Source organism: Rhinolophus hipposideros (genome assembly GCF_964194185.1).
Source record: "Rhinolophus hipposideros genome assembly, chromosome: 11".
In the NCBI taxonomy this organism is placed as follows: Eukaryota; Metazoa; Chordata; class Mammalia; order Chiroptera; family Rhinolophidae; genus Rhinolophus; species Rhinolophus hipposideros.
In genome coordinates this window covers 63,310,955-63,416,203 of record NC_138057.1, presented here as the reverse complement: position 1 = coordinate 63,416,203, position 105,249 = coordinate 63,310,955, and the positions used below count along the sequence as shown (strand labels likewise).

Sequence of the window (105,249 nt, the reverse complement as noted above, 5' to 3'; positions counted from 1 at the left end):
CTGTAGTGTGCAAAAGCTATTTGTGAGTAGGCCAGCCATTAGAATATATAAAATAATGTGTAAAGATTTGAAAGACTAGAAATACCCAGAGTTAATAAGAATGGAGAAAAACAGGACTCTGTCGTATATGAGTAAATGAATCCCTATGAACTTTCTGGGGAACAACTTGGCAATATACTTCAATATCTTTATGATGTGCATATGCCATGTTAATTAAAATCCACTTGTTGCAAGTAACAGGAAGCAACTTGAATTGACTTAAAGAAAAGGGGTTGGAGTTTATTATCAGAATACAGAGGTATCACAGGCAATTCAAGGGCAGAATTGCAGTTGGGCTTTACAACAGTGCTAGAACACTGTTAGAACAGCATCAGACCTCAGCTCTTGAATCTCATATCTCCCTGATGGGTACATCTATTTCTTTTGCCTGTACTTGTCTGTTATTCATGCTTGTTATTGCTATAAAGTTTGGTTCTCGGAAGTACTATGCATGGCTTCTGACATACAGTCTTCCAGCTGCTGTGTCCTTGACCTTGAATGGGCCTCTCTCTGGTATTTAGACTTCCCTACATGGCCACTGAGTGTTCTAAGGTCTTAATTTTTGACTTCCAGCGTCCTCCGCTTTTGCTCAACATTCACTGTTTGCTTTTCTATCTTCTCCCAGTTGTCTGACCTTGATTTTAAGCTTTGTTCCACCTGGCTTAGCAATAAACTATACCTAACTTTTTATCACTAGATAAAGTGCCTAAAACTACTACTTCAACATGGAGATAAGTGATTTTTATAACTTTTTTTTTCTATTACACATTGATTCTCAAAAAAAACTACTGGCCCTTCTCTGTAATTAGGGTAAGAGTCAGAACAGAGACTTTATACCACTTTTGATGTGAGGTCTACTTGAAAGAAAAATAGGACTTGTTCAGGCATTGTTGTGGTTTGAGGCTGCCAATCTCTGCCCCAAGATAGTAAGGACACAAGCCAGCTGGGTCTCTCATTTCATCTTTCATGGCTTATAATAATGAAGGGACTCAGCTTAGGATTTTATACAACAATGTCATTCCAAACCATGGAATAAAGCATAGCACTTTTGTTTAACGACCTTAGTCATCACCGCTTACCTCCACCCCCATTTCTCTCCACATACATATCTGTGATATGTCTCTATTGTCAGTTGCTAATTCTTATTATTAGGTTATTGGTTAAACCCTGAGCCTGGAGTGATCCCTACAAGGCTGGTCTTCCCTGGACACCATGCCATATCGATGTACCATGTTAGTTACCTCTTGATTTTAGATGAGACTAAATGATTTCACAGACCAAAGGTTGTAACAGAACAACACAGCAAAGTTTAGTCTTTAAGATAACTTCTGCTGTGATGCTGTGACTATGTGATTACTTCATTCCTCCTTCCCCTCATTATTCTGGTTCTTTTTGGCTTTTTTTTGCTGTATATGAAATGTAGAGATGGTGGAATTCTGTCTGTTGTAGAATGTTAATGGTTCTGGGGAAAAAATTCCTAAAGCTATAATGGGAGAGGCTTTAGAGCCTTCTCTGGTTTTATCTTTCAAGTTGGATGTTTCCTGAAAGGCTTGCCCCATTAATCAGAAAGCCTCTATTCTATGGTTGATTTCTATTTATAAATATTTAACAGTTCCTTGGCAGGAGGAGGTAGGGTTAAGAGCTGTGTACTTGCAGTCTTTCTGGGATAATGCTGCTGTTTTTCTAAAAATGGAAAAATTCATTAATTAACATCCAACCTATTTATGGTTTTACTCATCGTGTTATTGCGTAGGCTGATGTCTTCAATGTTAAGAAGTATGGGGAAAGATGTTTCTAGGAAACCAGACAGGATACTTAATACAGCAATAATAATCTATTTTATGCACCTATGAGCAAGTGGCTATAACAATTTAAAGTCATTAAAAATGTTTCTCAATCATTTTTGATAGGTTTTCCAAAGGACTGTTAGTAGTTACCCTTGTTTGTTCACTAAAAGGGCATTTAGAGAAATAAACCATCCCTCTCTTTAAAAATTGGCTCTAATTGCCAGGCTTTCTTCTTTTTTTTTCAACCAAACAAGTTAAGTTTCATGTCGATTATTTGGGTTAGTAGTTAACTTGCCATTTGCAGTTAACAGATATTTTGTATGGAAAATTAATGGCTTTATTCTTTCAACTAGCATTCTTCTCCATAGCCTGAAAATTTTTGTTTTGTTTTTATTTGTTGGTTTTGGTGAACTATTCAGTACACATTCTCTCCTAATCTTCTCATAATATGTGTCAGCTGCTTGTTCCTATCCAAATGTGGAATTCATTTAAGGAAGTACTGCCAGGGCCTTTTCTGTGGGATTCCCCCCTCCCTCTCATTTCTGGAGACTTCTATTCCTCCTGAATGCCCCTGTCTGGGAAAGATTATCTTGGCAGAGAAGAGGGGCATTGGGAAATCAGAAGGGCAGCTCTTGGTTGCCAAGCAGAAGTAGTGCCTTACTGACTTCAGAGAAATGTGAGTGGGAGAAGTGGGAAACTCAGAGAGTCCTGCAGTTTTTAAGAAGTATAAGCGATCTCATTTTTTTCCTTTAATCTCATAAAGCAAGAGGGGTGCCTGAGAGCTTGATGTTCAAGCTTTTCAATCCTATTTTTACATAGCCATGGAAACACGGATATAGGATTGGACAACAGCAATATGATTTGGGACACTACGATGATATTACTGAATACTCAGAAATGAGACAGTTGATGTATTTGTCCACTTTATGGGATTTTATTACTATTGCATATCACATGGTTGTCCTAACCAGCATAGTGGTCTTCAGATGGTATGCACTGGGGGCCAACCCAGTAGTTAAAATATTGAAATACTTCAGGGTCCTTTGGATCTTCCCTAGATTCTTTAACAAAAATATTATTCATCTGGTGGGACAGGGCTTCCGAGCCTCAGATGGATGATGTGACCTTTCTAATCTGTGAGTTCCTGGGTCATATCAGTTGGTAAATATTTGGACTATCACTCCTAATAACCAATCTTTTTTTCAATTATTCCCTCTGCAGATCCATTTCTTCATTTTTTTTATTCATTTATTCAGCAAATACTTAATGATAACCTGTTAAAATGCAAGGCATTGTTGTAGATGCTAGAGAAACACTGGTGAATAAGATAAACAAGATATCTGATCCCATGGCATTTTTTTATTTGAGTGGAGAGAATAAGCAATAAGCATGAATCCAAAGACATAAAAAAAACTCATTTCAGTAGTGATGGGTGCTATGAGGTGATGTAAAGCTAATGAGATCATTATCAAGGGGGTGTTCGTTAGATGGAGGGGTCAGGGAAAGCCTCCCTGAGGGGCGTTGTGAGCTGAGATGAGTGGGCAGTTCTTCTGATTTCTTTTGGACATGATAGCTGCCTGCTGGCGCTCTATTCCGTATATCTCTCACATATGTCCAGAAGCCTAGCTTGGGCATTTTTATCGCAATGGCAGAAGGGCAAGAAAGGGAACATATCTTTCCAGATTCTGCCTATATCGCATTTTTTAGCATCATTGTCTAAAGGAAGTCACCTGGGCGAACTCAGTGACAAATAGAAAAGGTACCACAATATTAAATCACAAGGGATGTGGATAAAGTGAGGCATGAAGAAATGGGATCATTAATGAAATCCACTTGACCTGACTCTTTTAGCCAAAATATTTAAAAATTTGAAAACCTCATTGTTTTTCTCTTTTCTATAGCAACCTGTTCTTGTAGTTTGGGATGCAGTATCTTCTCAAACTTCTCCAAGAATACTACTTAGAATATATTTTTCTTAGATCTTCTCAGTTCTGTGAGAAATTGCTTTTTTACCAGAGGTCATTATTCCTTTTTGTAATTAGCTCATCTTGGTCCCGCCCTTGGTCCTATGGTTTGTCTTAGATGTCTCATGATGGGGATTGTGGGTAGGTCTCTGTTCCCTTATGTGAAGGTGCAGCTATGTGATTTTCCTATAGGTCTTTCTTCTAATAGGCCTCTTCCCTGAATAGGAGGGCTGAGTGCAGGCCTGATATACTTGGCAGGCTTTAATTTGGAGAGTAAAAGTTATGAGCAAGCAGGCAAATCCCCAAATAAGGACCATTTTACCTGAGTTGCCAGTACACATGGACAATCTTGATTCCATCCATATTTAGATACAGATATTTTAGAGAATATCCTCTTGTTTTTGCTGGGGATTAAATACTGGTGCCACCCATCACTCTGCATGGGAAAGAAGTAAATGGCGGAGAGGAACAGCTGTTTCATTGGCGGAAATGGATTTCTATTTTTTTCTTTCTCTTCTACTCTCTATACCTGTCTCTGCCCAGCCAGAGGCCTCTCAAAGGTTTAGCCAAGAAGAATGGCTTCTGCCTTCACTGAACTGTTCTCTTGTTTCCTATGCTCTGTTATCTGTCAGCATGACCTCATCTGCTTTCCATCTTCCAGAAATTTATCAAATCTGGAGTCTACTGAGGCCCCTGATGGAGAGACAAATCCATGTGTTTCCTCTTCCATCTTGAACTGTAAGCTCATTTAAACATTTAAAATCCCACAATAAACCCCTCCCAAATTAAGATTACCATCCATGAAATCCTCAAGTTGAGTAATATTAGTAAATTGATTTATGTGGACCTTGTCCATTTTATATCACTTATGGCACCTTTTCATTCAATTTGTGACCAAAAAAGGATATTAATTTTAAAGATTTCCTTTCAAAAGACACATACTCATAAAATTTACTCTTTGCTGCCTTTTGGTGCTACTGATTCCAGGAGCAAATTGCCCATAGCAATTACATATTTAATCCAACTTTACCTGAACAGTCTTTCCCTTAAAACTTGCAACAGCTCTTAAGCTTCTTTATCTATCTGGGAAAGACACAGAAATGAGGATTGTTTTGAAATCTCTGCTGGAAAAAAATCTCAAAGTAGACTTTTCTGCCATCTCACGCCCCCCAGCAGAGATACTTCCTGGAGATAAGCTTTTCTCAAGCCAACGATTCTGCCCAAGAGATTCCAGGCTCACAAGTGCTTCAGGCAAATTGCCATCCAGCATTGCTGGTCTGCAGCCAGGGTTTGTCCAACAACACAAAGCCCTGGCTTAGCTGACCCCATCTTTGAGGTTTAAGATTCAGGGAGGGTGAGCAATTGTTTTCATCCCTTTGCCTTGAAGTTTTGGTGGGAGGCTTCCCCCTTTGGCCTGGCTTGAAGGAATGAAAAGAAAATCTTGGCTATATATACACAATGTCATTGTAAATGGTTCTAACACGATCATAGTAGTTTGCCATTTTTCCAGAACACTGCAAATCTTATCTCTGGCTGGTATTTTGTGTGACCATTGAATCATGAAAGGCATATGATTATAAGTCCTAGATCTTAAACAGAAAATGTCTTGGCTTGTTTTGGAATAAGAAAAGAACATAATTAAACCAATTAGGCTTTTATATGCATATTGTATTTGGAACATTGTTATGGATACTTTTGGACTCTAAATATCTCTCAACATTTGAACTATTTCCAATGAAATGACTTATTTGTTTGTTTGTTTATGGTCTACAATAGGTGTGAGGTAAAAACTTTGGGATGGGACCAAATGCCTTGGGCCATGGTCTCTGGTTGTACACACATACTAGAATGTACCCAGTCATGCGTACCTCAGTGGTCACCAGTTCGGAGACACACCGATAAGCTTTGTTCTGTAGGGACCAGCCAGGATCCAGGGGTACTGCATGTAATCCTGTTCTTACTTCCAGGAGGTCAGGTATTCCCCTCACCACTTACCCAGATCCCATCCTGAAGAAGGACAGGGGATGGGAAAATCCATCTGAGAGCTGGCAAATTTCATATGAGGTGACTGAGTTCGTAAAGAATTGTTTCCATAATGGTATTGGACCAAGTTTACTGTGGTTAAATGAGCAGTAATTTTGCTTTCTATGTAGCGGGTGGGAACTCTTGAGGAAGCAAAAAAGAAGCTACATTTTCTATATGGTCTATGCGCTGTGCTGTGAACAAATCTGTGACTCTGATAGTATGTGTATTTATTGACCCATTTCTCTAGCTAGGGATACAATCTGTTCACATTTCTTATTTTTCCAATTATTAATTCAAACACCCACTAATTCTTCCTCTTGAGTTCTCTCCTCCTGTGTCCTCAATTGTCCAAGGACCCCAGTCAAAGGGGACCAGCTCTGCCCTAACACTCCCTAGGAAGAGGGGAACTGGCAGGATGAATCAATCAGTCCATCGGATCTACTGCCACAGTTTTTGCTGTTGGAGGTCTGTCCTGTTTGTCCTCTTGTGATGTTTTTACTTGTCCAAACCCATCCCTGTACTTTGGCAAAGGTTTAGACGAGCAAAACTTTGTGTGGGTCACTGGGCCCTCACGTGACATCTCCTATTTCTGCTATTGGAAATGTGTCCCAAGAATATAGGCACATACACAATGATTTTTTTTACGGTGTTATTTAAAATGATGCAAAAAGCAAAATACAAAGATCCTACATGACTCTTTGTTGACATATTACTTTGTGTTTTCTTTTTGTTGCTGGAAAACTTAGAGATATTTGAGATAGCCTTTCCCTCTGAAATTTATTCCGTAAGGCCTTTGTTCCTTTGCCACAAATGTTTTTTCAGTGCCGAAAGCCTGAGTTGCTTGAACAGTCTTTCTTCTTAGCACACGGGAAACCTAAAAACAATTGGAGAGATTAGGTACAAAAGCTGCAAGAGAGTAGAGATTCTCCAAAGCTGAGAAGGGGACCGAAGTCTCTGGGTTCAGTGGTGGTAGAGACCCACTCTGCAAGTGCCCTGGTGAGAAGGCAGGACCCCCAGGGTGAATGGTTGCTTACAGCACCTATGTAGGCACAGGAGTTCCTAGCCTGACATAGCTATGATGTTTAGAATGCCTAAAAGTAGCACAAAAGTGACAGGGGTCCCAAACTGCAAGTGATTACCTCACCTTGAACAATAGACTCTCAGCGGGAAGCAGTGTAAAGCAAAACCTAGAACATCCTTCCCAAATACAGCAGGTAGAAGGACGGCCCAACAAAGATGAATAATAAAAATGAATTTCTGCCTTCGGTCAAGAGATCATGATTTTACTATTAATAATTTTGTTCTCTGTAAGGACCATTGGTCTTGCCCACAAAGTAAGGGTAGGCGCTGCTAAGTTTCTCTGATTCAATCTCTGAATATTCAAAAGTCCAAATTTTCAGAGGACAGACATAGCTTCTTCGCTGCCTCAGTATCAATTTTCAGAGGAGGCAGCTTTAGAATAAAAGCCACGGACTTGGAGATGTAATAAACGTTTCAGTCGTGAGGGTGTCTTGCAGCGAGTTCCCCAAGGTCAAGCGCCCTCTTCTCTGTTTTGGCTTATTTTCCTGTGGGTGGCTCCAAGAGACTGTCCTGCTCTCATCCCGTTTGCGCGCCTATGTTGGACTTCGCTCATAAGACTTGTGTCAGGATGACCTTCCTCAGGAAATCCTCCCTGACTCCATGGTCCGGGTTCAGTTCCTGTGCAGCCAACTCCTCAGTAGCTCCTAACACACGCTGCTGTTGTCACGAAGCAAGTTGTCGCCAATCAAATCCTGATTTTTAAAAAAATTCCACAGAGGATTCTGATGCATGTTAAATTTACCCAAGCTGGAAACTCACAGAGGGATAAAAGAAAACTGTATGGGAATGGCGACATGATCAGAAGTGCAGATTTTGCAAGCAGGTTCCGTGGGATCAAATCTTGGCCCACCATTGGCTCTGTGACCTGTTACAGGTTATTGAACCTCCCTGTAAGCAGATGTCTCATAGGCATAGGGTTGTTGTCAGGGTTAAGTGAATTTATATACTGTGTTTTCCTGAAAATAAGACCTACCTGGACAATCAGCTCTAATGCGTCTTTTGGAAAAAAACTTGATATAAGACCCGGTCTTATTTTACTATAAGACCGGGTATAATATATAAGGTAACGTAATGTAATGTAATGTAATACAATACTGGGTCTTATATTAACAAAACATGAATACAAGTCACATGTATACATTTTTTTGGCACCTCCGGTATATTATATATTTCTCCAGACAGTGCCTGCCACATAGCAGCTCTATTATTGCCTGAACTGAGTACTATCATATACATATGAATTCTAGGACTCTTCCGAGCCCTCTGCTGGAATGTGGTGTTGTGGGAAGAACTGGGTCCTGGACTGTCATCCTTCTCCTTTCTTTTCCTGCTCCTGGGTCTGCCCAATACCTGCAGGGCCTTGTGCACACAGTTGTGCTCATTCTTCTCATAACAGCTGCCCCAGGGCTAACCCCTTTATCACAGAGGTGTGCACACCCACAAGAACTGTCCACTCTGGGGTGAAGGGACTTAGGAAAGGGCCCATGCCAATGTTGAAATTCTTAAGGTCCCTGGTATCTGGAGCATGGCTTAAAAGGAGGGATACAGGCTCTGTGTAGGTAGGCATGTCTCCTTGGCTCCTTGAACCTTTCACCCCATGAAAAGGGTCATGGCTGGAGAATGAGCAGAATGAGGCTCTAAATTGTGGGACCCAAGTCAGGGTTTCCTCTTGCCGAGATCTGAGGTTGGTACTGGGCTGTGCTGTGGATTCTTCATACTGAGTGAGACTCACTGGTGCTGTTGATAAAGTACATTGTTGAGTTCCAATTTTCCTTGCTGAGCTCATCCTTTTGTAGGACTTGTGAAATATTGTCAAATCTGCTTTGAGCACTTTCCCAAGGGTGAGCAAAGATGTGAGATCCTTGATGACAGGAAGAGTTATGTTTTACCAAACTTTACCTGGGACAGTTTGCCTTTTGCATTTCCAGCATGTAGAGGCATAGGTCCCAGGAACAGTCTTCATCAGAGCTACGGAAAGAATCTCAATTTCTTGGTAATGCCGAGCACCCATGCCAGAAGTCAGATGCCCTATAGTTTGTAGACAGTGAAGAGGATAGAAATGCTGTTTCCCTGCTTCTTCTCCTTCCTCTTTCCTTGTCTCTCCTCAGCATTTGTGCCACTTTGAGGACTCCAGAAGCCTGGGAGACTGCACATCTCCCACGACTAGTAATCTGTAGTAGCTTTCTTGTAGAGAAGACCTAACTAATGGGCTGAGTGTGTGCTATTACCGTGTTTCCCTGAAAATAAGCCCCAGTTAAGATCTCAGCCAGACAGATGCATTTAGGATGTTATTCTGATGTTGCAGAAGAAGATGACAGGACTATGTTTGAATAAATGTAGATTGTTGTACATGAAAAAAATAAGACATCCCCTGAAAATAAGCCCTAATGGAGCAAAAATTAATATAAGACCCGGTCTTATTTCGGGGAAACATGATAGTACTGGCTAAAGAAAAGGTGGGAGAGGCAGCTTCCATCTCATTCCTTTTGTAACCAGCTAAGGTTGAATTTGGAAATTTTTAATTTTTTTTGAAGTCCAGCTGCTGCTTCAACAAGAATGGAAGGCAGGATCCTGGACGAACCTTAAAGATTGCTTATGTTACCATGATTTATGCCAGTGTTAAGGGAGACATTCAACATAAAATAATGTGTCACGATTCTTTTACAAGATGATAGCATCCATACAAATAAACTCAAAAACAAGAATCTCTCCAAACTGACAGTTCAGGAAACTCAGACATTGAATTCAAGATAATGATTTCTGCATACCATTTAGCCTTTTAATGCCTTCCCCTATTCTGAATCTCAATTGAGTCAATCAAAAAGTGCATAAGCAGAAACATTGTATTAGCCATGGAAACGAGGGAAGTTAATAAAAAAAATATGCGAAACAATTCCACAATAAAAAAATCCAGCAATAAAAATAAATCAAATTAAAGCTAGGAGATAAAGTTTCTTCATCATTAAACTGGCTAAAAATGCCATTAAAATTTGATGGCATTCTAAGTTAACCAGAGTATGAGAAACAGGTAGTTTTATACATAGATAATTCGTTGTATAAATGATTGCAAGATTTCTGGAGGGTAATTTTGCAACATACATTAAAAGTTCTGAAAATGTTTTTTGAGTCTGACCCAATTATTTCAGTTCTATTAGTATATTCTTGCATATGTCTTTTAACTATTTCCTAAAGATACAGTGATAGAGAGGGCAGCTTTCTATATAATTGCAAAAATTAGACACAATTATGTTAGCAAAGTGTTTGGTAATATTTACTATGTATCAGGAACTTTCCTAAACATTGCCCACATATTAACTCATTTAATCCTTCTAACAACCTGTGACTAGGAGTTATTATTATCATTTTATAAATGAGAAAATTGAGGCATAGAGATTAAGCAAATTGCTGGGATTTCAGTAAGCGCCTGAGTCTATACCTTTCATCACTCTCTCTGCTGCATGTCTAGATGACACTTCTGCAACATATCATGGTTTATTATACACCCATTAAAATAATGTAAACATTCATATTTAAAATATAAAAATATCTTCGAAATTTATTGTTAATGCAAACTGGCAGTTTACTAAATAATACAAGGTAATTTGGTGAGGGGGGAGTCCAAGTGTAGATTTTTAAAGTGTAGAATTTAGGATAAAAAGTTCATGTCAAAGGATTAATGGTTTTTCCTGTAGAGCTGTGGTGTCCTGGTGTCATCTTGTTGATTGTGTTGTAGACATAATGATCTACCTAGTAATAGTAAATTCCAGGCAAGTGCCAGATACGCTCACATTTATAGCGATAAGAAAAGAGATGTTTCATATGAAAAACTGAATTTTCTCCACATTTCTCTAAAATTGGATGAGTAGATACAGGTAACCCCTATACAGGTATAACACGGTTGTTAGGTTCCTAAAAAATGCCATGTTATACGAAACAAATAATTAGTACAAAAAAGGGGGTTAGGTTCCAAAAATTTAAAAAACAACAACATACTATTATATTTTTATAATTAAGAGAAATATCTTTATTACAGCAATTTTCACCAAAAGTAGAACATATTAATATATATTAAATAATGTTTTCTTCGTCATCACTACTAAGCACCATTAACTGAGGGCGTTTTCTTTTTGACAAGATATTTTCATCCTCTGAACTTAATACTCCATGAACAAAATGGATTTAAAATTCTAATAAATTTTAAAATTCTGCAGTCAAATCTGATACGACATCCATGCTCGAAGGAAAAATTTCAAGTAACGTATCTTTTGCTCTTAAAAGTGCTTATTACCCCCCATGTTTTGGGGGGATTTCTCTAATTCTCAAACCATGTTATATAGGGGTTACCTGTATACATGTCTTTCCATAATTCTTAAGTGTGTAAAAATTTTAAATGTGTTCATAAAAGCTTTGCAAAACTGATCTCATAATTGGAAACTGGGTTTATCAGTTTCCAATTTATATGACAGGGTTTGTCATATAAATTGAGATAAATATGTTTTCCTGAAAAAAAAATGAAACTTATTATTAAAAATTATCTTTAAAATTGTGACTCCTCAGGCAGTTCCTGGTCTTTTTTCGTACCTTCTTAGAAATTAAATTTACTTGTGTTTTTTTTTTCTGTTTTTTTTGGGGGGTTTATTTACTTATGTATTTTTTGCTCTCTCAATGGCATTACTCTGTAGGTCTTTTTTCTTCATTGCAGTCCTCATTGCCTGTCACTTCTGAGAGTACTTTGGGGAATGCACTGAATTCAGAGTGGTTCTTTTTTCAGATTGCCGTAAGCAAAGTGACCTGAGCAGAGTGATTGTGGGACAGGATGATCCTGAGAGTCTCCTGAGCAGGTGATCTCTGAGTGGGAAGGTGGCTTAAACGAGTGATGATAAAAATAAATGATTACACGACACTCCATGGACTTTAGTTAAATCCTTAAATAAAATACTTCTCAATAACTTTAGGAAACAGATAGCAGAAGTGGAGATGACATTAAATCATGTTTAGTCCACATTTGAGTAAAGCATCGATTGAAGTAGTAGGAGCATTATACTAAGCAACATCGCTAGAAAGGAAAGGCAGAAAGCAGTGTTACACCAGCACTTCTAATTTTAATCACAGCTCTAAATAGTTAAGAGCACACCCAGAAAATGAGGGTGTATATCTAAGTCTGTTGTGTTTTTTTGGTTTTTTTTTTGGTTAGCATCTCTCTGACATAACCTTAGTTCAGGTGGTTTCTCCTCTTATGGGCAACATTCTAAATATGGCGTATACTCTCCAGAGGCTGTGGTTTGAAAGAAGAGTCATGATGGCTACTTGTGTAATTATAGGTATGGTGATGAAGTTTATAAGAAAAAACTCCTCTCTTTTGAATCTCTTAAAAGTTTTTAATAAAGAGGGACTCAGGAAGGAAGACATGTAAAGGTTTAGAAGTTGTGTCATTATTTTTCCTCACCTTTATTTTGCTGTATACTCAGATGGTATGATCTTTTAGAAGGCAACCAAACAGCTAGACACACATCCAGCTTTGTTTATATATATAAAAAAAAAAAGACTTTGTTTTTAATCAGACCCTCACACCTATGAGTCTTGCCTACTGATGTAGTTTCTGACCCTTCAGTACATGTAATGACTCACAGCACTGCAAGCCACTCAGTGAGAGGTGCCATTGTCTCTATGGTGATCTGTACCAAAGTAAAGACTTTTAAGTGCATGTATCTTGGTGACTGTGCTACTTACATAGACCTGAAACAGTAAAAAAGTGGTGACCTGAACCAGGTTTGTTGTAAAGATTTGAATCCACAAGGACAGGTTGAATCTTGCCCACCATAAGGAAGACGTTTGTTAAAGAATGAGCACGGCATCAAGTTTCCCTCCCCAATTCTCATAGAGTGACACGTAGACCACGTTAAAAAGGAAGCACCTACATCAGTGCTGCAAATCAGGAATGGGGGACAGTGACATGAAAAAGACTGGTGAACTTCTGCCAGCTGTAATGGGAATGGGAGAGGGCATTAGAAGCAGTCTGCACTCTTGAGAAGAAGAATCTAAGTCAGCAGCACCAGCACGCTAAGCGGAGAGGCTCTGAGACTCCTCCCTTACATGAAAGGCAACCCCAAGCTGTGAAGCAGTTTTCAGCTTGGCTCCTAGATCAAGCATTGAAATGGAACCTGGCTCTTGTGAGGAGAATTTGAAGCTTCATTTATAATAGGTAGCTAGAAATATGAGTAAGAAGCTGGGAAGAGAGGTTTGAGTTAAAGACAAAAATTTCAGCACACAAGTGGTATTTATAGTCCTTCAACTGGATGAGATCACTAAGGAAGAGGATAGGTGAAAGGAGACATGCTGCCCAAGGATTGAGCTGTGTGTTGCATGTTCCAATATTAAGAGGCTGGGAGAAAGGAGGAGAGAAAGAACCAACAAAAAAGATTAAGGATGAGTGAGCAGATAATTGCTAGCTATTTGAACTATTCCAGAGAGGCTTCTTGATCAAAATTGTAAACAGACCCTTTCCTTTCCTCCCCACGATTTCACAGATGTGACAGTAAATGTATGTGAGTAAGAATAAATCCATGTGCATGCCGAAACCCATCAAAGTGCCATGACTTTGATAAATATTTGGAAAGCAGAAAGTATCTTAATGTTCTTACTCATGAATAATGCAGGACACAGGAAATGTAAACCGCTGCCTATAGTACACATGAGCGAGCTTACAGGGGAGGTGGGAAGTGATTTCACAGGAATGAGGACTCCAGGCTCTGAGTCAGCTAAGAGCAGGGATGTGCTGTGGGCTGTCAGTCAGGGTGACCAATGAGAGGCCTGTGTATGGAACAGGTGCACCAAACAGCTTCACCACCAGCTGTGGCTCCACACAATGTTCTCTGAATAGATTAGAAGATTGGCCTGGGAAGGGCCTGTGGTGGGAGTATTACATCTAGGTAGGGAGGCAGGGTAGAATGTGGGGAGAACATTAGATTCTCACAGGAGATGGAAAGAATGAAAGAATAACAGCTGTCTCCAGGAGTGAAATATACCAAAGTTTATATTGTATGCTCAGAGTAGAGTGTTTCGTGGTGTTGGCAATCTTAGGGATTCTAACTCAGCCTGCCTATACCGTCCCTATTGAAGAAAGGCCCTGATGTATAAACACTACAACAAAACTGCAAAGGAACCCCACTCCAATAAGAATCAATACGAATATACCAATATGAATCAAAACAACTCTTCATTTGTAATTATATATGGTAAATCAAAGATCGCCAGACACTTATGGAAAACAAAAACATAAAAGAGGAGAGATAGAATAAAGAGAAAAAAAATAATGTAAAAAACAGAAGAGAACATAAAAATTCTGTGATGTTATAAATATTTCATCCATACAATAGAAGAAATAAAAACAAGTAATGGAGATTAAAAATATATGACCAAATTAAAATAATTGAATACCAGGATTTATTTGGCAATGCATAAATATTTACATAACCACATATTGTAGATATTTTGTTTCTTGTTTCACAAGTAGAATCAACCTATAGTCAGTGTTCAAATCTTAAATTTTTGCAAAACAAAATCCAAATATTATGGATCCTGACAGCATAGAAATAGGTATACAACTGACTGATGTATAGTGTATGGGAAACGAAAAAAGTTGTAGCTGGGAGCGTCAGAGTTCTAACTGTATTTTACCTAGTCCAGAAGCAAGGGATAACCTCTATTTAAGTATATTTTTAAAAGCTATAATGTAAAAACAATATAAGTGATAATAATGGCTACGTATCTCAGGAAATGGATGGGGACGGTTTGAGTAAAAGTGTTCTAAACTGCCCACATTTTGTGAAGGAAGCTTTTACATACCTCTTTAAATGGATAATTCAGAAAGAGATATAAGCGTATTTGTTAGAATTACATTGGTAATCACCAGAAGAACTGAAACCAGAAATGGGTAAAGTGGTTTGTACTTAGGTTGAGACTAGAGGTGAATAAGAAGAGGAGAACTTTTATTTGTACCCTTTTTAGAACATTAAAAAAAAACAAAATCCATGTGTGTATATTGCTTTTATAAATAATAACAATTATTGAAAAATAAATGAATCAAGATCATAGAGAAAGAAACTCCTAAGTTTTTGAAACTATCATCATGCTGACACTAACAGAGAAGTGATACACTTTTAATTTCATGTATTTATAAATATTGATGCAAATAATTGTTAAGAAAACAGATTTTGTAATAAATTAAAATATCGATGTGACACACCCAAAGAGAGATTATTCTCAGAATATAAAGCTATTTCAACACTAGGAAATCAATTCATACATTTCTACATATTAAAACACTGATTAAGGAAAAAGCCATAATCATTTCAATAGATTGAAAATTCAGCATTCTTTCCCGACAAATAAAATCTTATAGTAAAAGTCAAAAAGAAGTGTACATTTTTAACATGATAAAAGTAGGTAAAACATGTATGACAAAATCTCACTCCTTAGTATATAAAGTGCTTTGACAAGGCAACAAGAAAAAGATAACATCCAATAGAAAAATAGCAGTAGGAGGCAAATCACAAAGTCACTTGTCTCCAAAACATTGAAAAAATGTTCATCCTTATTTAAAGAAATGTAAGCATAAGTTATAAACTGAAAAATTTAAGCTATGATATTGGCAATGATTGAAAGGCTAATACTCAGTCTTGGTGAGGTGTAAAGAACCAACTCCTTTGACTGAAAGATGTGTACAGTGATAAAATAATTCAGGAAGGTAGTTTCTCAATACAGAGTGTATATACTCTTTGATCTAGAAATTCCATTTCTAGGAGTTATATCTAAAGAACTCACCACTTTAGATAGACGCTCACAAAATCTAGCAACAGGATTAATTACCAAAACATTATATTTTTTCTAATGAAAAATAGAAATGAACCAAATGTTCAGCAATAGAATAATAGTTAAATGAATAGGTATGTCCATGTAATAGAATACTATTCAGCCATCAAAAATGATGTGCATGAATACTTGATATGGAAGATATTTATACATTCAGTGATAAAAGCAAAGTTTGAAACAATCTGATCTTGTGTTTAAAATTATCTATCTATCTATCTCATCTATTTACCTACCTATCTACTTAACCTGTCGGATAAAGGCTGAAGGAATATTTATTTTGATGCTAATGTTAGTTACCACTGATTGGTTTTTTTTTTTTTTGGTTTCTTTATTATACATTGTATATATTATTATATATTATCATTTGTTATTTTTTTGTTTTCAGAAAATAAACAAGTATTGCTTTTGCAATAAAAATGTACAGTTGACCCTTGAATAACATGTGGGTTGGGGGCACTGACCCACACACACAGATGAAAATTTGCATATAACTTTTGACTTCCCAAAAAACTTAAGTTGTGCGTTAGTATCTGCAGGGGGATTGGTTCCAGGACCCCTTGCAGACACCAAACTCTGCGGATATGAAATCAATGCATACAGTCAGCCCTCTGAGTCTGTGGACTCCCAGCCATTGACTGAAAACAGTATTTATTGAAAAAAATCCGTGTATAAGTGAACCCATGCAGTTCAAGCCCATGTTGTTCAAGGGTCAACTGTAAATGTTATTTTAAGGTAAAAGTATGTATGTATTTTCTCCTTCGTGTGAAGTGTGACAAATGTTTAATATTCCTTTTTAAAATAAGTGTTATAAATCAATTAGAAAATGAACGACACAATAGAAAAATGAGCTGTAGATGATTCCGCAAATGAAAACCATAAATGACCTAGGCAAAAGAAAAGTTCAACCTCACTAGATATTTAAAAAGTGAAATTAAAATGAGATAATCTTTTCTATAACCAGATAGTCAAAAGGTTTCTGTAAAATGGAGAATTAATTCTCTCTGACAGTAAATGGCTAGGGCTGTGGGATCTGTTGTACAATGCAGAGATGAGAACACCCTTTCTACAGACCTGACAATACAGAACAAAAGCCTTCATGCTGTGCATGGCATTTGGCCCAGACATTCTCTTTCTCAGAATTTCCATAAGGAAATAATTACAGGCATGTGCAAGTAAGGATGATTGTTACAGTATCATTTATAACAGTGAAAATTAGACAAAAACCTCAAATGTTAAAAAAAAAAAGAGAGATTAAGTTTTGGGGTAGCCATAAAATGGAATATCATTCAGAAATCAAACTGGACTTTTTGAAGACTATTTCATCACATGGAAGAGATTCACAATATACTGCAGAGTGAAAACAAGGGTTCTTTTTCTGCTTTATCACCATACCAGGGAAAGGGTTTTTTGGGTGCCACTTACTATATACTCTGGTACTCTTGCCATTCTACCACTTAAACTGCCTTGTTGGTATCTCACTGATGCCGGTCCTGACACTTGTTAACAGTGGCATTTGTGAGTGTGTTCTCTCTCATCTCTCTTTATGAATTTATACAATGAAGTAACAGTGGGGAAAAAAATCTTTATTTAAACAAGAAAGCAATACTGGTAAATCATGGGTCCACGTTCCAGAGATACAGAGCCTTCAGGTGAGCACTAAGGAAATAAGATAGAGATCTTAACATAACTAGAAAATGCATTTGGAGTTAGCAGAAAAGTAAACATGGCATCTATTTGACTTTCTGATTACATTGACCATGCTACAACTTTTGTGCTCTTCAAGAAAAAGACTTGGGTTGGAAATTAATAGTGCAAGTATAGTGTGTGCTCTGAAGCTACATACAACTTACAAATCACCTCCACCGTCATGGAGGTTCAGTCGTTCCCTCTCTAATGAATGGAAGCCCCACAGTATGATGCTTGAGAGTTCAGCCTCTTTTGGTCATAAACTAGGCTCTGTTCCTCTGTGTGCTTGGGCCAGTTACACAATCTCTCCATGCCTGTTTGCTCACCTGAAATGTGGGCATAATGATAGTACCAACAGCACAGGGTGGTTGTGCGGTTTAAGTTAATATATTTAGACTCCTGAGAATAGACACGGTAAGCATTCAATAAATGCTATCTGATAGTATTATTTTTGTCACAAGTATTCCTATCATGGGAGTCCTACTTGTTATTTTAGTTGTCAATTACTTTAAATATTTAATAAAGTCAAATGATTACGTAATATCTCCTTGCTTGCTTGTCCACTCACTGCATTTACCTACATTTTACTGTTTTTTTTTTTGCTTTGGGATCTTGAATACCAGAGCCTAAAAAACACCCAGACAGAGAATCCGTGAGGCTGTAGAAGCCATGAGGAAAAGACAGAAAAGTCAGGGCCGTTATTCAGCCATGGGGAGAGAAGCAGAGATGAGCTCCAAGTGGCAGACAATAACACTCGGGCTGTGGAAGCCTGATTCTGAGGGGTAACACGATATCGGCAGCACAAGCCACATGTAGGCACTATGAGGAACTCTTCTGGCCCGCCTTTCTGCCCTAGCTTTTCCCATTGGCCTGACTTCCATTGTCTCTCCTTTTGTAATAAAACTCTGTCTGCTGAGGAAACCTGAAGACATCTTTGAAATTTGCAGAGCATATGTGACACACGTATGTAAGCTATTTATATTAAGAGTATGCCATTGATACTTACATGAGAGTTCTAGACTCATTGGTGGGCCTCTTCAATGGGTCTGCTTTGTTGGCCTCACAGCTCTCTGTTTTGGACTCATGCTGCAACCTCCTAGCTCCTTGGATGACTCTCAGTTTGGACTTACAGTCATGAGTTTCATCTAACGCATCTCTCTAGGTCTCAATCCTCATTTCCTAATTCCCTGTCTATGAGTCAGAACTGTGAATAAACATGTCCTTCCATTGTCATAACCCATGGAACTTGCTCTGGCCTGAAAAGGGAGAAAGATTAGGTAATAGGTAGGTAGGCAGTGATTGAGCATCAGGAACAGGCAGTCAGGTTAAGGGGAGGGGACATGACAGGAGGGTTTTAGAAACTAAAATTGAGCGAACGTCAGGGGTGAAGGAGCGGACAAAGTCTTGGGTAATTTCTGTTTTTGTCTTGTTTGCCTGGAGTGATTATGAATACGAAATGGGAGGTTTACCAGCAAAAATGACAAGTTGTTGCATGAAGGCAGATTTGGAGATTTTAGGTGGAGCCTTCCTACAGACAGTTGAAAATCTACTTTTAAGAATTCAGACTGTTTCTCCATGACCTAACCTCCCATTAGTTTCAACTAAACAGTTACAAAGTAGACTGCTATTTTCTCTTCCTTGTTTATGAGCTTTTCAGGAGAATTTGTGTTCATACTGGTATCACTCATGTGGGACTTAGAGATAGAGCTCCCCTGAGAAATCTTGTGCACCAGGAATCTGAGTTCCAGATATTTTTTTTTTAGAATTATAAAATGTGAAAAGATAGATTGTCATGCAGAAAGTTGGTAAGCAACACTGTATTAATTCTACTGCCTATTCAATTGGTTTCTAAAAGGAAAAACTGTCAGAAGGCACACAAATTATCACGGTTGAAATAACTCAAAGCTACAGGACCATCTTGTGAAACCCCATGTTATAAACCATGTTTTAAGAGATTTAATAGACTGGGGCAATAAAGTGAAAGAATGACAAATTTGAAATGTGTGGCTTTAAAAGTAAATACAGAAGAAAATGGTAATATTTGCAAAAGATATATATATATATACATATCAGTCCACAATATTATTTAAAAAGTTATTTTGGCCAGAGTGCTTATTGTAGATATGAATAAAAGGAAAAAAAATAGCTAAATAACTGAAAAAAAGGACAGAAAGTCCTGGAAAGAGAAAGAAATAAAGATTAAAGCAAAGGAAAAGGTAACAATAAATTTTTCAAAGAAAAGGGTAAACTAGTAAGACACAAAAACATTTTCCAGAAAAACTGTAAGAATAAAATAAGCAGATTAGATTCATGACAAGTGCATACAAAGCAGAAACTTCTAAAGGAGAAGAAGCACAAAGACAGAACAGGGAACTAAAAATCACAGTAAGAATAGTGCCTTGCTGACTTGTCATTTTATTCCTTACAAATGCCCTATCAATAAAGTAAAACATAACTCTGTAGATTATATAGACAAATATAAAAGAATGCATTAAATGCAAGAAAGAAATTCAATAAAAAACGAACACTCCTCTTTGGGTGGGGAGACAATGAATGAATGGTTTTTCTCTTTTGTTTTCTGTGCTTTACTTAAATATCTTACTTGAAGCTATACCACTTTCATAATGGACAGGAATTAACTCTATTAAAAATGAAGTTCTGTATCACATTTCATATTAAAATTTAATACAGCAGACTTTTATTCTGCGGCCAGCTATTTCAGGAACTGAACAGATGACATTCTTTCCAGTACAATATGTAATACAAACTTTCCCCATGAGGAAGAGTAGTTGTCTCTGGTTATCTGACATAGTTCCTAGCCTGTGTTTCCAATCATCAACTTTCAATAGGTCAGTTGTGCACTGTCTTTGCTTTTCTCAAGAAACAAACCACATGCTATTCACGTCGACTATTATTCTTTCCTATGTGGTTCTTGATGGGCTTCTGCCATTGGATTCTTCTGGCTCACAGAGCCTGAGAGAGATGGCAGTGTTTTCTTTGCACATTTTAGACCCTTAGACACTCACAGTTCCTTCTGCCCTCTCACACATGCGTTCTAGAATTCGGTGAATACTGGCGAAACTGGGTCTGTCTGCAGGCAGCTTGCTCCAACACAGTCGCATTAGATTGTACAGCTCCAGGGGGCAATTCTCAGGGCAGGAGAGAATGTTGCCATCGCGCACATAGTAAATGACCTCCTCGTGGGCCATCCCATAGTAGGGCTGCAGGCCGTAGGAGAAGATCTCCCACAAGACCACACCGTAGGCCCACACGTCAGACTCTGTGGTGTAGCGGTTATAGAAAATGGACTCAGGCGGCATCCAGCGAATAGGAATAGCATCGTTCTCATTAGCTTTGTAGTAATCTGCTGAGTAGATGTTCCTAGAGAGGCCAAAGTCCGCAATTTTCACCACCATGTTCTCACCCACCAGGCAGTTCCTGGTGGCTAAATCCCGGTGGACAAACTTACGCTCTGAGAGGTAAGCCATGCCAGCGGCTACCTGCCTGGCGATGCAAAGCTGCTCAGCACAGGAGAGGGGCGGGGGCCCTGGGCTGGAGACCTGAGCCCTCAGGGACACGTCGCTGTGACTGAGGCTGCACACGGTGTGGGGAGACATGCTGCGGAGGAACTCGTTGAGGTCTCCATAGGCCATGTATTCAAACAGCAGGCACATGGGTTTCCCCACAGCACACACACCTGGAACCAAAATAACATCCTTTGTGAGGTTAGGTTTCCAAAGTGACCCCCTGGAAAGAGCACTCCAAAAGCAAATGGCCAGATCGGAAAATATGGGGAACTGGTTTTTCTGTTGACAGCATCGCAGTCAAATGGTAAACATCTTTTATTTACCTTTTTAGATGCAGCTTGCTTATCACTCCTTCTAGGGTAACTTAGCTCCCGACCCTTCCAGGATCAGATTTTCCTTTTCTCATCCTTCAACATAGTACCTACTATTGAATATTATAATAATTCTTTCATGTGAAGTTTCCCCCACAATGTTTTAGCACATTGAAAGTAAGAGGTCATGTCTCCTTTAAATTCTGCAAACCTACCACATGTCTGGCGGAGCAAGTATTCAATGTTTAGAGAGCGAATTTATGCATGGATGTTTGCTTTGAGTATATAACGTAATTCCTCTGTGTTTCTACCACACTGTTTCCCTGAAAATAAGACCTAACTGGGAAAGAAGCCCTAATACATCTTTTGGAGCAAAAGTTAATATAAGACTGTCTTATTTTCGGGGAAATATGGTAAGAACAGGAGACATAGCAGCCCTACCTAGTACCATATTTCCCCCAAAATAAGACTGGGTTTTATATTAATTTTTGCTCCAAAAGACGCATTAGGGCTCCTTTTCCGGTTAGGTCTTATTTTCTGGGAAACACGCTAGTTCACTGAAGTAGGATAATAATGGAAGATGTATGAAATTTGGAAAGAAGAACAAAAACAATCCAAAATCTTAGATGAAGTTTTCAAAGTTGCTGCAGTAAACCATTCTGAAACTTAGGTTTTACTATGTTCATTTTAGAAAGGACAGAATGTTAATATAAATAGACTAGATTTAGTGTCAGGAGCACATTTGCAAATCTTAAAATCTTGCTACTGTCGAGAGGGAAAATGGGCAACTTGTAATATTAGATCATTTAGGCACAATTTTACCTCACCATAAAAAATAGATTATTAGATCTATTATTTTTTTCAGGTAATAATTAATGTATCTGTTCAGGAAGGGAAATGAAGAGAAATGAAGAATACTATTAATTTGGCTTATTTATTTTAGGGTTAGTTTTTAATTCCAGGGACTTTAGCTATCAGTATATTTATATATACTAGAGAGAAAAATTAATGAAATGACAACATATTTCTCTGAGAAATTTAAAAACCCCAATTTTCTTGAACTGAGGTGATTTCATGAAATGTTCCACTCCTTGACACAGAAAATATTATACGGAAAGGAAGAGAGACATCTCCCTAGTCAAGGAGTGAGGAAAAAAGCATAAATGAACTATGAAAACCTTGGAAAGCCTCTGTTTTCTGATACAATAAATTTCTTCACTTATATTTTCATACCTAAGAGTTTCACAATGTTTGGATTATCAAATTCTGCCATGAGGGCTGCTTCCCTTTGAAAATCTGCTTGCATGTCTGCTGAAGCTTCTTCTTTGAGCATCTTCACTGCCACCATAGTAAAAGGTTCATAGGGAAGTAAGCCCGGAGCCCTGAGAGGTACATTTATTTAGGAAGAAATCAAAGATCAGGAATATTATACATAGTCACATTATATCTACCCACACATATACATACCCCCACGTACACAGCCTTTCTTAGAGCCACAGAATCAAAGAAAAATGCCAATAGCAGTAGATTGTACTTAAAATTCCTTGACTCCAATTAAGAAAAATCACTAGGGCTACTTTTAACATAGGTTAAGTTTGAAAAATGCATTACTTATAAATTACAGGCATTTAAAAGTGCACAGACCCAATGGGATTACCATTACCATCCCAACCCCTTAATCTCTGGCTGGAATCTAAATTCCTGGAAGGCAGGGACCATAACTTATTCACCTTTATATTCTCAAAGCACCTAAAATGATACCTTGCATATTTTTGGTTTTCAGTAAGTATCTGTGTTAGATTTTCATTAATCATGTAAACTTCATAGCAGGACCACTTCGAGAGCACATAAAGTTGTGTCCTACTCAACAGCACTAGGCCAAAGTGACAATTGGTGTCCACATTCTCTGGCCCGCTCTGTGTCTGTGGAGCTACATCCATGCAGAGAAGGTATTTCATCCCAATTCACCCAAAGGGCTTATGTTGGCCCTAATACATATTCATCTCTGGAGCGCATTGTTTTCTGACATTTTTGCACTATTTTTCCTTTTCTATGTTGCCATTCTGTGAACACCGACTCGTAGTTAATATCTACACACATCAGGCTCTGAGTTCTTCAATGGAAACATTAGTACAAGGTAAACTTTGAATAAAGTGGAGAATATAGTGATAGAAAATGGAGGAGAAGTAAAGTAAATGTGAGAGTTATTTCCTAAGAACAATGCGATAAATGATTAAAAATGTACGACAAAATGCTTTTCTGAAAAGGAAAGATGATTAAATGTTGCTAAGTGCTTGTAATTTGAATACTCTACAAATAAAGATTCTCTTCATATACACAACCCTATTTTTCAGCAGAGAGGGAAATTATTTAGATTCAAAGTATAATACTCAGTACAAATCAGGTGAATGACACTAAAGATTAACTAATAATAACTGTGATACATACTGCATAGACATCAAGGTCATGGTCTGGTAACTTTTCAGACACAACATATTTCAGTAGGAGAGATGTTTTACAAAAGTAAATTTACCTTGCTTGAAAGACCCTTCCAAATGCTCCCTCTCCGATATCTCTCACATATTCAATGTTATTCCTTGGATATTCCAGGCTGAGCAATTTGGGGTTCAGAAGGAGTGGCATCCTTTGGTACATGGGGTTGGGATGAAGTCTGTCTAGGAGGAGCTCAGAAGGAAGAGTAGTGAGGGTTACTGCCGCTGATTCTCTGCAGGTTAAAACAGGTATGGTCAGTAACGAGCTTAGAACCAGGTGAAATCTTTGTACTCAGACTTAGGTTCTAAAGAGATAAGGCACTTAGAAGGAAACAAATAAGTCACTGAGCAGCCAAAAATCCTTCAGTTTTAGAGCATTGAATTATTTTGTTTGATCTAGAATCAAAAGTCACATTTCCTCAGGGATTTTGTCACTATCAAATCTAGCAGTGGCAATGGAGATGAGGGGGGAAATGGGAAGCAGGAGTAGCCATATTCTTCCAAAGTATTGTTTAGATACTCTCTGCTGTGGAAAAATGAACCCTAGGACATGTGATCCTATGCAAAAAGTTATCGATATTTTTAAAGATCATGGTGAGGGTGCTTAATTTTCAAGCAATGCAATGGATGTCATAAAGAGACTGGTAGGGTTATAAGTATTCCTTTTCTTATCCCCAATTCCAATAGCAAATATGTAGACTTTAAAACATTACTACATGTGATTAGCTTAAACTAGAATCTCACCTTTTATTATTCTTCCACTGTTTTCTTCTTCGGCAACAGTAAAGAGTGGTTATGGTAAGAAGCGCAAATACCGCAAAGCTGGTCATGATGGAGACTATTACAGTCATGGAGTATGTAGGTGAAACAGAGAAGGAGGAGGTGGAGGAGGAGGAAGGCAAATTTGGAATGTCCACACTCGGCTTTGAGGACGTCATTGGTGGGAATGCTGAAAGTAAACAATAATTCTTTTCATTCTTTCTTAAACTTTTAAGATGCAATTTTTGTATTCAAGCAACCAGTAAACTAAATTTAATTTTAAGGATAGGTTGTTATGTATCAGATTCTTTCGGGTTATATGTCTATAAAGTCCCATTGTAAGAATCCAGTGAGGTCCAATTGTCAGTAAATCCAGCTTATAGAATCATGGAATTTTAAAGATGAGACTCAGAGGGAAAAAAAAAAACCATTTTTTTTCCCCACAACAAATACATATCCTGGGTTAGTGCTCTTTACATTGCATCATATTGTTTATAACCCAAAAACAATCATGGAAATTAAGTTATTAAATAAATATCTTCATGAAATTAAATATTGAAGTCAGTATTGTCTAAAGCTGAGCTTTTATACACATTTACTATTGATTTACAAATAGAATAAAGTTTATGGGAGAAAATGAAAAGTGGAAATATTGAGACACAATTGAGCAGAAGTTAGTTTGTCTAACAGCTGAACTTTGGTCAAATTCCTATTGAAAAGGTCAATGCAATATCAAAACAAGGTAAAATCTGCATTCCTGCTGGAAACCAAAAGATGCATCACTCTGTAGAATGCAAAGTTCATTGTGTATCTATTGAAACAACCGTATTAATTATATTTTAAATCCTTTTAATTGAATAAAGACAAAAATATGAATACAGGGTATTTTAATAATATAACCAATAAGAATGTTTTAATAGTAAAGAATGAACTTTGTATTCTAAAAAGAGAGAATAGACTTATTTTCAAACATTTGTGGAATACTGACAGATATGATCTCTTCTCAGGCCACAAAGGTAAATCTCAATAAAACTCAAAAGCAGAAATTATGCAGATCTATTCTTTGACCAAAATGCAATTAACAATAGATTAAATAAAATCCAAAAAGGAAAAAAGTTGAGTATCTTTTCCATCAACCAGTAAAAGGTAGCCACAGTCATAGATTAGAAAATAACTTGCTAACTGTGTGTATGGAATTTGGCCAAAGCTGTGCTGAATGATAAACTCATAGTGTTGTTTCTTTCCATTAGCTAAAAATAATAAAGGTGAAGGAACTAAACATTTAACTCAAGACTTTAGAAAGGAAACAAAAATTACAGAAAACAAAGGAAAATAGATGATAAAGTAACAGTCATAAACAAGCAGAAATTAATAAGTTAGAATACACATACCACAAACGATCAACTTAAAAAATAGATGAATAGTTGGTCTTATAAATATTAAGTAATCTAATCAGAAGAATTTTAATTTTAAAATATAAGAAAGGCACCAGCATACAGATTAGGAATGATAAAGAAATAATGACACGAGTCAAAAGCCAGCAAAAAAAAAAAATGTGCAATTACATTTTCAAAATCTTAAGGAAAATTATATTAATTACCAAATTTAAAGAATTAGAAAATCTGAATATAGTTATAAGTAGGAATTTAAAAGTCATTATGGAATTATGGATACATTCTTTTCGTCTTGGCAGAGATAACATTTAAAAATTTTATAGTCTGTTCCAGTAAGAGAAAAGAAATAAAATAGTTTAGGACATTATTAGAATACAAATGTCACAACCTAACAATGTTAGCACAAAAGAAAAGCACATTCATAGATTATTGAACATAGATTTAAAAAATCTTAAGTGAATGATTAGCAATTGACTGCAATATGGTAAGAGAATAGTGATTTAATATAAGGAAATATATTAATATAAAACATTACAAAGTCGAAAGAAATTTTTTATTAAAGTAGGTGCCTACAGCCATGTGAAATAGGACACTGTCAAAGCAGAAATTACAAGGGGTGCCCACGTATGACTGCTTAGCCTAGGAGGGCACAGTGATTCTGTCCGGAGCACCTATAGTTAAGAAAGTGGTTTTGAAGCCTGTGGAGACCAAGTTTGGTCATTACTGTAACTCAAGTGGCATCTGGAACTGGAAGAACACCAGCACAGCAGTAAGACATCTGTGCGGAACCAATGACAGCATTTCTCATCAAGTGTCACAGAAATGGTGGACTTAAACAGAATTCCCAGGTTCCTCTTTGATTGATTTGAAAGTCGATCTTATTTTCTTCTGACTGAATCAGCCAAAATCTTTTAAAGATCAATCCAAGCTAGGTAGGGAGCGGGGCTTAAATTGAAGAGTGGAACTTGCTGCTAATAATAAAGTAGGAGCAATTATGTAAAAAAAAGGAAGTAGCTATTTTTATATCTGGATTTTACAGAGCAATTCATACCATATTTAACATGTGAGGGAATGTAATGTAATTTATAAATGGGTAGTGTAATCTCATTAGTAAATATAAGAGTAATTTTTCTCAAAAATATCAGAAAATAGAGTTCGATGGCATAGTAAAAGAAAAATCCATGGTGACTTAGTAAGATTTGTTTTCAAAACACAAGAATTGGCATAGTTTGAACAATAATTTTGCTTTATGGATTTAATTACTTTTCCTCTAAGGATAGTTTTGTTCTGTTATTCCTTGATTATTGTTTCTGATTAATTGCTCTGGTCTTCCTTAGAGTGACTAGTTATATCTTTGAATTCAAATGATCAGTTTGGATCTCCAGTTTCTTTCCTTTTCAACTTTTCTCCTCATCAATTTTATCTCTTTATCCTTTTCCACTGAACATCAGGAATGTTTTATTAACTCATTCATCCACACATTAATGTATTCATTAAATTAATGTTGATTGTTACATATCAAGAATACTGTGGTGGACATGACAGGTTTTTGTGTTAAAGAATTTAACTGGGAAACAGTTAGTAAACAGATAATTACAGTAAAACGTAAAAAGTGTTTCAAGAATGGTAAGAACAGGATGCTTTTGAACACCCAGAGGCAGCCCATCTCCAGGTCTAGGCATACTGGATAAGTTTTCTAGAGTAAATAACTAAGGTAAATGTACAGGGTGAGTAGGCAATAACCAGTTGAAGGTGTGTCTGTGTGTGTGTGTAGAAAAGGGGAAGGAGTCGGGTGGAGCCAGGTCAGGGAGATAGTATTCTATAAAGAAGGAATAACATGGACCAGGGCAGGAACCAAGCAGTTGTGATGCCTTTCTAAGAGCACACTTAAGATTTCATTGTTGAGCTGGGAGTATCTATAGGGAAGGCTGCAGATATCATGTGTAGATCATAAAAGGCCTTTTATACCAAGTTAAGTAATTTGGACTTTGCCCTGCAGGAAATGGAGAGATTCATTGAGGGTTTTAAACAATGGAGCAGCGTGATGGGCTTTTTGCTTTAGAAAGATCACCCAGCCGCAGCTTGACTTCCATGGTATAAATATACCTATCATGGTTGATTTTAAGCTATCAATATGAAGTCCTGCATGTGGAGTTGGAAGAGATGTTTAATAACACAGCATTACATGGGATTTCTACCATATAGATAACAAAGATAAAGAGAAATTTTATGTTTCTCTCTGGACAGAAAGAACAAATTACGTATAGGAAAAAAGTAACCAGATGCAGACAACTCATTTTCAAAATTAGAAGTAAAAAAAGAGTGAGATCATGTATCTAGACCACTGAGGGAGAAGAAATGTCACTCAAGAATTCTGTATCTGGATAATACAGCTTTCGACTCTCCAGGTAAAAGATAGTGATTCTGAAGATAGGCAAGAATGCAGAGATTGTCACCCAAACCCATCTGAGGAAAGACATAAACTATATGTGGCCCAGAGAATTCAGTAATTCAGGAATAGTGAAAATGCCTGCTAAGCAGACAAATAGTGTAACTAGTACACAGGAATTAAATGCTCAAAAGATATTTCACTTCAGCAAGAGAACTTATAAAATGAAAACTCCTGAAATTCTCATCCGTGTCCAAGCAAGAAGGAAATAATGCAAAACATAAACGAATGACTTTTACAAAAATCTTCCATCACCCTTCAAAGTGAACTGGTAATAAATATCCTTTAACGTTTACTCAGAATCAAGAAACTCTTCAAGAAATATATGAGAGCTTTACACACCCCCGTAGAATATGGAACGCTACCTAATGTGGATGCCTTCTTTGTTCAACTGTTGACCTACCTGAAAAGCTTATGCCAATTTCTTTAATAATAATAATTGAATTTAACGCAGGGAGAGCACTCTTAGACATTCCCCTGACATGTTCAGACGAAATGATCATTTGGAGTTCATTTTCTTATATGTACACAAGATTTCATAAAACTGTTTTTCAAGAATAGAAATGTATTTATTGTAGCTAATTTATACTCATATCCTTACAATTGGTGTGAAAGACAGAAATATGGATGTTTTTTGTGCATGTTGTTCCTGTCTAATCTAGGATTAAATGTCAGCACCTTCCACTCAGTAACCCTCAATGGATACTTGAATGGATAGATAAGTAAACAATTGAAGGATAACAGTGACCCCAGTCATCAATTAAAAGTCCAATTAAAGAAAAGTTTGGCTGCTTAAATGACAAAGAATAGAAAGATTTCTTTTTAATTCCTTCAATTTGGGAATAACAATTTGACAGGCTTCCAGAATAATAGATTTTTTTAGTTTTCCATAATTCTTGTTTATTAACTCTAAGTGATTCATTTGCAACCAGTAGTATTCTTTCTTTTTAATAACTCTAAGTATTCATCCTTTAAGTAAGCTGGTAAAACCTGGCATTTAGCCAAGTTCAGAAGCTATTAGGCTGGAATATGTATCACAGGAAGCAAATAAGCCTTAGAACACTCAAATCAAGGGCAGTTAACTGACATGAAGACCTCTTCTAATATCATTCTGAAAATTTCTGGATTCTGGTAGGTTAAAGCACTCCTTCATACAGGTTAGGTTCTAGGACATCCCTTTTCAAGCAAACTTCTTGAATTCTTTCTAGGAATTTTGAGACTACCCTTTTGATTTGTCCCTGTAAGCTTTATATTAGAAATTAGCTGTCTTAAAGAAAAGCTATCTTCTAAAAGTAGGATCTGTTGTCACAAATGAAGATTGTGAATTGGCTCAATGAAGAAACAGACATTTGTTTTCACTCTAAAGAATTAGATGATAACAAAAATCACGAATGCAAAGTCAGAAGGTGACACTTTCAATCTGGCTAATTTTATAGCCATATAAGGGATCAAGCAAGCTAATAACCTTGAGGTAGGAGATATTTGTGTAGTTCGCTAAATGTGGTGCTCTCCATGGCCTAATTAGAAGCTATTAACTGTGATCTCAAATGATCTCCCTTCATGTTCTACCCTGGGTAGAACATGGCGTGATACGGTGGCGAGCCTTTGAGAGGAGCTGTACAGTCTGTTCTGGACGTTATTCAGTATGAGTGTACATACGCATGCATGAATCCATTTACATACACATAAGGTTTCACGGGCACAAACAAAATTACTTACTTGTTAGGTTTTCCTTTTTATAATCTGAAGGGGAAAGGATAAAAATGTGTTTTAAATGAGCATCCATTTATCTCATGTATTCTGTGAGAGAGTGCTAAGAACTGCAACTTCTTTCAGCTCTTTAATATGCAACTGGAAAATGTTCTTTGCATTCGAATGTGAAAGGATTGCGTCTTTGAAGTTAAACCAGCTAGCTGTTAGAGCTCCTTACAAAGTTCATTAAAGCAACATGCAGCCATTCAGCTTTGTTTTGTGAGATCAGCATTTTCAAACATGTGGCTTATTTTTGCATGCTTAAAAATCTGCTTCGTTGGCGAAGAAAGAGGACTTTATTCCATTCCTCTGACAAAGTACGAGAAGTTTCTTAGCCATTTCTCTGCACGTTCCAGAAAATGTTACAAGCTCTCATAATAGTCCCCTGAGAAAACAAGGTAACATCTCAAGCAGCAGTTAAAAGTGCTCTATTTCTTTTAGAACAAATGAAGTAAATCCTTATGCTAACCCATGCAATAAGGAGAGCAGTAGAAATCTGTTATTAGATGTCTGAGGGAGGCAGAGCTCGGAAAAAAAAATTAGAAATGTCTAGAAAACTTAGGAGATTTAAGTTCACAACTTAGTTTCTTCAAAAACAGTAAATTTCTCTTAACCTCCAAACTCTTGAGAGAACTGTTACCTAAATATGGCAGTCTGGTACAGGCCAGTGGGTCCCAGTGCATGCTGGGGAGCGTGCTGCAATCTGGCATGGACAGCAAATGCATCCCAGATCTGTAGATTGCTCTGTGGTTCTTTTCTTCCATCGCCAGCCATTCTTTCACACAGAAGAGCTCCTTTACTGCCAGGCAGTATTCTCTAAAATAGTTTATGGAGAACAAAACTTGATGAATCATGACATGTTAAAACCAAAATTGTGGCCGAGCCTAAACTCGGTATTTTCAAAACATCATCAGAGTACATTGTTTTTGCAAAAGGATTTTTGAAACAACTGTTGTATTGTAAATAACGTGAGACTTTATGAATATGTGGTATCACTCTGTGAGACAAAAGGCTAACGTGTTTTGCTTTTAAAACATAATTAATGCTACTTTTGAGAAATAAGATTACATGTAAAGTATTTTTTTTTCCTTTGGGAAAAAAATAGAACTTTAAAAAAGGTATTAGGTTAGGAATCCCTAATCTGTCTTCTCTCAACTTTATATTAAAATAACTACAAAGGTACAGAAACAAGGTACACAGTTTTAAAAACACACACTAAAAGTCACGGATCCTTGTCAATCAGTGCCCAGCCTGGGAGATTTTCCTGTGATCTCGTGGTTAATGTACAGGGCCCTTGGCATGACGTATCTTCCAAATAGAGCAGCACCACTTTCCTGGCAGGTTGTAAAACAGCATGTGGGTATTTGCCCTGTCCTAGCTTTGGAGAAGCCGAGTCCTGTCCCATTGCCATGTGTGCTTCCATGTGAGAAAGCCAGAGTAATGCCCATTTGAACATGAATCTGTTCTATTCATTCATATGCTGTATTATGAGTGAAGAGGCTGAAGAAAGACTAGGTGGACTAATTAGAATTGTGTGGATTAATATTTGTTCCGGCTTATCTTATAGAAAATAAGATAGACTGCATAGGCGAAACATGGTTAACTCCAAATTAAGATACTTGGGGTTAATAATAAGAGGATTGAAGATAATTAAAGAAGTTAACGATAACAATAGTGATGTTGTTCATTCACTATCTGAAGGATATAGAGAAGAGGAAATTGTGTGTGTGTGTGTGTGAGTGTGTGTGAGTGTGTGTGTCGGGTGTGTGAGTGTGTGTGTCAGTGTGTGTGAGTGTGAGTGTGTGTGTGAGTGTGTGTCGTGTGTCTGTGTGTGTGAATGTGTGTGTGTGTCTGTGTAGGTGTATCTGTGTGTATGCCACAATAGTGTCTTTTTTTAATACTCATGCTTACACTCCTGCTTTCCCAGGTAATTGCTTGCCAATATGGGCCAATTAGACGTGTAGATTAAAGGGCTGTGCATACAATTGTGATGGGATACAGGCGGGTCATGATTATAACAATAGGATTTCGAATTCTTATGTCTGCAAGGGAAAGTGGAGAAGCTTTCCAAGCTTCTGAGAAGCTGAAGAACTAGCAGAGTGTTGCTTAACTTACTTCTTATTATGCCTAGGTCCCACAGCACAGCCTTCTGCATTTAGACAACACAGTTAAACTGTACAAAAATCAACATGGGACATAAGAAAAATAATTCTGTAGCCCACATTATGTGAAGGAAGCAAATACCTGGGAAAATTATATTTTATTCTACATGGAAAAACATATGAGAAAAATGTTTTTTTTTTTTTTGTTTTGCTTTGTTTTCATTGACATGCATTAAAGCAGGCCCTCTATAAAAGAGTTTTTTACAAGGCAAAAAATCAGGATGAAATGGACAATAGATTGAAGAGTAGGTTAACTTGAATGTGGTAGTAACGGAAGAAAATAAAGACCACAAGGAAGTGAAACCAACATTAAAGACTTGAAATCTTCACTGAAAATAGCAAAGAAATGGTGTTATAAGAAACTGAATAAATAATAGAGGAAAACTTTAGAAGTCCTAACTGAATGTAGAAGAAAGAATGAAAGGTAAATGATATGTAAAGATATAACTGAGAAGGAGGAGTAAGCAATATAAATAATAACAGAACCAACTACAAATAATAATGTGTCTCAACAAGACAACTAGAGCACATAAAGTAGAAAAATACTCAAAGATCTATAAGAAAACATTCTTAAAAAGAGCAATAAACCTGATGATTAAAACATATTTTCCATTACTTTTTATATATATAACTTATAAGAAAGAAAATAATGAAAAGAGATCGACTCCCAGATGAATTTTATAAATATTTTGCATCTGAAGGATTAAGGTAATAATCTTCCCACCATCAGGCAAGAGAAAAATATTCACTATAAAAGAACAAAATTCAGGATTACTTTCTGTGTTCTTCATTACAACATAAACAAAAAATGGTGAGAGTGCATAGAATTTTGAGGAAAATTGAATGTAACACAAGACTTAAATACCCAGTCAAATCCATATACATATAAGAATTATAGGAAAAAAATTTTAATACGTAATCTAAAAAACACCTATTTCAGCAGAACAAGGGATGAATCAAAACTGAGAATTTAAGAAAAAGAAAGATTTTCCTATGAAACAAATGACAGTGAGCATCAGGGAGGGATAAGGTAACAGAGAGAGCTCCTCTAGGTACTTGTATATATGGTTATGCAATCAAATGTAAAAGCTGAAAATAAACACAATTGAATAAAATAATACTAACCTGGTTTATAAATTCAGATAATGTTTCAGAAAGCAAGTATGGAGAACTCAGTAAAATTATGCTATATTAATTAGGCCTGCCCTCACTCAACACCCTATTTTAAAATTACAACTTCCCCCCACCCCTTGGTACTCCTGATCTTCATTACCCTGGTGTTTGTTTTTTCTCTTTTTATGACACTTAACACCTTCTAAGGAAGTATCACGGTTATTTATTATGTCTCTTGCAAATTGTCTTCTCCTGCTAGAATGTAAGTGCCATGGACAAATAACCCTAGAAAAGTCCTTGAAGCCCAGTAAGAGCTCAGTAAGTATTTGTTGAATAATTGAAATTCTTTGCCATTCATGGAAAGTGGCACAAATTATTGAATGACTATTTATGATTAGAAAACCATGAGCAATAGTATGCTTTTAAAAATCTCACAAACAACTAGAAGTAGAATATAAAATTGTTTAAGATTTTGGAACCACTTTGAAGGATAAAGGCAAACAAAAGTATTGTAAAAGACATAGCAAAAAAGGAAGGAAGAATAAAATGAGAACATCTGAAAAGTAACCTTACTAGTTATCGACAGTAAACCCAATGTTAGTTCAAATGTCATTAGTGTAAAAAGTTGAAGTTGCCAGAATTGCAAGGAATTCATTCTTAGAAAAAAACAATTATTGTGAAAATGTTTACTGCATCACTATTAAACTGAACTGTTGAATCAAGCAGATAAAACTCACTTAAGAGCAGAAAGAACTGGACAATTTAATTGTTGATACTAATATTTACATATAAATTTTGTACCTTAAAAGCAGAGACTCTTTTTTTCCAAATGTCTGATTTTTTACAATTATTAATTATAAAGAAGTTGTGGTATATATACACAATGGAATACTATTCAGCTGTAAGAAAAGATGAAATAGGACCATTTGAGACAACATGGATGGATCTTGAGATTATAATACTAAGCGAAGTAAGTCAGACAGAAAAAGTAGAGAACCATGTGATATCACTGATATGTGGTGTATAAACCAAAAACAACAAAAGAACAAGACAAGCAAATGAGAAACAAAAACTCATAGACATGGACAATAGTTTAGTGGTTACCAGAGGGTAAGCGGGTAGGAGGGTGATAGGTAGATGAGGGTAAAAGGGATCAAATATATGGTGATGGAAGGAAAACTGACTCTGGGTGGTGAACACACAATGTGATTTATAGAGGATGTAATACAGAAATGTATATCTGAAATTTATGTAACTTTACTAACAACTGTCACCCAATAAACTTTAATTAAAAAAAATAAATTAAATAAGATTTATCAAGAAAATATTATATATCAAAGAAAACAAAACCTCAATAAAATATAAAAATGTAAAAAAATTAGACTATATTTTCTGACCCCAATTCAAATAAAATGTTTAATTACAAGGATTTAAAAAAATAGAAACAATTTTCAGATAAAAAAAACTACTTATCTAAATGACAATTGGAATTAGGAAAAATAAATTTTAAGTACACTACAAATGACTTACATATTTAGAAGATAATCAACTATGCTATTTTATAAATTTGAAATCTCAATGAAAGTGATGTTTTTTCTAAAAATACAAAAAGGGTAAATTATTTTCAATCTTAAAAGAACATTTGTGGCCCAAGCATGTGAACTGATCTAGGACATAAATGTTGGAAAGTTAATCAATTAATTTGTGCTATCATTCAAAGATACAATTCAATTTTAACATTGGGTGTTCCTTGAGAGATACTTAGATGTCATGCCTGATGAAAATATAATCTTCTTAGGTGAGGAAACAACGAATTATATTACTTTTACAATGTCTCCAAACCTTCAAAATCTGCAGTAAGTTGAGGCATAGAGCCCCTATTTTAATGACCTCAGTCCTCCTTGGTAAATAGAGAGTGTGCTAAAATGATTTAAGTATTTAAATAGTTCTTGGTTTTATCAAAACAGAAGTAGGAATGTACTGTGTTGGTAGTTTTCATCAAAAGAAAACAATATGGATCCAGTTTCTAATATAAACCATGAGTGCAATTTATCCTTTAATCCTCTCAACTCTATTTTGCAGATGAGGACACTGAAGTTTAGCCAAGATCACATAACGAAGTGGTACAAACAGTATTTGAACTTTGTTTTATTTGTCTCAAAAGCCAGATTGAGTCCTGTCTTTTCTACATAATATGTAAATAAAGGCAAAGATAATTCTATTGAACATGGATTTATGAATTTCAGTGTTTAAAGAGTATGGGGGTTTTTAAGAAGTAGCTATTTATAATCTACTTCTTCCCTCCCCCCATATGAGATAAGAGTGCCAGCACTTACATTAGAATATTGGGTGGAATGTATTTTAAAGTAATATACATATAGCATACAGTATAAAGTAATATTCTGAAATACTGACTATGATCTCACATTTATTGGCAAATAATGCTGAAACACTTGAAATGTAGTTTTATTTTCCCTTCTCTATCTTGGCTTACTACTGAGGTCCATGTTAGTTTAGGATTTCTTTTTTTTCATAGAAAGCAGGGATATTTATGAATATGATAATACAAACAATAACAAGGACAAGAAAACATACCTTTTATGACATTTTCTAGAAGCTCAGAGGCCTTGTATTATAAGATATCAGTGGTAGATTTACATGGTAGGAATTTTGTCCAATAATTACCTTCTAGTTGGACAAAAGTCACGTTTTGCCTTTATTATTGCACATGACAACTTCCTCTCTTGAAAACCCTTCCTGTTTGCAGACAGACAAATACGTTTTCCTATTTATTTAATTATTTTTAATTTTACCTGCAAATGGGTGTAGGAGTAGGTACTACTCCAGGGTTGCATTCTTGGAAGATGTGGTTACACAGCAAAGCCTCTGCAGCCTGCCGGCAGAGTGGACTCAGAGCTTTCAGTTCATTCCAGGCCGTGTGGACCAGTAGTTCTTGGGCCTCCTCAGGGTCCACATAGGAATTGTTGAAGAAAACAAGAGCATCTTTTGCCAGGACAGCATTACACACTTCTCCTCTGTACTGGGCGCAGTAGCCTTTGTTATCTTTCTGTGGTTTACTGAAAGAAGCAATGAACAACATTTCCAATCACATGTTATTTCTTAGCATTCAGTCTGTTTCTTTTCTTTTTCTTTTTCTTTTTTTTTAGTTTACACTTCTACATCACAACATAGGAGACAATTGCACTAACAACTTGGTTGACATGCTCAGTCTGAATATCGTCTTCATTTCCACCCACTATTATATCACTTCCAGCTACTCTAGGGGACTATTATGAGGATTAAGGGTGCTAATGGATGTGGAAAGCTTTAGAAACTATGCATATCTTTATCTTTTAGATTATAAATAGAATTTGACTGCTCCTAGTTAAGCAGCCTCACATGCTTCTTACAAATAAGCTACATAGGCAAATGAATACATAGAAAAGAACATATTCATCGTGATGATTAACAAATGATTGAGCATAATAATTACTCTGATCCAAAAAGCTTGTAGTTTTACAAAAATAGTTTGTATTAGGATAGTTAAGTACCTGACTTTTATTGTATGCATACATCTTTGCGACACCTTCCATACATGGATTCTGTCACTCACACGTCTTTCCAGCATTCTATTAAAGAATAAAAAGAGCCACATAGGGGAAGAAAGCATAGGATATGGCTCTCAGAGGAGCTAAGTAGCATCTTTAGCTTCGCTACTTTCTCATCAAATGTCTTGGGGAAAATCATATGGTCACTCAAAGCCCCAATGTCCTAATCTGTATAGCGATGTAAGTAAGTATTCCGAACTCAAGTTATTGTGTGCTAAAGGGTAATATGTATGGAGAAAAATTGTAAAATCTCTAGGGCTAACCCAAAAATAAGATTTAAAGCTTATCTGCTGTAACAATTGAAGAGAACAAAGGGAGGATGGATAATGCTGCTGGTACTCTCTTCAGGTATCCACTGCCTTCTTAATGGCATGCTTGGAAAAATAATAATAATTTCTATACTCACCTGACAAATATTTATTGAGCACTTAATTATGTGTAGGCACTGGTATGGTCTCAATATATTCTGATGCCTTCCATAAGATCTCTATCTTTAATAATGACAGAAAACTCTTAAGTTGTATATTCATTTAATTTGTCCAATTGTTGGAATTTAGCATTCTGTTATCTTTATATAAAGGATTGTAAGGTAAGAAAATTAAACAAATTGGAATTTGTGACAAATTTTAAATTGTTAAGAAACCTTATTTGAATTTGAAAAATCGATACTTAGAAACCATTATTTGCTAGCCTTTCAAGCAAATCTATTAAATGAGATATAACTCATTTAGGTAAAACAGTGAACTTCCAAGAAATAATGTACTTTAAAATAATGTTTTGTAATACAGAATTTTCGTCTAATTCATAGTTGCCTTTTAGTAATTAGCCAACATGAATTTGACTGCATTACTTGTCGTTTGTTGGGGATTTTTCAAAAGAAGGCCTTGAATAAGAAAACATAAAACTCTCATGAAAACATGGGCCAGATAAGTTTGGGAAAACACCCAGAGAAAAAGCTATGACTACTCCTCTTAGGAAACCCAGTCTATAGTAACACTAAGAAAGTTCAAGAGAAGCAAGAAAGCTGTGCTTTAAGGATCTGAATAATAATACCTAATAACCAGATATTGCCCAAAATGGTTTATGAGATGGTTTCACATATCAATATATCTTGGTAAAAAGGGAGGACGGGTAAGAGCAGGTGTGACTCATTTTATTAACAGAAAAAACTGTATCACATAAAAGTTAAATACGAATTTCCCCCAGTGTCCCTGAGCTGGTAATTATTCATGCTGTCATGTGTTAACTATTGAATGACTCTGTTCTTTATTTTTCTGTATTTTTAAAATTAAAAGCATTCATAATTTTTCCTTTAATTACACAAAAACATTTTTCAAAAACATTGGAAATTAAGAAAAAATACACAAAAGAAAAATTAATGAAAATAGCCTCAGAGATAAGGATTATTAACAATCAATTGTCAATCTCTCCCTCTGGATTTCTGCTGCTACTTCTCTTAATAAAAGCCCTAAAAAAAATCTGAACAACTTCAGTTGGCTTAAGAATATTGAGTCCTCGTTTATTTTTGAGCAATAGATACATAATGCAAAAAATAAAAATCCAAAGATAAAAGCAGAATAGATTTTGAACAGAAGTGAGATCTTGGTTATAGTTTTGGTTATTTTTTCTGCCAGCTTGAACTTATACTAGCCTATAAAAACCCTTTGCATGCTGGGAAAAAATATAAAATACAAAGTACATATAGTTCTTACTAATTTTCTACATCTTTGATGATTCTAGGATCATAAAAGACTTAGCTTTGGTAGTGTATTGATGCTAGAATTAGTTCTAAAATGTAAGAAATACACAGAACCAAATATATACATATGTTTTATAGCTCTATCTATCTATCTATCTATCTATCTATCTATCTATCTATCTATCTATCTATCATCTGTCTATCTAGAAAGAGAATCCCCAGTCACAGTTTCAGAGTTGAAACAACTTCTTTTTCTATTTTCTCTCTTCTTTTGCAGACTTCTAAACCTCAAATTTTGTGCAATGTTCATATTTTAGACACAAAACACCGAGACAATTTGGTCCATTTTATCCCTCAATCTCCTACTATCACTTAAACAAAATTTAAAAGAAGCTCACAGCAAAAATTGGTGAATAAGATAAATGCAAAGAATTTCCATGGTGTCTTCTGCTGTCTTTTGCAAGTGATGAGACCCCTTCCTGTCCAACTGAAGTCCTGTTTCTCTGCAGGCAGCTCTTGGGACTGCCGATGGAGCAACAGCTGAAGCAGCTGGTCCTGGTGTTCACTTGAACAGTGGGACAGAGGTCACAGGGATCTGAGCACAGAATGCTGGTTATTTTGGAATGATCTGCCAGACTATCTCCCAAAATGCTAGTTACTATTGCACCTGGAGCCAGTCCCTCTCTCTCTTCCTGACAAACTAAACCTGGCTGATCATCCTTTCTGTAGTTTCTCTTTTCAGAGGCAACAATGGATATTTGATCCCAAGTCCCTGTTTTAACTTCTTTTATAGCAGACAATTCTCCTTGGTTAAGTGGAGTATTTAAAGGATTCCCACTACGCCTTTTACTCTTATTTCCTTTAACATGCATGAATCCCATTTTTAAACACCATCTTGTGGTTTCTATGAGTGAGACCTCGACTTCCTTTGAACACAAAACACTTTGTCCGAAGGGCACAGGCAGATGACCAGCTGTAGTTTGTTTCAGTTAAGACAACCCCTCCACTCCAGTGGAAACTCCACAGCTTCTCTCACCCTCCCTAGGGGTGGCATACCTGTACGTCTCCTCGGGTATAGACAAACCTTCTTTCCTTATGTATGATCTGACTGGTCTCCCGTTGTACTTTCCCCAAAAGTGTGATGACTGGGGCTCTATGCCACTTCCAATCGCCAAAGCAAACTGGAATTGTTTTTATTCTTTCATGCCTAGTGTCTTTGTATGTGATTCATTCTCTAAGGCAGGGTCAGCAATTATAACCCACAGATCAGATTCCACCTGTTGCCTGTTTTTATACTGCCTGTGAACTAAGAATGGTGTTTAAGAAGTGAAAGTTATACGAATTTCAAATTTCAGTGTCTATAAGAAGAGTCTGATTAGAGCAGATCCATGTTCTCCTTTTGATGAATTGTCTGTGCTGTTTTTGCCCTGCAACAGCAGAGTTCAGCTGTGGCAACAGAAACGGTGTGGTCCACAAAGCCAAGTATATTTAATATCTGGCCCTTTATAGAAAAAGTTTGCCAATCCCTGCTCTAAGACATAGATAGATCAAATGTCATTTTTCTGAAATGCCAAACCCAATGTCCTCAAGGAGAAGGACATGGCCTTCTGTGAAAAACACCTCTTGTGTTTCTTCTGACTAAAATTATTACCTATTTATTGTGTAAAATAGAAAGTGATGTAACGGCAAGTTTAAATTTAATTTTTTTTTCAAAATTTATCTTAGCCCAATATATAAACACTTTATATATTTTATTTATTTGTACATATGTCAGTTATAATTAGTCTATACATAAGTATAATAGATAACAGTATTATATATACTATACATAGTATATAATTATATCAACAGGATAATTAGAATTATCCTATAAATATATTTTTGTAGCCTGCATTTTTACTTAGCATGATAGACATTTGCCTATACCATTATGTTTTTCAAAAGCATGGTCCTAAAATCACATCAATTTATCTTATTAATAGATATTGACATTGCTCATATATTTCACTAATATATATAAGGTTGTTTTGAATGTTGTTGTTCATACACTTATTATTTCCTTAACTGGATTACTGAGAGTGGATTTACCTGATTAACAGATACAACAATTTTAAGGTTCTCAATAAAAATTGCTAAACGCATTATAAAGGCTATAGCAATTTTCTCTCTACCTCTCTATAGAAAAGTTTGGGAGTGCTTGTGTTATCATAAGTGAAAAAAGGTATGGCATTTTTGTTTTATTAACATTTATTTGAGTACTAATGAGTTTAAAAATTTTCATTCGCATTTATGTGCATGTTAATGATTTATTTCTGTCTTTGAGTCCTTGGAATTTGTATATGCTTCCATTATTATGTTGTCTTGTAATCTCTCTCTCTCTCTCAGTCTCTCTCTCCCCTAGTAAAATGTAAATTTCTTGGAGACAGGGAATATGTACAATTTAATTTGTTTCTCTGCTTTCTAATATAGTGCCAGGAATAAAGTGAATAGCATTAAAATACACAGAGAGGACAGGTGTGCCGAATCGTGTGTGAATGAAAGACGGCATCTCGTCTGCTAGTAGTCTGCATTTTAACATTTACCACATTTATGTTCTACATCCCTTCTGTAGGGACTCAGCTTCCCTGTAGAGTTCTTAAGGATCAGGACTCTGTCTCTTAAAACTGTGACAGGTAAAAGAATACATCAAAGCTATATGAACTGGGACAAGATCAAGAACTAACCAAATTTTCTTATGCATGAATTATTTCATTTCATAGCATTAGAAGCAATGATTGGGGTTTTAGGTCTTGCTCAGTTCCTGTGCTATCTGGGTTAGTATAGTAGTTACCAATCTAAGTTCTTGAGGCTGTCCACCTCAGCTCAGATTGAGGCTTTGTGGTTTGCTGTGTGGTCTGGGCAACCTTGGTGCATCAGGGATAAAAAAAAATAGGAATCATAATAATTCTTGCCCCATTAAGTCACTGAAATGTTAATATGAGAAAAGTGGTGATCAGAAATGTACTCCAAAACTTAGCTGCTATTATCGTTATTACTATTATTAATCATTCTGAATCTCAGTGTCATCATTTGTAAGATTAGATAAAAATAGTTATCACACTTCACAGAGTTTCTCTGAAAGTCAATTTTACTACAAATAAAACACTGTAAGTTGCAAAATGTTATGTTACAAGATGATTTTTTTTATCACTGGGAAAAAGCAATGAGGGAAAGTTTGGGAGTCAGTTCTGGGTTCCATTTCTAAGCCTATAATTTATTAGTAGTTGTATAAGTCACTGGAACTCTCCAGTTCAAAGGAACTCTCTTAGTTTCTTTTCTGTACAATAAGGATAATAATAGTACCTATTTCATAGTATTTCCTGAGGATAACTTTAAATTATGCATGTGAAGCCCTTAAAACAATGCCTGATACTTTATAAGTATTCAACAGATGTTACCTATCTTCATCTTCACCATTATCTTGTAAGAGTATTATTAATAAAAGGATTAGAAATTAGAAAGTTTCTGAAAGATGACAGTGCTCCGCAAATAGACAATAAATGGCATGCCAAACAAAATTAAAACACAACAAAACAGAACATGAATATAATAACAATATCTTACCTCCATGCTGTTAACCGGAAAAGACGTTCCCGTGGGAAACCAAATTAAAGGGGGAAAGAAACAAAAGTTAGCACATTTTCATCTTAAGGTTTGCAGGAGATAACTTTGATACCTCTAATCTCTAAGTTTCTGAAAAGTTCTCTGCTTTTGTTAGGAGGCCAGATACCGCATTAACAAGGCAGAGTTGGAGACTGAGATTAAGAAAATAGTGTCTCCAGGAACTGAATTCTTTTCAAGTTGAAGCAACAGTGGGCACCATCAGCCCAGGCAGTGTCATAGCTCCGAAGTTCCCTCTGTTAGCCACCCAGGGACTTTGCATGGTGAAAGCAAGATGTGGAGGTTAAATGGGAAGAGGTGAGAAGGGAGTGTGGAGGAGGGCTGAGAGAGCTGTTATTCCCATAGACCTACTGGATTCATGGCGAGCAACCTGTGCAGACACACAGGGTCTTGCACAGAGAAGGGTCACGTGCTTAGTTGAATGCGCTGCTGTTGCTGTCCCGAAATACTTAATTTTTTAACAAGGGACACTTGTATTTTTATTTTGCACTGGGCTCCATGAAGTATGCCCACAGAGTGAAAGCTCGGGGCACTGAGGGAACTGCCCTCCCTTCAGGTGGATTATGGGGCTCCTAGCACCAATGGCCTCAACTTGGACTCTCCCAAGGCATGGGGTTCCTTGTGAGGGTATAGTGACCAGCATTTCTGAGTGATTCCATCTTTTTTTTTTTTTTGTATAGGAAATCTAAAAGCTCACACTCTTTACCAAGCACTTTGTGATTTACTTCCTCCTGTCCCTCAACTCTCGTTATAAACGTAAGTAAAACATGCCTTGTCTAAAACTAATTGGCCTTAATAGAATGTCTCCTAATGTCCAGGTCTAACTCTGTTGGAAGATTTTAGGTCCATTTGTGTTTCCTTCTTTTGCTGCCTTTAAGGATTCTAAATTGAATTCCTTTGAGAAGTCAATCTTCTTGAAAAATCTTGTAAACTCAATTTGTCTTTCTAATCATTCCTTTTTGCATGTGCAGGGATTGGTGACTATGAGGATTTTTGTAACTTTGAATGTGTGACTCTTGTCTTTGTGGACTTTTATTAAAATGAGCCTAAGGATGAGGCTCAAAACCCAACCTACATGAGGCACCTACATGACCCAAAACTCATGACAATTCTGCTACTGTGCAGATAGAACAGATGGAAATAGACAGCAGGAAGTTCTTCCAGAGAAAATGGTAGATAATTGGAAGAGGTAAAGGAAGATTCTAAGAGCAGCTGAGTAAGGAAACTTGTTGAAACACCAGGAGGCCAAGGTTATGTATATCAAAGAGCCTTCAGTTTAAGATGTCAGAGGAGGATTCAATGCCATGGAGACATGCCAAAGAGAGTCCAGGCATAGTACTTGGGGGGAGATAATAAAATTAGATAGGTTTCTATTTCAAGGACAAGTAGGTAAAGAAAAATGAAATTAAGTTACGAGTGCTTGGTTGTCTCAAGAATATTAAGAGAATCAGAGGATGCTTTATTCACTGGGGTTCCATGTGTTTCTTACAGGAATTTTTCCAGCCACATTTCCTTTATTGGGGAGAGTGAGGAAAGGGGTCCAAGAACCTTGCAATCATAAACAAGTGCTTTTATCTCAAAACTAAATTTTTAAAAATTCCGAAAATCTCCAACAGTCATCAACATTTGTAGTATCTTTTAAATTATCTGGAAAAGTCAGTAAAAGTTTGGCTGTCTTCTAAACTATACAGTGACTCTAATGTACAAAAGCTGCCTGATTGTAAAAGGAATGCTTAACTCTTCTGCCTACCTGCAGAATAGCTGGTAGCAATTCAGTGTGGCTACTGGCTGTTACTCATTTATTATATTCCCTTTTATTAAAAGCAAAAAATCTTTAATCACTATGACACCAGATAAAGCTACCATGAAATGCCAGGGGATAGTGTCTGTTTGTTGATAAGGACACTCTCTACCTATTGTGGCTAAAGCAGTGAGTGGTAAAGTTGGTCACGTGCTCCTCCTACATCACCACATGTCTCATAATTGGGGAGAGTATTAGGGGAAGTGTGACTATCAGACACGAGAGAGAGCACGTGAAACATGGTAGTACATTCAGTCAGCTCTACTGATTACAAAATATGTATAACTCAAAGTTTTATTTATTTTCTGTAATAGTGTGAAACATCAACTCCTAGAAAATAAAACTGCAGTTTCGCTTCCTGTGATTTCAGTTACCTATAATCAACTGCGATCTGAAAATATTAAATGGAAAATTCCAGAAATGAACAATTCATGAGTTTTAAATTACGCGCTGTTCTAAGCAGCATGATAAAATCTCGCGACATTCTGCTTCATGGGGCCCAGCGTCTCCACTGAGCCCCATGAATCATCCCTTTGTTCAGCGTCTCCACTCTGTAGACTGGAGGTGTCCAAATTGTGGCCCATGGGCTAACTGCTGCCTGCGATCCATTTTTAATTGGCCAGCAGCAAATTCCAAAAATATATTTAGTTTACTTAAATAAACCAGGTGAGGCAATAGTACTTCACCTCGAGTGAGTGGCCCGGCTGTTTGTGTATTTTACCGCATATGTCCCTTGGTGAAATACGTTGAAAAAAGTTTGGACACCCCTGCTGTAGACGGTACCCGCCTGTTAGTCACTGAATAACCAGCTGGGTTATCAGATCAACTGTGGTAGTATCACAGAGCTTGTGTTCAAGTAACCCTTATTTTACTTCACAGTGGTCCCAAAGTGCAAGAGTAGTAATGGGGGAAATTCAGAGATGCCAAAGAGAAGTCGTAAAGTGCTTCCTTTAAGTAAAAAGATAAAAGTTCTTGACTTAATAAGGAAAAAAAAAACAAATTTTGTGCAGAGGTTGTCAATAGTAGTTTAATGCTATGTCACAATGCCTATGTCATTCACCTCACTTCTGTCATCGCATGGAAATTGTATCATCTCACATCATCACAAGAAGAAAGGTGAGTACAGTCCAGTAAGATATTTTGAGAGTGATCACATTCACATAACTTTTATTACAGTATATTGTTATAATTGTTCTATTTTATTATTAGTTATTATGAATAATCTCTTACTGTGCCTAATTTATAAATTAAACTGTATTCATAGGAAAAATACATTCATAAATTAACTGTATGTATAGGAAAAACATAGTATATAGTGTTGAGTTTTATTTGCAGTTTAGGGCATCCACTGGGGGTCTTGGAACATATTCCCTGTCCATAAGGGGGCACTACTGTATGTGGTCCATTTGGGGAGTTGGGGACTCCAATGCTGACACATCATATTTCTCCTTACTGCCCATTTTCGGTTATGCAACATATGTTCATTTGAGTTTTAAATTTGGTGATTAGAAGCTCCAGACCCTGAGGTCCGTCCAAAGAAGGGTCATTGCAAAAGGTGGGAGTATTATCAATGTCATTCTGAATGGGAAATACAAATATGTATTTTCCTTTCGTTTATCCCTATGTCTATTTTTCCCCAGCTTTATTGAGGTACGATTGATTAACATTATATAAGTTTAAGGTTGTACAATGTGCTGATTTGCTACACTTAAATATTGCAAAATGATTACCACCATCACATTAGCTAACTCCTCCATCATATCGCATAATTACCACTTTGTGTGTGTATGTGTGTGTGTGTGAGAGAGAGAGAGAGAGAGAAAACATTTAAGATCTACTCTCTTAGCTGCTTTCAAGTATATAATACAGTATTATTAACTATAATCACCATGCTGTACATTAGATTCTCAGAATTTACTCATCTTATAACTGGAATTTTGTACCCTTTGATCAACAACTTCCCACTTCCTCCACCCCCAGCTCCTGGTAACTACCACTGTTCTCTTTCTATGAGTTAGGCTTTTTTACATTTCACATATAAATGAGACCATACAGTATTCATCTGTCTCTATCTGACTTATTTTACTTAGCACAATTCCCTCGAATTTCATCCTTATATTGTTGCAAATGCAAGATTTCATTCTTTTTATGGCTGAATAATAATATTTCATTATGTATATACACCATATCTTCTTTATCCATTTGTCCATTCACAGCCACTATTATGAATAATGCCGCAATGCACCTGACAGTGCAGATATCTCTTCAATATCCTGTTTTCATTTTCTTTGGGTATAAACCCAGAAGTGGGATTGCTAGATCATATGCTGGTTTAATTTTAAGTTCTTGAAGAACCTCTATACTGTTTTCCATAGTGGCTAAACCAATTTACATTCCCACCAACAGTGCTGAAATAATCCCTTTTCTCCACATCCTTGCTGACTCTTGTTAACTCTTTCATTTTTTTTCTTTTTCTGTGATAAATGCCATTGAAATTTTGATAGATATTGTATTGAACTGTAGATTGCTTTACATAGTATAGACATTTTAATAATTTTAATTCTTCTGACCCATGAATACAGAATATCTTTCCATTTATTTATGTCTTCTTAAATTTCTTTCATCAAAGTCTTAGAATTTTCAACGTGTTTATCTTTCACCTCCTTGGTTAAATTTATTCCTATTTTAATGTTTTTGATGTTATTATAAATGTGATGGGTTTTTTATTTCTTTTTCAAATGTTTTATTATTAATGTATAGAAACACAACTGACTTTTGTATGTTGATTTTGTATGCTGCAACTTCACTTAATTATCTGGTGGAGTTTTCTGGTGAAGTCCTTAGAATTTTCTATACATAAGATAATATCATGTGCAAAGACAGTTTTTCTTCTTCCTTTTCTATTTGAGTGCCTTTTTTTTCTTTTTATTGCCTGATCGCTCTGGCCAGGACTTCCAATATTATGTTGAACAGGAGTGGTGAGAGTAGGTACTCTTGTCTTGTTCCTGATCTTAGAGGAAAAGCTTTCAACCTTTTACTGTTGAGTATGATGTTGGTTGAGAGTTTGTCATATATGGCCCATATTTTGTTGAGGTATATTTCTCCTATACCCAATTTGTTGAGCGTTTTTATCATGAAATGATGTTGTATTTTGTCAATTGCTTTTCCTGCACTTATTGAGATAATCAGATTTTATCTTTCATTCTTTTAATGTGGTATAGCGCATTTATTGATTTCCATATGTTGAACCATCTTTGAACCTTTGGGACACATCTCACTTCATTATGGTGTATGCTCCTTTTAATGTGTTATTGAATTCAGCTCGTTAATATTTGGTTCAGAATTTTTGCATCTACATTCATCAAGGATAGTGGTCTGTAGTTTTCTTTTTCTTGTAGTGTCCTTATCTGGCTTTGGCATCAGGATAATGCTGGTCTAGAAATATGAGTTTGGGAATGTTCTCTCTTGTTTAATTTTTTTGAAGAGTGTCAGAAGGGTTGATGTTAATTTTCCTTTAAATGTTTGGTAGAAGTATATACCTGTGTCTATTTTGATGGCCTGTGCCTCTTTCAGGACTATGCTCATTAGAGAGACCATGAGCTGATCTCTGGTGTCTTGCTGGTCTCTGCTACAGGGCCAAGGGATTTTGATGACAAAGAGAAGGCATCTTGCCAACTATCTGGTGTCCTGGCAAGTTTAAATTGCAACTTGAACCTTTTGGGGTTATGACAGGAGGGGAAATGCAACTTCCTGGTTCATAGAGAGAAGTTCCAAAAGTTTTTCTGACTCCTTTTGATAACTAACAGTGAATGTAAATGAGTCCGAAAGAAGTATATCACATTTCTCAAACAATGCATAAGGATTTGGACATACACATGGAAGAGTTTTGGGAAAATAAAGGCTGATCTTTATTTTTTCTTGTACTTAAACACTAGAAGTATCATTAGACTTAATCCTAACCACTAGACCAGATTTTTCCATTTCCAATTTTCCCCGCTGGGATGAGTAAATAAACAGATGGAGTAAAAGCTTCAAAGTGAGACAGGAAGAATGTGACAAAGGGGGCTGTTGACTACAGACACTAGAGTAGGATGAGGTTCACTGAAATGAGAGAAAGGATAGTTTGGGGTAAGAAAGCATTGCCAGAATGTCAAGGAGAGGCACCATACCTGACTCAAAGCTCTGGACCTCTGGCCAGCCCAATCAGAGGCCAAAGGAGAGAGGGTCTGAAAACAGAAATAGAGAAAGCAGATGCCGCATCCAAGTTCTGGAAGACCTAGGGAGCATAAGACCATGCTTCTTTGAAACGATTCTGAATTAGAGTGACTCCATAGATTTCTTTTCTACCAAAGTGACCACACTTCTCTATAATGGGGTCCAGGCAGCACCCTGTGTTGGAAGGTAGTTTCCTCAATGATGGCAGAAGGACCCTCATGAGGCATCTAGCAGGTTTAATGGAAAAGAACAGGTTAAAGAGATGAAGAGAAAAAGTCAGATGTCTGATGGGGGTTCAGCAATCTTATTCCACTGCACCTATGAGACACGCTTATTAGTTATTCCTGGGGAAAATTTAGGAAAAACAGGTGAGCTTCAAATCTCCTCATCGTCAGTAAGACCCAATGGGAAAAACAGATCAGAGGCTGAACAAGTGGACTTGTAGTTTTTTATGAATTAGCAACTTGAGGGAGTTCCTCTTTACTCATCTTAGTAATATTTTCTTCTATATGCAGAAGGATTCCCACTTATTAGTTCAAATACAGTAGCTAACACTTGTTAAATACGTAGCCCCAGGTCTGTTGACTGAAGTCAAGTCATTGCTAGTTCCAGTCTACATGACCATTGCCCCTACTGAGGTCAGAGCTCCTCATCTGCATTCAACACTGCTGCTGCAACAGATTCCAATCCCTCTCTGCTGCTCCATGCCAGTCCATGCATTGCTCCCACCAGCCCTTTTCCTACACAAATTCGATTGTTATTTACCCTGGGCTGCCATTGCTGACTGCCCCAATCCTCACTCTGGTGTATTCTCAACATTGATCACTCTGTCCTGCACCCTGGGAAATTACTTTTCCATGTTGCCTGTCCACACATTAAGGCTCTATCTACATCAGAAAATACTGTTATTTGGGGGGTGGAGGGAGGGCATGGTTACAGCTTCCTCTGTTGGCAGATTCTATTTGTTAATGCAGTTAGATCAGGTTCTCATTTGGGCTAGGACAAGGATGAAGGGGCAGTGTTGCTGTAGACAATATGGTACCAGTCATGTTCTGTAGTACTTTCAGCATCAGGAAATCATGTCCATGTGATAAATTTGCCTTTGTAGGGTAAGTATACCCATTTTATAAGGTTCTTCTTCTTATTGGTTATACCTCTGCTTTCTTTGTACTTATGATGGGTTGGCTTTGAAGGTTACTACTAAAGGAGCATCCCTATCAGTCTCTCTAGCTTGGTATATTGTGGAAAGGAGGAAGGTAGAGGAATTAAGAATTCAGATACACATTTTATAGATTCTTTTCTCTGGACCTAAATCCTACATATAACATTGGGTATTGATCAAATATAAAATAAAACATAAGATAATGATACTAGAATAATTTCAAGTAATTAAAAGACATCAAAATTTTAATTATTTTATTATTTCCTGAATCTTCTCATGTTCTTATGTTTTTTTTATCTATTGTTGTTTGTCCTAGACACCTTCCTCAAAATCTCAGATACATCTTAACTCATTATTCTACAACATTGCCACATTCAAGCGCTTTCAAATCTTATTTCTATCCTGATAGGTCTCATGCACCTGTTCTCTTCTGTCTGTACCCATTGCTGCTGTTGTTGTTCAGAACTTGATGACTTTTCTAGACTCCTGGAATAGCCTCCTAACTTCTTGCCATGCCTCTCAAACTTTTGACACCCAACTTCTATTAATTTGATAAAAGATATAAATGACTTTGTGAGGTCTGACAACTAAGTTTGTGAACTCACCCTAGAAAAGGTGCTCCATACCTCATTGCTGAATATCACTATGGTCACCTTCAAAATACTCACATTGGGAAGCTATGTACTGATGCCAACACCTAGTCCACCCTTCAAAGCAATTTTGGAACTCTTTCTGGAATGGCCATCAGAGCTGTCATCATATTACCCTAAGTGTCCTGAACGTAATCAAACTGTCTTCCTTTCAATATTTCCTTTATCTTAGGTAAAGAAAGAAGTCATTGGGGGTCAGATCAGGTGAGTAGGGAGGGTGTTCCAATACAATTATTCGTTAACTGGCTGAAAACTCCTCACAGACAATGCCATGTGAGCTGGTGCATTGTTGTGATGCAAGAGCCATGAATTGTTGGTGAAAAGTTCAGATCGTCTAACTTTTTCACGCAGCATTTTTAGCACTTCCAGATAGTAAACTTGGTTAACTGTTTGTCCAGTTGGTACAAATTCATAATGAGTAATCTCTCTGATATCAAAAAAGGTTAGCAACATCATTGCAACAAGTTCGCAAATTTAATCAGGCCTCGCTCTTACTACTTGTCTCTTCTAAAATAATTAAATGACTTTGCATTGATTGAAGAATACATTCAACCTACTTTGGCTCTTTAATACCTGTCTGGGACCCACATTTCAAACCTTTCTGCCCTCTGTCCACCTCACTCCCAGTCTTCATTATGCTCTAGCCATGCCAAATAACTTGCTGTTTTCTGAGCACACTTCAGCCTTTTCATCTCATACTCATGACTCCTGCTCCATTCCCTTAAACTCTCCCTCTCTCATGTTTCTGTTGTATTTTGTTTATGCTTCTGCCACAGAACATAATCTGTACCATAATATATTAAGCTGGTGCAAAAGTAATTGTGGTTGAAAAGGTTAAAAAATAAATGCAAACACCGCAATTACTTTTGCACCAACCTAATATATGGCTGATTGACTTCTTTTCTAGGTTGAAAGTCCCTGGAAGGCACTCCATTGTTAATTATCCCATTTGTTAATTAAGTTTGCATCCCTTTACCTAACACAATGGCCTGAATCCGTGTATGTAATGAATGCATATAAGAGTACTTTATAAACAATAGAGTACTATGTAACTAGTAATCGTTTTATTATTATTTGTTAAATTGAGTTGAATTTACTGTTAGGATTCTCACCCATTTTCTCTGGGAGAAATTATTTCCCATCAGTGGAAAATTTAGAATAACTGACATGATGTCTCAAGACAATACAGGGGGACGTATTGCTGCAAAAAAAGGCAGAAGGCAGCCTTGGTTTTGGAATCTTCCCTTTCCTTCATGGGCATGCCTCAGAGGGCCAGCCTATATATTTCCCTGTGGTCTCTAGTCACCTCATATTAAAAATCACAAAGATGACTGGAAACTTCCCCATTAGGGAAGATCAAAGAAGTGGCACTGTAATAAGAAAAGTCAGGCTCTGGAAAGCTGGCCCCGGGCACAGGTTCTACCAATGCGTGACTTCTGTGTGAGAATAAGCATCTCTGCTGACTCACGGGCGGTAGGCATACGATGAATATAACATGCTAGGCATTTCCTGATACAGGGATTATTTTCACCTCTAGGAATTCCACATATGTTCTCAGAAGCCTTTGGAACATTTAAATTTTAAAAATAAACCTTGATACCCAAACACAAATATCCTAGAAATCCAGGTGTCAGCCCTTTTCCTTGAAAACACCTGTGAGTCCTGCTGCCGCTTGCATGAAACAAGAAAGACCACAAGATCACTTACTTCTAAGTGAAAAATGCCCACAAGAAATAGCCATGAAGAAATTGGCACAGCCATGTTAAATACCTACCAACTTACTCTTTGAGAGCTTGGGAAGTTTGATTCACCCAGAGAGGGAAATAAAAAAGAGAGGAAGGGAAGAAAGATAAAAGGAAAAGGAGAGAAAAGAAAGAAAAAGGAAGAAAATAAAGAGGAAAGAAGGTAAGAAGGGAGGAAGAAAGGGAGGAAAATAAAAGAGAGAGAAATGAGCTCCTCGAAGCTGTTATCCACCACTTGGGCAGGTATTTGAGAATTTAGTTTTTGAGGCAACAAATCAGCAAAATCAATTATCTAGGTCAACCTCTGGAGTATCCCTATGAAGGAAGAAATAGTCTGAAGGGGACTGGAGTAAGAGAAAAGAGAAAAAAAGATTTTTGCCCATGATGAGATGTTGTGGAATAGTGCCAAGACTTTTCTTTTCCTGGAGCAATGCAATTGTGAAAATCCATCCTACCTGCTATACTGATGGTGGCTGCAGCCTTTGCAGTACTGAATTTCTCTCCATGCTTATTAGCAGCTATACATGTGTAGAGTCCTGGCTTGGTGATAAACAGCTGCAGTCTTGAGTCAATCACTCGGTCTTTCACACTTTCTTGAATGGACCCAGAAGAAACCTGGTGCAGTAGGGGGAGAAAAGGAGAGATTTGGTCAAGGATTCCCTAAATTGCTGCATCAGTATACTTGAAAGAAAAAGGATTAAGATTAGAATCAAAACGCATGCAGTAAATTGCAAAAATAGCCCCAAACTTCCCTCCATATGCCTATGACCTTGCAATGTGACTTTGTAGCTCTTACCTCAAGACATAGCATCTTTCTCCATGCTTTGAATCTAGACTGGCCTTGTGACATGACTTAGAAAGACACAGAGACTTACAAAGTTCTTGCACATTGTGGTTTGCCTTCTTATTGCTCTTGGAACCTGTAACCTTCTGTGAGAATGAGGCACACATGGCCCAATTGTTCCCATTGCTCTAGCTGGGAGCCAACAATAGCCACCTGATAGATAAGAAGGCCATTCTAGACCAACCAGCACCCAATCGACTTGCCAATCACAGGAGCTAGATCAGCCAAGATCAGGCAGTCCTGGTCCAACTTGGCAAAATCACGCAGTTGACCCATAGATTTGTGAGCATAAATAAATGGTTACCGTTTTAAGCCACTAAGCTTTGGGATGGTTGTGATACAGCAATAGATAACTAATACAATGTAGGAAAGATATACTGTGTGGATCCTCCAAGATGTATTCTCTATGTTTTGAAGATAGAGACAGTCAGGAATGAGAGGTTGTATACTTTTGGACTTATTTTCATAACTCCTACTTCATTCCCCACAAATGCACATCAGATAGATGGATGGTTATCAAGAAAAATGGTTGGGAAGTCAATTCTGTTTCTGAGGCATGAATACATCATGTCAAACTTACTTAACTCAGAAAATCAAATGTCCTTGAAGAAGCAGGATATCAATGCAATGTTAGCATATAATTGACAGGTTGATATATGTAAGTTCTTATTTATTAGTCATCGTTATTCCAACTCTGTGAGAAAGATGGCTGCCCAGTACGTTCTATTATGTTGCAGAGTTAGAATTTATACCCTAGTTTGTCTGATCCAAAAGGCAGTGCTTTTAATCATTGTTACAGGGCTTTCCCTAGTCCGACAAGTGAGAACAAATGAACAGTAATTAGAAAACAAGAACAGCAACAACGACAACCTCAGCAAATCAGCCAACCAGGAGCAAAACAAATGTCTGAATTAAATGTTATCAAATTGGTGGCATTTTTAAAAATGATGATTTACGCTTTTCTTTGGTACTATGCCATCTTTTTAATAATTATTCTTTAATCATCCCTGTTTACTTGACGGGAAAATGCAAGTTTGAGGGAAATTTGAATGGAATGACAACTAAGGAATCAGCTTTTGGTTTGCCTTACTTTATCTCGGATTAGTGGAGGTGGGTTCCAGGGTGGCCTCGACAGAGATCTCTCTGTCCAGTAGAAGGGAATGAGGCTGGGAATGAGAAATTTGGAGCCAGTTATTTTACTGTGTTGCTCAAAGGAGGGTTTTCACAATTAGACTAGCAAGGGGGAGGGAAGCCCTGGTGTGAGACCAGCTTTCTTCCTTCTGTTGCCAGGTAGCTGGCTGCCCTTGGAACCAAGCACTCTCTGTAGCAATCAGGCAGTGAAAGTTTGTCCAATTAGCTTCTTTGTCTTTTTATTTTCTACCTGCATTACTAGTGTCCATCCTCCTGATAAAAATTGGTTTGTGTGAACATCAGTTTACCTTAACTGGGGAAACGTCCCAGGTCAGATCAAGTATTGTGGCATTTTCCCCAGATAAGCAGCCTGGACTCTATGAAAAATTGACAAGGCAGAGAGAAAAATAAGAGACATATACTTGGTTGGGAATTCAAATCAAATTCATCATTATCTTATTCATCGGAAGTGCAACTTAAGAATTTGAGCATCCAAATTTGAGGAACAAGTTAGATTGAGAGGACTGAGCAATTTGAAATACAATTTTGGACTCTCCCTGAATTTTAATACAAGGCAACAATGAGAGAAAAGCTAAAGACCTCAAACCTGTATGCTCCATCGACATGCTGTATACTCTAAGGATATTTTATATATAAATATCCCTTTCTAGTTTGTAGAAGTGAGATCTACAGCACAGTTACCTTCCTCCTTTGCAGTTAGTTCACTCCTTCGAGAAGTATAATGCCTTGGAAAAAACTCAGAAAGAGTAATCCCCCAGTGCTGACTGCGGCCTCACTATTTTCATGTTCACACCTAAGAAAGTCATTCCTAAACACCTCCTCAAGGGCACTGAAAACATTCTTGGGAGGAAAAAGAGATGGTTTTAAACTGCCTGACCTCCCTTCTCCTGGACTTCATCCAGGTGTTGAAATAGTTCAGCGAATAGAGCAAGTTACGAGGCTCATTGCTTGATTATGATGTGGCTCCTGAATGCTTTTCCTCCTGTTTCCAGAGGCCTTGTTTGATCCAGTTTGTGACTCATGCACAGCAGGCCTTGTTAGTCATAGTTTGAATTTGTTTTTCTTTCTGCGTGGATCATCCTGACCAACAGTTTAGTATTTTTGATGACCTAAAAATAAAAACAATCCTTTGCCCTCCATGATGATCATTTTGCCCTTCAAGTTCAAAAGATCAAAGGGATGAGTTCAGATTATTGCTGTGACCTTTGACCAAGGTATGGCCTAGGTGGCGGTATCTGGTGTTTCCAGTACATAACGTTATTTTCTCCAAGTCCCCCAGGTAGGTACTGGAGGAGTTGGATATACAGCTCACTGCTCTGTGTGTGGTGTTCTCTTTCTGAGATAGTGACACAGCACACGGCAAACAGGAAGTTCTATTAAATAGGCGTAATAGTTCACACCTGAGATGTGTGGGGGAAAGCGTATTGAAGGTGGCTTATTAACACATTAATAATCGTGTTTTGAGAGAAATCTCCCCCCAGTTATGGACCTTAGCACAGATGCGACCTTAGTTAGCATAGGAAGTCCTTTGAAAGGTGTTTGGGCCTCAATGGACTTGTCTTGCAAATATTTCCAGCAGACTGGGCATACCTAATGGAACTGTTAGGGTATGGCCCAATAGTGTCCTTGTTCAGAGAGTTGCAATAATGTTTGTGCATCATAGAAAAAGCGATAATAGACTGAGAACATTGTCCATATTGTTTCTGATCAGCATAGCCGTAAATATCGGCCTCTTCTAATCTGCTTGCTAAAATATTTCACATAAAAATTGATGTATGAAATTATTTTGATTTACACAGCTAGTAAGATAAGATGACACCAAAGTTTATGTACTTTAAACCTAAAATACTGCCTCTTAAAAATATGTGTAAAATATAGGTTAGTCTCCCTTAAAAAAAAATAAAAAACTCAATTCAACACAGATGATTTGTCTATTTATTTGATAAAATTCTCCTAATAAATTAAAATAATTCAACTTTCAAAAAATTTTATGTATTTATTGAACAAAGCAAGATGACCTGCAATTTTTCTACATTTTTTTAATTGAATGCCAAAATGATAGAGATATTATAACTTTAAATAAATCTGGTTATCAAAGTACAAGGATATTTTCTTTTAGGAACCTAAGCTCTGTTCTATCCACATCAAACTACTATTCCAATGTTGTAAAACAAGACGAATATTACTGGTCACTCTGAGTTCATCTAAAACTACAAATTTTCGTGAAAAATAAAAGACATTTCCACAGGAAGAAAGCAAAATTATTCTTGATCACTTTGGGGAACATTGCTTGCCTTTCTGTTGTTTTTTTTGGCTCTAACTGTGCAGGGAGTTAGTTTATTGGTTCACAGAGAAGGAAAAAGGAACATTCACATCTTTTAGAGCACCCGTTGAACTTAGTACTGTGTTAGTGAAGTTAGTTCACTGGCTTGTAGTTAGTGAACAGCCACAGTTCAAAGTGTTTTATACTGCGCCATACAGCTAGCTCCCCGGTCTGCATTCATCTTCGTTCAGGCCACCCAAAATGATATCAGGGCTGTGGGCTCTTCCCTATGCTCCATAATAGATTTTCTGGTTTGCTACTTGTACAACTTGAAAGTCCTGAAATTGTCTCCGTGTCCCGTGATGTGTGTGTGTCAGCATGGGCAAAGTTATTTCAATTTTGATTTGGACTCGGTGAATATCACCAAGACCAAAAATTGGCAGTAAGAGCAACACACATTCTCTGACCATAAGAACTGCAGATGTACTTTTGCTTTGTTCCTGGAAAAAAATTACTATATTTTTTTTTTTTCCTGTTTTAGAATCTGAGGCAATGGATCTATTTTGCCTTCTCCTTTTCATGAATGACTTCTTGAATGATTGAGTTGGGGTCTCAGTAAGACCCAAACTAACTCAAGCCACGTGGCTTTTTATTACTCCTCAACTCCAACAAAGAATAATCATGCATCCTTCAGTTCTAAACTGATAGAGCCTTTGGAAAACACTGAATTTTTTTAAAGCGTATATCTTTTCTTTATTACTGTTCTCACAGAGTAAGACAAATTAGTAAAGTCATATTATCAGTCTCTCAGTTCTCTTAATACACACTATCCTAAGAGCCTTAAGAAACTACAACAGCTTCCATGGAAGAGCCACAAAACACATTGCCAAATAAGATTCAAATTTTAAATGACACTGAGATTTAATTAAAGAGCTAAAAAAAGAGCAGGGTCTACAAGTTACTTTTTGTAGCATAACAAAATTAGAGAACTTGAGCTCTCATGTTATTTTGGAGATCATCTTCTCCAGCGACCTAACATCTCTGTCGTTATGGACATGGGAAAATCAATGTCTGAGAGGTAAATGGACTCCCCTAAAATTACATTAGCTGAAGAGGGAAATTTACAGCAACAAAAAACCCTTCAACAAAAACAATAGTGAAAACAAAAATAATAAATGAATTGTAAGCCTTAGAGGGTGCTATTGCAAGATGATATTCTTCATTAGATGGGGTAGCCTTAGTATCTGGCATCTTTTTCCTGATTTACAACATCCATCCACATTTCATACACTGATGCACTTTGTTTTACATAGTCTTTTCTCCCTTCCCCTTCTTCCTTTCCCAGGTCTAGTGTCCTAGTTCTCTTTTTTCCCTCTCCTCTCCTTTTTCTCTTCTCATTTGGAATACTCCTTTGACTTTAAAATGCTATCATTAATATATTGTAGTATAATATATGGACACTGAAGCCAAGAAACGAAAAGTTGGAGAAATACTATGCTGGAAAACATGAAAAATCATAATAATTAAGAACCCCTTAGATGACTAATCAAGGTTTGAGTTGTTTAGCTGTACTGAAAACCATCTTCACCCCGCCCAAAGGACTGGTTTGAAAGTGCACCCCATCTCCTTAAAGCATAAAAGAGGGTCCTTAATAGAACCACCTAGAGAATTGAAATATGGCCACTGCAATGTAGTTAATTCAGTGGCCTTCAGATGCTCAAACCCTGCACATTCCAAACCCTGCGCATGGGTTTGGAATGGCCCCTGAGTGAGATAACTTCTTATCCCTTAGAATATCCTGTCCAATAAGCATGTCTTTGTATACCTGAGACCTTGAGTCATGCCAGATAGTTTATGTTAACAATGTAAATTGTGATGAATATCTTTTTTTGTTCACTAGGGACCCTAGGTCATGCTGTATGAGTTTGACCTTTGGAGGGGCTGGAGACTAGCTAAAGTCAGTCATATTGGCTCTACATGACTATGTAACTGACCCTCAGTAAAAACTCTGGACACCAAAGCTCACGTGAGCTTCCCTGGTAGAATACTTTGTACATGTTGTCATACATCATTGCTGGGAGAATTAAGTGCTCTCCAAGCAACTCCAGTGGGAAAGAACAACTGATTACCCTTTGCTGATTGTAGCGTATATCCTTTCATTGTAATAAACTATAACCAAAAGTATAACAGCTTTTCTGAGTTCATCAAAATGAGGGTGGTTTTGAAACCCTGACACACCTGCAATTTGTTGACGTAGCAGGCAAGTATCTAATTTCCACCTATAAAATCTAAGAGTCAGAATCAGGCTACCTAGCAGATTCAATGGAAGGAGCAAAGAGGGAGTAACTCTGTTCAATGATCTGGACCCAAGAGTTTGTAGACACAAAGTTTTAATAGAAGACTTAAGTTGGAGTTATTTTCAATCCTTCCAAAAGGAACTTCAGAAAGACTTCCCATTAACTAACAAATTAGGGGCTAAAAGATGACTATACTAAGGAAAATGCATCATAGTGTCATCTGGAGAATTTTATGATTTCTGAAGAATCATGAGTGTGTCCACAATTGAAAGAGCCAGTTTTAAATACTTGTCAGGCACAGGGTTATAAAGCAAACTTAAAAGAGTGTCAATTAGATTAGAACTTTTCCACTCTAATTGCTGCCCCTCCCACCTCAAACCTGTAGGAGTCATAAATAGCAGTTAGGAAGTAGGGGAAGAATGAGTATGAGCTAAGAAGCCAGCCCAGAACTTTTGTGGAAGGCAGGTCGCATACCTGCAAGAGTCCTGAGAAATGGGGGATGGAAAAATTCTCACTTGTGAATGTAGTTGGAGGCTTTGGTTATTATTTAGGATTAGACACTTAAAATGACTAAATTAGGATTGTGTTAGTGGTTTTAAATCACCTAAAAGTGAGCAGAAAAGTCACAGAGCCTGTTTAAGGTAAGCCTCAATGGTGGAAAAGTAACTCACCCTGATGAATAAACTTAAAAGGGCAGATAAAGTATTAAATAAGGTTGTATTACAAACAAATCATGCTCATTCAACTCTTGAGCTACAATAATAATCTACATGTCAAACTCTTTTTTTTTCCATTTTGAAATCTCAAAAGAGAAATAAATTCTACAATTATGAAAAATAAATCCATTGAAGGATGGAAAGGTATCCTAATCAGTGAGCCAGAAATTTTCAGCAATTTCTGGAAGACAGAAAGAGGTGGGATTGGATTGATAAAGAAATGAATACCAACTCAGTAGGTGACACCAAACACAAAATAAGAGGTTTACCGAGAAGAGAATGGATAAAATTTCCCTATGTAGTCATGGAAAATTCCAAAGTTCAGATAGCAGAGATGTAAGTAGGAGCAGACTTTGGGAGAGTTAGTGAAGTTGTTGGAGAATTTGGGGAGCTATTATGTATGCTCATAGCACCAGGCTGCAGTATCTGTCCATGCTAGAGCTTAGTGGGTTCCTGTGGTGGACATTTATGGTGGGTATTAGAGCTTGAGAAAAGGTGGACAGATTAAGTAGGCCTCCCCCTGTCCCTCCATACAAATATGCACAGCGTAAAGATCAGAAATATTTAATTTTAAAAGAAATTCATTTAACAGAAATCTAAGTAGAAAACATGCAGGGAGGAGAGAAGCAGTAATTAAAGATACGGTAGAGGAAAGTGTCCTTGAGTTTCAGAGAGATTTGATCTCAAGTTCCTTACCTCCAATTCTATATCAAAGGTAAATATGTAAAGTTGCCAAGTGACTCTGTAGGGCTTGTATAATATTGTTCACAAAGCCTGATCATGATAGCTCACTAAAAGAACAGACCATTCGCATTTTTGAAAATAGATTCAATAATCCTAAATAAAATTACAGCAAATTGAAATAATACAATTAAACTTAAAAAGCAATGTATTCTAGAATGACAATTTAACATAATGGAAAGTTTGCAATTTAAAGTGAAAAACTAAAATTGAAATAATTGATGACAAGGTATTTTGTTGACTTTAAAATATATTTATATTAAAACACATTAAATTAAGATTAAAAATATTCTTAACCTCAAAGAGTATCTGAGTTAGGAACCGAGTACAAATCAAACATAAATCAGACAAATGGTTAAAGTCTACAAAATATCATTATAATAATAATCTATTACAGGTTTCTAATTCAAATATCGGTAAGCTAAGTTATTCAGACCAACTTTCACATTAAAAACAAATCTGAAAAAAATATTTTTAACAGATTTAACAAACTTAGAAGCTTTTATTTCTCCTCAGAGAGTTTTTCAATCCTAGAAAATATTAATTTTCCTTTGATGGCAACAAGGAATGAATAAACAGAAATAAAAACTCAGGCTACATAAGGGTGAGGAGTCTAATAAAAGATACAATAAACTAACATCTCATAGAACTAGATGCCAGGGAGATATCAGTGTGAACTACAAGTGAAATAACCCACATAAAGAATTGTAGACTATGTGAATATTATCTGGGATGTCCAGGAAGTTTCAAACCTTGAATTTAGTTAAAGGTAGTCTGAGACTAGTAGTAGCCTCTAGTTCCTAGCAGAAACAAACAAATATTCTCTGTGGAGAAAAGTACCTTCAACTAGACCTCAAATTAATCCCTGCCATTTTTTTTTTAACAAAAAAAAACAGTAGGTGGTCAAAGAGAAGGAGGCTCACAAGGAAACAAAACACAATGAACAAGAGTCAGCAGAAAAACAGACATCAGAAGCAGACCTACAATGGCATCCCATCTCACTCAAATAAAAGCCAAAGGTTTTTCAACAACCTGCACAAGCCTATATGATCCACAACCCCTAAACATACCCCTTACCTCTTTCCTATTTGCTCACTGCCCTCTAGCCACACTGACCTACTTGCTGTTCTTCTCACATACCAGGTGCACCCTTATCTCAGAGACTTTTCTTGGTTATCTCCCCCCAAGTTATCTCCCCCAGGTTATCTATATAGCCTCCTCCTTCAGCTCCTTTAGACCTTAGCTCAAATGTCTTCGTCTTAACGAGGCTTCCCTGACCAGTCTCCTGAAAAATGGAATCTTTCTGCTAAGGTTGCACTTTCTGCCTCACTTTCCTGCTTTATTTTTCTCCAAAGCATTGGACATGATCCAGATAGAATACATATTATTCTATTTGTTTTATCTTATAGTTTTCTTTCTCTTCATAATGTAAGCTCTTTGAAGGCAAGGAACTTTGCCTGTTTGGTTTGCTCCTGTGTCCACAGTGCCTAGAATAGTGCCTGATGCCCAGGAGATGCTCAATACATATTTGTAGAATGCATAAATGAATACTTACATGTGAAGTGCTTAAGACAGGGACTAGCTTATAGCAGTCATTTAATATATGTTGGTTATTATAACAAGTATAAAAAAAGAAGAAAAGAATGTTGAATTGACCGATATGGGTTCTAATTCTGGATGCCTTTTCATCAAAGTAGATTCCAGCAGTGAACTAATTCGTAAACTGATGAGTTCTGTGAAAATTATTTTACTTGTATGGGAAGGAATTGCTAACGCTTCCCTTTAACACAAAGGCATAAAGAAAGAATTTTGTTTTCTACTATTTCCCGTGATATAAGGAAAGAAGTAAACCCACGGTGTTCAATTTCTATGGCAGTGACTTTTAGGATGAAAATATTGGACGTCTTTGAAAAATGGAGGTACAGGTGGGACCAATGACAGAGATTAGGATAGCTCTACGAATATATGGTGTATTCTGAAATTCACCACCAGCAGTTCTTTCCCAGACAAGTCCCCATACAGAAGGCACTCACAGCATTTCCATTTTCAATCCAGGTGATCGTGGGAACAGGGATGCCGGTTGCTGTACAGCGTAGGGTCACAAAGGAGCCAAAGGTGACATTGTGGGATTCAGGAGCTCGCAGGATTCTGGCAAAAACTGTTAGGAAAATAGAAGTGGTGAGTGATTCTCGTGTAGGGAGTGTTCTCCTGTGTAAAATCCTTCCATGTTCCCTCTCATAAAGATAATACCAAATGCCATGCCCTGGTTTCTAAGCCATTTATGCGATGACCCTACGTGTCTCACCTCTCCAGGATACACCAAGCTTGCTCCCAACTTGGGAGCTTATCCATGCTGTCCTTCAGCCTAGAGCACTCATCCTTCAGGTCTTCGTGCACCAGATTCCTTGTATCATCCAAGTCTGTTTGAGTGACATTTTCTCAGAAAAATGCTCTTAGACCACTCAGCAGAATGTGTAACCCTCCCCCCATTCACTTTTTCATCATCCTGTTTCATTGTCTTTGCAGACCTTATCATTATCTGAAATTATTTATTTGTTGCCTATTGATTTATATGAGTTCTCAGCAACCAAAGACCTTGCCTGTTTCATTCAGTGCCTGGAAGAGTACCTGGCCAAAGTAATGACATTTAATTGAATTAATAAAATAATGCTTTACACCTTCAACTGTATCATAGCAGGAGGACAGACCAAAATCTGTCAAACTTTTCAGAATATGAGTTGAGCATACTGGGCCGAAAAGAAAAGCAATATTCTAGGCCATGTGTGGATAGGTGACTGAGTAATTTATATTCCTTTCTGAGGCTGAATCGCCACTGATTAGATAAGATGAAGTTTTTTTGATGTGAAAAGAAAATTTACCTATAACCAAAGAGTGGAGATGAGGCTCAGAGTGTATAATATATTGAAGGATACTTAGAATCACAAAATCACTAAACTTGGAAGAGGTATGAAAGTTCAGCTAGATTCCTGCTTTTATTAAATAGATGAAGAAACTAAATCTCGGTTAATTTAAGTTATTTTCCCCAAGCTAAGAAAAAACTGATGGGTGAGAAACGTGAACTCAAGTGTTCTGACTTCAAATCAGTGTTCGTTAAACCATTAAATTGCCCATTACACTGTAAATATAATATTTTGTGTCCTTGCATTTTCCCACCCAGAACTTAAGTTCAAAAAATAATATTAGACTAAGAAACCCGAATTAACACAATTCTTTAAAGCTTAGTTCTTCTAGTTAGCTGAAATTTGTAGAGTTTGGATTTTAAAGGAAAGTACAGAGGAGATAGTACCGTATATACTAGACAGGAGATATACAGGGCAAAAATAGATCAAGTTCAGAGCTGTGTTAGAAGTTGATCTGATTTTTTAATACCTCTTTAAAAAGATTGCATAATTCAAGGAGGTAAAGGAATATGTGATTTGTTTGACAATTGGGTGCTTTTTGCAATTGGATTCTAATTTCAGATTTGTACATTCAGATTTATTCAACTTTCTATCTTTTGATATTGAGGACTCTAAAAGATGGAATTTACAAAAGCATGCTAGAAATACAAATATTAGGCTCAAAAGCCAGGAGAAAAGAAAAGCAAGAAAGGTGCTAACTTCAAGGCAACATGTGGTGTTTAAAAAAAGTAAATCAAATATCTTAAATGCAACCGAATCTGCCCCTCCTCTCCAGAAAAACCAAAATTGAGCCTGATTTTAAGTAAATCCTGAGGTCTAATTGCCAACCTACAAAAAATAGAGGGTTGAGAAACATGGTAAACAACACTATGGAGAAACAATTCAATCAAATACTGAATATAGTCAATTTACAGAGCAAATTATTTTGTTTCCTCAACAAATGAATGGCATTGGGGAAAAAAGAAAGAGGGAACCATTAGAGATTGAAAAAGACATAAGGGGCATAACCCCAAATGTAATATGTGGATCTTGTTTAGGTTGTTTTCAATAATTCAGGTGTAAAAAAGACATTTTTTAAATACAATAAGATAAAAATTGCACAGTCCTGGTAATAAAGGGTAATTAAGAAATTAGTGTTAACTGGGGATGTGTGGGGTAATGAAAATGGTTATGTGATTATGTTAAACAAAAAAGTAAACTCCTTACATTATAGTTCATATGGATTAATTGAATTAATGTCTGGGATTTTCAGCCATAGCAAGAGGAGTGGCCATCAGTATCCTGCTCAGCAATAAAATAGTAGTTGGAGAGATGAAACAAAAATGGTAGATTATTGATCATGATTGCTGTTGGGGAATAGGAACATGGGAACTTATTGTACTATTGTATCTACTTATTTGTAAGATTGAAAATTTTATAATAGCATTACAATTAAAAAAATAATTGCAATGGAGCTTACCCCACAGCTCCAGAAAAAAAACATGTAATAGGACACATACTTCTGCCATTGAAATAGCGTAAGTTCTAGAAAAACCTAAAACCTGAAGAAAGGTAGGCTTCTGAGGAGAAACATTTGGCAGAGGTATCAGTCCTAAGAGCTTCAGAAATATCCACAACAGTTTTAGATCAGAACTCTATGGGGCATGAGGCTAAGTTGAAACAAAATGTGGGACTCCGGGTAAATTTTCCCTAGCAGGCCATATTTGCAGTCATCGCAAGAGGAGGGGCAATAGCTAATGTGGTCAGCATGGTCTGCTCCAAGAGTGAGGGACCTGTGCATTCCCACAGAGCAATGTACTTAGAGGGCCTCATGGTTGCTTTAATTTTCCGTTGTGTCTTGAAATTATTAGTGATTTTTGAACTAGGGGCCCTGCATTGTCATTTGCACCTGATTCACAAATTATGGAGCCAGTCCTGGTAGGCAAGGCTAAAAATGCCTTCTGAAAAGAGTGAGCGAAGGCTACACGTCTATTGAAGTTCCAGAAAAACAAGGCTCGAAGGTGAAAGAGTAAATAAAATGTTGCAAATATGCTAGATCAGTCTGAAGGAATATCAATCAACATTAAGTGACAGACGCTGTCCCCTTTGGAAATTCTAAATTTCTCAAGAAGATAAGCTAGTCAGGAGGCAGTGTACATTTCCTCTAGAGTGACAAACCTGATGCTCCATCTGAGCATCTGATAGATTTCTCCCAATTTAGCTTTCACAGGTCGTGGACCCTTGACAAGTAACACAGACTGACTGTCATCCTAGTACGGGAGAACCCAGGTTATCTCATCTATTCTAATGTTTTCTGGCAACAATAATGGATACCTAGATTGTGCACCATAATTGAGTCCACCTTCATTATTTGGTTGAAACAACTCTTGTGGGTTTTGGGGTTATACTTGTGTGTCCTAAATTTTTAGAGCGTGAGACTACTAAAATGATCATTTTATGGGTCCCATTGCCTCTGAGAATCTTTAAAAAGCAGGATCCTAGAGAGACTGGGAGTGGGATTATTTCAATCCCACAGGTGCTATAAAACTGTAGACATCAGCCACTGAAGATAGCACTGACTGTTTCCCTGAACCTGAATGAGAGCCTCTGGCTGAAGAAAGTGAGAGGGATAAGAAATTAGGAAAGAATGAAATCTAGATTTTTCCCCCCTTTGATTTATAAATGCAAGAGTTTTCATTTGGGAACTTTAAATTCTTCCTGGAAATTTAATAATAAGGGAGGGTTTATTTTGTTGTAATTTACAGCTTTTTTTTTTTTTCCTTTTGGCTAGAATATCATTTGGGTTCACTGCAAAACCTCTTATGATGATCCATACATATTGCACAACACAACTAAGCAAAATGTGAGACGGTAAATAAAACAGAGTCAGTTATCATTCTGGAATTCAATGTGGTCTTAGAATTAATTAATGTACTGCTCCGTCCCAAAACCTTCTGGGAGGTCCAGTGGAGCACAGAAGGGTACATAATGGAACACTATTGGCATTGCAGGTGGCTTCATGAATGTGAGTGTGTCAGCATACTTCATGAGAGTGTGCTGACAAACTGCTGGTCTCCTCCTCCAAGGGGACAGATATACCCTTAGCTGATCATGGTTTTTATTGTTAAGACCAGTTAGTTAAGAGGGGAAAAAAAGCCAGGAGTAAAAAGGGAAGCTGGTCTCTCCTCCACTCCCACATACTTGCCAAAGGATAAAATAGAAACTTGCCTCATTTTTTCAGTACTGAAACATAGCTTCCACCCTTCCTGCCAGTTTCCCTCCCTCAAAGAAGGCTGCAAATGTCTTTTGGGTTTCAACTCAAATGTCTCCTTAACATAATGCTTTCTGACCCATCACCTTATCCTTGTTTATGTTTTGTCATAGCATCCTGTCTTAACCATTGATTTGTTTGTTTGTTTTTTGGCTATCTCTTTCCTTGAAATGTAAGCATCACAAGGGTAGAGCTTGTTTTGTTCGTTAACACCGGCTGATTGATAGGTACACAGGTAGATAGGTATATAGGTAGGTAGGTAGGTAGATAGGTATGTAGGTAGGTAGGTAGGTAGATAGGTAGGTAGGAAAGATAGATAGATAGATAGATAGATAGATAGATAGATAGATAGATAGATAGATAGATCCAGAATCCTACATAGCACAGAGTAGGCATTCATAAATATTTGTTGAATGAGGAATGAAGAATGAATGAATGAATGAATGACTCCTCTGATTGGTGAGGTTGGGGAAAGGGACTTGCAGCCCTCTCTGGGCCATCATTCTCCTAGTTACCCTTCAAACAAGAAGGGTATTAGGTTAGTGTGCAATAAGTAAGTTCCCCAGTTCAGGGCTTCTCTGTCCTACAACCCGAGGTGAAAGGTGGAAGGGGCTGAGTAGGATAAGAAAACAGAAGTTATGTTAGTCTAATTCTTGGATGAAGGAATAGAAAGCTTTATTTTTCAATCCATTTTTATCAGCAGTAAAGCTGATATTTTTATACCCATTTGTATTTGTTGCCAGTTCCAAGCATAAAAGATGAAGGCTTGGTGAAAGAAATTCCACCACATTTATCAAGCATTGAAAACAATAAAGCCAGTTGCAATTAAAAAAAAATGCCAGACTAACCTCCATGGATAATAATGCACCTGTAATAACAAACTTAGACATAATTCAATAATAAATCCCCATTCTTTTAGTGGTAGCCACAAACTAAAAATACATTCTGGGTCATCAATTGTAAAAGTAATGTGATATGTTTCATATCAAGTAAAATGTCCATCGAATATCCCTACTTGCATTTTATTTGCATGAAAGACTATATAGAAGTATTTCTGTTACATAAACAAGCTTCTTCATAGAAGGGGTATGATGTTACTTAGTAATTTGGAAAATGTTTCCAACTGTTTTTTTTCCTTTATGTAATAAGGAAGTACTTGTCTATTATTGATTCCATATTGTTTCATTGTTTACAAATGTTTTTATATGGATTTTTAAAGAAAAAAGTGATCGAATCTTCCTTCAATAGATAGTCTTATCCACCATTATCCAATTCGGCATGAGCTCTTTCCCACTTGCTTTCCCATTGTTCATCTCCAACGTACAAAATAGACAAGCGCAATCTATCCATGGGCTTTCTCTCATGGTATTCATGAGTTTGGATCTTTAATTTCTTTTGGAAAAGTTAACAGTGCTAACTGCAGATTGAGAATCTTACCTTCAAAATTAGGCTTAAGCAGCCAGTGATTCCAAAGCCTTTTATAATAACCATATTGTATTCTCTCTTGCTTCATTTTTCAAAACACTTTCAATAGCACAATAAGTTTTATTATTGATTATCACTTTAAGGGGTAATCTGAATTTGTGATAAGGAGATAGAGCCATTATTCACTCTGAAATTGCAATAGTGTGTAACGGAAAGCCTAATGGGCAACAGATCCAAATTAAGTCCTGAAATTAATGAGCAGTTTGGCTTGCGATGCATTACGTCTCTTTTCTTGGTAAGGGAATAAGACCACAGGAATACCTAAGCCTTTTGTAAATTCTGTTTCTGAGCAATAATTTCAAAGGACACAATGAGCTCACATGGATTTTATTTCCTCGTGTTCTTTATTATTTTCTAGTTTCTCTTAAAGAGGTTTTTAAGGTTACTTGATTTAAGCCAGCAATGATTGATAGGAGTAAATTGAAAACAAACACAAACAAAAACTAAAGTAAACTAAGAAATAATTACACAGGAGCAAGTGAAGGGATTTTATCTAAATTTAGTTGTAAGCAGCCTGTTATTTAGAAATAGGGAAACCTCTCAAATACCTTATTTGAGTTGCTAAGATAAAGGAGGTGCTGTTTCAAATAATACCAACCTAAGGTTTATACCTGGAGCCAAACTATATTATATGAGGGCTTGTGAGTTTCATTCAAAAAATAAAAAAGTTTAGGTTAGAACAGCACAAAATTTGAGTCTGAATTAGGATGGAAGGTGCTTTCTTGGAAGGAAAACTCTTATTCTACAGTAGGGTTTTTCCCAAACAAACTCAATTTCTAGCCACTCTCCTCTAAACATTTTTTAATATGTATATATTATATATATATAATATATATAACTGTGTACAATTAAAATTAATTTAAGTTTGATTGCTTTGGTTTGGTTTGGTTTGGTTTGGAGTAAGTACGTAATAATTGTCCTCTTGAAGTAATAATAATAACCGAATCTGGCACCTTGACATTTTTACATTTCTCCAAAATTGTAACATTCTCTCCCATCAAAAAAAAAAAAAAAAAAAAAAAAAAAAAAAGAAAGACAAAGAGAAAAAAAGGCTTTTAGTCAAAGTGGTCAAAGTGTAACTTTCTTTTCCAATCTGTGTGAGATTTATATTCTCATACTGACTTGTGTCATTTCACTTTGTTTGCATTTTCAGAATTTGGCAAACTAAGTTTAAACATTATGTTGACTCAATCTTTTTTTAATAGAAGTAAATGGTCAATAAGTATGTAATAAAGCAGCTTATCTAATAATGCTGTTAAATGCTGATTTAATATTCACCATGTTAACATCATTTGTTATTTTCTAACAAAATAATGGCACTTAGAGCTGTTTATAAAGTCAGCAGAAATAATCAATGAATAGAACCACACATTTAAAAAGAAACAGTGCAGAAAGAAAAAAAAATACCTTTATTATCTTGCTCAGGTTCACTTTCTTCTATTAATAGAAACAAGACAAAACAAACAAATACAATAGACACACAAACAAAAACAACACATCATGAAAAGGGAAATCTTGGACCACAGAAATATCAATTGTGCAACAAGATTAATTAAATCTGCTTATTCCTTATTTCAATAAGAAACAAATGCAATCAAGAGAAACTGCTGGCCTTTTAAAAGCAAACTATTAAATGAAATAAAATTTCAAATTATTACTTTTAGTCAGATAGTGCTACACAGAAAATAAACTACAGCATACCCAACAACAGAGTTATTCATGCATTTTTATTTTAATGCTGACAATTACCCTTTCTTTCAAGGCAACAGACTGCCTACTATTCTTACAAATTGTGTTTCCCCTTGTTAACTTGGCTTTGCTTCTTACAAGGCCCTGCTGTGAAGTCAGTGATGTTGAATCTGGGATCTCAGCTATCATTTCTATGGCAATAGCCTCATGTTGTGGTAAACAGAGGATTAGGGGTTTTCTGCAGAGCAGAGCCTGTCACCAACATTCTCTCCTCTGCTCAGAGAGCAGAGAGGAGCAGATCATTATCTTCTAGGAAACTACCAGTGAAGCAAGCGATAAAGAAAAAATGTAAAAATGTCTAAATGGGGCATACAGAATTAAGAATTTATAAATTAAAAAAAAAAACCTGGAAAAGAGACAATTAATTGTTCCAAAGTGTTTACTATAAGCATGTCAGATGTAGATCCCGCATGGAGTTCTATTTTTCTTTCTGGGAAGGTTTATTTGTTCATAGCAATTTAGACTAGTTCTTTGAACTAGTGAAAAGCTAATTGCAACATGTGTTTAGAAGTATAAAACAGCAATGGTATTGTTAACTACATTTAATGGTAAGAATATATTTGCATAGTTCTTCACAGATTATGGATATTTTCATACATTATACATTATCTCATTTTACCCTGGCCATATCCCTGTGATTGTGCATAATTTATATTATTCAGCCCATTTTCCAGACAAGGAATCTGAGACTCACAGATTTGTTGCAGGTGCAAGGTCAGAAATTTTTAGAGCCTCAAATTATCTGTTCTACTTAGCATCATAGTGAGAAGTCCTCATTTTTACATTTAACAGCCAACCCCCTTCAATTTAAGTGGATTATAATTTCCCATTTAGACTTTACTCTGTCTGGACTTTTCCTACTTCCACCAACAAAGTCAGTGGCACGTTCTTATTTTAAGTATTAAAGTCAAAGACTACTTAAAACTTCTGTGAACCAAAGAGGGGTTATGTAATAAACCTGACATGCTCAGGGGGACACATGGCAGGCCTGACAAGTTCAGTGATGGAAAGGAACCACATAGGATGGTCTGATCATAAATTCCACTGGATGGGTAGTCAGGTCCCAGGCTTATAGCTTCCTTAGCAAAGACCAATCTTGACCTTACGTGAGCCCTGTGCACTGTTCTTATGAATATAGGATGACATACCTTTGAAATGTCAGAGTAATTTTCTTTTCTAGACTTCTCAGGGCACAATCACAGGCACCAGAGCACAGAGCACAGAACCCCTCGTTGCTATCTTGTTCCCAGCATACCATCTCTAATTATTAACTATCCTGCACCCACCAGTGTAAAAGAAGTATGTGAATCTCCATTTTGCTTTTTATCTAATCCAAGAGATTTCCTCACTTTGCTTTCTCCCATCTCCTTAATTTATCACCAAAGGATTTCCTGTACCATCCTTCCTTATGTTTTCTCCTTCAATTTTAATGTATAAAATAAGCTGCAAAACTGCCATTCTTTGGAGCATTTTCTCATTGCATTGAGATCTTGCTTCTGGGCATGCCCTCAAAAATTGGGCATAAATAAATGTATAAAACTTTCCTATAGGTTTGGACACTTCTAAATTAAATACATTTATGGTTAAAAGTAGATGTAGAGGTTATCTGTCGAATGTAGCTCTAAACAAAACAATTGTTTTTTTACACCATCCCTAACAGAATCTGGTAAAGCATAAGTATTGGATAAATATGAGTTTTTCCTGTACTTAAAACTGGTCAACTGGACATTTGAAAAACTACAGAGATCCCCTGTTTTTAACACAGACCTTAATCAGAAGAAATAAATGAAGGTCCATGGTTGGACCAGATTAGGCCTGAAAAATTGCACTTGAATACCTTTGGGCTGGCATGTCTTTCTAGTACCTCAGCACAATTGTGCTTATTATTTCCCAGCTTGGAAAATATACTATTTTTTTTTTCGCCAGCAAAGTAACTATTTACAAGCAGCTAAGATGGGCATGGAACTCGTACAGGAAGTATCTTATTCCCTAGCTGCTATAGCTCCAAAATTTTATTCTACTAATGTTGAAGGGCCTCCGTAAGTTTTGAAAATCAGATTCACTCCTCATTTTACTGCTCTTCCACTACTCTTGCTAAGGTTCTGGAACAAGTGCAGGAAAATTCTGAGTCTCCTTTCAGTTTTGCTCCAGGAATCTTTTCCTAGGCTGTACTCAGTGTATACTCTGAGGATAATGCTGATTTTCCTTTGCTAGTTTTCATTTTGTTGTTATTGTGGCTATTGTTCCTTTTGCTTGGTTTGTTTGGAATTGGAAGCAGTGCAAAGTTTTGAAGGAATGCAGCCATTTCCTTCACTGCAGATATATAGAACGAACTCAAGAACTAAAAGAGTGTCTAAGATTTGCCCTTGTCCTCAGATGAGGCTTAGTTTTACCAGAAATTATATTTTCATACACAGACTCTTAAAAATGTCTCTCCATGCACAAATGCAAATATAAATCTTTATACATATATATTTATATGTATTTATGTATTAATATGCACACATATGTATACACATTCACACACAACTGAGGTTACTTTAAATTAGAGACAATAATGCAAGCATAATCTGCAAAATCTATTTAAGCTTGAGCACACGCATTCAGTGTATGAGATTGTCATTCCCAGGTCAAACTGTAGTCCTGGTTTTTCCATATATCTTGCTTGCCTAGACTGTGATCCCTCTTGACTTCTGAATTTATTGTTTTACCACTTATCAATTTTTAAATTTTCTGCTTCATGGTCTTTATTCCCATTTAATTGCTAAATTCTCATTTAACTGCTTTATGTGTAATGAATCCACGATCTTGTCTTTCAAATGGATTTGTAATCTACTTTGGGGTGGGGGTGGAGTTGGGAAGGCAGCAGCATATCATACTTTACTTCTGTTGTTGTTTTTTTGTTTTTCTCCCGTAAAATCCAGTACAATCTCTTTAAAAAAGAGAGAGAAATTAATGATGAATTTTCCTTCTCTGCATTCTTGGGATTGTTCAGTAGGATATTTATAATAGAGAATCAGAGACTTCTCTTTTTTGAATAATCTGAGACAGTCAACATCCAAGTTAAATAGTATATCCATCATTTTCTTGAATACTTTGATTTATGAGGAACTTAATACTATCATAGCAACCCATTTTAAACAGCTCTGTTTAAGAAAAGAATATGCTCTAAATCAAACCCAAACTGGTTTCCTTACACTCTAGGTCACCCATAAGACCTAGTTTCTACTTCTATCCACTGGTGGGAAAAAATCCATCAAATATATTTATTTTTCCAAGCTTGCTAGCCTCAGTTCACCATCCTGTTTGCTCACGTATGAACCCCTTACTTACCCCTTTTACTTACCTGGAACTGAAACTAGCATACACGTACGATCTCATACAAAGAATAAAAGACTCTTTCTAAATTCTCTATTTCCGTGAATATAAATTTGCATAAGTTTTTATTTGTAGTCATATAATAATATAGTCGGGTCATTGCAAATCATGCATAACCAGTATTCATTTTTATACTAGCTATTAATTAAGGTCTATCTCCCCAATGTTGAACATGAGTGTGTGTGTGTGTGTGTGTGTGTGTGTGTGTGTGTATGATTTGATTCTAGGAAAGGTAAAATACATCTTTCCTACTCAAATCACTGTGTTAATTGATTGGCAAAGGAATTTAGTGGGGGAAATGTGTTGTTATATGGGAGGAGGGAAAGCCATCAAGTTTCCCTGGTAGAAATAAAAGGAATACATTTAGTAAAAATATACTGGTCATGTAGACCTTGTGGAGAAAAAGAAACAAAACCGAAGAGAAAACAGGCTGACATGTGGGATAGTTTCCATTCTTTCGACTGCAAGAGTGAAGCGTGCCAAGAAGATAGTAGGAATTTAGCCACCTAGAGTTGAAGTAGCACAGAGGCTGACGTAGCACATTCTTTGCTCTTCATGAAATGGCATTGTTTATCATTGTCTTCATAGTCAATCTCTTAAATAAATCCCTGACCATCTGGTACTCTAAAAACACCATGTGAGGGCTTTTTATAAGGACATTCTCAGAAACTGGGAAATCAAAATTGTGTTAGTAGGGTCGTTTCTTTGCAGTTATACACAATACCCTTACAACAATCCAGGCAGGCAGATCTGGGTTTGAATCTTTACTGCTTACGAGCTGTTTGATTTGGGCTACTGTTCAGTTTCTCTAAACTTGAGTTTCTTCATGCAGAAAATGTAGATACCAGCTCCCAACTCATAGAATTGTGGAGACGATAAAATGAAATGATTTATACAAAGCAGTTAATTAATATAGCAACTAACACACAACTAGAAAGTATTAAAGGCTAATTTTGAAGCCAGGTATCCTAGCTCTCTCTCTCTCTCTCTCTCTCTCTCTCTCTCTCTCTCTCTCTCTCTCTCTCTCTCTCAGCTATTTCTATCTCTAGAGTATCCTTCTGACTCATGAAAATTGTTCCTCCAGCTGACTTTTTAAAAAGGGTGTTTAAATTTTATTGTATTTTTAAATTTTAATCTCTCTTAGCTGGCTACATTCCAGATATTGATCATGTTGAGTACCCTTTTTCTGGGTGTTAAAAGCATGTGCTGATATCCATTGCTCAATGATCTGAAAAGAGAGGAATCACTCTGGAGAAAGAGAAATCTACTCTTTAGACCTTGTTTTTAAAACATGGATGCCGACCAATACCTGATTATTTGAATCTGTTCATAAATAGGCTACATTTGTTTCATCTAGCATTCTATTTTAGAAGTTATTGAGTCAGAGATGCCTGTTAGAAGACAAGCATTATAAAGAACAAAAAGGGTCATTTTAATTGATTTTGTTATTTACTTAAAAAAAGAATTGGCTCAGGAGTGGTTGAAAACTAATCCCATCGAGGCTGTGTGGGACTTGGTTTCTGAACAGATTCTTTTTTTGCTTTCCATTCATTAAAAGAAAACCTGATATTCATAATGATAAACCAAAGTCAATACCTGGTTTTTCTTTCCTGAGTTCTTGGTAGCTAAAGCAAACATACCGGATCCTGGTGTGCCGCCACTGTTTACATTTCTGTCCCCTTTGAAGCAGAGTTATGCTTTAGGAGGTTTATCCACTGTGGCTCCATCTCTGAAGCCACCAGAATGCACGCTGCCTTAGAAAACATACATAGCACTCTCACAAACAGCCACTCTCTTCTCAAAGTAAGACGTGCCTGTCACTGTGACATTATGATTCTCTCAAGTGGCTTGGGTTGGAATCATCTCTGTGGCCTTTGAGATGATTTTCCAAGCTTGTAAATAGGGATGGTGAATAGTGACTGTGAGCACGAAGTGTTTACCAACTAATTCCAACAAGAGCCACATGAAGTTCAGTTGTTTTTATTTCAGTCTCAGATACCGATAGAGCAACTATTAAAAATATTTTTGTTAAAATGGTTCTGAAAATATGTTAGAAGTTGAACCATAAGCCCATAGAAAAGTTGGACTTCAGTTCTGATTCACTTTTTTCTTAAAACAAATCAATTCTTTCAAAACAAATCATTTTTTCTCATTTTAACGGGAGAGGACGCTAGCCTGCTGAATTGCCAAAACAGAAGCCTTTCTTAGTTTACCCTTTTAAAGGAGTTTTGTTTTGAAATAATTTTAGATTTACAGGAGAGTTGCAAAGATAGCATAGTGAGTTTCCAGTGCCCTTCATTCGACTTCTTCTAATATTAACATCTTATATAATCATGGTATATTTATCAAAATCTTAGTTTACTTTTAAATAACATGTTTGACTTACTTTTATGAAAAGGAAGATACCTGAGCTCTGACAGCAGTCAAAGAAGCTAAAGTTTATTACAAACCAGAAATTATTTAATCTTAATTTCTTTAACTTTTAATTTTGTTTTAGCTGGGAAAAGAAACAGGAGCCAAAACCTTAATCTTAAGTGACACCATAGGGTCCCAGTTGTCTAAAATGGCATTGGATTTCCGTGGCCTTTGAGATGGGATTCTAGGTGCCCAAATAGGGCCATAGGCTTCCAAACTCTAGGTTCCTATGCAGACAAGATGGTAGATATATACTCATTTAAAAATTAGGTCCAAGAATAGATACCATAGAGTATAATGTATTCTCAGTGTTAGCCTGTGAGTCAAATCACAGCTCATTCTGGTTTTTATAACACCATGAATAGATAAGAAATGCTCTAGTCCTTTCTTTCCCTGGTTATGAGGCACTGCCAGCCTGTGTTTTCATGATAAATCTGCATTTTTCCATGTTTCATTGGGATATGATCTGTACCATGAATTGGTTTCTATTCATCAATCGAAACCCTGTTGGACCTCACCTCTCTGAAGCTTTCTGTGACCTCTTACTATCTCTTCCCCTCCTGAGTATGTATCCTACAAACTTCTATCATTGCAAATATATTGAACTTCAATTATTGTAATTACTTGTTTACATGTCTATATTCTTCACTATATTTGAAAACTTTTCAAGAAACAAACCATGTCTTATTTATCTTTGTATCCTTAGGAATTACCTCATTATATGGAGTACAGTAGGCACTCAACAAATGAGTAAATTTGAAGCTGCTCTAACACTTCTCCTACTAATTGTAGATACGCTGTCTCCTTAAATTTGCAAACTTCAACTGGAATAAAAACAATCCAAGTAGAAATCCATACGTCAGTGTTTCTCAAAGTGTGGTCCATAGACTGACTACTACCTACATCAGGGCTATTTGGGAAATTGTTAAAAGGCCTTACCACAGACCTATTAGATCTGAATCTCTGGGGAATGCCTCCTAGATCTCATTATTATTAATAATAAGATCTGCGCTGATGTTTGAGAACTACTACCTTGAAAGAAAAGTTCCATTAATCCATCAGCTTCATGATTTCCATCTCTTTCCATAAAAGTTTTGAAATGAGTCTAATCAATGATGTGACAATAAAGTAAATTAAATGACAACATGTTAGTATCAGGGAAAAGGAGACTTCTGGTTGGTTTGGTGTAACTTGCACATCAAATTGGATTCTGAGATACAAGCCAGGTAGCACAAAAGAATGAGGCAAAAGAAAATAAACATTTCTCGCCATAAGAAGGAAAACAAAATGCCAGTTTCTCAGAAGAGACCATTTCCCCCTAAATTTTTAAAGCAATTTCTCGCTTGAGATTTACTCCAGAGCAGTGTATGATGGAATGATCACTATTTTCAGTAAGATTTTTGCCAAATAGATGTTTTTCTAGTGAGTAGAATATGATGTAGGCTCAGGATATGCACTAAGGTTGCCTGGACTTGCATGTCGTTGTACTATTTTTCTTTGGACAGGTTGACTCTAAACAGCCCTTTTAGTTTTCCAGTAAAGGTACATCTTCACACAACTTCTTAGATAAGCTGCCTTATATCACTTGTCACAGTGGGGCCAACTCGAAGTTATAATCTCTAACAAGTATCAAGAATGCAGGTACAAAGCATTGCTGATTGAGGGTAGATTTATGTTCTTTGGAAACAAGAGGAGCAGTTGGTAATGTTGACATTCTGTTTGTGAAATTTGAGAAGCCTAACTAGCAATAGTCTCTGGGTAGAATCATCCGGCTCTGTAACAATGTAAACAACAGACAACAATACCAACAACAGCCAATATTTATGAAAGAGCTACCACATAGACACTGGATACAGGCTCTCTTGGTCCATTTCAGGAACCCTATGTTCCAAGAGCCATTGCCCCCATTTCACAAACGAGGAAATACACTTGCAGAGGTGAAGTAAATGACACAACCTCAAGTAACTAGTAAGTGGCAGAGTCAGGATTAACACCCAGGTTTATCTGATGCTAAAGCATGTGAACACTTCAGAGTACTGATCTACACAGAATAAATATAGTGAAAGCAAAGACTCAAGAATGGGGTAATGGAAGATATCTGGGCCTTGGAATCATGACAGCCAAGCTCCTTGCTAACTTGAGCAAAGTAGTAATTTCTGGTCTCAAGTTTCCTTATCTGTAAAGTAAGGGATTGAATTATATGACTTTTAGGGCCCAATCCAATTTAAAGTTGATGATTCCTCTTCTGACAGGACCAAAGTGAATCAAAATCTACTCTATTTGAAATAAAAATTTAGTTTTTGCATTTCAACTTTATATTGCTTTAACCTCAAAGATAAAGATGAGACATGGAATAAAGAGCTGCAATTGTCTTCACATGTATTTAAATCATTGCTTTTGTTGCATAGAAATTACATTAGCCCTAGAACTAACATTGATAACTATTATTTCAGTGATTTCTCTGTGCCAAGCACTCTTGTAAGAGCCTTAAGTACATTAGCTGAATTTATCTTCCTACAACTTACGAGATCAAATGTATTATTAACCCCACTTTACAGCTGGGGAAATTGAGGCACAAAGAGACTTAAGTGAACTGCCTGTAGTTACACAGGTAGTAAGTGGTGGAGCCAGGATTTGTACTAAGGCTGTTTGCTCTAGACTCTGGAGCCCAAGCAATTTTCTCAAGAGTCTAGAGTCTATGTTATTGGCCAGTACATTAAGTTCCCTCTAGAATATGCATGCCTTGTATAGTCATGGAAACTTGTATGTATTCATGGAAATGAATATATTAATTAAAAATTGAAAGTCATATATTTGATTTCTGAAGGAAATAACTGAATGCAATATTATTCAAATTCCATATCGCCATAGAGTTCTAATAGCTTTCCCTGATATCTTTGCATGATTCAAAATAGTTACATTTCAAAATGAAGCCCAGTGAAGTCATGGCCTTCACTGTCTTGCATAGTGCCTGGAAAATCACTCAACGAATCTTTGTTGGAGGAATTAATGCCTCAAAGAGAAAGAACTTTTCCTCTTTGGTGTATGTATGTTTGCACTCATTTTAATACATAAAAAGTGAAATAAAATCTTACTTCAATTAGAGTATGCAAATTTCAGCTCACAACATCTTTCAAACACTATGTCAACATTATATTGAACAATTCAATTATCTTAAAAGATTTAAGGCAAATCTTTGAAGCACATTTTTCTGCAAACCTGTAGTTAAAGAGGGCCTAACTGTTTTTTAATTTAAACTATTATCTAAGTGCTATAATCATTATATAACTTTTTTTTTCCCTTAGAGATCTTTACTGACAACTCTTCAACCAAAGGACCACTTTACCATTGTTTCTTGAAAGTAGTACAGAACTCTTTAGATGAGAATGCAACATAATATCCCCTTAAGTCAGAACAAATGGGTCAAACTCTTTTCTTAGAGCATGCATCCTATTCATCATGCACATTTAATTTTCCCCTTGATTGCCCCCCAGGATATCAAAGGTTTATGTCTTTTTCTTTTGTTTGGCTTTTAAATACACAGTGTACTCATGACAGCAAATCAAACCTGTTAGTGGCATCACAAAGTAGAACTGATGCCGGGAACAGGACCACTGCAAATTTGATTAAAATTGCAATCACTGAGAGCACAGCACACATTGGGGTGTTAAATACCTCTCTCTGTGGCATTTGTCATATTAAGAGCTGCAGCATAAACAAAGGAAAAAGTGAATCAAATGTTGTGTAAACATTACATGATCACTTACACTGCTCTGGACACACTAAGGAAAGAAGGCAGCCAGAAATCTAGCATTTTTGAAACCAGTCCTGATCTTATCGCTTTATCTATTGACATTTGCCTGCATAATATATATGGTATATATATTATATAATGCATATATAATATATATATATTTAATAATTTGATTTGGTCGTTGGGAATTCTACTTGTTGTCTTATATACTGCATATGTCTGCACACATTCTCTAAAAAAAAAAAAATGCCTCCGATATGCCTGGTCAGCCCTAAGGGTATGTGGTGAAGCCTTTCAGCCAAGCAATGGACTGGCAATACTCAAGTGTGCTGACAAGTGATGGAGACTCATGTACAGAGGCCACTTAAATTTGCCAAATGGCTGGCCTTCCATCCTCACTCCCCAAAATGCCTCTCCCAAGTGCTGACACAGGCTTCTGCTTTGGAGGCCCCATGCAAATGAGAAGTTGTTTAAACCTTAGGGAAACTTGCAATAACACTCTACCTAAAAGGGCTCTGTTCTTGTTCTTTGTCTGCTGCTAGGGCTTTCATTTGCAGCTTTGTACTGGTGCCAGCCAACCACTTCCCACTGGTATTGCTGACTGAAAACCATCCCTTGGTTCCAGCTTCACTTTTGCCCAATCTTTTCCTAATGGCTTAAAGCTCCAAGGGTAAACAAAGTAATAGCAAATGCAATCAACAGGGAGCCCAATACATTCCAACATCCATCTATTTTAATTTGGATCTTAAGTATTCTACACTCAACCAGCTTCTATACACAAAGGAGGATTCTGAATGTAGTAAGATCCACACTCAGCTCCAAATAAATAAATCATCTCATAATAGGTAAATCAAAGAATATAAAGGAAATACAAGGGAAATATGTGAGAATATAGGGAAATATAAAAAAATGATATATTTGTAAATTTTTAAATGGATCTTTCCCAATGATTAAAAAGCTTGTAACAATGACCTCTGGGTATAAAACAAGAAGAATTACATTATCATATTAAAAGCATTTAATTTCTGTGATATAGTGTTTATTAAGCACATTTTTTAAGGGAGAATATCCCTCTGGTCAAAAACAAAAGTAAAATGAGAATCTTACACTTCAGAGGTCATCTAAAGCCTCCATGATGGCAGCCTGTCCATAATGTGTGATAAGACATTTCATTGTCCTATCACTCTGCCATTGTGTCTGTCTTTCTGTCCTTTAGAGTACTCAGGAGAAAACTGTTTCAGTAAAGATACATGGATCATTCTTTGGATACACACCATACCTAACAGAACATGAAGCAGATTGGAGAAACACACAGAAGACTCTTGACTTAGAAGAGAATTCCTTCTACAGGGCACTGAAAAGTCACTCTGTCTCTGTTTTCAATCTAACAAAGCTAATATGCAGCAAATATAAATGTTGGGGAGCCGGGGAAAGACTACATGGAATCATGGTACTGAACATCATGCTTTCATCTCTGTGAGGAACTAATTAAAAGAAATACTCTCAAGCAGAAAGAATATTTCTAGTTAAATATAAGGAAATCTTTATCAGCCAATATGGTTGATTTATCTTTGTTTTATCATTGTATATTCATTCTCACATTTGGAGACAGCTAAGGAATGGTCTTACTAGAAGCAGAAGCCACAAGCCAGGTGTGATTGATTGCCTTTAAGACAAATGAGACAAATCTCAGTTTCAGAGATATTAAAATGCACAACAAAGAAACAACAACAACAAACATTAGCCAATGGTGATCGTAAGAAACCAAAGACTCTGAGATGCATGCCACTTTGATATTTTAAAATATTTTAAAAATTAGAATCTATAAAATATGACACATAGATTTCTTGGGCCCTCATTATATCCTGCCATGAAACCGCTCCTAAAGCCCATTGTCACAGAGGTTAAGCTTTTCAAAGAAAGAGCCTCCAGAGTAGTGAAATCAACTCCTTTCTGCATTGCAGGTGACTATGGAATTTGGGAAACCGCAGAGACTTGTCTGCCGGTGTCAAATCACTATACCTATATAATTCTCACCTAGTAGTGCTTCACTTTTCTATGGAAACTTACCTTTATTTTGCTTTATGATAACACCCAACCAAGTGTAGAAAATGTTCACTGAGAAATCAGAATCCAAATTGAATTTTAGTGTTGGATCTTCTAAGTCACTATAAAATCATAAATTCCAGGTTTCTGCCCATAAGTGAGAAAGGCAAGTCTCGTGGGGAGAGAACCCACCAGCAGCTTTGGATCTCTGAATCTTTTCACTTCCCCCTCCATCGTGGTGGCTCCCTTACTTATTCTTGCAGGCCTCAAGCTTACTTTTTTTATGGATTGGTTCCTTCCCTAAGGAAGTGGCATGTTCCATATTCTGTTCACCAGGACCTCACCTTCAACCTTAATTCTTCAGCCAACAGCCAAATGTTGTGAATATCTAATCAACATAGGGATTAATTGCCTTTGACAAATTTTTCCTATCCCTCAGTTGTTCTAGAACAGGATGGAACAACAGAACAGTAAAAATATATATCAAAATAGTGAACAGAAAAGTTGATGTCACTTTTATCAAAAGTGATATGTTTGGAAAAAACAACTTTTTCCAAAGCCTAAATATATGTATTAATTCTTCCTAATTATAAAGGTCTCTTTTGAAAAAGCTCAAAAATATAAAGTATATGTTAGAAGTTAAGCCCTGTGTAATTCCATATGCAGAGATGATGACTATTAACAATTTGGTATATATACTCTAATGTATAATATATAACACTATTTGTTTATATTTTTCCTGTAAACTTTTTATTTTTACAATTTTTTAAATTAGTTTCAGGCGTACAAAACAACATAGTGATTAGACATTTATATACCTCACAAAGTGATATCCCAATAAGTCTGTTACCTATCTGACACTGTACATAGTTATTACAATATTATTGACTATATTTTCAATGCTGTACTTTATATCCCTATGACTATTTTTAAAAAATTATAGTTGACATTCAATATCATTTTATATTAGTTTCAGGTGTACAGGGTAGTGGTTAGATATTTAGATAACGTATCAAGTGATCCCCCAGATAAGTCTAGTATCTATCTGACACCATACATAGTTTTTACAATATTATCGACTATATTCCCCATACCATCCTTTACAACCCTGTGACTATTTTGTAACTACCAATTTGTACTTCTTAATCCCTTAACCTTTTGAACCCAGCCTCCTAACCCCTCTCCCATCTGGCAACCATCAATTCTCTGTATCTATGAGTTTGTTTGTGCTTTGATTATTTGTTTATTTTGTTTCTTAAGATTCTACATGTAAGTAAAATCTTTTTTGTTTCTTAAGATTCTACATGTAAGTAAAATCTTTTTTGTTTATTTTGTTTCTTAAGATTCTACATGTAAGTAAAATCATTTGGTATTTGTCTTTCTCTGTCTGACTTATTTCATTTAGCATAATAACCCTCTAGCGCCATTCATGTTGTTGTAAATGGTAAGATTTCATTCTTTTTATGGCAGAGTAATACTCAATTGTATAAATGTACCACAATTTCTTTATCCTGTCATCTACTGATGGGCATTTCGGTTGTTTCCACACGTTGGCTATTGTGTATAGCACTACAGTAAACACAGGGGTCCATATATCTTTTTAAATTAGTGCTTTGTATTTCTTCGGATAAATACCCAGGAGTGGAAATTTCTGGGTCATAAGGTAGTTCTATTTTTAATTTTTTGAGGAAACTCCAAATTGTTTTCCATAGTGGCTGCACCGCTTTGCAATCCCACCAACAGTGCATGAGGGTTCTCTTTTCTCCACATCCTCGCCAACACTTGTTTGTTGATTTATTGATGATAGCCATTTTGACAGGCTGTCAAAATGTGATAACTCATTGTGGTTTTAATTTGCATTTCTCTGATGATTAGTGACATTGAACATCTTTTCATATGTCTGTTGGTCATCTATATGTCCTCGTTGGAGAAATGTCTATTCAGGTCCTCTGTCTATTTGTTAATTGAATTGTCTGGTTTTTTGGTGTTGAGTTGTATAAGTTTTTTATACATTTTGGATGTTAACTCCCTATCAGATGTATCATTGGTAAAAATCTTCTCCCAATCATTAGGATGCCTTTTCTTTTTGTTGACATAACACTGTTCTTGAACTACTTTTCACTAATGAACACATTAATATTTCCAATGAGTTAATATTTCTAAAGAAGTAGAACTCTACCTTGTACATGGTAAGCACTATGTAAGTACTTATATATAAATAATAAAACAGCAAATAATTATATTGTGTTTATACTGTGCCTATATTAATTCATGTAATCATTGCAACAACCTAACAGGTAGGTGCTGTTTTTTTGCTCCTATTTTAGAGATAAGGAAACTGAGGCTCAGGGATGGGAAATAGACCCAAGTCACATATGTGGTGGATAATTTTAGAAGTCAGTACGTACAGATTGATCTCATTTTTTTTAATGGCCACATGGAATTTTATCACATATTTTGTTAGTCCCCTACTGATGCAAATTTAAATTCTTTAAAATTCTTTTACTATTATAAATAACTTTTTGATATTCTTTTTTTTTTTTTTAAAGATTGTATTGGGGAAGGGGAACAGGACTTTATTGGGGAACAGTGTGCACTTCCAGGCCTTTTTTCCAAGTCAAGTTGTTGTCCTTTCAATCTTAGTTGTAGAGGGTGCCGTTCAGCTTCGAGTTGCTGACCTTTCAGTCTTTAGTTGTGGAGGGCGCAGCTCAGCTCCAGGTCCAGTTGCCGTTTTCTAGTTGCGGGGGCGCAGCCCACTATCCCTTGCGGGAGTCCAACCGGCAACCTTGTGGTTGAGAGGATGCTCTCCAACCAACTGAGCCATCCGGGAGGCAGCTCAGCTCAAGGTGCTGTGTTCAATCTTAGTTGCAGGGGGCGCTGCCCACCATCCCTTGTGGGACTCGAGGAGTTGAACCAGCAAACTTGTGGTTGAGAGCCCACTGGCCCATGTGGGAATCGAACTGGCAGCCTTAGGAGTTAGGAGCACAGAGCTCCAACCAGGCCGGCCCCACTTTTTGATATTCTTGAACATACATTTGTGTAAATACTTTCTTTAGATAAATTATTAGAAGTTAAATTACTGAGACAAGTCTATACACAATTTAAAGTTTGATTTTATTAAAAAACAAAACAAAATACCCAAAAAGACTTCCACTGGGCTACACCAAATTATAGGAATAACTGAAAGTGCTGGTTTCCCTAAACCCTCTCTATTGCTGTCATTCTAATTATTGTCCTTTATAAGTAATCTGTCTTTAATAATTTAAGATCACCATTTTGTCGTTAGTATTCATTATGATGCATCTGGGTGTGAAACAATTTATGTATCTTCTTTTTATTTTTACTGATCGGGACTTGGTATGCTTCTTGTACTTGACAAGTTTTTCATCAGTTTTGGCAAGTTCCCAGTCATGATTTTGAGTACAGTCTATTATATTTTCTCTAGTTTCTCTTTCTGTAGTTCATAGCCTTAATTATTTCTTAAATATAATTTCATCTTTCCTGTCTCTCCACACTGAATTTGAAATTCCGAAGAACTGACTTCTAATGTATGAATTATCTCTTTATCTCTAATAGACCATTACTTATGCATCGAATTTTAATTGTAATCATATTTTTCATTTAAAATTATGTTTATTTTTTTATCAGAACAGGCTTTCTTTTTCCTAATGTATTTTTCTTTGTTTTTTGTTAATTTCTCCAGCTGGTAAATCCCAGACTTTGCTGGCAGTATATCAAACTTATGTGAGATACAGTCTTTTGTGTTGCATATTCATTCATAAGAAGACCTATTTTTTTCCTCCCTCACACCTAGAATTCAGATAGAGACAGAAAAGCCTCTGTGTTGTCTTTTTGTGCCCATGGATGGAATTTTTCTGGTCCATCTTTTCATCTCTGTGCTTCTCAGCTTTATGCAAGGACCTCAATGCTAACCTGCACTTCACAGAGACTCAAGACTTTGCCTCCTGTCCCTTAAGAGTCTTAAAACCATATTTTAGGTTATAGAGGTGGGCACGTCTCTTATTACCTCCAGGACAATGCAGAACCAGCTCATGAGCTTACTGCTCTGTTTTTTAAATTCCTATTCATTTCCTGGCCTCTGGAGATTTACATTTTATTCTTGTGAGGTATACAACTAACCCAGCATTTCTGGATGTTTATAGTTGGAAGATTTTCATCTTATCTTGTCTGTCAAAATGCTGGAGTGATAAGTGTTTAATCTTAGGTTTGTGTATTTGATACATAAAGATTCTGTGATTCATTGCTTCGACCATTCTCCGGAAATCTTCTCAAATCCTTTGCCCTATTTTCATACCTGGAAAAACTCCAAGGCTTGTATCTTGCTTTTGGATTTAGCTTTCTACTTTTTCTGAATGTATACCTGGACTGCTGAGCAATGCTGGGGAAAAAATGCTGCAATGAGGCAAATTGACACCACTCGATATTCACGTCCTGTTCTCTACTTGATGTCACCCAGGAATCCTGGTTTCCCTTGTGAGTCATCTCTCCCATTCCCCACAGCTATTTTAAAACCTTCTACTCTCCTCATCCCTCTCCCCTACTTTACAGAAGTGTTTTCAGAATATAATCTTACTTTCTACTTCCTAGAGGAAAGAGACCATCAGAACAGAGCGTTTCTTAAATTCCATCCATCAAACTCATTGATTCCTTTCTACGGGAATACATCCCTTTCTCCATTCTTCCTGTTACAAGGAAGGAAGTTCCCTCTTCCTGTCTAAGTACAGTGATCATATAATAACTTATCATCAAAGCCTGGCTACTTTTGAAAGTAAAAGAGGGACTCTATTAATAATTATTCCAGGACAACAGGTGTAAGTCAGAATGTCCTGGGAAAACTGGGACATGTGGTCACCCGCAGTATAAAGTTCATTGCACCAATTGTCCCCTGAATGCACATCCATTTTGCCTTGTCAAACACCACTGATATTCCCTTAATTATTCCCCTTCTCTCTTGTATGTTCAAATTTTCCTTCTCTCTGGGCTCCTTCTCATTTATATTTTAACACTTTCAATCTTCTAAAACACTACCTCTATGCCATATATACTTCCAACTACTGCTCACTTTTTTGACTCCACCCTTTTCTCTGCGAAATTTATTGAAAATTTTGTCCATACCCAACTCTATTTTTTCTATTCTCCATTATTGACAGAATTCTGGCTTTTTCCATAATCCTCCTCAGATACTATTCTTGACAACATCATACATGACAGTCTTGTTTTTTAACAGAACAGACAGGATTCTGCATTACTTAACTTCCGAGTCATCTCTGTCTGTGCAACCTTGAGTTAGTTATCGTCACTGTTCCTGTTTCCTTATATGGCACAAAGATAGACCCTTCCTCACAGACTGTTAGTGAGAATTGAATAAAACAATTCATATATGTCATTTAGCATTTTAAAATGTTAGACATCCCACTGCTTATTCTTTTAGAAAAACATCCATGTGTGACCATGCTTCAGTGAGGTAGTTTCATCAGTCATTTTGTAGGTCACTGTCTGAACCTTGTAAGATAAGACAAAAGGGTAGAATATCTTTGCATTGCCATTCCAGAGATCCAGAAGCCTGAGGATGACAATCTTGCCTTCTGTGTTGAAGGGTGTTTCTTTTATTTTTGTTATGGCACCTAACATTTACTAAACATGCTGTACCAAATCTATGGCCTGCAATGCTTATCCTCATCAGAAGCTAGCAATGGCCAACAAAGCCCTATCTTTTCCTGGCATACCCATTTGCAATAAGTGTAGCTCAATATCAGATGGCACTTATGGCATTCTCATTCTAATTTGCTCAAACTAATTTGCAGAGTCACTGACACAATACATAACAAATGCTTATCTGCCCTGGCTGACTATGGCCCAGATTCATCTTTAACTCTCACCATTGCCAACCTAGCAGGCATTTGCTGGCACTTTAGAGATTCTTGTATGCGCCTCTCAGTTGCTTTTCACTTGTTCTGAACAAGTTGGTTGAATTGGCCCTTCCTTTTAAATAGGTCATGTCTACATTACATTTTGTGGAAATGCCTCAATAATTTTTTAAGTGGAAGCCAACCTATCTGAGCTTGAAGAACCAAAACAGATTTGCTGTCATTTTTATGTTCTAATAGTAATAATTATAGTTGATGACATATACTAAATGCTTATTATGTACCAACAACTGTGTTAAGCATGTCACAAATTTTCATGCATCTTGGCTATTTGAATGGGGTCTAGGATGGGGTAGAAATAGACATGTATGCTAAAATTGTCATCTTAACTACTGTTAGAGTAACTCTAAATATTATGAGCTCTCAATACTAGCAGGTTTAATAAATCCTCTGGCATTTATTAACTGTTAAAGTAATGAGTATTACCATTTAAATGTTAGGAAGAAAGAAGAGAGTATTCAGTTTTACTGATAGGCATGATACAAAAATTAAATGACAAGACAAGACCAAACTGTGTAATTGGACTCCAACTAATTGAGATTTTTGATAATTTTCTCTAGGCCAAATCTAGAGCAAGTGATTTCAATACCTATGAAGACAGTGACCTAAAAAATCAGTAGTATATAATATAGAAACTAATATATTGAAGAGGAAAATCTTTGTGATATTGTATACAAATGGATAACATTAATTCTGTGTCATTCCATGTATAGTTCAAGAAAACACTGAATCTACGCAGAGATTCATTGTACGCAGAGATTCAGTATATCTAAGTGTGTTTGTATGTTTATTTTTCTCTGAATAATTAATATCAACTGGTTGTTGCAGACTGAGCTTTGTATAGCATTGATAATTTAGAAGATATTAAATTATAGCAAAACTTTGCTGAAAATACATCTTTTTTATATCTGACAACCACTATTCCCACCAACCACATTCTTTTCCCTGAAGAGCTAATAGAAATTTTATGAACAGTTGATGCAATGACATAATAAAAATGTTGCCTCAAGTAGAAGTAAATACGGAAAATGAGATAACTAAAGCTGTGCAAGGAAGATGTAGCTAGGAAATAAAAAATAATCTTAAAGGGCCTAATAGAAAACTGTAAAATTGAGAAGGAAGAGATGTCGTAAAGGATAAATTTTGTCTTAAGAATAGGATGGAATCAAAGTAAGCTATGGGGAACCCTAGAAGTTTCCCCCAATTTAACTAGAATATACTTTTGTAAGTGTGTGACAGTCCACTCTATCAATCAGATAAAAGCAGTAAAATAGGTGATGATTCTTATAGGTAACACTTATTGAGTATTTACAAAGGGCCAGACATGCTCTAAGTATTATCAACATTTTATTTCATTGAATACTCACAATAAACACTATTGTACAGCTGAGAAAACTGGCAACCAAATAGGTTAATCCTATGGCTTGTAACAAGAAGAGCTGGGAAGAGTTTTGTACCCAGTTTATTCACCTAGCACAGGCGTGCTAGTAGTTTCTACTGTTAAGCAAAATATGATGTACTTTTAGGTCAAGAAGGATCCCACAACCAAATAGACAGAACAGCTAGCCCTATCTGGATTCTGATTTCTCAGTTAAGACATTTTACAAGCAGTTGTTGAATTAATTGACTATAAATGAACATTTTAAAAAATGAAAAATATTTTGACAATGTGACTCATAGAACTAGGACCAGTTTTCGTTGTACACTTGGGGTCAGTATTTTGCTTTTCCCAACCCTTAGTGATAGAATACAGTATGCGAAAACATTTTTCTTCTTCGATATCTTTTTGAAAGTCATATCTATATACCACAAAAGATCAAATGAGTGTCTTCAAATTTATAAACAAGGGAGAATTATCTAAGCCAGGCAGAAGTTCTAAGGTGGTATTATATTGTTTTCTTATCATAGTGAATTTAATCTGTTTTGGTCAAAATTACCAGTGATTTTAGATAATAGATAGAATATGACCTGTTATACTAGTGAAATTTTGTTTCTCCTTTTAATTATTCTTGCTATGGTCTTGACCTCATAGTCTAGTATCTGGAAGAGTTGAGGGAACTGGCCTACCAACATCTCTGCTTTTGCAAGCTAAAGTACAGCCTTCACAGTAGACCGTGAGGCCCTCTGATAACACTGTTATGGGAAGGAATGCAGCTCCTTACCCTCAACTTCCAGCTTCACCAATTTGGAATATGCCGTCCCGAGGCTGTTTTTTGCCACACATCGATAATGTCCTGCATCTTCCTTTTGCACATTATGAATCCTTAAACTCCCAGATTCAAGAACTGCAATGCGGGAATTTTCCTGCCAGGGATAGGGACATGCATTTTTAAATGTCCACAGTTCTATCAAGGACACATTTGCCATCTTTCGTCATGTTATTGTCGTCACTTTTATCATCAAAAATACCATTTGAACATTTATTTGGCACTTACATATAATGTACAATTTGAATGAAATAGTACAAGATTACCTAAATTAATTTTAATAATAATCTCATTAAGATATAGTTTACTTTTATTTTATTTCATCATATGATGACACCAAGGCTTATCTGATGTCCTAAAAGTCACTTCCAAGTCTGTTTGATTAAAAGCATTGCTTTTCACTACCATATTTACTGCACACCCTATAGAGTACCCTGACGCTAATATATGCCCTTTGAAAAAATGAAAAGTTCTATAAATAATACAAAATTTGGTTTGTGAAGTTAAAATACTACAATTACCTAGTCTTCTGGGACTCTAAATGCAGTAACATACATAGACCCATCCTTGCTTTGATTGTTGGAAATGCCTCAATATTTATAACAAAAAGAAAGCCAGAGAATTAAATAGATTACTGTAAATATTTAACAATATGTGTTTTATTTTAAATAAAATAAAGTGAATTGATTGTATACTTTATTTCAATTAGTTGACGTATATCAATATCTATGTGCTTCCCATGGAATATTCTATTATGTAGGTATTAGACACAAAAGCAGTACAAAATAAGTATGGGAACAATAAATTTTGAATTTGACTACTCTTTATGATTGAGATATTTGTCAAGATGTTTGTTTGTTCACCAGTCTTGTCTTGACTCTTCATGGGCTAACTTCACTGCGGAGTACTCTCTTTTCTTCTAAACCTTATTTCTCTCTTTCCTCCCTGAAGCTGTTTGTCAGGTCTAAAGCCTGGTTCCGTCTTTTTTGTGTCTTAAATCTCTAAGAGTCAGTGTTAAAAAATAAGTATTCAACCAACCAATGAACCAACAAACCAACCAACAAAAAAGCCTCTAGCTTTGCTTTTGCTCTGCCTCCTTTTTCATCCCTAACACTACTGGTTCCTATCTCATTTTTTCCCTAGCCAGCCCCAACTAGACTGCCTTACAATTTGCGTATATGGAAACAGAAATATTTAAATCTGTTTAAAATGTTGTATATGAAAAAAAAATCCTTATAATTGAAGTCTGTAAGTGTGTAACTGAATTTGCAAAGAATTGTTGTATTTGCAAATATTTAGTAAGAACATGTTTTAACATAATAATCACTTACCCTGAGAGCGCTATCTCCCTTAATCCATGATACTGATGGTTTAGGATTGCCCATTGTAGTGCATGGTAGAACTGCCTTTAATCCTTCTATTATTTTTACATTAATGGGAGGACGAGTTATTTTAGGTTCTAAAGGAAAATAAAAATTCAAAATTAAAAAGGCAATATGGCTTCATTAAACTTAGAGTTTCTAACTTTCTATTTAATTCTAAATATCATTTTCAAAAGTACTTTTAGGCATATTACATTACAAATTCACCAAGTGCTAAGACAGGTTTTTAGTGGCTATGAAACACAAGACATTTTGAAAAGCTTAGGTTATATCTATTTTGTTAATTTCTTGAAAAACACAAATTCATGAAGCATTAGGAGTTTGAAGTTATTATAGTATTCTTTTCTTTGAAAGGTAGTTAACAAAAAGTTGATTAGAATAAGCTGTAACCATAACAATCCAAGATTACTTAATTCATAGAAACAGATATGAAACATTTGAAAAAATCTTTTAAGCTTATATTTTTATATATTTCTAAATTATGACTTACTTTCCCTTTAATTTTCATCTTAATTTGACTATTAAATTTGATGATTAAAAATTAGATAGATTTACCCTCTAGAAAGTATACCAGATATTACATTAGTAATCAGAGCTCTTCTGTCATGCAATTTATGGTAAATCTACACAGCAAACTTAGGTAATTTACTATTCAATGAAACACTCTTAAATTAATTCTTTCAGAAGAAACAGTTTATGTCAGATCATTTTTATTCTTTAATATTATACTTTCAGAGGAAGAAGATATTAAATCTAATAGATAGAAGAATCAACAAGTTCAGGACACAGTTATTTTACTACTTGAAACATTCATAAAATAATGAAAACTAAATTTATTTCCTTCGTAATCTTATGTTACATATGCAAAACAGAGGACTGTTTGTGCAGAAGAGACTACTGATAAATAGATGCATTTTATTTCTTTCAGGTCATGTGCCATAATCAATTTGTTACTTTGACAGAGGAGAGCATAAAATACAGATGTTTTTCTTTCTACTTCAACTGTGTGTTTGTGCATGTGTGTTGGGGGGGGGTGATTTGGTGGTAGTTGTAAGTGATATTTGCAAAAACTGCATGGTCTGTTGATTTTTAACCTAAGTATTTATTGCCATTTCGGGTTGGTATGGCCCTGCACTGTGGCCAAAATTCAGGACAGGCTTTAGAAAATGTTATCACTTTATCACTTTGCCTGTGATCTAAAGCATACCGGTCCTACCGATCAACAGCAGTAAATAATGACCAGGCACCTCAGTTGTGAGTTGGGTGGTCCTATAACTGCTGGCAAAAACTTAGCTTAGGAGTTGATATTCCTGTGATATAGTTAAAGAGAGTGTTATCCATTCCTTCTACTGGGTTCCCTGAATTGGTCCCTGGGGCAAACCTAAGTCACAAATAATGTCTTAGGCATGAACCCTTTGTTGAAAGCAAATAAATCCTATCTTCTCAGTGAAATAGATCTGTTGGGTGAGCGGTGAGGAGAACCCTCATGGGAAATTAAATAGAAAGCAAACTAAGAATAAATTGAGTCTTGATGTGGAACCATGGACCATGGATTCGCCACTCTGAGGGAACATACTTTGGGTGGAGCCATGGGCACTGATGAATCAGAACTGGTCATCTTACTGAAGCAGGATGCTGGAAGTATTCTGCTATGCCAGCAATGAGTCCTTATTTGATGGACCATAAGGAAGTTAGGAGAGGGAACTCAAGAGGAAGGTCCCAGACTAGTTGGAATAGTGATGGGGGCAGGGATCTTGGGGGTCTCAGGAAGCAGCTGTTTACCAAACAGAGTGGAAACATTCCAAAATTTTAACAATTGGAATGGCCACTTGGGGGAGTGCCTAGAAGTGAATAGATGATTTGATGAGTTAGAGGAGAGCATGGTGAGATGGCATAAGTCCTCATGAGAGGAAAGATGTTGCACAGGAATGCACAGTATAATGGTTTGAATGCAGCAGTGAGGGCGAGGAGATCAGCCGTGACATGTGGACATGAAGTTGGGGAAAGAATAACCTCCATTTAAGCAGAAAAGTCACGCAAGTTTGAAAAGACACTCAAGAAAATCAGGCTTGAAATAAGGCGAAAGAATAGGAGAAATGTTTGTTAAGAGGTTAGAGATTTTTTAAAAAGTGGTGGTGGTGTGTATGGTTGTAATGGAGCTGTTCTAAAGGCACACAGTAAAAATTTAAGAGGGAGGTTCCTCGGGGAAAGCAGCCAGAGTGGAACAAACAGAGCTGTGTAAAGGCAAGAAAATGGAGAGGAGAGAGAACTCAGAGACTTGCCTTGAGGATGGTGATTGATGGCAGAAATACAAAGTGTAACATTAACTGCCTCGGGGTTGTGTTTTGAACTTGAACTTGTCTAGCTGCTGAATCTCCATATATGTAGGAGGCTCTGTTTACCGCCTACTTCAAAGTATAGCAAGTCAACTTTAAAATCAATATGGGACTCTGTTTCTCACTCACTCATCTTCACTTGCAGAGCGCCACAACTCTCCGCAGCTCCTCCTACACCGTTGTTGGCTATGCAACAGTAAATGCCATCATCACTGTCTTCCACACTCAGGATGGTGAGGAGCTGCCCGTTCTCCCGAATGCTGTACCGGGTATCAAAAAGCCTGCAGGTCACAGAGGAAATGGCAGGTTAGGACTTCATCTGCAAATTTTTGGCTATGATTAACTGATCGAACAGATGACATATCAGTGGAGGAAGTAGATTAACTGTAAAAGGAAACTTGACTGAATTCTGATTAATGGAATAACCTTATTTAATAATAAAAAGCTAATATTATATTCTAAACTTTGCTAGGTTCCAATAATCAAAGCACCATTGAATCCTTCAAAAATGCTTTCCAAAGGTAATGCCTACTGATAAGAACAAATGTAAAGTTTACTTTATTCAGGAAAGTGTATTGTTAGCAAGATACATGAGTCTTCTCCCCATAATTACTGGGAAAAGATAATGAACATGAACACACAGAAATGTGACTAGCAGAAAGGGTTAAATATTTATCTATGTAACTATTAACTGAGTATTTTTTTCATTCACTAAACAAATATTTTTTAAAAGCCTAAAACGTGCCAGGTCCAGTTCTAGTTCTCTGGAATACATAGAATGCAAATAGTCCTGACTTCCCCATGTCACTTAAATTACTGTTTTGCTTTGGGCAAGTCTCTTAATGTCACTGAAGGTCAGATCTTACCATTGTAAAATGTGGAATTCTGCATTTGATATGTTCTAGAAGGTAAACTTTAGTACTGCCAAGAGATGTGGTTGCATTAATGTCAAAGTTAAATCTCAAGGCAGTGGGCATTCTTACCAGAAAAAGGCAGAGTACTTACTTAATGAGAATTTTATTTCTAGTCCAGGAAATTTTAGGCTGGGGATAGGATTCCACTGCACACATGAAAGTAGCCACTTCTTCAACTAAGGCATCCACCGTTTCAAGAGGAGTGGTGATGACGGGAGCTAACAGGAGAGGAGGAATAAAATGAGAGCATTCTAGGATGCTGTTTACTAACTCTGTGTAAGAAGTCACCCACCACATATCTGGGTGAGAAATATATTTCCCCATAGCAGAAATTTACCAAAAGGAAGGAACAGTTTGTAGAGAGAATTTTGTTTCTGCTCCTAAACTAGGCATTTGAGAATTCAAACAAGAAGGCTCTCAGCAGAGTAAAACTTAGAATTTATTATATATGAGTAGGAGCAGATTCAGGCCTTGTGAAACCAAAAGTTCTATAACTTGGGTGCCCTCTTTAAGGAAAAATATATAAAATTATAAATACAAAGTATCTGTGGCCACCCCAATCCCAATCAACTTGAAGGGAAGTACTATGACCGAAGGGAAGTCAGAATGGAAAGAGACAACAATCTTAATAATTGTTTTAAAATAATTTCCCCCACATTCTATAAGATATATGTTCAAATGAACACATTGCTAGAGTCCACTGAGAGTCTTATAAGGGGCTCCTGCAAATAAGATAGTTTGAAATTTAAGTTTCATCAGACTTACAGAGAATTCACATCCGCATATGAGCAGATTAGAAAAAGACTCCGTAATAAAAAGGCAAATAACCCAAATAAAAAAATGAGCAAAAGATTTAAATAGATATTTTTCCAAAGAAGGTATACCAGTGGTCACCAAGAACATGAAACTATGCTCAACATCATTAGCCATTAAGGAAATGCAAATCAAAACCACAATAAGATACCACTTCACACCCACGAGAATATATTTTCTCATAAAGAAAGATAACAACAAATGTTGGTGAGGATGTGGAGAAATAAGAATCTTTGGGCATTGCTGGTGGAGATGTAAAACAGTGCAGCCTCTGTGAAAAACAATATAATGGATCTTCAAAATCTTTAACATAGAATTACCATATGATCCAGTAATTCCACTTCTGGGTATATACCTAAAAGAGTTGACAGCAGGGACTCAAATAGATATTTTTTACACCATTTTAATAGCAGTGTTATTCACAATAATCAAAAAGTGGAAACAACTCAAGTGTCTGCCAACAAATTAATGGATAAACAAAATGTAGTTCATCCATGCAGTGGAATATTACTTGACAATAAAAAGAAATGAGGTACCGATCCATGCTACAACATGGGTAATTGGAAACAAACTAAGTGAAAGAAGCCAGTCACAGGGCAACATATTGTACAATTCCATTGTTATGAAATGTCCAGAACAGGCAAATCTCTAGAGATGGGAAATATATTAGTGATTACCTAGGATTGGGGCAGAGGATAGAAGGATTAGGGGGTAATGACTAGAAGCAAAAAGATGTGTAAACCATACCGGTGCCTTGTGAGAGCCCACAATTCTAGATGACAAGGTAGGATAGATGCATGGAGTGATAATCAGTTATGCCTGCTATCCCAGTATAATTATTAATCGTGCTGCTTTTGTTCCAAAAAGGCCTGGGTTTGGACAATAAATGATATGGTCATTTCATCTGAAAGGAGCATATGAAAGCCATGTAAGCAGTGTGAACAATATATTAGATGTGGGGTAGGCGGTGACAGCCTCATGAAACACCTAGTACAAACTGGCCATAAAAGATGCATCTATTATCCAACAAATCTTATTTTTTCAGTGAATTCAAAGGCACAGTCATTGGCTGGGAGTGAGGGAAAGTGGTGGTTGGGAGTGTTTCACTTAGCCCATGTTTCCCTTGTTAATATTATTATTTTCTTAAAATCCAGTTTAAGCATCATCTCCTTCCAGTTTCCCTGACTTGTAAAATAGAGCGAAATGCCCCTTTCCTTCACCTTAGTTTGTCCTGTATATGTCACTCTTATAGCACTTGCCACACAGACACTATTAAAATGATCTGTTAATATCTTTGTCCCACACTCAATTATAAAATGCTTGAGCTTTAGGTCAGGGACCATGTTGTAGACCTCTTTCTATTCCCAGGGTTAACAAACTGACTGATGTATTCCTTCAATGAACCGGACTATATTCTGAGGCCTTTATAAAAGGCATACGTTTTTTTAAAGGTTGAAAGAAAGTAGTTGAAATAAGAGAGCAGAAATTGTAGATAAAATAACATGTATAGGTATCAAGGCTACCCTTTTCCAACTTCCACACAATAACTGTTAAAACATACAGAATTCAGTACAGAGAAATAAAGGAAAGGTATTAAAGAATAGTTAAAAGACATAAATATAGATTGACAGGTACTTCTAATAGAAGTTCCAGAAAAATAAAACAGAGAGAATGGCCTAGAAACAATATGTAAAGTGACATATAGCTGCTCATTTTTCAAAATTGAAAAAAAAAAAGCATGAATATTTAGACTGAAAGTTCCTAGCAAGTGCCAAGCCAGATAAAAAAAAGTAAATTCATCCCTAGATATTTTGGATTAAAACTACAGAAAATTAAAGATAGAAAATATTAAACCCTACTACAAAGAAAAGTTCAGTTACCTTAATAGCAATGCCAACAAAGCTGACATGAAATTATTCAGATTATTCAGCAATGATTGATACCAAAAAGCAATGAACTAATACCTTTTAAAGGGCTGAGATAAAATAACTGTTAGCCTGAAATTCTATAGCCAGTTTGATAATAATTTTAAAATGAAGATGATAAAGACACAAATACTGAATATACTGACCACTCATAGATCTTCTCTGAAACAGTTTCTGAAGTATATACACTCAGTAAAAAATAACTTGTACCCAAAAAAGGGGTGAGAGATAAGAAACAATAGTAAGCATAGATGGTGGTAAAATATGAATTTGCAATTTTAACACACTGTGGAGTGTTAAAAAAACAAACCACTAATTTTTGTGTTTAAAAAACAATGAAGCTAAGATTCTAGGTAAACAATTATAAGATGAAAGTTCAGAGAAAAAGTTCCATGGGTACTTAAAACATGCTAAGCTCTTTATCATAAACAGGAAGATGACAGAAGTACTAAATAACAACAAATACAGGAAAATGCACGCTAAAATTTTATTAATGTTTTGTTTATTTTGTTTTTCAGATTTCACGTATAAGTGAAATCATATGGTATCCATATCTAAATGATCTATACCATATGATTTCACTTATATGTGAAATCTAAAAAAACAAAATAAATGAACAAATAAAACAGGAACAAACTGATAGATATAGAGAACAAACTGATGGAAGCCACGTGGGAGAGGGTTGGGAGGATGGACAAAAAGGTGAAAGGGATGAAGTAGAGATTGCCAGGTTTAAAAATAGTCGCAGGGTTGTAAAGTACAGGGAATATAGTACAAAATAAAAAAATTACTAATGGTTATCACTAAAAGAATAGATTAAAAACCAAAACTTTCAAAGCAGCAGGAAAAAAAGAGGGACTAGAACTTATCAATGAAAAGAAGGAGGAAGAGAAATGGAGGAAGAGAAAGAAGAAAAAGAAGAGAAGGAGAAGAAGAAGAAAAGGATGACAAGTAAGCCAAGAAGTGGCGTGGTTAATGGGAGACACAAAATAATGTGGAAGAAAGATGCCCAAATATATCATAAATCATGGTAAATACCAGTTTTATACACTGACCTATGAAAAGATAGACACTATCATACAAGATTAAAAACCATAAAAGACACATCTAAATAAAACAGAAATATTGGAAACAAGCAAGGGAAAATATATACAAAGTAAATACTAAAGTGATAAAGCAATAAAGCAGTACTAATATAAAAAAATAAAACATAAGGTGACAAGCATTTATATAAAGAAGAGAAATGCTATTTAATGGTAAAATGAACAATAAAGAAGATACAACAATCATAAAATATAGTTGTTTAAAAATATGGACTTAAATAAAGCTAAAGCCAAACATTACAAGGAAGTCACAGGCTTATCAGTTTTTAAAGAAAATTACACACCCCCACACACATACAACATATATATGAACAAGAGAACAGAAGAATAAATCATTACCAAAAAGCGTTTCCCCTAGGTGTAAGCATTATGTATAATTTTATATTTTTGTTTTGCTGTATCTTAGTGTTAAAAAAATGAATACATATTATCTTTGTAATAAAAAATTAAATAAATCAAAAAAACCGCAGAAATTTTTTTTTCAATGCAATGGAAGGAAACTTTAGATAACAAAGTTTGAGAAAGTCAATCTCTTAAGAAAAAAGTATATATTTTCTAAGCAACCAATGAATGAAATAAGCGATTTATTGTCTAATCACATAGATCTTAAGAGACAAAAGCAAAAAAGATTAAGTTTGTGGGATGCAGGTAGTGATGGGCCCAAAGGTTAATTGATAACATTGAACAATTTCATCATTTAGAAAGACAGACTCTGGAGCGAATAGGCATTGAGAGGCACTCTAGCACAGGGCTTGAATTCATATCTCTGCTCCATCCCTTCCTTGCTCCACTGGAGATGATAAGTAAACAACCACATGGGCTTGTCATGAAGGTGAAATAAATGAACATACATAAAGCTCTTCAAATTGTCTTTGGCCCCCGGTGTTATGTACCCCTATGTGTTACTTGATTCTGTGATTTAGAAACAGAAACCTGAACGGTTCAATTGTTCTGGTCATGGATTGCACGTAAATGTACATTTGTATTTACTTCTGGGAATCTATCCCAAGGAAATAGTCTTGAAATGGAAAGGCCTCTAGCTGACATTTATGGCCTAAAAAAGATTGATTGTACTAAGTTGTATTTACTGTACAAAAGTGGGAGAAGAGTTAGGCACACAGTTGTGTCTCCTAACAAAACTGCCGGGGCTGACTCATACTGCCTTGCAAGAGCCAAATGTTAATTTTTCAGGAATTTTGTGAGACAATTGTTAAATACAGCCACTATTAAAAGCTGAGTTATATAAACTTATATTGAATTATGTTAAAAACAAAGTCATAACACTCAAAATTGACCACTTCCAAATTATTTTACTACATTTTACTATTATCTATGTTCTTGAGGTTATTTATAGTTAATGTATCTATATGATAGAAATACTACATAAAGACATGCTGTTGCACATCTCTTCCCATTTCACTGTTGTTACCTGAAACAGGCTGTGGTTGGAGTATTTACACTAGAGAAATCAGCAAACCAGGGCCTTTTTTTCCTTAGAGAAGCCGGTATTAAACATATACCAGCAACTCTTATCTAACCAGGATATTATTTACGCAGCCATTGCACATAGTATTTGGAAGAGTACTAATAATACAGAAGATGCTCATGTTTTAGTGTTAAGTAAAAATGACAGGCAGTAGAATTATATAAACAATTTTGTGATCATACTTTTTTTTGGATATGTAGAAAAAAATGGAAAAATATTTTTGAAAGAATATGTTAACAGTCCTATAAGTATGGGTGATTTTTTTCTCCTTTCCACTTTTTTCCACTTTTGTATATTTTGTGTTTTCAAAATCATGCTTAATGAGCATGTATTATTTTTATAAAAAAATAACCTTTATTCATTAGTTTCTTCTTACTCAAATATACACAGATGCAGAAGTGACAGAGATGATAGACATACGATTAATATTGTCTTTCCAATGAGGTGACACAAACGCTGTTGAGATCAGTTAAGACCACAGAAATAAATGTTAGAAAGTCTTGACAAACTTAGACATGGAGAAATATGTGAGGTGTTACTAAGGAACACCTTCCCATAACGTTCATTGGCATGATGGTCCTATGTGATTTGACTCTGTTTGTTTGTTTGTTTTTTAACAATTTTTAAATCTAAAATTAAGAACCTGCTATAGGATATGCATTATATTTTTCAATCTTTATCTCATTTATTTATCACAACAAACATAAAGGCTGATACTATTATTATTTACATTTGCTGATGAGGAATGGAGCCCAAGAATGGTTAAGTAACTTGTCTAAACATAACAAAAGTACAAAGTGATAGAGCTGAACTTCAAGGTTAAAATTGGTTTAAAGTTCCTATCTTTTAATACCATGTGTTTGGCATAGTAATACTGTGTTTCCCTGAAAATAAGACCTAGCCAGACATCAGCTCTACTGAGTCTTTTGGAGCAAAAATTAATATAAGACCCCGTCTTATTTTACTATAAGACCCGGTATAATATAATATAATATAATATAATATAATATAATATAATACCAGGTCTTATATTAGTTTTTGCTCCAAAAGATGCATTAAAGCTTATGGTCTGGCTAGGTCTTATTTTGGGGGAAACACGGTAGTTACAGACAGGGGAAAATAAGGTTTACATCAATATCAATTTCTATAGGCAGAATATAGTTGGTTAAGTCCATTTTGCCCATAATCCAAAATTATCCAAACAAATCTGCTTTCAAATTTTTACTGACACAATCACATAGTTGTATTTAATGATACTTATTGACTCAGCAGATGTCTCTTATTTACTTTCATACTGCTATCCAGCTTTCATCTCAGCCAGAGCCTGTTTAAGCTAGGGCACTATTTCTTCCCTCAATCCGAGAACCACATGAATAACAAATACATGAAAATGAACACTATACTCTTCTGGACCCAGAGAGTAACTTAACTTGAAGACTAGGTACTCAATGAGAAGGACATGGTAATACCCTTTGATGGTCTCTTGCACATGGTCATTGACACACCAACTTCTGATTGAAGCTGCTGATTAGCATGACCAAATCATTGAGTAAACAAAGAAGTCAGGTGTATTTGATCCTTTTTGTTTTGGTAAAATTAGGGCTCAGACTTGGATCATATTCATGTTTTTCTAACATCATGAATACAGTATTGTTTTTTCAGTATGAGACAACACTTTGGTACTGGAAATTTTCCAAAGCCCCCAAAGAAAGAGGATATTCAGTATTGCTCATCATTTGGCCTATCTTAGAAACTGACACATGTATTCTAGGGGTGATGTAATAACACATGTCATTTTTTATTATGCTATCTTTGAAACTTGTAAGGTTCATTGATAATCTCAATAATCACTTATTAGTGCTTTATCATCGATTCTTTGTTACAGAACACACTTTTGGTCCTAAACTTCAGGAATGACCTTGGGTACAGACAGGTAAGAGTTTTGGCTCAGTCTGTTGGAATTTCTGAAACGGCCTCTCTTGAGGGCATTTCTTTGGGTTAAGACATGCTCTCATAGGGATTCATCTAAAATGTGCATGTACCCAGGAGTGATGATTTCACCGGTCATTGACAATCCTTAGCATAGTACATAACGTTATGTGTTGAGCACCGGTAAGCACTTCTCCCTTTTATGAGGAAGCTGAGGCTCACAGAGGTGACATGCTTTCTCTGACGACACAAAGACAGTGGAGACTAGGGAAATAAATTTGATCCTAACATTCTCTTCCCGTCTTTAAATGTCCTCATTTCACTTTCTTCATTATTCATCTTATACCACATGGTATGTTGCCATAGACTCTCAACTCTCTTACCCTTTAGTCCTTTCACTGTACTGACCCTGGAAATCACTAGTCTTGAACTAATCCAACTGCGCCACTGGGAAGGTGTAGTCCCCAGACCCAGCCAGGTCCTCAGCATGGCCCAGGTAATCCTTCTGCGTTCTCTGGTCCACTGCTTTCATCTTCCTGAACAGGACCACTACCTTCAGGTTCTCTACTCATTCCCCACTTGTCACTTTCCTCCAGTGACTGCAAGTCCTATTTCACTGCAAAGCAATCTACTTCACCTTTGGGAACATGCAGAAATCTTGCCATTTCTGCTCTTTCTTTCTGTTCTTTGAGGTCAATAGTATTTAAAGCAACTGTGTTTCCCCAAACATGTAATGAGTTACTCTTCTAATGCACATCAATATAAAACATTCATCCAGGACTTGGTGTCCTGGATTTCAATGACAGCTGTGCCTGCTCTGAATTAGTCATATGTTGGGTCTGGAATCCTATCCCTGTATATGTGTGATTTAGAAGAGAAGGTTACTCAAATATATCTAAAGATAAATTACTCGACTCAAAAACTTCTACCGTGCTTCCCTGGAAACAAGACCTAGCTGGACCATCAGCCCTAAAGCGTCTTTTGGAGCAATAATTAATATAAGACCCGGTCTTATTTTACTATAATATAAGACTAGGTCATATAATATAATATAGTATAGTATGGTATGGTACAGTACAATGTAATATAATACCTGGTCTTACATTAATTTTTGCTCCAAAAGACGCATTAGAGCTGATTGTACGGCTAGTTCTTATTTTGGGGGACACACTGTAGGTATGGTAGTAAATGAGGCAATTTTAAAAGTGGAGTTTGGACAGGAGTTCTTTGTGCATATTTTAAAAATTCAGTGCTGCTTACATGAACTCCTATACTCCCACAGAATTTAAATTCCTCCGTACACTTACTACTTACCGATAAAGCAATGAAATATTATTGAAGTATGTTTGGTTTGTAAAATTCGCCTACTTGTGTGTTATAATATTGAACTCATCGTTGGAAGTATCACTAGTCAAAATGATCCAGAAAGATAGTGACTCTCCCTCCTGTCTTTGAACATTAGGAATTTCAATTAAACTAAAACAAAAACAATAAACTGTTAATTCTACAAAGTCAGTTATTAATTATATGGAGAAAATAGCATGCCGACAGAAAAAAATCCACTCAATACCCTTACACTATTTTAAATCTGTCAGTCTATCTTGTAATGTATATTATTGTGTAGATTCCCTGATTCATTCATGATAAAGGACTAAGGAAAAATGTATATCATGTAAAAAACTCTTTTAAAAATTGCCTTCTGCCAAGAATAGAGAAAACAACTATGAGACAGTTTGTGTGGAACATTTTTATTACTTTAAAAAATATTAAGATCATAGCATATTATTGTGTTTTTTTGTACCAATATGTTCTATGAACTTTGACATTTAAAATTTTAATGACTGTGTTTTCATGATAATGTTTATTCTCCATACTGGGCATGTAGTTAATCAATGTTTGCTCTGCTAGGCCTGGTGTTTTGGGCTAAGGTTGATGTTAAAAGCATACTAATTTAGATTTTACAATAAATACAACAGGCTAGGCAAAATACTGTGTTTTTTTTTTCATTCTTTATATCAACTTTTTATTTTTTTGTTGTTAGTTTCAGGTAAAATATTGTTTTATTTTTTTTGATTTTACAATCTAGGTATAGTAGTAAATACATTATAAACAAAATTGGAGAAACAATCTGATTACTTATTTAAAAACCAGGATGTATGACTTTGTTACTTATCTGCCACCATGTTTTGAAGTTTTCAAAATAGAGATAGTGTGCATTTGAATTAAGGGCTTTACCTCTAAAGTTTGAAAAATGAAGATCAATTCTTTCTAGAACATAAATTAGGAGTTGCTCATATAGAGAGGGTTTTTTGTTGTTGTTCTTGTTTTATGCACCAAATTCTAGTTTAAGCCATCGAAATCAATTGTCCTGCTCCTTAGGAGACTAAATTTTAGTAAATTTTAGCATTTAACCATGTCATTTTTATGTGACGTTGTGGTTTACAATAGCATAAATAAGATTTCTACCAATCCCTAAGTCCAAACATCCAGGTGCTGTCTTACCGGATATCCGTTGTGTGATTAGGAAGTGTTAAAATAATCTGAAGCCAATGTTAAGTCTTTCTGGCTATTATTAGCTGTTTGAAAAGATCTCAATTCTCTTTTACCTTAAAGTATTGGTTGGCAATTGAATGTATAAATCCATTTGAAGATACCATTCTGCTCATGTAAAATGGAAAAAGACAGCAACAAAACAACATGTCTATGAAATCAGACTGTGAAAAAAGCTGCATTTGAATCTTGACCTTGTGGCTCCAGAAATTTCAGTGAACCACAAAATCTAAAGCTATGTTTCCTACCTACATACAGATTCTACTGTCACTTAGATATACAATGCAAGCATGTTCAGTTCTTTGATAAAGTAATCTAAATTAAAATAATTAATTTGAGTATGTCATAAAACGCAGAACTATTTATTCTACTATAATACATTTAATTTGAAAACTCTTTAATTGGTACCATTCAATCTGCTTTCTCATTTTTTTTTTTCAATTTCAACAAAGCCCTCAGTCACTTTACAAATCACATATTTTCCAGTCTTTCTTCCTGGTTTGAAATACACTCGTCTCAGTTTCATAATACACTGGCCAGTAACCATATCACTACGGACATTCTTGCTACTGCAACAGGTGTTTGTCAGTTTCTTAAGTTGCTTTCCTTTCCCCTGAGGTGGTGTTATTTCCGGTACATTCCAGAGGCTCTGAAAAAAACTTCATAGTCTCTTGCCAAGCCAAATCATGACTCGGCCTCAAAGTTACTGAGAACCCATTGTCTTCAGGCATTTTTTTATAAACAGGCAAATTGTGTGCATCTTTCTCTAATTCTGATTTTTCAGGAGCTAAAATCTTTATGAAGAGTTTTGTAAAGAATCAAACTGAAAATAGAAATAACTCTTGTTCAGAAGCAAACACTCTAGATGTCTGGGAGTAGGGTTGATTATATTCCTGGCAAACTGAGCAAAAAGGTTTTCATCACCCATTTAGATCACCCTGAAGTTTGACATACACATAAACAAAACAGACTTTGATAACTTGCAGTCTAACGTTTCTACCTGCTAATGTTTCCTGTACAAGTGAGGGCTGTGCATGAAGTGTATGGCTGAACTTTTTATTGCACAGCTTAAGGTGGGGAGGGATACCGGTAGAAAGGAGAACATCAATCAATCGCTTATTTATATAGTTTTCTCCCTCTCCCTACATTGCGTCCCTACTTCATCAAGTAAAACCCAAGCCTACCGTAATATGAATCGGCCATGATCAGAGGACGCACACACACACTTTAGAACTGTAACAAGGCAACAACAAGATGAAACTGCTCAAACCAACCTTTTGGAAGTGTCTCAGTCCCGCTGAAGGCAACCAAGGTAAGAATGTGTACCAGTGGAATGTTGACGAGCTCTCTCATGATTAATCCAGGCTCAGGCAGGAGAAAGTTCCTTTTGGACAACTCTAGAAAAATGTCCCCAACAGTTTACATTTTAAAGCATAGTTTGTTACAAAAGTGTCGTCTGCTAATGACTGTTTGTGTCAGCAGCTCCACAGGCTCTAAGTATAATCAGGAATTCTCAGACTTGGCTGTAATGATGGACACGGCCAGCTGGTGAGTATCCACTTAGGCCAGTAATGCAAGTATATGGCTGGAGGAACAAGGGAAAGAAAATCCCTTTAGAATCCCTTTTAAGACAGTGGCAGAAGGACAATACCAGATGCCTTTTGCAACCACCACTGTATTCCCTGAGGTATAGGTTT

At 36.2% G+C, this 105,249-nt stretch overlaps 1 protein-coding gene across 6 annotated transcripts; it reads right to left on the bottom strand.

Annotated features, from left to right (window-relative positions):
• Positions 1-19,213: 19,213 nt before the first annotated feature.
• On the bottom strand, positions 19,214-104,905 carry MUSK (muscle associated receptor tyrosine kinase; the record flags this gene model as incomplete). 6 transcript variants are annotated; one of them, XM_081065956.1, is made up of 16 exons in its annotated part: positions 19,214-21,149; positions 22,524-22,672; positions 23,824-24,015; positions 24,527-24,731; positions 30,104-30,127; positions 30,777-30,952; positions 36,225-36,488; positions 42,322-42,328; positions 52,404-52,563; positions 61,995-62,119; positions 69,025-69,054; positions 89,070-89,211; positions 90,446-90,573; positions 92,962-93,113; positions 93,838-93,964; positions 104,827-104,905. In XM_081065956.1, the coding sequence occupies 16 exons, from the start codon at positions 104,903-104,905 to the stop codon at positions 20,467-20,469; spliced, it is 2,643 nt and encodes an 880-aa protein (XP_080922082.1). In that variant the 3' UTR covers positions 19,214-20,466. The 6 variants fall into 6 exon arrangements, with proteins under 6 accessions (XP_080922082.1, XP_080922083.1, XP_080922084.1 ...); XM_081065957.1 differs by lacking the exon at positions 30,104-30,127; XM_081065958.1 differs by lacking the exon at positions 69,025-69,054.
• Between the last annotated feature and the right edge of the window lie 344 nt (positions 104,906-105,249).